The sequence below is a fragment of the Leptosomus discolor genome, chromosome 1, assembly GCF_034619465.1.
Source record: "Leptosomus discolor isolate bLepDis1 chromosome 1, bLepDis1.hap2, whole genome shotgun sequence".
NCBI lineage: Eukaryota > Metazoa > Chordata > Aves > Leptosomiformes > Leptosomidae > Leptosomus > Leptosomus discolor.
The window spans coordinates 205,450,442-205,564,965 of NC_141391.1; the positions used below are offsets into that span (position 1 = coordinate 205,450,442).

General features: G+C 39.7%; 1 protein-coding gene across 1 annotated transcript; it reads left to right on the forward strand.

Annotated features, from left to right (window-relative positions):
- Positions 1 to 16,115: 16,115 nt before the first annotated feature.
- Positions 16,116 to 98,901, forward strand: PTPN12 (protein tyrosine phosphatase non-receptor type 12). The gene is made up of 18 exons (XM_086474355.1): positions 16,116 to 16,214; positions 46,738 to 46,846; positions 52,514 to 52,590; positions 53,623 to 53,718; positions 54,753 to 54,791; positions 55,448 to 55,519; positions 58,708 to 58,767; positions 62,150 to 62,292; positions 63,744 to 63,810; positions 64,437 to 64,514; positions 64,614 to 64,712; positions 75,413 to 75,498; positions 89,188 to 90,152; positions 93,308 to 93,385; positions 94,702 to 94,790; positions 95,885 to 95,915; positions 96,993 to 97,109; positions 97,713 to 98,901. Exons 1-18 carry the CDS (start codon positions 16,116 to 16,118, stop codon positions 97,772 to 97,774), a joined length of 2,367 nt encoding a protein of 788 aa, XP_086330481.1. The 3' UTR covers positions 97,775 to 98,901.
- Positions 98,902 to 114,524: the final 15,623 nt, after the last annotated feature.

The window sequence follows — 114,524 nt, forward strand, 5'->3', positions numbered from 1 at the left end:
AAGGGAAAATACTATGGGTTTATAAGCTGCTTCATAAGCAGCCCTCGGAGCAGCCTTGTGGAAGGAATGGAGCAAATGGAGAACACTGATGCTGAGTTAGCAGAATTATGCCCAAGCAGAAAAAGAATTATTTCACATTGTCACTAGATGTCAGAAAGTTTATCTGTGGTCATTCAGCAACAGCCAGAAGCACAAGCCTTCCTCCAGTAGAAAGTCATATTAGTAACAGAAGAAAACTTCCCATATTTTGTTGCGAGACACATGAAAATCATAACGTGTCTACAAGAACTTCGAGGTGAGACACAATGATAGTGACAGTCAGGAAAACAGTCTGGACAAGCTCTGGATAGGTGAATTGTATAAACAATTCCTAGAAAATATTCCTAAGGAAGGTTTGGTATCTCTGCTGCCAACTTTTCAGTGAGAAAACTTGAAAGATGGAAAAATATATCTCGTAATTTAATGTAAACCTGGAGGGTTACATTACATTTTGACAAACAGGTCTCCCTTAGTCTATTTCAGAGCACGAGAAGATGTAAAAGATGTAAGACCAGGGAGAAACAACTTACCATAACCTACAGAGAATCTACCAGACATAAAGAGAAGCAATGCTGTGCTTTTAAAGAAACAAAAGAACTTCTGGATGGCTGGCAAAAACTTTCCTCAATTCTTACAGACATCTAAAATAAAAATAGAGAATTGACTATAGGAAGTGGAGTAGTCCTAAAAGAGAAGGAAACAGTTCTTCTGAGGAAAACACATAGATTTGGGGAAAATCCTACTGAACTCATGCTGGTATTGTGCTGATCAAACAACATGCAAGAATAATAATTAAAAAACCAATCCAAGTCAGAAACAGAAGAAATTATTTTTTAACTGTACAGAGAATATTAAGGATAAACTTACAATAAGCCTGTGCTCATTTGTGAGGCAGCTAGCAGAGCCTGGAAGCATTTGATAATGGAATTATTTGAATACAGATGTGACCAGGAGCTGCTCAGAGTTGACTATTGCACTAGTTTTATTAAAGAAATTCAGCTAAGTAATTCGTTAGTCAGCGAGGAAATTAATCACAACGTGACAGCATTAGCCAACAACATCTACGATAAAGTTGTGTCAGATAACAGAACACACTAAATATCTCAGGAATTTCAAATATTTGAAAAGTATGGAGGTTTCATAGACACGCTTGCAGCCTGTATTACTCAGAGGTCAATGGACTTTGAAACCGATGTTGAAACAGCAAAACAAACACTAAGGTAAATGAAGATGATTAAGACCCTGTCTTGGTTTACTTCACTACAAAGCCACACCTCTGCCTTTGAGAGCCTCATTCACATGTGTAATACACACCAGCAAGATGAGTTTGTCAAAAACAAAGACATTTGAGAGTGTTCTTATGAAGTCAAACACCTCTCATTGTAAGAGTGCAACTTGTGACAACAAAAATGACAAGGGTGAAGAAAAGTAACTGTCTAACAAACCTTTGGATCCTACCAGCAAGCAGAGACAAAGAGTCAGCTCATTTGCAGACAATGAAAAGAACCAACAAATTATATAAACCCTATCTTTCAAGTCAGAGAAGACACATTCACTCCAGATAAAAGAGGATATTCCAAGTAGGACTACCATCCTTCTGTTTTCTCATGAATACGTCTTCTTTCTCACTTAGAAATGTTGTCTGGCACGATATAGAGGAATTCTGTATTTATCTAAGATTTTGAGGTGTGCAACAGCCCTTTTCCTGGTAAATCCAACAGTTTTGCAATGGCAATGAGCATACACAGTTGTGAGTGGAGGCTTGACATAGTTTTGGAAACCCTGGACATTCACAACACGTTGGAGACTGTGGCTCCGTATGACCCTTAGGTTTGATGTTTCTCCAAGAAGTGCAGCTGTGCGTGCACAGTATGATGGCACTGCCCAGAAATTCGAGGCTCATTCTGCAGGTCCAAAACAGAAGGCTTTTATTGTGCACACTGACTCTACACTGACAATGCATAACCCCTGAATAATAGCAATACAGGTAAGATCAGAGTTTCACCTAGCTCTGCACCTTGTCTCCAACAGTGACCCCCAAGTGAGTGTCCCAAGAAGCTTATAAGGACCCTCTAGAGACCCTTCCTAAAATATGTTTTGAATATCTAGTGATCAGTTATTCTAGGGCTTCCCAAACTAGATGCTGTGGTTTTGTATTGAATAGCCCTTGGTGTCCTTTTCTTCCATGAATCTATCAAATTCTTTTTGAATTCAGGTACCTTTTTAGCCTCCACAATGTCCTGTCACAAGTTCTGCTGGCTAATTATGTGATGAGTTTCATTTGATATCTTCCAGATTTTGGATTGAGAGAGACAGTTATTTCCTATTCACCTTGTCCAGGGCACTCCTGATGTTATCGATCTCCAGCATATGTCTTCTTAGTGCTTTTCACAACAAAAACCTTAATCTTTTTTATTGTTCTTCATCCTGTAACCTGTAATGGGTTTGCGTGGCAAGATTTTGGTAGCAGGGGGATTACAGTGGTGGCTTCTGTGAGAAGCTGCTAGAAGCTTCCCCTGTGTCCCACAGCCGGCTTTAAGATGGACCTGCTGCTAGCCAAGGCTGAGCCAATCAGTGACGGTGGTTGCGCCTCTGGGATAATGTATTGAAGAGAAGAAAAAAAAAGTTATTGCGCAGCAGTAATTACAGCGAGAGAGAGGAGTGAGAATGTGTGAGAGAAACATCCTGCAGACACCAAGGTCAGTGCAGAAGGAGGGGGAGGAGATGCTCCAGGCACCGGAGCAGCGATTCCCCTGCGGCCTGTGGTGAAGACCATAGTGAGACAGGCTGTCCCCCTGCAGCCCATGGGCGGTGGAGCAGATGACTGCCTACACCCCGTGGAGGACCCCACGTTGAAGTAGGTGGATACCTGAAGGAAGCTGTGACCCCGTGGGAAGCCTGCACTGGAGCAGGATCCTGGCAGGACCTGTGGCCCATGGAGAGAGAGAAGCCGACGCTGGAGCAGGTTTGCTGCTAGAGACCCTGTGAGGGGGGCTCATGCTGGAGCAGTCAGTTCCTGAAGGACTGCACCCCATGGAGGAGACCCACGCTGGAGCAGTTCATGAAGAACTGAACCCATGGGAAGACTCACGCTGCAGAAGTCATGGAGGACTTTCTCCCGTGAGGGGGGACCCCACATTGGAGCAGGGAAAGTGTGTGAGGAGTCCTCCCCCTGAGGAGGAAGGAGCGGCAGAAAACCTGTCAGTGTGATGTCAGTGTGATGAACTGACCAAAACCCCCATTCCCTGCGCCACTCAGGGGGAGGAGGGAGAAAAATCGGGAACAAAGTTAAGCCCAAGAAAGAAGGGAGGGGTGGGGGGAAGGTGTTTTAAGATTTGGGTTTATTTCTTATTACTCCTCTCTCAGTTAATTGATAATAAATTACATTTTTCCCAAGTTGAGTCTGTTTTGCCCATGACTGTAAATGCTGAGTGATCTCCCTGTCCTTATCTCAACCCCACAAGCCTGTTGTTATATTTTTTCCCTCCCCTGTCCAGTTGAGGAGGGGGAGAGTAATAGAGTGGCTTTGGTGGGCACCTGTCATCCAGCCAGGGTCAAACCACCACAACTCCATATCTTTAACCATACTTGCTGCACTTATCTTTATCTTTTACAGTACTTCTATATCTGTCTTCAGATGAATATGTAACTATAAACACTATTGAAGATGTGGATGCTTCATGTATTTATACAACAGCAAAAGGGTATTTTATGTTCTTGATTCCTTTTGTAGTGATTTCTAGCACTGTTTGCATTCATTTTACGTTTCTTCACAGTGAATTTTTGTTGCCAAGTCATTACTTGGTAGGAGGTTCTTCTGTGAGTCTGCAATCAGCTATAATCTATATTACTCTAATTCAGTGTCATCAGCAAACATTTTCATCTCTTTTTGACACTGTTTTCTGATCACTTGTGATCTGTGTTGAGCAATGCAGACTTCAGCACAGAGCCATGTGAGACTCCATGTGTAGTCTCTTTCTACTGCAAAAGGCAACTATTAGTTCCTCTCCCTTCTGCCTATCTTCTGAACATTTCTTCACGTCTGATTAGCTTCCTTAAGAGCCTTGAGGGAGGCAACTTTCTGAGCGCCTTCTGGAAATCCAGGCAAATGGTATCAAACAGATCTGTGTTGCCTGCATGTTTTACTGACTCTGTCAGAGGACTTTGGTAGATTAGTGAAGAATGACTTCCGTTTACAAAAAAGCCATGTTGACTCTTCTTCATCGTACCATATTTATCCTAATGTCTACTAATTCTATTGTTTATTATTGTTTCTTCTGGTTTAACCAGTACAGCTTATTGGTTCAGAGTATTTAAGATCTGCCCTGGAGTCCTGCTTAAAACTGTTATCAGGATAATAAGCGACAAGTTTAGCAATGGCTTCTCTGAGCTATCTTTTATGGGAGATGTGTTAAATGGATACACAATTAGGTAGCTGGAGTGTCTGTGCTTTTAAAGTACACACAGAAGATAGTTCCAAGATGCTGTGTCCATGCTATAGCACGGGTTGAGCAGTGCTGCTGGGATCACCGCGTTTGAGAAGCCTCTCAATAAAAATCCTGCTGAGTGTTTGCTCTCCTGTGTGGATCTCCATTTTTGTGAGCAATAGAGAAGACAACCATTCATGTTTCATTTAGAATGAAACCAGGTCATAAAAAACAACTCAGGCAGCATCTAGATTTGAGATTAACCATAGATCAGGAATGGCAAATTTTGCTGAGCATATTAAAAGACGGCTTATTTGGTTCTACGACTTTTACAATACTGTGACTGTTGACTTCACTGGATTTGTATAATGGAAGTTAAGGCTAAAATTAAAAGCAGATTTAAACCACGAGTACAGCTAACTTCCTGAGAATTCTGCTTTAGCAGTTGTGTGTCGACCTGAGAGTAGTTCGGTTTTCTCTATTTTTATATTTAGTATTCAAAGCATTCAGCCATGAACCTACTCATTAATTTTGCCAGACAGATTATGGAAAAAAGTAAGTGGTTACAGGCTCTTGGGTTCTTGGTTGTTTGGGAGAAAAATAATGTAATCCAAAGAGTTTCTAATGGATTCTGCAGATATTTCCAATAAGACAGTCTGTAATATATAGCAGATTTGATCTATTAAATGTTTGTCAATTATGTATCTTATTCTGGGAAACTTCTTGGCCACTTCTTCAGCAGATACATCCTTCCAACACAGTGACACCCATAGTCATTTATAAAAATATCAACGGTCCAGGCAGTCTGTCTAATGTGCTGTAACTTCAAAAAATATTAATGGAACAGATTTGCCTAATTTTTTTGTACATTGCCTGTGATTATTGCTATAATAAATTAGAAGTATTCAAGTGTGCTCTCCATCATGCACACTTTCAAATTGGCTTTGTTGTTTCTATGACATATGACAAGATGTTGTCTGTAATGAAAAGTGCAACTTTACTTTTGCTGCTCTACCCACATGCTTATGACATCTTTCTTTCGTGGTATTAATAATTTCCATCCACTTACATTCTTTGACACATAGGGCTTTGAAAATGCTTAGTATATGCTATAATACTCAATGATGATTTATATCTTGCTTATTTAATGTGTGAAATTACATCAATAGAGCAGGGAAAGCCATTCTCAATTTGTAAACACAAACTCCATGGACAGTATAACCATCCAGATGGCAGTGAGTGTGAATTTTGCGTTTTGATCGAGATGGTTAATACTGATGTGAAAACAACAACAAGAAGAAAATTGCCTACTGACTATGCATCTGGCAACGTATCAGGTACATCATTTATTCCAAGTACAGACAACATGTTGCACTCAGAAAACATAACCAAGTATAATGATTTCTAACTCTAATCAAGTACAGTATCTTTTGTGATGAATGGAAATTGAGGTGTTCCTTACTTGCAGAAAGTATAAATTGGTACAACCATCAGTAAGGAAAAAGCAGTGGCTATTTTAAAGTTAAATAATTAACCAAAAAACATATATACAATCAATACTGCAACCAAGTTATGTTAATGCTGATCCTAGCACTTTCAAGAGTGCATGCTCAAAAATGATAGCCAAATACTGTGCAAAATAGTTTTATGATTGATTTATTTCAGCAATTACTGCATTTTTGTATGAGCTAAATAAAAAAAGGAAGAGAGATCTCTTTAAAAGAGCCTTATGTTACTTTTCTTCAATGAGTGATGCTGAAATGTAACAGCTGCATTTTATTCTACCCTCATTCTTTGTGCCGATTTCCTTTTATCACAACTGAATAATTTTTTTCTTCCTCTTTCTATTTTAGTTCATAAATTTATAGATTTTACCATCCACTTTATTTTGCTACGAAACTAAGAAGCCCAAAGTCTGTACTGTGAAAATGGAAGAGTTTTAACTACTGAACATTGCATGCTAAAGATTTTGATTCTGTGGATTCTTTTGTTCTATCAAATTTACTTCAACAAGTGACAATATAGGTACCAGCAGATAGAAATCAGCTTTTTAAAAAGAATATTCCATCATAATAATCTGGTTAGAGAAGCCAAAACTGTACGCCAACATTTTTTTAAACAGTCACATGTTAGTATCTATCTTCAGTGCTGATACGTATTTCTTTACGAAACAAAAGCAAAGAAAAGGAGATAAATCTAACCTTAATAAACAGTCAGGCAATGCTTATTAATGACTAGTTATGGTAAGGAGCTGGAGATTTGTTCAGGAATTGTAAGGTAAGTATGAAACTGTCTAAAGCAAAGAACAAGCTGTCGTTGCAAGGTGATCTGGGTCACTACTTGCACCTGGAATTTCTCAGAATTCTGTCTTGGGCACAGTATCATTCAATGGTTCTATTCATCACCTTCATAAATGATCAAAACCAAGAATATACTAAAGAAATTTTTGGTGGCAGAAAGCTAAAGTATGTCAAGAAGGAAGAAAGGCATTCCTTGAGGACATGAGGACTAGGAACAGGGTGGAAGTTAGAGTGAACTCCACGAATTCTACAGGCCTTTGTCACAGTCTGTGTTTACATCTTGTAATCATCTCGTCATCTAGATGGTGTAAAAATCCTTCCTCTTCAGAGCTTACACATGAATGAGAACATGCACCACCTTTACTATATTGTGATTCCTCTTTCTCATGGCAGCCACGTAAATTCTGCCCCTGCCATCTAGGATGTCATTCATGAGTCTCTAGGTCAGGACTGTGACTCCCGAATTGAGACATTCAGCTCATGGCCAAGTCTGTCTGGGCTTTTCTCCTTCCACAGCCTCCATGTTTCTAAGGAAGTTCTACAGTCAGGGGGAGAAAATACCAGGCACCTTATTTATTTTCTTACCCAACATTTCCAGTGGGCCTGAGGTGCCAAGACTGAGTCATATGGACCATTTTCTGAAGTAAGACCCCTCCTTGAATGCCGGGCCATTTGACTTACTTGGTTCCTAGGTTCAATGTCAATGTCACGAAGTCCATGGCGATGCCACTGCCTTGATTAGCTGATAATGGAGTGTGCGAGGAATGTCTACGGTTTAGTGGTATCTGCATTGTATTCCTAGTGCAATACATGGTTTATGGTGGGAATAATGACAGCTACCCATTAGGGTACCTTTGGCCATTCCTTGCTGCTGTTCTCAGGCAGCAAGCATAGATCCTGTAAGTGATATGCTGGTCTGCTCTTGCTTACGACTAAGCAGCAAAACTCTAACTAAAAGCTTCCTCCTGTGTTTGCTTCTTTTTCCTCAGAATTGCATTTACTCATTGTGTCTTTCACCCTTCATCCCTGGCAAGCAGACCCAGAGGTTAGGGAAGTTTTTCAATAATCTGGAACTTGGCACATATTTAATCTTCCTTATCCAAGAAAGATTGATTCAGCTTAAACAGTTAATTCAATTCTCCAGCTATGGAGAAGACCTATTAGAAATAATTAGAAGTTTATGGCATAAGAGGAGAGCAAAAGTATAGCTTCTCTAATATAGAAAGACAAAGATGATTGCGATGAAGAGATATTTTGCATAGGAACAAATATCCTTGAAAAATTGAGGTAGGAAATAAAAAGAACCTCACACCATTACAGCAGTGAGGTTTTGGAACAGTCTTCTTGTGTGGCCAGTGGAGGCAAACAATGTGGTTTATTTTGAGATGAAGCTTGACAGTGTTATTAATTGGATTGTTTCCAGGTTTACATGTGGTGGCAGGAGCTTGGACTTGGTGACTTTGCTGCTCCTTTCCAGTTCTTACCCTATGTTCATCTGTTCCTAAAGTTGGAGGGCAGTTGTGCCTAATTTCATTCCCACAGGGTTCGGCTACACATGGGGCTATTGTGCCTTTTTTGCTCTGTCACTAGTAGTTTGTGGTGCTCCAAGCCTGTTGCAGGGCATCCAGCATATCTGATGGCGATGATGAAGTAACAAAGGCTAAATGAATTGCCACATTTTTGCTACGTTTTCATTAAGAACGTGATATGCATCAAATCACAATATTTAGAACAGTACTGCAAATAGATTTCTGCAGAAGGGAAATTTCACTAATGGTTTGTGTATAATGTGTATTTCTCATGTCACCTAAATAATTCTGAAGAATTCCTTCATTTCTGAAAGACTTTCCTTCTGAGATAGATGTGGTCAGCAGTCAGAGAATTCATAAGGAACTGAGGACAGCAGGGGATCTCCCAGGTGAACTCCACACAATGGTCTTGAAGGCAACAACATCAGATAATTCTCTTGCAGAACAAAACAGCTTCTCCTCCTCACTCTGCAAAGGCTGCTTGAGCAATCCTTAATCTTCTCAGAATAAGATGCCTAATTATTTCTAGATTTCACTGTCTATATTTATTTATTCTTATGATAATGTTGTCTTTTAGCTTAAGTAGAACTTCCTTACCCTTAATTTTTTTAATCCCTTGATATATTTATCTCGTTACAGACATACTGATAAAGCAATACTAAATTCAAATTTTATTTTAATTTTTCCATCGGGTCTTGAAAAATTCAAGTTTAAAAATGAGTTTACAAAGAGAATTGGCTTTCCTACCTCTATTCAACCTGTTTATTTTTAGCTGAGTATTACTGAATATGGAAGCAGTCCAGTTTACATCCTGGTTTGATTTCCTGTTTACACGAGCCAGTCTGGTGTCACCATCGTATTTCTGGACCACTCTGGAAGCCTGTGTGCAGCCTTCCTTCCACCTCCAAGGAGGCTGCCCTACACAATAGAACTATTGTTGTGCTCTCCGATAACGAAATATGAATCTTGTTGAACACAGTAGATGTTTGGTTTATGTCACTTTGTTCAATGTGCCTAGATCTAACAGCAAACCTCTTACTGAAATGCGGGAGAAGACTCACATTAGAGAGTAAAATCAGAACTGTACCCATATTTGTTTGAAGTTAATATAAAACCAGACCTAGTCGCATCTAACCCTATAGTACAATTTTCATGGGCTCGAGGAGGAGGGGTGTCTTTAGTTTTCTTTTTCCTTTTTTTTTTTTTTTTTTTTCATCTGGTTTTGTTTCACAAACTATAAAGCTCACTATTTCCCTTAAGAGACTATTAATTTTTTTTTTTTTTTTAAATCTACAAATTAGTCAAGAATCTGAACTGGCCATTATGACTACTTATGGTCATAACAGCAGGCATTTTGCAGGAGGAACTCGTAGGGAGCTCCGTTTCACCAGCATATCTAATGCATTAGCAGCAGCAGTCTTAGTCCTTGCTATTATTATTTTAATAGGATTTTCAGAATAAAATAGAATAGTATGTTCATCCAGAGAATGCTGCCAGGTAAAAGAGCAGTGTTGAATCATTTTGGTTCAGATTTTTGTCTAATAATTTTTAGTTTTATTTTCAGTAAAGATGCATTTCAGAGAAGTGGAAATACTTTAATTTGCATAAATTAATGTAAAATTAGAGGCAAACATAAGTCTGCGATTTGTTTAAGGTTAATACAAATATTGTTACACTAATGGATAAGAACCTTGGGATAGAAATGGTAACAGATTAATTCTTTTGTTCTTGAGGCGGATACACGAAAACTAAACACGATAAATGATGCGAAGCTCATTCAGTTTTTACACATCTTTTGGATTCATTGATGCAAGACCTTAGTACTAAGATTTTAAAATTTTTTTAAAGGGATACTGCAAACTTAGTTTTTATTCAATTACTTGTTTTCAAAATGAAAATCAAATCCAGATTCTTCCCTTGTGTCTTTTAAATGTGCTGATTCTTTTTAATGATGCTTTTTCTGATAATTGCTGCCAAGGATTTGAGAGCAAGAAGACCTAACATGCTCTGTGCACAGGCTTACCTTCTGCTGCTGGTATTTCCATTTCAGATGTGCTGCAGCCGTGCCTGGGGAATACCCTTGACGAAAGCTTTGTCACAAGGAGGCAAATGAGGTTCCCCCAGAGCAGCCCACCGCAGTGCTGCAGCTGGCTGCTGGCCGGCAGCAAACGAGACCTCTGTCATATTCTGTCAAATGTATGGCATAGCCACAAGACAGAAATATTCCCACCTCAGAAATCATACATCCAATTTTAATAAGGTCAAAAGATACAGATGGAAAATGGCTCCTGATTTTGCTGAGCTTATGTCCAACAGTGTGAAGCAGGTATCCTACAGAAATCAGCATTCCTACATTAAGAGTGACATGTATAGATAACAGTCATCAGGCCTCTCAGTGATTTACAATTAAGCTAGCTATGGAAAGGACACTCAGCAATTTATTTGGGGCCCGTATGCTATTTATTTTAATACCTTTAATATCTTGCAGAAAATATTCATTGTATTCTGAAACCCTTTTTTTTTTAAATTCACAAAAATCAGACAAAATACCTTAATCAACCAAGTACATCATGAAAATTTTTAAAAGTTAAAGAGAAAAATTTGAAGTCTGGACTGTATTTCACAGCTGTTTTGTTTTTAGAACTGGTCATGGTAGAGGCTTATGTTGATGATCATAATGCACACACTCATTTTTGTTTCAGTTGCATGTTAGCAATACCTAAAAACCACTTTAAACCTGAATGCTGCTACAGGACGGAAGAACAAAGTTTCTTCCATGTATGGAAACTTGTGTATATGGGGTGTGTGTGTATGTTACAGTTAGAGAGGAATCCAAATTATGCACTGATTATGAAACTCAGTAATTATGATCTAAAATATTTATTAGCTGTGTAAGAAATGTCACATTTAAAGTGTTTTGGCAATATTGTGTGATGAATCCCAGAAGAAGGTAAGTAAGTAAATAAAAATGAAGCAAGCCACGTAAAACTAAATTGTAGTAGTATTATTTTCAGTGATAATTATAGAAGAGGAGTCTGTCATTGCCTAACTGAGAGTAATAGAGGCAAATGTCAAGAAATCCAGCGGTCACACGGCACTTAATTAATATGAATGGAACATATTATACAGACACTGATCAGGTCTTTATGATTCATTTAAAATGAGATTAGTTTCAGGTTTAAATCAGAAATTTGATTTATTTGGTGTATACAAAGGATACAACGCATCATTGTCCACGACGTCCTTTGTGTTCAAATTGAGTATTTTGAGCATCCATGGGGATTCCTGTCTGTTAGTTTGTTACTTATAATCTCATTGGTCAGATTGTAACTGAAGATCTGCCAGAAAACCCGATGTAATTATTTTTATCATCTTTGGAAACAAAAGTGACCAAAATGTTTGGAGGGCCAGAGTACACCAAAAAATACTTGATGCTGATATTCCTGAATGTTTCATTTAACTATTTTCAACCAGCATGAAACATTTTAACATTTGTGGAAAGTCACATTGCATTTCAGTTTGTCAGATCAAAGACAAATGTTTCATTTGGACTCTAGTTTTTATGTGTACCCTTGAGCTGCTCAACAGCTTCCTGGCATTTATACTCCATGCTTCAGTTCTTTCATGTGCTGGGTCCCCATCCCAAGTTGTACTGTCTTCAATGGTAAAGACAGTTCTGCATCTGTAAGTATAACAGCACATTGTTTTTGTCAGAAAGCAGAAAAACTTTGGCAAAATTGTTTCCAGTGGATTTTTTTTTACAGAAACAGCATTTTCCACTGAAACATCACATTTTTAGAAAGCTTCCAACCAACTGCACTTAAAATACATTTCAAGAGTGTTATTTTAGAACCTATGAATGTTAGCATCTAATTTTTATCCTAAAAGATCTTGATTATGAAAATATTTTTCAGACTCTCAGTATAGATAAAATTAATTGGGATTTCAGGCACAGGATATATTGATCATAATTTAATTATAATTACAGTAATATGTTAACAATTACACACCACTGTAGCTAATAAGTTACTCCAAATAGGTAGGTAAAATCCAAATGTTTGTACATTATTGCAAATGGGAGGAGAAATTGGTGACAAAGTGAGCTATCACTGTAATGTAGTCATGCCAGATTACAAGGAATGTACATTTTGCTGGACAAAGGAGGAATCGAACCATAGGAGACAATGCCCTTACTCAGAGCTATAGGGTTCTTTCAGCCTTTCCTCCCACCCCAGTGCTTTGATTTCTTTTTGGAACACAGTTCTGGGTAGATATGCACCGGGTTTTGAACATGGCTCCAAGCCACACAGACATTGGAGCCAAACAGCTTGAGGTGAGCCTGTGCTTCATCTCAGCCTTCAGTGAAATCCCTGAAGCTTGATAAACTAGGACATTTCATACCCCTGCCCATTGACTGAGCATAACCATGGTATGCATGCCAGGAGACACATTTACCACTTAACACATGCTTACCTTGTGGGAACATGAGAAGCCACCTTTGAACAGAAAAAACTGGCTGTCTTCTTTCCCTGCAGCAGCTGGAGTAGGGCATGGCAAGGCAAAATGAGATTAATAGCAGAGAAGCTGCAGGTGATCTACTTGCTTTTCTCCAAGGATCATACTTGTATGGATTGTTAAGACACAACCACAATTTTCTTTTACAGATTTTGGTTGCAACTTCCTGTTCTATCTATAGAGTGAGTAAGTCACCCTGCGTCTCTCTCTTTTTCCGCCTCTCTCCCACAGCTACACAAATACACACTCATGCACACACGCTAGGTTGGTCAGATGTCTGGGTTTAACCCAGACAGTTTGAGTTTCAGATCAAAAGTCTCAGTTAAAGCACTGCTTTTGCTGCTGAAAGCTTAGGTTTCTGTATTCATAGCACAGAGATGAGACAGCCTCATGCCACATCTGCCGGGCTGAGGACAATAAAATTGGTGCTATTGGATTTGTGCTCAGGACTGACTGGCAGCTCTCACAGGTATGCAAGCATACACAAACAGTGCGAAGCAGTTTTCCACCCAGCTATTTCTAATTTCTTTATTTCGTATGTGCCTTTGTTTTGGCTAGCGACACATGCCTGGTTTGGGGGGCTTTTTTTTTCCTTCTGAGACTGTATATCCTTCTTATCAGTTAACCCAAATGAAAGGTCACTGTTACACTTGTTAGTCTACAACAGTTTATTACAACGTAGTGACAGATTATAAACCAGGCCAGACTGATAACTGGGTCCTTTCAATGTGAGGGAATAATGACATGAGATTCAAATGCAATAAATCATCATCTTTCCTTCTCTCCTAATCCAGGCCTCTGTAACTATTCTGTGAATAAATGAGCAGTGTGAAGAAAACCATACCACATTCAAGACTTCATCAATTGTTTGCTTAGTCCCAAGTATCACTTTTCTAAAGTTACACGACATCTGGCACTGGGAGCAGGTTTGACGGGGCAACTGCTGAGCAAACTAAACAACCTACCTGAAGCAGACAGAAATCAAGCACGGTGGCATGAAAAGATTGTATGATGATCCAAGTCACAACTATCCTTGGTGACCTCTGTGCCCTTTCTGTCTATCTATCTGTCTATCTGTATTTCCCTTTAACGCTGCTTTTTGGTAGGGGTAAAAGAGAAGGCTTGGAGGAAGAAAAGAAGGAAGAGAGAGATTAAAGCAAGAAAACCAGGCATCTTTGTGGCTCTTCAGGGCTGATTGATTAGCTCAGTTATGCAGGCTGCTGCAAAGAACATGGAAAGGAGACCGAGCTCTGACAGCTGATGTGCTTGTGTGGGGTGCTCAGGCTTCAGTATTTGTGTGTAGTGGGAGTTTTTCAAGCCTCACTACCTCAGCACAGACGAACTGATGCCCCTTCCCTGTTCCTTCATGTGTCCTTACATCTGCTGTAAGGACTCTATAAATATCAACTGCTAAAAAAATAACCCTTTTGTAAGAGACTGAAGTCTGCAGCAAATTATGTGAGATTGCTAACCCTCTTAATTTTCCAACCTGCCTCTCTGCTAGAGATGACTGCTTCTGTAGCAGATGCAGGAGAAAGAAATATGTGACCACGCACCATCAGCAGTTCAGTGTCCTATGTCATAGCTCAAAACTTGCCTTCACTAGGAAGATGATGAGCCGATAGGCATTGAATTGGGCTGAGGGTGGTAACATGCCATTTTCCTAATTCTGGTGTAGAGGCAGTAATCTTTAGCAGTCATCTAACCCAGTAATAGCTTACAGCACCACAGGAAGACCAAGCTTTTATGTAGGTTTGTTTTGGTAGCAAAACCAGCTTAACTGCATCATCTGAGAAGAAAAACCCCTAGTTTTTCTATGGGCTTTTATTGCAGCTGAATCAGTTCCCTAAGCCGGTTCGGTGTATTGTCCAACAAGCAGTGGTGCTGGTGCGACTGCAACACGCTACAGCAGGTGGGAATGAGCAGCAGAAAATGGGCGATTTGGTAGGAGTGCCTTAGGCGGGTTCTGCTTCTCAGCATGGACCTTCATCATCAGCCTGCGCAACCAAGTTTTATTGATCAACTACATCAATTAAGGCTATGCAGTTCCTCACGAGTAACATTCTACTTCAAAAGACTACTTAGTCTATTTATTATGCTATAAGGCGATACATACACAGACCTCTAAAATGATTTTTGCTTTTCTGAAGCCGAAGTTATAGATGTAATCAGAACACCAAACCTGAAGACACAAACACCGACGGGCAGCACTTCCGCGTTCGATCTTCGCATGAGGACGTTTTTATTTCAGTGTACCTATCTACCCATAGATACATACATACATATACACACGCGGGGAGCGCCCCTGCTCAGGACCCCGCGCCCGGCCTGTCACCTGCCCCGGCCCGCCATCTTCCCACCGCCCGGTGTTTACCCCAGCGGCGCCGCCCGCGGCCCGGCCCCGCGGGGAGCCCTTCGCCCCGCCTCGGTCACCGCCACCGCTGGGACCCCCCGGGCACTCCCCGCGGCTTCGGGCTGCCCACCCGAGGATGGAACCCTTTTCCTCCGGGCGTTTCCGTGCGACGCTTCGTGAGGAGGCGACCATCCCCAGCCCCGCAGCCCTGCCCCGCCGCGGCCCGCCGAGCGCGGGGGACGCACCGCCGCCGCGACTACGGGTCCCGGCATGCCGCCGCGCCGGCCGGTGCCTCCCGGCCCCGGAGCTGCGGGCACCCACCGCCGCCCCATTGTACTTCAGCCACAAACCGCACTTTGCCCCTCTTCGCTTCCCCCCCCCCCCCCCGCCTTCCAAGTGGGCCCTTCCAGAGCTCCATTCGGCGCCCTTCGGAAGGTCCCATCCGTGGGAAACGGGAGGGGCTGGCAGAGAGGGGCGAGGCGAAGAGTGCAGTGAAGTTCTCCCTCGAGGCTGGGCTAGCCAGTTGATTAGCGTGCGCTGCCACCAATAGGACGAGGTCGCCGTCAGAGAACCCAATGGGCGAGAAGTGGAGGCGTGCCGGTTCCCGGGGAGGGGCGGGCATAGGACACGCCGGAGGAGCGGGAGCCGCGCCTGCGCGGGGGGGGAGGAGGTGGGGACTTCGTCGTGTCCCTGTGTCGGCGGCGGCGTCCAGGGAGGGTCGGGCGGAGGGAGGGGAGGATGGAGCGGGCGGCCGAGCGGCCGTGAGCGGGGTGGGGAGCCGCGCCGCGCCACCAGGCCGCGGGGCAGGCCCGGCGGGTGGGAGACGAGAGGCGAGGCAGGGAAGGGAAGGCAGCCGGCTGACGGGCTCGTGTGGCGGAGGGGACTCGAGGCGGAGAGCGGGCGGGCGGCCGGGGCTGGAGCTCCCGCTCCGCAGGGCGGTCGGCGGGGCAGGATGAGCCAGGAGGAGATCCTGAGGAAATTCATTAAGCGAGTGCAGGCCATGAAGGACACGGACCACAATGGGGAGGACAACTTCGCCAGCGACTTCATGGTGAGGGGCGGCGGCGCGGGGGGGGGGCGGGGGGCGGGGATCGGGCAGGGCTCCTGCCTCCTCTTGGGGCTGTGGGGGGGGGGGCTGGTCCCGCCGGGAGGGTCGAGGTGCCGGGCTGCCCCTGCAGCCCCTTCCCCACCCCGCTGCGAGCAAGGGGGCTTCGGGGGAAGCATCGCTTCCCTGGGAATGACCTGCTATTGTGTAGCCCCGAGGCTCGGCCGGCTCCCCTTTGCCCCCCACCACTTTCTGAGCTCGGCGAGGCGGGAGGGAAGGTGGCCGCCTTAATTTACCCTTCTTCCTCCCCCCCACCCTCCGGGAAGGTTTGTCACCGCAGCCCCCTGCCCCGGCCCTTCTCTGTTTGTGGGGAGATGGTGGGTGATCGGCTGTTGCAAAATTAAACGGGAGCCTCCTCCCCCCACCCCCTTCCTTCCCTGAGCAGATAAAGGGGACAGTGGCGGCTCGGGGAGGGCTGTTAGCGCTTCCTCTCCCTTCCAGCCCCTTTTCTCGCGGGGTTGCCATGTATAATGTCATCTGGGGATAATCGGGCATTCCTTCCCTCCTTTCCCCCTTTATCTGCCCCTGTAGCCGCCTGCTTGAGATTTCTCTTCTTTTCGAGGAGATGTGTTAAATGTGTTGAATAGTCCTTGGAGGAATATTCATCTTCCCTTCCCTAACATCTCTCTTCGCTCCCCATCCCCCATCGCAGCCCTGCCTGTATCCCTCGTCCTTTCTTCCTTCCAGATCAGTTCACCGTCAGCCTTTGGTTAAACGTATGTGTGCTTGGGGGAAGAATTTACTGGAGAATTAGCCCTTTTCCTGGTTTATTTTAGTTATTTAATCGGGCTGTTAAAATGTTTGAGGAGGTTTATCTATCGTTTGAATAGATGGTGTGAGCTGTGAACAATAATTTTAATTTGGCAGATGTCACTGGCACTTTCAATATTGTTTAAATACTTAATATCAAAATCCAGTTTGACCCACAGAAGAGCTGAAGATCAGCGGGTTAGCAACATCTGTATATGTGTGTGTTTGTAGCTTGTTTTATTATCCAGTGCTATATGGGTTTAAAACCACTTTGTTAGCCCTTTAAGCTGTCAGTCTTTGCTAGTGGTCTGTGAACAAAAAAAAAAAAATCTCAATGTAAATGTCGCATCAGGGGTTGTCTGAAATGTGGGGAGGAGGCTGAGGATGTTGCGCAAGGCAGAGGGGCGTTGGGAGCTCTGGCAGGTCCAGGGGTAGGAGGAAGTGGAGTGGACTTTGGGAAGTAAGGAGTTCATCCAGGGTGGGGTGGGAGCCCGTGGGAAATCAGCCATGCTCTTTGGGCAGGATTTTGCGAATACTGAAAGTATGCTGCCGAAACATCTGACCGTGTGGGAAAGGAAGAGAGAAATATGTAAAATAAAGAACAGCATTGGAGCGATAGGACACTGCTAAATCTGTTTCACGGCATAGGGCATCTTCGTGTGAGAATTTAAAGGTTAAATACTTGGACAGAACTGTTTCATTAAGCAATAGTTTTAGTAATATAATTGCTGTTAAACACAAATTGACGTCTTGTACTGATGAATCAGTTTTGTTCACATAGACTACATGGACTTTACAGAAACAGTGGCCCAGACAGTGGAAAATACAGGATATTTTAATAGCCTTTATGTTAAATACTTTGTACTGTATCTCCTAACCCAATTCTACCATTTTGTATCTGATAAGTAGCCTGATGTTTTAGCTTTGTAATAGTCAAAGGGTTAACGATAGTTTTATCATCCTTTCTTCTAAGTAGTAGCACCTCTGTACAGAAAAATAGCTTTTGTTTCAATTTCTTTATTTGACAGCATGTTGTTTCTGTAGCTTTCAGCTGTATAATCAGTAAAAGCAGCAAGGAAAGAGAATGCTGAAAAAAAAAAAAAGAGGAAATAGGACTGTTGGAACTAATAGGCAAGGCATTTCAGGAGAAAGATGTATTATCTGAAACATTACCTGTTAAATGCTTTGGAAAGAATTGCATTCAGAATTTCCTTTGTCCTCTTTAACACTTTCTATTTCAAACTTTCATGTTTGATTTTTGAAGAATAAATTGTAGGCAAACTGGGAAACTAGGATGCTGATCTTTGGCCTTAATAGTCACATTAGTCTCCCTATTCACCTCCAGGTACTAAAGCAGCTATAGATTAATATGGCGACATGAATCATAATTACTGATTTTTAAATTTTTTTTTCCACTATGAACATGTTGGGGTATTTTTTTGGTGTGTCTTTTTTTTTTTTTGAACAGAGCCATGCTTAGAAGCTCTTTAAAATGATTGAAAAGGGAGGAAAAAAGAGAGGTGAAAGGGGTAAAAAGCTTCAGTATTCTGTTTTCCGTAAGATTTAGTAGAGTTTGTGGGGGGAGGAAATTGTACTTTCTCATTTAAGTGCAGGATGTTGCTGCTAAGCAGTGGCAAATTTGTGGAATAGGAATTGCTGTTACTCATTGCTTCATTTCCAAGTCAAAATGGAATCTAAAAATAGGAATGGAATAGGGAGTGAATGCAATTGAAAACAATTCTTTATTTTCACATCTTTATTGCCTTTGAATGTGTTGAGTAATAGGCTTGCAGAATTATATTTAGGCCTGAGTGAATGAACTGAGAGTACTTGATAGGCAGGTGTCAGGGAGCACTGGAAGAGAGGGCAGAGAAGCCAGAGTTACGCACAGGTAGACTGATTAGTCTGGCTGAATGTTGTTGAAAGTCCATGGTGTTGATGACTAAGGCTGCTGTTTGATGATGCTAGTGACATGCCTGAAAACGTGTTCCACTTGCAAGGTGGAAAGTTGAATTCCCCACCACCACCCTTCCCTCCAGCTTACAAGATAAATTGTATAACCTGGACACCAATGGCAAGTTTGTTACTGGAAATCAAATGTATTTAATTTTAATTAGTTTGCACTAGAAAGTAAGTAGGACTTACTTCATACATCACTTCAGTGCTATGGGTGTCTACAATTAGATTTAAATGAAGCGGACAGTTTGAAAACAGCCTAGGCTTACCTGTGTGTTTTGCCAATAAGCCTGTGTCTGTGGATATAGGGGTAAGAGGGCTTTTTCCTAAAATAATGTGGGTTAGGATCTTACTAGTATGGTTACAGTACATCTAAGAGTATACTTTTTCCTTGTTTTCTGCTGACATTGCTGTTTGGGCGAAAGGAAGTAACTATAGATTGCTGCCTCTTGGTGTTTCATGCTGTATGAATACAACCAGCCCGGTCTAGATTCTGATTTTCTATAATGAACATGTGCCTTATATCAAACAAGAGTTGGGAGTCAAACTCCATGTGGAGGTAAAGAAAAGTTTTCTAGATTTTAGATTTTAGAAAATTCTCAATAAATATTTTTTTGCTGATTTTCATTTAATTTATCCACAACTAACACATTTTTGTTTTCTTATGCAATAGTCTGGACAAAAGCATTCTGACACTCTTGTTTCTATCGTTTGTCTGATGTAGATTACCATTGTTATAGAAGAACTGAAATATGAATGGTGTAAAGCTTTACCTTAAAAAAAATCAGATGTCATATTTCAAATGTTTTGTGGTGTATGACAATCTTGCTTAATCTTTTGGGTTATATCTCTGGCTAATCTGTGGAACACAGAATGGCTGAAAGTGTGTGTGGTTTTTTCAATGGCTACTGTGTAGGGTACCCTCGACTGCTGTCTGGAGGTAATGGCATCAAAATGTTCCTGTCTTAGATCATCAGTCTAAATAATATTGATTTTTAACAACTTTGCAAGGAGTTCCTAGATACCTACATCTGGTCTCAGATCTTTTTATACCTTTTGCTCAAGAGGACACTGCTAACTAACACAACTGAATATCTGTGTTCAATTCAAACCATTTCAGCTGAAACTTGGGTTTGGAGTTAGTAAAGAACTCGGTGTGCTGTTTTCTGAAGTAAGAAAGGGGGTTTGAGTGTGTCATTGACTTGAAACAGGTAAAAAGGTAGTTTCTATGTTTTTAACCTCTTGGTTTTATTTTCAAAATTTTTATTTTTAAGTACTTCTACCTCATTGTTCTCTGAACAACCTGTCTAAAAAAAGGGGAGGTGGAACGTGCTTGACTTCTAAGGATAAAAGCCGAGCTGACCATATGCAGTGTTATGCCAGATGTTATAAAACTTGCCTTCCCTGTTTTTTTTTTTTTCTCAGGAAAGTGCTTCTTTCCTAAAATGCCTAAGGCTACTAAAAATGAATTAGCAATCTAGACTAGTCTAAATCAAGACTACTAAGATACATAGTGAAAGCCCATGTACTAATGGCAGTCATGACATTGATTTTGTTCTAATGCCTGTACATTCTGAAAATAGCATTAAAGATACCACAAATACTGTATTCGACCATAGCCATAGCACTTGGGAAACACTCTTCTTAAAAGCTTGTCTGTGTATTAATGCGCATTTGTGTAAACCTTTCTGATTCAAATACTATTAATGCACCTCTTGAGTATCTGTGAAGATATTTTTCAGATTTACAACGCAGGCATATAATCTGGAAACTTAGTGAAGAAAGATAAGAATATTATATCTTTCTGTGTTACGTTTTTTTTTAAAAAAAAACTATAGACATTTTTGGAAACAATGTTTTCTAGTGTTTATTTACTTAATGAGTTTCATGCTTGTAGCACATACTTTGAAACATGAACTCTCAACTTCTGCTTTATCATATATGTTATAAAATACATGCTGTCTTTTCAAGAGAAATAATTTTCATCTATTAAGGCTAAGCTAGGAAAAATGCTTTGCTAGAATCAACTAGATGATAAACTGCTTCTTGAAACTTCAAAGAAAAGATTTAATGGGTGTAAAAATAGGTTTGCAGGAGATTCTTGTAAATTGGGGGCTTTTGAACGAACACCAACAGTTCTGAGCACTTCTCTTCCCTTGTGCAATAGAAAGAATAATTGCCTTGGAGAAAATGACATGTAAGTATGTTGTACAGCTGATCTGTTATAAGAAGCTCTGCTCTTAGAGATGTGTTAATAGGTCATGGACAACTGTCACTTTAGATATGCTTTGAGCCTTTTTAAAATTTCAGCGTAAAAAATGTCTGTTACTACTCATCTTCCATATTATGCTTTAATTTGAGTGTTAATGTATTTTTGAAGTTTTATTTCCATTAACTGTATTTCAGCTAGATGCTGTTAATTTGATGGGGGACACACACCCCAACAGATTACTTTGTTGTGACCAGTGCTAGTCATCTAGGCCATTCATAAAGCTTTATTTATATAGACCACATCTGGTTGGAGCAATATTACTGAAGAGTACTTTCAGTAACCCTTAACTTCAGAGGCTTCTGAAATTTTGTGGAATACTGTTCTTTAAATGTTGTACAAAAATATAACTTTCTGTGAACAGGCATTCAGTTTAAATATTCAGCTTTTTTGTCCCCTTCTGAGAAAATGAGTGCTGTTCCTGTTGTTTCAAAGATGCTGTTCTGAATTTTCTTAGAGGCAGTTGAGTACAACCACAAAGCTACTATAGTGACCCTGGGGTATAAGAACTTGCAACCTCTGCCTAAAATTGCAGTAGTTCTTTGGGCAAATGAAACTAAAACAAGTCAGGCAGTGCTCTGGGTAGTGTCAAATAGCTTGCATGGTAGTAAGTTCTGTTTGCTCAGTCTCTAAAGGTGGCAGTATGTAAGTCTGCTGTTCTTCTGGAGTAAAGGGTTTGGTGCTGATTTTGCTGAATATTATAGAATTGTTCAGGAGGAGCAAACTGTAATCTTGACCTTGCACCTCATGGCATATTACATGCACTCCAAATAATTTAAATAGCACATGAAATACACACTTTGCTTTTATTCTAATCTCAGTCCTACAGTGAGTTTTGTTATGTATAGTTACACATACATACAGATACATACATATATACAGATACCTACATAAATACCTCTATATAGATATCTCATGTGACCGTAGTTTGTCAGCCCTAGACCCTAATCTATAGTTCTGTAGATCTATGTACATGCAGAGAAATATGTATATACCTCAATGTATGTCTATATACTACTCTGCATATATGTGTGACTGATTGCTGTAGTACAGATTTCTCATTTTGGAGTGTACACAATTTACCTTAAAACTGCAGTAGGTTCAGGGTATTTTTCCTTGCTGTTATCATAGCTGAATAGAAGTTATCAGACCTGCAAGCAGGGAAAGGTTAATCTCAAAGTCTGCGTATTTCATGTGTATACATTTGTTAATAGTAAGCACAACAAAAGTCTGAGGCTTTTAAATTCATCTTAACAACGTTGATTTGTAATAAACAGAAATTCTTCTTGACTTTCTTCACTGTTACTATTTAAGCTTCGTGGATTTTGTGTGTACTGCTACGGTTGTACTGCAGTGTGCTTAGTACATAGGACGTTTTGGCATAAGAAAAATAATAATGCACTTGTTAGTATTGGGAAGAGGTGAGAGTATAGTAGTAGCTTGGGTACACGTTTGTGAAACTGAAATCAGCAGCTAAATAACTTTTTTTCTTGGTCTTGTAAAATGGCCTTCATTTAGGGAGAGGCATCAGTGTCAAAGGTCAAGAACTGAGTAAAGCAGAAGTTAATTGGGTAGAGCAGAAGGTCTTTGTGCCGTTAGGAAGTGTGGTGTTTGCATCCTGGTGTTTGCATCCTGGTGTTTTCCTGGGGCTGTTGTAGTCCAGAATTGTTACAGTTTTGCTGGTGCAGGCTTGGATAACTCAGCTGTGTGTATTTGCCCTGAATGAAGCATGGATATGCGTTTCTATTTCTGTTAACTAGCACGTGAATATTGCAAAGAGATTAAGCTCTCCATTTTCCTGCTTCATCTGGCAAAAAAAACTTGCCAAAATAAACTTTACTCATTAATTATTAGTTCCAATTTGAACAGTCAGAATGTGTCCATGGAAGGAGGGTACTCTGGTGTGCAGCTGTGGAGTCTGATTCAGAACTGGGAGCCCCAGAGAGAGGCTGCATTGTTAAGAATATTGTCCAAGTCCTCCTGCATCTTCGAGGAACAAAATTGTGTTCAGACGCAATACTGCTGAGACAGTACGAGTACTAAGGTAGAAGCTGAGAGTGCAACAGCAAAGTAAGTGAAGAGTTGTGAGGGGAGAAGAGCACAGTGAAGTCTGTCAGACTTTAGGACTATTGTTCTGGCTTGGGAACTGTTGTTTTAATGTATCTTTGAATACCGGTGTCAGGATGTTTCAGTCACTGGGGGTTTATATAGGAAAGTTACTGCTTGTATCTCTGAGGGCCTTGTTCTAGCTACTCTTTTGCCATCAGCTTTAGAATGAAAAAATTCTTACACAGATAAAAAGATAGAGAAGTAAGTTTCCCAAAAGGTACCAGATAAATAGAGGTATAAATGGATGACCTAGTTTGGTTGACCTATTTTTTCCTCCTATCTATCCTCCTACAAACTGATACTTTTAATTTCTTTAAAAGGTTATTTTATTGGTGGTAATCAATTTATGGGAAGACTTAAAGGCAATATTGCTCTAATGGAAGTGTCTTGTGAAAGAAAAGCCTAGAAGAATTGAATTATCAGCTGTAGAAGGTAGCAAGCTGATGTAGCCAGTTACTTCAACAGTGGAAAATCTCCAGCTATTATAAGAGGACTGAAGCTATGATTGATGTTGCCTTATGGGCTAGGTGTGTCATTAGGAACAAAACCAAATAAAGAAACGTTTAATTCATTCAGCTTTATAGAAGGAAGCATCAGTAGTTGTGAAGCAAATCTTACTGTGATGCTTCTGACAGTTAATTTTTAAAATTTATTTTACTTCTGAGCTCCCTTAGTCCAGTAAAAAGAATTGAATTGCCTAGTGTTAGGAATGTGCCCAGGGCAACTACATTAGTGGACTGAAAGTTCTAAGTGCTGTATGGATCGGTTGGCTTGTTCAATATTTAATTTGCCATGATTTTGAGAAATCCTAACACAGTTGTTAAGTGTTCATAAGCATATCCATAACATTTAGGTTCCTTTCTCTTTGGAGAGAAAAATAGAGGAACTTTATTTTTTATATGTTGGAGAGCAGGCCTTGGTTCTTCAACATTATTGAAATGTGTTAGTTTTAATTGTATGATCCTAGCTGTGAGTTTTGGTGTCTAAAGTCATGGGTTGGAAAGCATCTGTCTCTAAGGGGAAGTTAACTTAGTTAAAACCATATTGCTTTAAAGAACATGTGTGCTACTTTAGTCTCTTCTAGTTAGTTATAATACTGAACTTGTCAATTTTAAACAAACTTTTGTACATTAACTTCCTTCTTAATAGTCCTGTAGGTTGTAACTGGTTTTGGTTTTCGAACGTCAGGGTGCAGTGGTGGCCCTCTTGAACAATTTTGCTTCTTTCTTGCTGCCTTGTCATTCTTGCTACCTCATGTGGGTGACATCTGCTTTTTGTTTTTCATTTGAAAACACACAGATGTTTTGTACTCTTTGTGATCACCGGAAGAACACCTTCTGTGTGGATCAGTGAGATTGAGAGCAGTTCTTTCTTTGGTTCTGAAGAGGTAGATGACCATCTTTCAGCTGTGCAGCTGGGCTACAGCAGGAACAAGGGGCCAAGACTTTTTCTTCTAGATGACTAATAAAGGACAATCAGTGGCAGGCTGAAAAGAATGTGTTACCTGCGTGGCATTGTCTCTTCTTCCTGCTTTCATTGAGGTTGGGCAGTTAGCACCCCTGCGATCCGTTGCTGACCTTCCTATCTGCTGTAGGGTCAACATCATGGGTGAGGAATCCATTTCTTGTGCTGAGCTGGATGTCTGCAGCTGTTCAGACAAAGTTCTAGTTCATGCAGGTTTTGGCTGGACTTCAGAGACCAATCGGCATGATTCCCAGCTACTCGCCGCCACATTTGAGAGTTTCAGAGGGCTGTTGGTCCAGAATTTTCATATTGTTTGATTATTTTTTTTTAATTGATGTCTTTTGTTTATGTTAGTATGGCATTATTTTTATTCCTCTGATAATTCTTGGAGGACACAGCTATCTTTGAACAACTGTGTTCCGAATTCCAGGGATGTTACATGGTTTTCCTGTCTTAAGTGTGCAAGGGACTTGCCAGTATAGGTTATGCATCATGTCGAAATGACTGATTGCTGTGGGAGCTGAACAGCTCTTGAGAAACATGAGTGGTGTTCCACTCTGTCCTGAATGTTTCACTTCTTATTTGACTTTCTAATGCATAACCCTGTGGTGAAACAGTGTCTTTTTTTTTTTTTTTTTTTTTTTTTTCCTCAAGGCACTCGGTGTTCTGGTAGCATATATGGTGCTTGGGTATAGCTTCCTACTCAGATTTCCTTATGGGATTAGTTGTCCAGTGCTTAAATGCACTGTCTTACTGCACAAAACTGAAAACTAATATAAAAACTGAACAAACAAAGAAAAACAAGCGGTATGAATATGGACAGCACTTAAGACTATGAATAGGTTGGGTTTGTCGGTCGATGGCTAGCTGCCCTGTGAGTAAGTAAAATCATGGGGATACCTCAGCGGTAGATGTAATATGACCTGCATTTTTGCCGTGTATAGCTTTTTTTTTTTTACTGCTTTTCCACATGTAGAAAATAAGTCTTAATTCTTCCTTTATTTTCTACTTGAATCTTTGCCTTCCTGCATAGGAAGCTGGATTACAACTGGAAGCTATCCTTTCATTATTAGTTACTCCCTCATGTATATTCTGATAGTTTTAGCAAATAGGTAATTGTTAATTGAAATGAATACAGTTGTCCAGTAGGAGTACTCAAGGGAATCATTTAGCTCAAAATAAAGCTGGAAAATGAAACACTATTCTGGAGGGAAGGGCATATGTAGGTTAGTTTAACTGCTTCAAAAAAAAGAGAATTCCCATAGAAATGAATTAATTATAAATTGCCTATAGCAGTGCACCCCTATTGCACAAACTGTTAAAGGAAGGAAATAATATCTTAGATATCGTGAGTCTCCCCAGATAGCTTGAAGTATTTGACGGTTTCTTCTAAGACTTCCATTTTTGGTAGTATAGGTGGTTATACAAAGCCATGTTGATTTTTATTATGACCAAATTAAAATTTAAAACTAATTTTAACTCTTATCCTGTGAGGCTGCATAAACATAACTGTGTGTAAATGTTAATGGACATACAGGGAACTATGGTAAATGTTAAATGCAGAAAAATGACTGTGATTTTAGGTGGGTGGAAGGATCGTGCAAAGTACTTCAGGCTCTCTCTAGAATTTATTTTAGTAAAGAAATGCATTGTTTTATAGATACTTTATTTTTCTGTTATTTCTACTTCATGAAGTGTAGGCCCAGAAGGGAGAAATGTAACTGACGGTGTTTCCTTTAACAGCTCTTTGCTCTAACAGGAGCTTTGTACTTAAAGCTTTGGACATGAGTCTGTTTTTCAAACTGAATGTTCTGAAGTAAGTTGTCATTGAGCTGCATGTTCAGCCGTATAGTCATTCACAAATCACTTGCAACCTTTTCTATTTTCCTTATAAACAGAACTTTTCCAAAGGCTGTTCCACAGAAATGCTGTGGGAATTGCCCTGATATTCTGTAGTAACATTGTTACATTGTTCCAGTTGCTTCATTTTCTTAATATTTTGATTAAGGTGATGAAATTTGAGCTTTCATTTTTCTGTTTTTTGTTACAGTGAATGCGCAGGCTACAAGCTGTTTAGGATGTCAACTTCCTATTTTTGTTGTTCTGAAAAGAACAGGTAGAAACTTGAATACATGAAACTGTGGCAGAGAGAACCTTGGCTGTATTTCTTACAAATTACAGAAATCTACAGCCTGTTATAAATTAGTTAAATTGAGAGACCAATAACACTGAAAAAAAATGTGTGTATCCTAAAGTCAGCAAGCTGTTGCCATAATCCATGTATAAACTGTGATTTCCTAAAGGGAAATAATACTTGCTTCTAAAATGTTAGTTAATTCTGCAGCTAATACTAATATGGAATAGCTTGAATGAGAGCTTACATTTGGTAACTTACACATTATTTAACACTATAGAATTTTTGGTGCAAAGCTATAGCAATGTATCTTTCTGGCACAGCATTTTAAAAAGCATTAGCACTGTTTAAATTTGTGATTGTGTGAAAATGAAGCCAGCATCCTGTTTGTACAGTCTTATAGCATACATAATAGGCTTCCTTTCCTGTATTCATAGAAAAATATTTTGTGTCTGGTAAAGTAAGGCAATATGATCATCCAGTGAAGAAAGTATGTGGATATAAAAACCTCAGTGATGGTATTTTTAGCTCTTATGGATGAAGAAACTTCCAGACATGTTAAGTGGACATCAGGCCAAGGTGGGTTTAGAAGTGAGAAAAGTAGAAATGAAGTAAAAAGGGAGTTCAGGGCAGGGATATAATTAAATAGAGAACTGATTGATTTCTAGAGAGACAATGCCTTGGAAATTAAAATTACCGTGATTTTAGTCAGGTGAAGGATCTTATAGGGCATGTCAGGTAGTCGCTGGAATTGCCTTTACTAAATAAATGCAAAAGTGAGTTCCTTCTATTCTTGCATTTCAGTGCCATGTGCTTTAGATTTTGTGGGGCCATTGTATTACTTAGCACTCTAAAACCTCCAGATCTTGATCCTGAAGTCATGAGTTTGTACTGATGGTGTAGGTTTTCAGGTGTTGTTCCTTGCAAGCTATTTCAAGACATGTGATACTAACATAGCAGACAGTATTTACTTAGAAGATTTGTATGATATATTTTTTTTTCCTTTCCCTGTTAACAGATTATTGCTAGTGTGATATCGGAATTTAGCGTTTATTTGTAACAACTGAGAATGTGAAATGTTCAGTTTGTAGGAATGTAGCTTACCAGCTGTGTACGCTTGAACTGAAGATTTGTTGGATAGACATCATAACCTTTTCTCCTTCCTGTGGTAGGTCAGCTTAATGGGTATATGATTGTCATCTTGTGTGGAAAGTTACATATATAAAACCTTTTAATTTATAAACTGGGCTTGAGAAAACCTGCAGAAAAAAGTTGGGGAACTTTGCTTATGCAAGGTGATTTGTGAATTTTAGGGGCATCTCAGATGCCACAGAAGAAGGATTTTTGCAGAAAAAAAAGATAGAAGAAACACTCGCTCATGTGGGCTTCCTTCTGCATTCATAGTGCTGTCTTTTGATTTGTCTTTAGCTTGTTGGATCTAGCTTCTGGCCATTGTATAAACAAGATACCCTTTAGGAATTCTGCATTTATGTCAGCTAGTAGTTAAGTCATCCCTGCAAAGTGTGTAGTTTTCCACTGGGCATAGTACTTCTGTCAGATCTTATGCAAATTGTAACATATATTTTCTATTCAACACATATCAACTCTGATCTAGCTTGGTTATTTTATTTTCATTTTGCTTCTCTGTCTTTTCCTGTTGTGTGGTGGGGTTTGGTCTGTGTCTGTTTGTCTTCCCTCCCTCCCTCCCTCCCTCCCTCCCTCCCTCCCTCCCTCCCTCCCTCCCCTCTACTCCTGTGCTTGTGCTACCTTAGCACCTGTACTGCTAGAGTGATTTCCTTATTTTTTAAACCATTGATTGTTACTGGTTTTGGAAGACAGCCGTTGCATGGTGAGTGGAAAACAATGTGAATAAGTTAAATATCGATCTTCAACTTTGTCTTTGCCTTACTTTTAGTCTGGGAGGTCTTCAGAACAAGCATTACCTTAATACAGGTTGTTATGGATGTAATGAACTGAAGGCAAATGATTGTCTATAGTGTAGTTTTGTACCCTTTTAAGATGTGCCAACATTGATTGATTGATCAATTGTTGGGTTATAATAAGAGAGAAGGTATATGGGTGGATTTTTTGCTGTTTTTTTGTTTTGTTTTAATTCAATGGTCAAAGTAGAACTGGCTAGTCTGTTTGAGTCTGGTTTTAAAGTCAGAACAGAATAGCTTGGCCACACATTTTATTGACTTTGTTATCCTCTTAGAGAGAAAGTTAAGTTTGCAAATGTTATCTAGCTCTGATAATCAACACTTTTTAATACATAAAGATCTTAGAAGTGTGTTAGCTTTGGACAGTGGGCAAGAAGCATGGGAAGCAGGGCGATGAGGCTTAACCAGACTTGTTAAAAGCAGTTGCAGGGATTGAAAGGGTTTCTCCAAAGCCATTTTGAATGTAACAGGCTGTTTTCTCTGCATGTCTGAAAGTTGGACATTTTGATTCTCTTTGGAAATGGTCTTTCTAAGAATCATCGTGGACATTGTTCCTTATGAATTTTCATGGTATGGTTCGTTCATTTCACCAGGATTAATATTCCAGGTTTGCATTGGACCAGGTAGTCCTTGATTATGAATCCCTCTTCTCAAAAGAGGAACTGTAATATTGAACTATTGTCTAAGCTTGGTTATTACAGACATTCCTGGAGACCAAAGCCTAATATGAATATCTTGAAATAAATACTGAGTCCTGACAGCTACAAGGGATGCAGTCAATAATCAGAGAGGATAGCAGTGCAGCTTGTGTTGGGGTCATGATGCAGTCTTCTAGTAAGTAATGTACTTGAGTGTTCTCACATAATGTACTGTTCACCATAATACATCTCTAAGAAGCACTTGCATCCTGATAAGACATTGTGATACTTCACTGCTCCTGTGAATTAATTCGCTTTGGCTGTGGAGTATGTATTTCTGTATTTTGCATTTTAAAGCCAGGACTTAGCAATTCTGTGTGTCTTATCCCATTACTTGTCATGCAGTTACTGTCTCTTCAGAACAAACGTGTATTCCTGTCTGGGCTTATCAGCATTAATGGCTGTTGTGGTTACCCAGTGGAATACTGATGCACGATGCTAGCAACTGGGAATGAGAAGAAGGTAGCCTTTAAGGGAAGGCAGAATGTGAGGATTGAAGAGGGCATTGCTTTAGGAAAATGCTACTGTTCCGTAAAATCAAACTGCAGCAGATATTGGGGTTGAGGTTAAACTTAACTGCTGCATTGAAAATAAATTGAGCTCTTCTAAAGCTATTGATATTGTTTGGAATCCTGCCACTTCCATCAAGGGAAAATAAGATTGAGAAACTTGGTTTGTGTCCTACTTACTGTGCTTAAATAGTTCTCCTTTTACTAAGTCTGGGGAATTCTGGTATTTGGAAAGGGGCATTGTTTCTCCCCAGTCCAAACTGCATGCAATATCTAGCCTATTTGCTGGCTAGAAATACTGCAATAGGCAGTCTTTCACATCTGTAGGAATTCAGGTGATTTTTTTTCTGACTAAAGGCATATCTGTTTCCACACAGAAAAGCAAGTCACATAGTTTTCATAGCTGTAAGCAGCAGTACAACCTGTTCCTTTTAAGTTGTTCGGGGCTATGCAACTTCACTTTCCCAGTTATTCTTTTTTTTCTCGTATAAAAAGAAACCCGCACTTGCTTGCTCTTAGTATTTCCTATCTTACTTTGTAAAATTTTAGCTTCTATGTGTTCTTATCTAGCCTTTCCCAAGAGTGGCTTTGATAGATCTGAGGAAGTAACTTTGGTAATGCAACTTTCCTCATTTCCTGTATTTCATCTACTTATTTTGTCATTTTGAAAGGCTGTGACTAGTGGTTTCACAAACTTACATTTCCATTATCTAAGAGTGTCATTAAGTGTTGATTCTCCAGTTTTAGATCTGTAAGTTCAATAATTGGTGAAATGCTGTAAAGTGTAATATTTCTTGAGGGTGGAAAAAACATCTTGGAGAAGGACACAGTGAAGAGCAAAAGGCAGGAGGAAGCTGTTCAAAACCAGAAGTTTCTTTATGGAGGTTACATTGTGTTTGAGTGAGGTAAAACAGGAAGGTATTTGTAGCTCATTTGTGTGCAGGTTAGTAGCCTGCTGCTCTCTCTGTGAGTAATGTATGTTGAGCAATATACTGGGTTGAAAGAGACAGTAAAAATGTGGAAGAAGTTCTGCTTGTGCCAGGAACTGTCTCCAGTATTTTAGAGTCAACCAGGGCCTGACTTGGGTCTCTGCAGGTGGTGGGCTTTGTGGTGCTTATCCACCGGCTGCCTCTCTTCTGGTGTGTCCACAGCCAGGATGTCTTGCCGAGTCATCTTCTTCATTCGGTGGCTTTGTTGAAATGTTTTCTGGTTTTCCAGAATTAGAATGTGAATTTGACCACAACTGTAGTATTTTCTCAGAATTTTTTAAAATTAATCTGGAAACAGAGAAAAGAGGAATACTTCATTTAGTGTTGAGCAACTTTCCTGTTCCTAGATGGGCAAGTGTGGGTTGCAGCCAATGTCAGTAGCAAGTTACAGACAACGTTTGCTCTGATATGAGGAAGGAATGGCAATAAAGGAGATTAGTGGTTTAGAAAATAAGATTAGAGGAAGCGGAATTGGAATAAAAGGCTAAGAGGTGGAAAACTGTTAAACTTGGTACAATGGTTAAGTGATTGATATGTAAAATTTCAATATATAAATAGCTGATGTCAACTATTGCCTCCAGTACAGTGAAAACAGTCCAGCTAACCTTTGTCTGTAGGCGTGGGTATGAAACTGTGTCCTCGTGATAGTTCAGTGTACCAGAAGTTGAACAGTCTTGCGTTGATGAAGAAGCATGGCTCATACCCAACTTAAAAAATCTCAAAGATACAGAAGTAGGACCCCCACTCTGTCCATATCTTATGATCATGTAGATCATCAAAAACTGTTTTACCTGTATTCCATTCATTGGCTTCCATAATACATGATGGAAAGAAGGAGATGAATAGCGGTTTATGCACTTATGGTTATAGCTAGAGGGAAACTTTGTATGCCATAGAGTTATATCCAAAGTAGTTACCTGCCTCTCCCTAAAAGATGGAAAGGCCTAGAGTCTACTTTTGCTGCTTTCTTAAAATAAGAAACTTGTGATTTCCATCATTCCACTAATCTGTTAGCATAACTTAAGGGGTTTTGATGGTATCTAAGTATTTAAGTATATAATAATTATTGAAACAGAATTAATAAACTGCTAAAGAAGTATTGTTTTGTAACGGCTAGTTGTATGTTGAGGTGATTGGTGTGTTACTTGAACGCAGTAATTAGTTGAATATTAATAATTTTAATTGCAATGTTTGGCAAAAAGGAATACTAGGAATGAGATTGTCTTATGCTGCCTGGAAAGGATCTCAAAATGTTGTAAACATTTTAGTTCTGTTTTTATAGCAGTCTTAAATTAGAATCTGCCACACATGATACAATAGGTATCTTCATAACTGGGGAGAAAGATAAGTAGATAAATTTTAGGACCATATGATGCTTTATGGTTTCTTCAGAGTATAAGAAAATGCTGTAATGTGTCAAATCAAATGTACACCTAGTTTAATACTTTATTCTGACTGGTGGATACAAAGTGAAAGAATGTAAGAAATAAAGCAGAGCCATCCTCCCAGTTTCTGTCAATGGCACAGATTGAGTGGAAGCTCACAGACTGTGTACATGGTAGCAGCAGGTTGATGATCACAGGACACTAGGACCCCTTACTCCTGCACTGACAGTCAGAGTAGTGGCAGGTACTGCTACTTGGCCCGTTTAAACAGGTCCTGTGCTGCTTGCAAATGTTTTATGTTTTTAGCTCTGTATAAATTCCTTTCATTCAACTTCCTCATTTTCTTTTTTTTAAAGGTCCTATTTCTAAAGGAAAAAGTTGTGGTGAATTTCTTTTTAGCCTTTTCCTGTGTGGCAGGGATACCAGATATAAGTATGCAGTGGCTATAAGTGGTTCTTCTGGAACTGTGTCTTTAGCCAGGTCCTGTGCTTGCTGAAATCTACTTCAAGGTTTTTTTTTTCTTGCTCGGCGATCAAGTGAGAGCGTTCTCTGGCAAATGGATCTGATATCTTTAGAAAGAAAGAAATCTGTACTTTGTACCCTCTGATATCCTTAGTTTCTTGTTTTTCAGCTTCATAGCCTTCCCAGTCTCCTCCACAAGAACCACCAGGTGTGTTGGTGCTACCAGTACTGTGATTGCTTCCTTGATAGTATAGGTATTACACACTTCTGGGTGCATTAAAACAGATGATAGAAACTTAGCTTGATTTTTGCCACCTTCTTGTTTGTCTGTCTGCTTTTGTAATGCATGCTGCTGCTTCCCCTCTGTCATGCTCTTGCCTGTCAGTCCTCCATAATTTGTAGGGGTGGCATTAGTTTCTGAGTATGTGATCCTGCTGTCAAGTTTAAGATTCGTTTTATATCAGTATTCTGCACTTTGACTCAAATTTAGACACACTTGAAGTGGTCAGGCAGTTGGTGATGCTTGTAGGTCCCTTCCAGCTGAATTGCTCTATTCTAAATGTATAGTTTATCTTAATACCTAGATTTCTTGCAGGTGAATAGAAACATCTACCCATTTCCTCCTGCGAGAGGCACGTAATGTGCCTGAACTTTGACTTCTGCTCTGCCCTTTATTTAGGGTGTGGTGTTTTCATGCCTATCACAGAGGATTTCACACTGTGCTATAATAATTTATTCTATTGCTTCTGAGTCTAAGCCTCTTTAGGCTTCATTTGAATTTTAGTAGAGGTAGAGCCCAACTAGACATACCTAGATGTTTGGGGTGGTTTTTTTTTCGGTCCAAACCTGTTGTATTGTGTTTTGGGTTATTTCAGGAAATAGGAAACAGAACTACCTTTATTTTGCAGCCTTTTTGTCACCTGTTTTCAGTGTACCTTAATATCTGTTGACAAATGTGCTGTATCTTTAATCAGTAATGTACCATGAAACAGCTCTTGGTCTTTAGCCTCTCACCTTACGGGCTAAACTTTGTGTGTAGGACTGTATTTGTGTTCTGAGTCTGGCGTCCACAAATGTTACTGTTGCCGGCTGCTTCTGTTGAGGTCCAGGTGATGCCCAGGGATGCTTTATGAGAATTTCCTCCTTTAGAGTTGACCTGATAACCAAGGGCTATCAGCTGCTGCCTTCTCGTTGAGATCCGAGGTGGTTTTCCTCTGCCCAAGAGGACACTGACATCTAGTGGATGGGTTCTACAGGCACAGGGCAAGAAAACTGCAGCTTGAAGGCCATCTTTCTTCTGGACTTTTACTTAAATTTTGCTTTCGTTTAGATCCTCAGGGTTTTTTGGAAGAAGGAAAAAAGAAAACCCCAACTTAGCCAGTTTTGTGTAACTTCTTCTGGGGTTTAAGGCATAAGGTTTGTGCAGTCAAACTAGTTGGTTTTTGTTGGTTGCGGGTTTGGGGTTTTTTGCTCAGTCAGGTCACACCTGCATGTGAGCCTTGGATGGATGTGATAAAACGATTTAAGATACTGCATTCCCCAGTTGTCTTCCCAGCCTGTGAAGAAGATAAGTTGCCTGTGAAGAAGATAAGTTACCTGTGTAGCACAGGAAGAAGAGACAGGTGTTCCAGCTTCTCGCCTCTGAGATAGTGCCTCTAAGTTGTCTTCAGTGCTGGGCCTGTCCTTTCAGTGAAACCTGCTAACACGTGGTAGTGTTGCTTTGCAGCCTCTCAAATGTCTGTTAGTTTAACTGGGAACCAAGTAGCAGGAAAAGTTTTAACAAAAATACAGTTTTTCCAGGAATGTTCCGAAGCAGAGAACAGTGCTCAGAAATCAAACTTTCTGAAAATGTTCATCAAAACATTAGTATTCCTTTAAAGACAAAAATAGACCTTTCAGTTGAAGTAATAAAATCCAGATTTCTTTATCAAAGAAAATAAACACTGCATAAAGTTTCATAGTTAATAATTAAGTGTGGCATCTTCTGCTTTCAGAGACCATTGAGGTGAACTGAGTAAATCATTGTGCCTGCAAGCAGTTAACATCATTGCTGCAGATTGTTGTTTGATCTCTGAGGGTTTAAGTCATTCTGCACTAGAGTTCATTAGACAATAATGTACTGACTTCGGATTTGTTGACCATCTAGCAAATTTCTAAATGAGGTTAAAACAAGAGACAGTTTCAAGGCCCTTAAATTATGGCTTAAAATTAAAAGAAGCCTTTCAGGGCCCATTTAAGGGTTCAAGAGTCAGAGAAAGTGTGGACTGACAGTGCTTAGAATGAAGGTGTTAGACTTTAATGTTTGGTGATGGCCTTTAAATTGCTTCGTTGTCCAGAGAAAACATTTATTTTTTTCACTGAAAGATGCTAAAGATTATTTTACGGTTTGCTAACAGTCTTTGGTTACAGCGAAAGTATCCTCAAGTAAAAATAGACTGTCGCAACCAAAAACATTAGCATAAAAATTAATGTCTTATGTGAAATACCAGAAAATAAAATGTAAAGCCTACGAACACTTTTACTGTGCTAAAGGACGCTTATGCAATGCAAGTGATAGATAAGGTAGAATATCAATATTTCTGTTCTAAGAGGACAATTTAACTAATTTCAAGTAGAATCAGTTTTATTAGTATGAGACCATAAAGAAAGATAAGAACATGTGATCCATCAAAAAAGAAAAATCACAGCCTCAACTGACCTGTTGCTTTAAGAAGAAAGAAGAAAAATAGATTTTTCTCCTGTTGGCTGTGGAGAATTTATATTGTCTTATCTCTAGAAATTTCCCAGCATGCTGGACTTCCTACTGAATACAGCTTGTTTATTAGGAAATATCCTGTGTCTTTATTTCCTCAGTGACTACTATAAACATTTAGTAGTTGCTACTTAGTTAATTTGGGAGAATATGCATGTGTGTTTCCTTCATGGCCAGCTTCTAGTATACAACTTTATTTGGCATTTTTTTAAGTTTAGTCTTATTTCTTTTACCCTAAAAGTCTGTCTGCTTGCTTTACATTATATTCTCTCCTTCCCCTCTTGTTGATTGTTTTATACCTTTGTCATCAAACGTCTGTTAGTGTGCTCTGCTTTTCATGAGAAGTCATGGAGGAAAATGCCTGGTTGGCCTGGGAGACACTGGTCTTTCCTGAATTCTTGTGGAAATTCACATACTCTTCTTTTGAATTGGCACCGTATCAAATACTTATTTGAAGCTCAGATTAGAACAGCTTCTTTTCCCAGGAAAGGAAGTGGAGTCTTACTACTTTGTCACTTATTCCACACAGATGAGAATTATAGATGATAATCTGGAGGCTGGATCTGAAGGTTTTCCTGTGTGTTTCTGAAATGCCTGGAAGTAAATCCATCATCCAAAACATGGGGACCTTGAATAAAGTTGTTTGTATTTCAGATAGAAAAAGCTTAATGAGGGTTTGGTGGTGTTTACCAAACAAACTGTCGACTTCTACATTCTGGATTGTAAATATTCAGCTTTTTAAATCTATGACAGTTGAGGGTTATTTTAAATTTATCAGCAGCTTGATTGACAAGGCATTTGCCTGAACCAGATTCATTTTACCAGTTGACTTTAGTACCTTATTTTGTTGAAATTTGGCACTGTAGAAGGACTGTATGTCGCAAATTAGCTGTGTAACAAACATAGCCTGCAGGGTACAAACATCAATGAAAGGCTATTTTAGAAACCTTTGTGACTGAATTTGTACTTAATATGAGGTAAACATTTCTCTGCTCTTCAAAATGGAAGAATTGCAGAAGTAATTACATTATAAATGTAATAGAGGCATCCTACAAACTGGTTGGAAATGAATTTAAAATTTGGCTTGCAGCTTTGATGTACAAAAGGCAATAAAATGTATATAAAGGCTTTATTTTAGAGATAGCGGGGATTTAGGTTCTCGATGCTGGCTTTAAAAGGACATACACAACACATTTGTTACTTGACCCTTTAGCTTGATGCAAGCTTTAACAAGACTTCAGACTTAAAAGTTTCCGTTAAAATGTTCATTATTTAAAAAGTTAAACAGTTTGATTATAACAGTGTTTTCATTTACTTTTTAGTAACCACTGTAGTATTCTTGTCTCTGAGTGTTCTAATGAACTCATGATATAGGGCTGCAGAAGAGGCAACTATTTATTTTGCTAGTCACTTTTGGCATTGCATTGCCTGAGAACACCTGTGATTAAAGTTACCTTAGAACTTTAAGTGTTAATGGTATGACAAACAATGTACTTAGAATGGTTATATTTGAGAAATATCACAGACTTTTCCTTTTTTGAAGCAGCTCATTGAACAAAATATGAGGAAAGTAAAAAATGTTTTCTGTATGAGTTATAGTACTATAAGGTTATAGAAAATGCTGTGTATGTGCCTATGCTACTCTTGTAGAAGAGAATTGCATGTGCTACAGCATGTGTGGAGAAGGTTTAAGGATTTTTTTTAAATTCAGCAGAAACAAAGTAAATGGTAGAGTTTATATTGTTCAGGTATTTAGCAGTGTTACTTGTAACTCTTGACTGTTCAGCCATTAAAACAAAAACTTCAATGGAGAGAAGTAATCTAAAATCATGCTTGTGAATCACTTATTGTTTAGATTCGTTGTTTCTGTAGTAGCCATTGCTGCTTTGGTTTCATTTGAGTAGTTGCTCTATAGGTCTTTCTGCTGGAATTACGAGAATTTTGTGGGCCATTGCATTCCCTGTTCTATCTGTTTTTGAAACCTGAATTGCATAATCTGGTTGGAAGGTGTGTAGATTTGAACTGACAGGGACACGTTTGTTAGGCAAAAATTGACAGATATAAACAATTACGACACAAAGTTCCTTTGCTCATCCATAAATATTGTAATGATTATTAGCTAGGGTTAGTGCCGTTGAAGTCTTAGCACGAGTTTGTATCTTTAATGAGGCTACTTCTTTCTGGCTCTTAAAATGCTATTGAAGTCCGTCATAAATGGCCTCTTTATAACTAGCACATTCCTTGGCTTCCAGACACAGCCTCAAAGAAGGGGTGAAAATAGTTGTAAGCATGTTTTCTCCAGTTAGTAGAAATGTATTTTCTATTTCTATTTGATAGTTTCTCTTTCCTTTTACATTCCCTTGCATATTCTCTGTGTATATGTTACTGCATGGAAGTACTGATTCAGTGCTTGTCAGAAGTTTGGGGTTGTTTTTAGTTTGGTCGTTTTTTTTGGTTTTGTATTTTTCTGTATTTGTGTCTGGAAAGGTTTTAGGTTGTGGGTTTTTTGGAGAGGGGATAGTTGTTAAAACATTGTGGGTGTTCTACTTAGCAGTTATGAACTAACATAACTATACTAGCAGCAGCCTAATCTTGCCTGTTGAGTACTGGGGGTTCTAAACTACTGCAAGTCTCTACAGAAACTGTGTTTCTATACAAGGTTCAAGCCTGCTTCTGGAAAAAAAAAAAAAAAACAACCCAAACCAAAAACAAAACCAAGAACTTCTGGGGAAGGATAAAACTGGCATATCTTTATTGGAGTCAATTGCGTGTCCAACATCAGTATATTTAACACTGAACTCATATCATCACATAGCCATTCCTAGAGATGTTTCAGTAAGGTAATTTGGACCCAAATCCAGATCTCAGTAGCAATGTTTCTTGACTGCACAAACAGCTATGCTTTTTATGCAGAGCATTTGTTAGGCTCCAGCTTTTCAGCTTAAAGTCATTCTTGGTGAAAGTCTTTTACAAGGCAGGATCTGTGTTTCCGATAAATTGGCAAGACAGAGCTGTTAAAAAGCCTCAATGCCTTTTTTTTGCTGTAGCAGACCTTTTTTTTGCGGGGCGCAGATTTAAGACTATTCACCTGTGTCTTTATTTATGGTAGTTTTGGTAATGGGAGACCAGCAGGTAGGAAATTCTAGTTTACTTCTGTTGGAGCGAAAGCTCAGTGTTTCCCATTTCGGTTGTGGTGCGCTTTTTTTTTTTTTCCACCTAGTGTGAATTGGGCCAAAACCAAACACTGACCTCAAGGAAATGTGTTCCAAGGTGTGGGAAAAGAGGTTGAGTTCTGCATCTTCTGAAGGAAGAGGGAGAAGAACTTTGGTTTGTTGTTGGTTGTGTGTGTTTGGGTGTTTTTCCTTTTTCTTTTTTAGTGCTGAGCAGAAACAAAAGCAAAATATATGCTTCATGGAACTTAATGCCTCATTCCACGTGCTGTGAAGTCACAAGCAAAGGAATGGTAAAGACTGTGGGGAGAAGAAGGTTTTGATGGTAATAGATTACAAAATTTCTCAGGGAGAATTGATGTTAAACAAACTAAATATTGTTCAAAGACAAGAGGCTTAGCTGATAACCTGTTTAGATCCTTATGCTACTTATTTGTATGGACTGTACCCTGTCTGTATTGGCTATACAGCTCTTCCTTTGAACGCTTGTCACAGGATGCTTTTGACTGTTGAAGGATGTTATGGCTGTTAAGGCACAAGCACTGAAGCTGAAGAGCTGTCAAGTCACAACCAACGATGACTAGCCCAGTCCCTCTCATGTGGTCCTGAAAAAAAGCATGGCTTACATTCCTTTTAGCTGCCTGATTGAGCTGAATAAAACCTCTTGTCTTTGGGGTGTTCTTTGCAGAAAAATTCTCAACTTGCCTTTACAAAATTTCTTCTATGCTTCTATGATCTGATCCTGAGGATGTTGTTGCTTTGGTACTTGGTTTTACTACATCATTGCTGTCGGGTTTTGACTTCCCTGAGAATCTTTAAATCTGGTGTAAGGGAGGGAGGACAAGTATCTACTTTTCATCTCTTTCAGGTGAAGGGCACACTCTGTAGAAGCCTTCACTCAATTCAGATATTACACTGACAGTGTCAGCATCACATCCAGGATGTCAAAATTTGTTGGACTTCAGAGCTAGTTGGTCTAGAAAGTGGACTGTAGTATAGTCACTTCTCCTGGATAAGTCAAAGGGTGGCTTTTGAGAAGAAGTTTGCCTGGACCTATAACCAGTTTTTCGTTTTAAAACAAACAAACAAAACCTGCTTTCAGCACCAGAGTGGAAAGTTCATCCCACCTGCCTCACGCGGGCTCTGAGACTTGCTTCTGGCAAGACTTTTTGGCAGAGCTCTCTGGCAGTTTTGGTGTTGCAGATTTACTTCTGCTTGCTTTTGCAGACCAAGATGAGAGATGAAGTGTCCACTTAAACTATTCTCTTCATCTTTTCATTTGAGGCTAAGTTTCTGCTTAATATCGATGATTCCACTTCTAGTTGCTGTCTTATGCAACTCAAATCATTGGAACTGTAGCAAAACTGAGCAATCTTCCTCCTTGTTTTGGATGCCTTATAGCTAGACGTTCTGGGTCCAAGGTGTTTGTGCACACTCCCAACTGATGTGTTATTGTGGCATTGCTGAATGTCCCCAGGGATACTGAAGGCTGTCATGGTCTAGGGTGAGATACGCGGTTTTGTTCGGCTTACAGTGCAAATGCCTGCGTTGATTGCATGTGTAGATGACGTCTTGGAGAACAGCTACAATATATAACCTTTCCTGTTGTCCCTCAAGTCCCTAAATACTGTTTGGTAGGAAGCTGCTGAAGGTGGAAGAGTTATACATCTTAGTACCCTTGTTATGCGAAGGTGTGGGAGTTTCTGGCTACAAAGGAGATATGCCTGTAATGAAAACTGGACCGAGTTTAACAATTCTTTTTGCAAGTTATTTATAGCCATCATGTGATAAGACCTTCAGTTTCTGGCTCTGACCTGAATGCAGGTTCAACCTAAATGAGGCATAAATATACATCCTTCAGTTTCTTGAGCAAATCAGCAAAAGTGGTGAAATGCTGGCAGTAAAATTGTATGAGAACTACGAATGCAGTTGATATCTACAGTGTTGTGACAAAAAGCTCTGGAGGTGGGGAAAAGTGCCTTTGGCTTCCTTATTTCAAGATGTTTTGTATTCAGTAGACTGGCATGCGCAGTTGTTCCACAGTTTTAAGTCTAAACTTTTTTAGATGTTAGTAATCCCTTTTCACATAAGAAACAATCATCATTTGTTTGCCCTAAAATGAATGATGTTGGCTGTCTTGAAAAATTACAGAAAATTGTATGGAGGATAACTCAAGCCTTTAGTTACCGTCTTGACTTGAAACTTCCAACTACTTGTGAAAAATGAAATGTAAACACAAACAGAAGGAAGCAGGACAGGAGTAACTGAGGAAAGATTGACATGTGTCATGGGTGTATGCTGTTTTTCAAATACTCCAAAGGCAAAGTGGTGAGAGGGATACTCTCAGAAATTAGTTTTATCTGTAATTTCATATGTGTGTGCTAAGTATTAGTATGATAACTAACTTTGTCAGCCTAGACTCTGGACATTATCTTGCATGTAGGTCTTTTCATGTTTTTATGCTGTGTTTACTTGCAACAACAGATGCAAAGCATTTAATGTAAGAATGTAAACTGCAAAGGTAGTTGGGAGACTTAAATTTAAGTGTGATACCTGGAATTATATTAACCTCTATTTTGTGCTACTTAACAGGGGAATGAGGTAACCAGTGATGTCCCATGTGGGACAGTTCAGTGTTGATTCAGCTCTGACTTCCCCAGAAACTTTGGGCTAAACTGCACCGTGACCCATTGTCCCCACCCCGCTTTTGTTCTGGCAGAGTGACTAAAGGAAACCCAGCTCACTGTGTGCATTTATTCCTTCCTATTGCAACGCAGAGCTGCAGAGGTACTTCTGACTCGGAGTAGTCCATCCTTCAGCCGAGTTTGTTAGCATCAGTTTGTCTTGGTGCTTCCCAGAGCCCTCGGTGATAAGAAAGTGGTATAGGGAAATTCCAGTTGAATTTGCAGGGACTTCAGGCTAAAGTACTTCTGGAACCAAAGCAGTTTTAGAAAGTCAGAGCCACATTTGAGCAGTGATGCATCTGAGTCTGCACGTGAGCTGTGTTTTGACAAAGGCATCTCTGGCATCTCTGTGTTCATAGTATGGGTACAGAGTCTGAAACGTGTGTAATCTGACCATTGATAACCAGAAGATAGCTATTTTGACATTTTTGTGGTAGTTCGGTTCACACTGCTCCTTACAGGTACATTTTTCTCACTGTATGAAAGTACTGGGAAATTTATTCTGTCCTAGAAATGTTTATCTAAATTGTTAGGATAAGAGCACAGCTGAACATAATTCATGTGTTTTTCTTCCCCTGCTGGTAATAAGAACAATGCAATATCAAGCTTACGATAGAAATAGCTGTCTTGTTTCATGAAATGAGTGCGTTAATACAACACATGTTCCTAGTATTTTTTTATGCTTTGATTTTTTTTAAGGTAACTTTAATGGAAGCTTTTCTTTCATTTTCCGTTCTTTGATTATTTCATAATGCATTTAAGCAAATTTTGCGAAACAGAGTATGTTCTTGTGTGATTGATGTTACTTCACAACTCTGCTGCTTTAGCTGGCCATGTAGCTTCCTAAGCCTGCTGCTGTTGCCTGTTGTCACTTAGCAAGTGAACCATGGGTGCTGTGGAGTTATCTAGCAGCTGACGTTTGATGCTATGATAAGCACTGTTCCTCTGGTATGGTCAAAAAGGAGATTCTAGCAAACATCACTGTTTTACTAACTGATGTTTTGACCATCAGAAATGTCAGATAAGGCTTAGGAGACGATTTGAGGACCTCAAATAATTGAAGCCCTGGTGAAATACTTGTCACACTTTCCTTGAAAAGAAGTGCCCGGAAAGGAGTCACAAGAACTTTTGTAACTTAAAGAAGATTCAAGCTTTTAAAGCGAGTTCTTGAAAACTCAATAGCAGTATAAATGTTTTCTTTAATCCACAAACAACATTTCTATGGTATTAAGCAATGTGCCTTTACAGGCTTTCTAAAGTGTTAAATAGAAGAAATAGGTTGACTGCGAAAGTCAGACCTGTGTTTCCTGAACTGATTGGACTAAGTTGCTCTTAATATGGTAGGGTTCCATAAGTTGGGTTTGAAAAGCTAGTTTGTCTTTTTGTAAAAACACCAAAGTAGGTCTGTAGTACAGACTGTAGAACCACTGTGGAAGTTGGAAGTATATTTCTGAAACTCAAGTTGTTTCAAAGGCTCATCTCCCCACCGTCACATGTGGTAAGTGTTTGTCACCATCCCACAAACCACTTCTGTCATGCAGTGAATAAGCAGTATTAGACTCGAGCTTTTCTAATGAGAATGGAACTTAAGGCTTTGAATGTAGTTCTTTAAGTATGATGAATCATGAGTATATGCTGTCTGACCATTTTGTTCTTAAAAGAATTACATAAATGAAGGTTTTTGTAGTACCAGAATAGCAGTTCCAGTGAATATGCAAATGTCACGGAAGCATCCACTGTTATCTGCAGAGGCACCAGGCTGGATCTGTAATGTCCCTGCTGTTGGCGTCTGAGTATCTTCTGGGAAGCGATTTGGCAATTTGCTGTCTTAACCCAAATGAGTGCTGCTTTGTACTGTAGGCAGTTGTTTGTTATGAATTAGCATGAAACTGGACTGTGACGATCTTACTGGCGACCTTGTCATCATCTTAACCATAGTCGGAACAAAATCCTTTCTTCTGCACTGTCATTACCCCCATTCTGCTATTGAGCACGTTCTTCTCTGTCTGGTCATTCTAGCTGTAACCTAGGAAGCACTGAATCTCTTGCATCCTGCAGCAGGCTGTGTGTGCATGCTGTAATAGCTTTCTGCAGAAATGTTCTGTTGCGTGTAGGGCGAAATCTTCTGCTGGGTCTGGCACTTCTCCATTCCTGTGGTAGTTCAAAGCTCAGTTTTTAGAATTCTTTCTTTACTCTTTAGTCAATTCTTTCTCTTCCAAAGCATGAATTAGATACTACTCTATGTAACAGATACTACTACAAATCATAGAGTACTACTTATGTTTTTGATTGCTCTCAGGACTGTACTTATCTTCTATTACCCATGTCACAGAACAGCTGACAAACATGCATTAAAAGCGTGGATCCTTAAGTATTTTAGGAACATGTGTGTGTTAAAATCAACCTGTATTTCATTTCCAGTCTTTGCCTTGGAGCTGGGCTGTGCTAATCCTACTTTCCAGTCTGTTTAGCAGATGGTACAGCTATTGAAACAAGCAGGGGAGAAGGCTATGCTGAATTCTCATGACATCACTTTCTAGAAAGTGGAACTTGGTACTAGTCACTCCAGCATTTTTGGTTTACAGTAGGTCCAAGCTGTACCTGTGAGTGTTCTTTCTTGCATGCCTTTTAAATGGGCTAGAGCAAAAAGGATCATCTTCCTAGGGTGCTTTTTGATACCTAACCTTTTTCCTGTATTACTCAGGTGTATCCTTTCTCATGCAAAATAACTTCTGCTTCTTCTCACGGGTTTTAGAGGTTGTTTTTTCTCTAAACTTCTTTCTTTTACTTTTTCTAAGCAAAATCATTTGTCTCCTAAAAATCAGTAGGGTGTAAAAAAACCCAATGCCAAAACTCACAGCCAGGTTGAGATGTGGAACAATATGTAAATTCATATTAGTGGTTGTGCTTGGAAAGTATCTCTTTGCCTTTGTCTTTTTCTGAATTGGAGGTTTATAGCCTATTTCCACCTATTTCTCAGTCTTGCAATTCTTAGCTGATATAACTAAATTAGCTAAATTATGTGCATTTATTTTGCTATTTGTAGATTCCTGATTGTGTCCAGTCTTAGCACAGGCAGTATGTTCTATTTTGACACCGGTAAGGGCAGTATTACATAGGACAATGTCTCCCATGTGCACTGATATTCTTTATGTCTGTACCATGTTACAAACAGGTTTCTCTGCCTGCTATGTATACAGGTTACGTTGTGACTTTGTTTGGTGTTGCAAAGATGAGTGTAGTCTGCATGGAAGCTTCCTGTGACCGTTCACATGTCTTTTCAAGAATTGAGTCTTCCTGTTCCTCACTGTAGCAATGTTTTCAGATAATGTGTTTAGCACTTCGATCGCTGGGTGGTCAGAGACTTACTGTCCCACCTCCAAATATTTACTGTTTTTTCTTCATTGACTAACACTGCAAGTTTTTCAAGAGGAATGCATTTCAAGGAAAAAACTCTGCCTGGTAGTTCTGCTACTCTCTTTAGTGTTCAGTGCTCTAATCTGCGATGAAGTCCTTGGAGAAGAGAAAAAAAAACTTGTCTGAAAAGTGGTGGTACTTGATTTACCCTTTGGAAAAAATTTTTAAAATTTTACCGTGCCATCGTTTCTGCTCTGTAAATGCCACTTTTTTGGATTCTTAGATGCATAGAATTCACTATATCCAGACAAATCTAATGAAAGAGTATTTCACTATATCCAGACAGATTTAATGAAAGGCTTTTTCTGTGTGTAACAGAAATGCTAAATTCTTTGTGGTTTTGTTTGTTTGTTTGTTTTTGTTTGTTTGTTTGTTTTTCTGGAAGAATTATTGGAGGACTTGAGTTGCAAATTCATTTTTTTCTTATTTTTTTTAAAAATTGAAGCATGCAGTAAGTGTCCCAACTGTTTTAGTAGTTTTAGAAGAATTCAAGAAGAAAACTGTCTTTCCAAACAGATAATCTTATTTATGATGCCCTTCTGCCTGTATGTTGTTGCATAGTCAGTGATAAACAAGATTTATATTTTTAACTAACGACCAACCTCCTCCATTCTCCCCGTTCCCCAAATGCAAGCAAGCCATGAGCATTTGGGGACTTCAGGGATGGTAATCAAACACTGAAGATGGAGGGAGGGGAACATGAACAACCTCTATCCTTCTACCTATGCAGAATACCACTCAATGGAGGTGCTAAACTTCTTTGAAGCTACGTTCTCTGTTTTCCTCTTGGTTGTCTTATATACCACCACTATGTCAGTGTTGATGGAATGGCTGGTTTTCCAACCACCTGGCTTTAGCTGGAAGCCAGAGTTAACTTTCTGAGTTCTTTGGGTTTCTTTTTAAATCTAGATGTCTACACAATCTAAAATAATAAGCACTGCTGGCTCCTCTTGTATTTTTTAAATTTTTTTTTTTCCAAGAGGGTTTATGCTCTTTTCTTCCTCCTCGGTTTTAAGGTTGCAAAGGCTTGATATGAGTGGGATGATAAAAGCTGTATTGCTCTTGTTATTTCCTAGGTTGCTGGAAGGCATGGGCTGGATTTTATTGTTAGAAGATTTGACTGTTTCAGATTTCTAGGATTTGATAGGTGGAGGGGGAGAAATGACATATTGTTGTGGATACAGCAGACCTCCTGTCACTCATCTTAATTGTGAATACCTTGTACCTGAGAGGCAGGGACCTTCTTTCTCTGGGTGAGCTTGAAACTCACCAGGAGCGGGGCGTTAGGAGTTGATGCTTGTTAAAAGTGAGATTTTGCTTTCTGTGCAGTTGTCAGTGTTGGGAGCCACGTGCTTCAGAGCAAAGTGCCGGCTGCTAACAGCTGTTCCTCAGCCAGCCTGCTCTGTGCTCTTCCTCCGGGTATTTTGAGCAATAACAGATTTTTCTGTTTCTCACAGGTATTTTCAGTGCAGTTGTTACTCCCTAACAGGGCAGTGTATTTCCTAAATAAAACATAGCCATATTCCATACTGGTGCTGTAGTGGCTTTTCCAAAGTTCCATGTCTCATGATGTATAGAGCTGACTTCAACTTGGTTGTAAACGGCTGATGGGCTAAAAGTACTGATAATTAGATATTTAAACTTCATCATAGTGAATATTGTAAAAGGAGAGAAGAGGGGTTTTTTGAGTGAGCTTCTTATACTTCATCAATGAAGCTAATACCTTGTGATGTTTCTGTTATCTTCAGACTTGAAAATATAAAATAATTGTTTTATTTCAGAGGTTAAGAAGATTATCAACAAAATACAGAACAGAGAAGATCTACCCAACAGCCACTGGAGAAAAAGAAGAAAATGTTAAAAAGAATAGATACAAGGATATTTTGCCATGTAAGTCTGATTTACATGTTAATAGAAGACAAAGGAAGGTGCTTGTTATTCTTAATGTATTCTGAATTTTACTGTTTAGTTATTACTGAAAAAAAGCAAAACTGGAGATAATTTGCTGAAAGATAACTTTTGTATAATTTTTATTTAACTTGGAAGGGAAAGTGAGTGAACATTCTTGTATTTTACTAGAAAAGCTATCACCTAAAGATAAAACATGTGCTAGGTCCCAAGCCATATCAAGCTGACACTTTCATTTTAGCTCAGAATAGCATAGAACTTTACTAGGTGCTTAACTATATTTATTCCTTAGGAGTGTATTATTCATGGTAGAAAACAAATGTCAGCATAAACTCTAGATGAAATTTTAAGGAACCTGATTTTGTGGTTGGAAGTAAAATAGGTCTTTTTTGGCTTGTTTGTGTACCGCAAACAGTGTCAGTGAAACTTTCAGTGCTGGATTATCTTTGGTTTGTATTTTGCTAGAGCCCAAATGAAACTGTTTGATGTACGAACTCAGAAAACAAGAGTCAGAGCGGAATTTAAATTTTAAAACCACCTGTGTGTGGATATAACAGATCACTGATCTGTAACAACAAGATTGCTTATTGTAACAATAAGCTCACTTTGTGTAGCTCATGAGGCCATGTCTTTCAGAAGCTCTTACTGTGCTTCTCAATATGAGCAGCCAACAGTGAGATTAAAGGATAGTCTTCTGACAAATGCCATTTTTCATATCCCAGACAATTAGCAACAGATACATTTTACTCTCCTTAGCTTTCTCAGAGCTGTTAGGAGGTTTATTTTCAATTCAAAGTTGTGAATGGTCTTAAGCATCATTACCTTTCATTTTCAGAATGTGTTCTGGTAATAAACTCCAGTGAATTATTGTGTGTTTCAGATGCTCGTATACCTGTGTGATCTGTTTTTCTAGTGCTGGAATTTTTACTGTTGATCAGTGCTTGCTGCTGCACTGGGAAGGAAAGGCATGTGTGTTCATGTTTTGCTGGAGGATATAGACTCATAGAGTAGTTTGGGTTGGAAGGACCTTTAGCGGTCATCTAGTCCAACCCCTCCTTGCAGTGATCGGTGACATCTTCAGCCAGATCAGGTTGCTCAGAGCCCTGTCCAGCCTGACCTTGAACGTTCCTAGGGATGGGGCATCTACCACCTCTCTGGGCAAGCTGTTCCAGTGTTTCATCATCCTCACTGTAAAAAGTTTCTTCCTTATATCTAGTCTGAATCTACTCTCCTTTAGTTTAAAACTGTTATGCCTTGTCCTATCACAACAGGCCCTGCTAAAAAGATTGCTCCCATCTTTCTTATAGGCCCCCTTTAAGTACTGAAAGGCTGAAATAAGGTCTTCCGAAATCTTCTCTTCTCCAGGCTGAACAGCCCCCTCTCTCTCAGCCTTTCCTCATAGGAGAGGTGTTCTAACCCTCTCATTTTTGTAGCCCTCCTCTGGACCTGCTCCAACAAGTCCATGTCTTTCCTGTGGTAAGGACTCCAGAGCTGAACACAGCACTGCAGTTGGAGTCTCACCAGAGCAGAGTAGAGGGGGAGAATCACCTCCCTCGACCTGCTGGCCACGCTTCTTTTGATTGCGATTGGCTTTCTGGACTGTGAGCGCACATTACTAAGTCATGTCCTGCTTTTCATCCGCCAGTACCCCAAAGTCCTTCTCGGCAGGGCTGCTCTCAGTCCCTTCAGCCCCCAGCCCGGATTAATACCGGGGGTTGCCCCAATCCAGGTGCAGGACCTTGCACTTGGCCTTGTTGAACCTCATGAGGTTCACCCGAGCCCACTTCTCCAGCTTGTCCAGGTCCCTTTGGATGGCATCCTGTCCCTCAGGCATGCCAGCTGCACCACTCAGCTTGGTGTCATCTGCAAACTTGCTGAGGGTGCATTCGATCCCACTGTCTGTCATTGATGAAGATATTAAACAGCACTGATCCCAGTACAGACCCCTTGGGGATGCCACTTATCACAGATCTCCATCTGGACATGGAGCCTGACTACCCTCTGGATGCAATCACCCAGCCAGTTCGTCATCCACTGAACAGTCCACGCATCAAATCCATATCTCTCCTATCTAGAGAGAAGGATGTTGTGGGAGACCATGTCAAAGGCCTTACAGAGGTCCAGACAGGCGGCAACCATAGTTCTTCCCTTGCCCACTGATGTAGTCACTCCACCATCAAAGGCCACTAGGTTGGTCAGGCAGGACTTGCCCTTGGTGAAGCCATGCTGGCTGTCTCAAATCACCTCCCTGTCCTCCATGTGCCTTAGCATCGCTTCTAGAAGGATCTATTCCATGACCTTCCCAGGCACAGAGGGGAGGCTGGCAGATCAGTAGTTCCCAGGCTCCGCCTTTCTATCCTTTTTAAAAACAAGTGCAATGTTTCCCTTTTTCCAGTCGCCAGGGCCTTCACCTGACTGCCAGGACTTTTCAAATATCATGGAGAGTGGCTTAGCAACTACATCAGCCAGTTCCCTCAGGACTCTGGGAGGCATCTCATCAGGTCCTGTAGACTCAGGTGTGTTCAGGTTCCTCAGGTGGTCACAAACCTGATCTTCTCTTACAGTGGGAGGGGCTTTGCTCCCCCAGTCCCCATCTTGCGGCCCATCCTCACGAGATGTGTCGGAAGAGGTTGCCAGTAAAGACTGGGGCAAAAAAAAAAAAATCATTGAGTACCTCAGCCTTCTCCTTGTCTGTTCTTACCAGCTTGCCAGTCTTGCTCATCAGGGGGTTACGCTTTCTTTAACCTTCCTTTTCTGGTTGACGTAACTTCTTATTATTCCTTGCATCCCTTGACAAGTTCAGCTCCAGCTGTGCCTTGGCCTTCCTGACCCTGTCCCTATACAACCGGGCAGTGTCCCTATCCCCTTCCCAGGGTACCTGTCCCCTGCCCAGGGTACTTTCCACTGCCTGTGCATTTCCTTCTTGCCCTTTAGTTTAACCAGCAGGCCTCAACTCATCCATGCTGGTCTCTTGCCTTCCTTGCCTGATTTCTTCCGCCTGGGGATCAAGAGCTCTTGCACTCTGTGGGAAGCGTCCTTAAAGATCTGCCAGCTCTGTTCTGCGCCTTTGTCCCTGAGAGCAGTTTCCCAGGGAGTCCTATTGACTAATGCCTTGAAGAAATACGTGTTAAACACGTATATCACGTGTTGAAGTGTTGTGTGGTACTAAGCTCAACTGCAGCAAAACTGTTAAATATCATTGGGGTTTTTGTGTTTGTTTTGGTTTTTTAGTTGGGAGGAAACATGTTTGATGGAGTGAAATAGAGAGGGGAAGTTGTTATTGTTGTCTTAATAAGGGTTGTTATACTCTTTCTTCTGTGCTAGAAGTTTGGTAGATGATGAACAATACAGCAAAACCTTGGTAGTGCCTAGGCTGGATTGATGAGACAATAGCTTCTGTAGTAGTGAATGGTTGCAACTAGGGCGGTAGATGTGCTTTTCTTTCATCTGCATGAAAATAAAAACTGAGTCATTGGGATCTGCAAGGGTTCGCAGGTCACAGTGGGGAAAATGAGCAAACCTCAAAGCTGACATTGAGGAAGATTGAAGGTGTATTTTCAGTTAAACTGAGAATGCCTTCAAACATCTGAAGGTTCAAGCAATAAAGTGATGGGAGACCAGCTTGACAGAAATGAAAGCCAGGAGATGTTTTGGAGGGGGAAGGGGGATGATACTTTGCCTATATTTTATAAATCTAGAGAAGAACTTACATTTGTAACTTAACTGGAGATTAGTGTATATTTATCACAAATTGTTACTGCTGCCAGAGAGATCAGCACCTCAATACTAACTCACAACTGGCTTCAGAGTAAAAGATGTGTGCATGTTCACACTATAGTTTACTAAGCCATCCTAAATGCTAGTTAAATGAAATGTGGTGTTCAATGGTTACCGGAAAATACCAGTTGGTAATATTGTGAACTGAGCCTTTAAGCTATGTGTAAATATCCAAGCACTTAATCTTCTGAAGCTGGAACCTGCAATGGACTTTTTCTTGGAGAATTGTATTCCAGACCAAAAGCTCTTAAAGAGCTGAGCTGTGGCAGATGCAGGCAGGCTGGAAATGTTGGCATTTGGAAATGTCTCTAGAATTTTGGATCTACTGTGCTGGGAAGATTGGAGCCCTCTTTAGCCTACCACTTTAATTAGTCTGATCTGCTGTTTAAAAGTAGTTTTATTAAGTGTGAGACACCATTGCATGCTTTAAAGTGTTTTAAGGGTTTCTCCAGGCCTTTATGTGAGAGTGTGTTGTCTTTAGATCTGTGTTCTAAACGTCTTGTAATCTACGCTTGTGCTTTTTTAGGAAGGATTACATGGTAACACAAACGTGTTTTGCATATTATCAGGACCCTGGTAGAAAATCTCACTGTCTTGGAAGGAAGTACCTTGGAAGATTTTTGCCAGAGCTTTCTGTATAGAAATAGCTCTTACTATGTACTACTTGTGGGCATGGTTCCTCGTTTTATTACCAGTGGTGTTGTAACAAAAGAAAAAAACAAAAACAAAACAAAACAAAAAAAAAAAAACACCAAAAAAAAAAACCCAAAACACCAACCAACCATATTTCTGCTTTTTAGTTAAGACTCATTCTTTATTTTTTCTTGTTTAGCCGTAATAAAAGTTTTACCAGCTGTTCTGTGGTTGAGGAGTTGACTCTGGAAGTAGAAAGGAAAAGAAATTGCTTGAGCAGATGCTGTTTCTGCAGATGCCTCTGTTCCCCAGTTTGTAGATAACTTTTTTGTTTTTAATCTGGATTTCCAACTAAAGCAGCCTCTATTGTAGAGATAGTTTGAATGGTTTTGATGTGATAGCTAGGAAGTGTTGGTATCAACAAGAGCTGGAAGGACTGGCGAACTTGCCAGCCACCTACCCTCCTTCTTAGTAAGATTCATTGAGTCGTTTCTATATTAATTTTTTCAACACGAAAAAATTTCAAGATGCTTAGTTTATTCTGTCAACATGCAATAAAGGCTATTTTTAGGACTGCTGAGGATTTTCGTTTCCAAAGATCTGCCGTTTCTAGAAGAAGCTTTCTCTGGGACAGTCGGTAATGCCTGAGGCAGAAACCTGAGATGTCAAAACCCCCTAAATGAAGGAATCTGCTGCTTCTAGTTTAGAAGTGCCCTAGCGAAGTGCCTGGCCCAGTGTTTAGGGGATAGAAGTTAGTCTGTGCCTGAGCTATAAACCCCCGTGATGTTTCATGTTGTAATATTTGATGGGTCCTGCTTGGCAGAGACTTTTAACACCTGCTGGCTGCTTTAACTGTGGACTGGTGTTTTATTCTTTCTGCTTTCTGTGAATATGTGTTTAATTCTGACAGTCATGATGTGTGTTAATATTGTGTAACTACAATTTTGGTTACTTCTGATCAATTCAATTTTGCCTGTCTGGAATGAACTGCTCTTGGAATTTCCGTAATTGGTACTCTGTAAATGTGAGCATCAGAAGCCCATAGCCGTAGGAGCTACTCTGCTTGAGTTGGTTTACCTATAACTGACTGACTTGCGTCTGTGACTTATCTTTGGGAAACATTCTTTAATGCTTAATTTCTTCTATACGTATAATAAGTACTATGTATGTTGTATTTACTGTTACGTACTGATTTACATGTAATTCTTGTTTAAAAAAAAAAAAAAATTCTTCTTTCAGTTGATCATAGCCGGGTTAAATTGACCTTAAAAACTCCCCCACAAGATTCAGACTACATCAATGCAAACTTCATTAAGGTATGTATTACTATCTTAACAGTTCTTAAATTCTTTTTAAGCTTTTATTTCATATCAGTGTGGCTTTAATATTATAGTCTGAGGTAAGAATTTAAAGCTGTATGGGAAGATTTTCTTTTATTATGGCTTGAATAAATTTGCTAACGTGATGCCATTTATAAAGCAATTTTTAAAGTTCTAGTATTATTCTAAGTGTAAGTATTATATACTTAATTTTAACGTGACAGGCAACCAAATTGGAACTTTATACTACAGGAAAATTCGGGTATGATTGTTTTAACAGTTGATAGTATTAAAAATACAAGATTTTGAGAGGCTGTTTTTAGGGATCATAAATGAAGCGTTTGACAAATTGTGTATGCTAATATGCACTTCTTGCTGTTCATGGCAGAAGTGTGGCAATGAAATTGTCTCACATTCTTAAAGAGAAGCCAGAATTTGGCTAAAAGCCTGTTACAGTTTTGTTCCAAAGTGTAAATATCTTGAACTTTCCTTGTAGCCTTATTCTGATGCTACTTCTATGCAGTAATGCTGATTCAGAAACAGGTGTTCCTGTAAATCTCAGTTCTTCAATGTTTAGTTTGAAAAGCTGAATGTAAATGTCTTCAAGCTTTATATAAAACAAATTTTAAAAATTTGGATTTTTGAAATGCAGTATTAGTGGGAGGGTGGAACTTAAATTTGTTCAAGGGGATGCTTTTTAGCAGAAGGATTTTCAAATTTTCATCATTAAATGTTTAGTAACAAAGAAAGTGTGGACTTAAAGGAAGTCTTCAGAATCTAAACATACAGAAACTTTAGTATATTCTGTTACAGTCTCTGGCAGCACAGTAGCTCTTGTAATTTTGGGCCCCTTGAAATCACTGGCGCAATTCCCACTAATGTAATGGGGCTCATGTTTCATATTCACCCTTCCTGTTGTATAAAAAAAATAATAATTCTAATTTTAGATGATTATAACCTAAAGCCTTTTTTATTCAGTGCAGATAAATTTTCTTTCTAAACATTAATGGTTCCTTTGTGCAATCCTAGGGAGTACATGGGCCAAAAGCATATGTTGCTACCCAGGGACCATTAGCAAATACAGTAATAGACTTCTGGAGGATGATATGGGAATACAATGTTGCTGTAAGTACCTACTTAAAAACCAAAATTGGGTATTACCTTTTTTCATGGCACAGTGTTTGTGTGTCTGTTGCCTGAGCTGGCTGCTATTATCAAAAATGTTGACAGTGATTTAGTCTATTTACTTCTCAAATCTTGTTTTTGGAGTTTAAATATAATTCTGTAGATTGTTAATAATATTTATTCAATTTAATGATACAAATTCAAAGTTATAATTTTATTGAATGAATATGATGTCATGTGTATTTATGAATAGGTTGGTGCTTGGCTGTATCTGTCCTGTGGGAGACCTTACAACTCTGACTTAATGTGGCCTGACAAAATCAGATACAGAGGCAGCATGTGAAACAAAAAAAATAAAAGCTTGCCTTTCCATTTATGCTGGGTTTGTGTTACTTATTGGTTTATATATTCTACATCTGTTTAAACAGCTATTGTCAGCAGTTAACTTTTAAGTACTGTTAAAATTGGATATGTTCAACAAATTATTTCTGAAAATATTTTTTGTTTTATCAGACACTTAAATCATGGTTACTTATTGTAACAGATAGCTTTCCTGTTGGTACTTTTTTATTGTGCTATTCACATTAATGTATCTGAAATAGCTTTCCCCTAAGAAATCTGATTATTGTTTTTTTTGAATAGGTTTCTGCACCTATTTGAAGCAGTCTATGTCATTTTAAACAAATACAGCTATGTTTCTCCCAGTCAGCAAATGATTCTATATTTTTGTGATTAACTTTGGACTTTACAGTTAGGATGAATAAATAAGTAAGGTATTGATACAGGATTACAGTGAATTAAATTAAGAAGCTTTAAAATGTTTTGTTGGTCTTGTAGGTTATTTTGTGCAGGATAAAACTTGAGTACTATTTCAGACATGCATCTTCAGGTAGGAAAAAAGTATTAATTAGTCTCTTGAATAGTAACCAGTTAAGGAGTGTCAGTATCTGCCTGGAGAGAAGCAAGCAGTAAAGTGTTGGTGAATTTACTTGATCTAAACCCAGCTAACTTCTACCATATTTTTTTCTTTTCAGATAATTGTAATGGCTTGTCGAGAATTTGAAATGGGAAGGGTACGTATGCTAAACGCAAAACTAAACAAGCATTGCCCATGTGGGGCACTGTGCCAATACCTGTGAAGATTTATGTGTCATCTTGGGGGAATTTACATATATACAGAACTGTACCAGTGCTCTGTTTCTGGTCATGTCACTGGAAAAGTCTTACTCTTCATGGGATGCAGGCTAACTGTCAAAATCCTGAATCCTTCAGAGTTTCCTGTCCACTGATACAGCTGCAAAACCTGTCTTCTGAATCTCTCTGCTATATTCTTATGATCTGAGAAGGAAAAAAAAAAAAAAAGGTGGTCCAGAATTATGAACTCCAAACTTTCAGAAACTAAATTAGCTCTCATTGCTTCCCTCTATGATGTGTGCTTGTGCATATGTAGGTGGTCATGAAGTTCACATCCTAATTTACAAAGTGTATTTTGTCTGTATTTATTGGCCATCTGGGTTTTTGGTTTTGTTTTTCTTTTGGTATCCAAAAGAAAAGACATTTTACTTAATGTTAAAAGAAGTCCAGCAAGGCACCAGTAGCCAGATGTTGAGGAAAAGCACCAAATAAGAGAATAAGGCATTTGAGATTATAATTTTGTCTGCTCTGCTTCTGTTAATCATCTTCTTTTGGTACTACACATGAAATAAATTAGGGTTCTTTGCTTTAACAGAAAAAATGTGAACGTTACTGGCCTCTGTATGGAGAAGCAGCTGTAACTTTTGGACCATTTCGTGTTTCTTGTGTAAGTATAAAGCTTTATAAATCAATTTTGAAGATTAGATGCTTTTGAAACTTAAAATAACCGTTCAACAAACAGTTTGTATTACAAAACAAATGCTTTTTTAATTGTTCGGTGCCAAATTTTACACAAAGACTCTCAAAGGAATGCAGTGGAAAACAATGTATGTATCTAAGCTGTGTGGTTTTTTGAATCCTCCATTATTTTTTTCTTTTTTTTAAAAAAAAAGTAGGGAACCTGTATGCCTTGGTCTTGTATCTTTTTATGTATCGTTTCTTTAGCTTTACATGATTTAGTTTTGAATATCTGTACCATTCTCAAGAAATCAGATCATATTCAGATAGTTGTTTTTCTCTGTTACGACTTGTGCATTCTGGATGTGCATGAAGAAGAGAAATGAGAAGTGAAAGTAACACCAGAATAGGTTCTTTTCTTAGTTACATAAAGTTAATTAGCATGAATAAAGAAAACGGAGACTAAGCTCCTAATTTTTTTTAAACTTATTTCTGTTGGTAACAGATACGGGTTTATTTGAAAATACTTACTTCCTATGCTTCTATTGTTGCTTTTAAAATCAAAACAAGAATGAGCAGCAGATCACGATGGGGTCTGAATCTTTTCCTGGAGAATTCCTGGGGTGTAACTGTCAAGTAAGCTATGATTCCAGAAGGAGGAAACCTGAACGTTTCTATTGCATGTTGTCAGTGTTATCAGGAATTCTGATCTCTGAGCCTCTTCCAGTTTTGATTCTAGCTCATAAATGGTAACGTAAGGATTTCTGGCAGATTAATAGGCAGGAAGAGGGACTGTGGATATCCTCTACACCAAGCACAGCAGGGAATTAAAAGTAATCATTCTTTTGGCACCTGTCATCTCAGCATCACACAGGAGTGTACCCCAGTGGGTTTTTGCAGTCATCTTTCCGCAGTAGAGAAAGCTGGAAAGTTAAAGAAGTCATGGTGCAATTACCATTTCACAAAAGGGGGACTGCTTATGTTGCAGAAATTCACTTCATTAATTTTGAGGTTTTCAGGATGTGGGATCATAGCCATCAAAATAAATACCAGCATTCCCAAGGTGTTGGATAGTATCCGGTGGCCTTTGTACACACCTGCTTTTGTATCTGTATTCCTTCCTGCTTTAAACACATGTGGCCTGTTTGCACTACTTCTAGCTCTTGGAGTTGTGATCGCGTAGCCTTCACTTCTGGATGATGCCAAGGGCCATCCCAGCCTATCATGTTGTGTTCAATGACAGCCTAATTACTTGAGGGAAGAGAATAGAAAATAAGCCGTGTATAGGGTGATCCTTCTCCTTGTACTTGTTGTCATCTTCTAGTGAGGGACTAGCAGGACTCCTTTAATTTGATGTTGCCCCTGCATTATCAATATTTTTATAATGCAGTGGATGATGAATTTGATACTTTTTTTTTTGTTTGGTTTTTGTCCCTCTTTCTGATGTTCTCATCATTGTGTTGTTGAAAGAAAACACTTCTTCATGTCATTATTTTTAAACTGTCTGCCTGGTAGTATCTTCAGGTTCTAATATGTTCTGTTAGTTACTATTAGGATATGAATGAAACCTGGCATTAAAGATTATAACCATTGTCAGTGTAAATGATCTTACTGTGAACTTTTTATGCTGCAGTTCACGATTGGCCTTAGCTGTTCACTTAATCCTGAAGCAGTGGAATTGATCCATTCCAAATTGATTTCAAAACTTTTCTTCTCCTTCACTCAAAGTTACATGGGTTTGGACAGGAATTGCTGCTATTTTCTAGCTGAAGTGCTTTAAGGTGCTCATAAAGAGGTAGCATGCCAGTTTATTGAGCTATTCTTAATCTGACTTCAAAATAGTCTACCAAGCATTAAGTACATTTTGACTTCATCCTGTCAAGAAAGCGTATACTTACAAATTTCAGTCTATAAACATTTTGAGTAGCCTTTTCCTACCTTAAATTGATCTAAAAATTGGCCTGGGGGGTTGGCTTTTTTGTGGGTTTTGGTTTGTGGTTTTTTTTCCCTGAACATAGTGGATGATGCTCTCATATATGGCAAGTATTTGTGAAAAGGGATTGTGTGTACGTTGTCATTGACTCCTCAGCTACAGCTGAGAGTGTTACCTGTGGGTACGATGGTGTATATGGGCTCCATTGCTGCTAGCGATGTGCCATCTCCTTTAAACCTCCAAGGTAACTTCCTAGCAGTAGATAGGAACTTCCTAGCAGTAGATAGGAACTTCCTAGCAGTAGATAGGAACTTCCTAGCAGTAGATAGGAACTTCCTAGCAGTAGATAGGAACTTCCTAGCAGTAGATAGGAACTTCCTAGCAGTAGATAGGAACTTCCTAGCAGTAGATAGGAACTTCCTAGCAGTAGATAGGAACTTCCTAGCAGTAGATAGGAACTTCCTAGCAGTAGATAGGAACTTCCTAGCAGTAGATAGGAACTTCCTAGCAGTAGATAGGAACTTCCTAGCAGTAGATAGGAACTTCCTAGCAGTAGATAGGAACTTCCTAGCAGTAGATAGGAACTTCCTAGCAGTAGATAGGAACTTCCTAGCAGTAGATAGGAACTTCCTAGCAGTAGATAGGAACTTCCTAGCAGTAGATAGGAACTTCCTAGCAGTAGATAGGAACTTCCTAGCAGTAGATAGGAACAGGTGAAAATGTATATGCAGTCTCCTAAATTCACTGTGGGAAGCTGTAATACTAAGCTTTCTGCGTTTAGATGCACCCTTAACTGAAAATAATGGAAGGGGAAAAAATGAAAGGAGATGACGTGGGATAGAGTGGTAAGAGGCTGAAGTTGATACAGCATAAGTGTTATAGAAGGATGGCTGTAGGAGGCAATCTGTAAATTAAATGTATGGAGAAATAAAGCAAAAGAACTATTTAAAATACTCTTATGAGGTTTATTGATGTTTTCAGGAGCAGGCGAGACACTGGTTTGAAAACTTGTGGTTTTATTTTGAGTAAAAATAACATTTTTCACAGGTATCTTGTGTAGCAATCTAAGTTGCTGATGTTTTAAAATCAACGTTTTGATTGCCTGTCTTTTGGGGAAATTGTAGATACAAAACCAGTAAATTAAGAAAAAAAGACACCCGAGTTTAAAGTTTGGGTTTTCAGTTATATCCTGTGTGTTGCATGTTGACCTTTTTTCCATTTCGTTCCTGTTTCCTCATGTTTAGGAAGCTGAGCAAGCAAGAACAGATTACTTCATTAGAACATTATTACTTGAATTTCAAAATGTAAGTATACAACCACTTCTGGTCTCAATTTCAATGGTTGCTCAAAGGTCTGTAGATGGTACAATGGAGGAAACTCATGAAAATATCTTCAGTTTTATAGATGCTGACTCTGTATGTAAATCGTCAAGTTTAGAAGTGATATTAAAAGCTTAGTATATAAGAAAAGAGTAGTGAAACTCTACTTGTCTTTTATATATGTTCTTGATTAGCCACAGGTATGTGGTAGTCATCAATATCATGTGTTAACAACTAGAAAGCTTCTGTCACCATAGGAGAATTTCCCTGTTTACCCCAACTGAATATATAATGAAAAACTGAATCAAACTTGTCAAAATCTCCTGTTGCTGCTAGTTAGCTGCTTTTTGGATAAAGTATGTGTACTTATGGAATTTGCCCTATACTTCATTTATTGGCAATTTTTTGCAGGGTTTTACAATGTTAAAAGATATTTCTGATGCCTGTTCATGTATTTGTATTGCCAAATAAAAATAAAGCAAGAATGACTGCAACTTAGTGATTTATTTTTCTCCCAAAAAAGTTTCTTACTCTAGCTTGTAAAACATTACTCTTCTTGGAATTGAAATAGATCTGAAAAATGTGAAATGTTCTTGATTGAATTGAGTTGCTTTTTTTTTTTTTTTTGCTTGGACAATGTCTGCATGAAGGAATTGTATGTAGTATATTGAAGGGTCAAGATAGAAATGTACTTTTAAAAGTGAGCTCAAGACTAAAGAATTTGTAAAAGATTTGATATCCTGGTGTTCAAGATGTAGAATTGGCTTACCAGACAAGTATTTTGGTAAACAAATCCATTTACACTTTGTTAAGCTGCCAGCTTTAAATGGTTATAATTAGTTTCTTTATGGAAGAAACTGAGTTTATGCATCTTGCTGAAAACTTACAACACAAACTACTGTAAAACTTGAGACCTACTTCATAAAGTGAGTGTTGTGTTAATTGTGAAATTTGTTATATTTTCAGTGAAATAAAAGCACTTGCATTGTCATATAAGTGTTAAGAATGAATGATTTAAGACTTTCCTGCAAATGTATACTTAAGTGTCAGATTTGAGTTGACTTTTATTTTTTGAAAAGCAACTGTCAGTAAATAAAAATAAGTGTAGAGCTGTCCTGCAAAAACATGAGGGTTCATAGTCTGTTTTACAGAATACCTGTAACTTTAATTGGCAACCTGTATTGAGAAATTATTTATTACAGATTAGTCTCACTTATGGTTATGTTCTCTTTAGCAATGCTTTGTTCCATTTCAGCAATTGATATCACAACAGTTACGAAAACTGTTTAATCATGAGGGGGGTGATTTTTGTCTGCAGTAGCTTGCTCGGTGCCTGTGGTGGGATGCGTGAACTTTTAATTAGTTTGTTTCTGTTAGTGTGCTATGAAACTTTTTAGGTAGCAGACACCAACTGCGTAACAACTATGGGGTTTGCAACAATTTGTGAAATGGTGCACTTAAAAATAGAACTGAAAAGATATCAAAAACCCCTAAGCAGAACCTACATTACTTTTAATGTCTGATTATCATGAGAAGTGGTTACTTCAGGAACTGTGGCTAACTTATATTTTGCTTGCATATGCTATATATGTATGCAAATCGTGTTTAGCTACTTGACTTCCATCGGTTCTGTTCCAGTTAATTTTTATAGGTTGCCTGTGTACTGCATAAAAAGTAAGTAATAACAAGGAGCTACATTTTGCTATGCTTTTGATCTTAGCAAAGAGCACAAGGTTCACATTCCTTTAAGGAGTAATGTAACTGAAAGGATTAACAAGATATGTTGATATTCAACCTATGCAGCTGATAAAATGATCTTTCTTCAGACTTGCCAAATTTGCTTCAGAATTTCTGTGGGCATGCTTTTTGGTAATGAATTACAGACTTTTCATCTTTCTTTGAAGAATCCTAAGTGTAGCCTTGAACCGGGGAGGAAAATATGTATTTGTGGTATGAAGTAATATCCTTTTATGTTCAGTTTCTGATTTTCCAGAATAATGAAAAGTTTTGTCACTTCTGTATCTTACAAAATACTATGCCAAAGAATATAAAATTCATATAAATATACAAAGTTATTCTAGCTTCTATGAGGAAAATCAGTTTGATTGAAACTTGAAGATTATTTTAAGCTAAACCACCAGGTTCTTTCTTAAAAAGTAGCAGTAGAAAAGGACTATGAAGGTTCCTTTTAATTTTAGTTTCCATATAAAAAGCATAAATTCAGATATTTTCTGTTTCTGACAGTTCTGCTAATATGAAAAATCACTGATTTTGTCTCTGTAAATGTAATTAAGTGAAAGTTCTTGGTGGACCTTAATAGGCAACTGTAACTTTTCTTCCTTCTTACTGATGACATTGATTTTACGTAGTCAGTTGAATTTTTAAAATTTCTTTTCTTAGGCTGGATTTTCTCTTGTTTTTACTAGCTACAGCACTTCCACAGGTCTGGCAAAAGCAAAGCATCAAAAAAAGTTGATTCAGTTGGAAACCAATATAAACTTCCATGCTCAAGAGGCCCACTATGTTGCTTCTCAAATACCTAACCAGAAGGTAGCATAGGTTTTGAAACTCGTAACCTGTAACATTGATCAAAAAATTCATATGCCTCTCTAGTACATCACTGTGAGGGTATACTAGAACCCAGAGATGTGACAACAGCTTGTAAAGGTGCGGTAGAACTAGCTGTACTGCACATGGTTTGGATAATGAGAGAGAGGATTTGGTCTTGCAGGGATTCGGGTACCTGAGTAACTAGGCTGTTCCAAGGCCTGCTTCTTGCCTTGTCTTTAGTGCTATTGTAACATGAGCTAACTAGAAGAGAAATGTACCTACTGTTGTTGCACGTGTGATCCATTTTTAGATATGGATTATGTCGTTTCCTGAATTTCCCTCTGTGTGCACGTGCACATGCACACACTTTATTTTGTAATGTGACAAAGCAACAACACCCCCCACCTATCCGCCTATTTTTTTTTTTCTATGTGGGTTACTGGAGTATGATTGGAAAAAGAACCTTTCATGGTGGTCTTTCCCTTTCTTTCTCGCTTTCGAAGTTTAAGACAGTAAGGACAGAGAGTCTTTTAAAGCCGTGCAATGCTGTGGGTTCTTTAACCCATGTGTTATAGAGGGGGACTTCTGCGAACTGTCCCGTAGTGCTTTCTCCCGTGCGTTAGCAGCATTCCAAGTACTACTTCAGAATTGCCTTTTTGTTTTTCTAAGCGGTATAAGCTGTAGGGGTTTTTTGATGCAGTGAGTGGCTTTGCTTGCCCATCCTTAATTATGCAAAAAGTGAAGGTTCGTAGAAGTAATTACTTCATACAAACTCCTCAAATAGATGCTAACACCTTTTGCCCTCCTTCTCCCTTAGGAGACTCGTAGTGTCTATCAATTCCATTATGTTAACTGGCCCGACCATGATGTCCCTTCGTCTTTTGATTCTATTCTGGACATGATCAGCTTGATGAGAGAATACCAGGAACATGAAGATGTACCAATTTGCATACACTGCAGGTATCAAATATATTTATTTTTTAAGTTATATACATTTTGATTTTTTTTTCGAGTCTAGACTTTTGGTATGAGATACACTAGTTTGATTCTAAATCAGAAGTTAGTTATTTTCGTTTTCTAAAAAAGCAATATTTCCTCATGTCAAAACTTGACTCAAAATCATACAGTCTCGTGTTCAAACTCATGCCACAGTGAAATTTTGCTTCTCTTTAGTGTAAGACAGAATGTCAATCAGAGAAGAATTAGCCTTTAAACTGTTTTGTGGTTCTTAAGACATTTAAATCCTCGTTAGGACAAAATAGACTTTGAAGATCATTGCAAATCAGATGAGGGAGTGAAGGCTCCATTCTCAATAGGAGAGACTACATAGCAGGTGCATCGCTGCCTAAAAACTTTTCTATCTGTCTTCTAATATGACAAGAAAGATCTCTAATGAGCAGGCTGAAGTCTCTGGTTGGTAAGTCTTTGCTTCTGAGCAGTAGTTTCGTCTTTGAACTGAAATTTGGCTAACAGAAAGACTGTTGAAACTAAACTGCCATAAAATGTTTTGGTGAATTGATAGTTTCTGACAGTATCTTTGGAAAGTTCTTACCTATGATATTTGATACTTTTTAAAGCAACAGAAGTTAATGTATTGTACGTCAGAAAAACTGAATTCAGATTCAGAAGCCAGGAAATGTTAAACTCTTGGGGGTTATTAACTCTTTAACCTTGGTTGTTCTCTTAAGTGTATAGAAATCTAATGTCCTTGGCTGCATTCTCTTTTAACTTGTCACTCTTAAGTAATTGAGGTCCAAAACCATAAAAAACTTCCTTAGCACTGAAATCTGTTTCACTTTGTCCTGTTTCTGTTGAATGTCAATACAGTTGTGAAGGTTGGTTCTTTACCACGGTCTAATTATATAGTGTAATAAATATGTGTGCATTATAAGTCTTCATGTGTAAAATAGAGAAACTCTTACTATTGGGAAGATCAAATATGATAGTTCACTGTCATTTTTTGTAACTCAGATTCAAGTTTTTAAATAAAAAGCAGAAAATACAGGTATGATACTAAATCAGAAAAATATGGGAAGTCTTTAAATGTATTCAGTTCTACTCTTTAACATAGCTATCGTTAAACTTGGACAAATCCCTACTGTTCAACCAGCGGCAACTAGGAATAGTGTGACGAAAGAGGCAATAAAAATGTCAGTGTTGAATCTTTCATGATTGCAGTTCTGATTGGCTATGGAAGACTTGCATTAAAAACTTCAGTGCTCCATTTCGCATTTTGCACTGCTATGTTTGTATTTTAAGACACTATAGTGTCAGGTTGAGTGGGCTTAAAATGATAGCTGAGTGATTTTGATTTTTTTTTTTTTTTTTTCATGTGGACTCTGGAACTAAAAAGCTTATAGTGTGTTTTTAACAAAATAATTTCTAACACACCTAACTGTTTCTGTTCATAGTGCAGGGTGTGGAAGAACAGGAGCCATCTGTGCCATAGATTATACATGGAATTTGCTTAAAGCTGGGGTAAGGAATCTTAGAAGAAATTTTGTGGCATTCTGTAATTTCATAACAGTGATTGATTGAGCTTTCGAATGTTCTAAAATAGTGACATGTTTAAGGCGTTCAAGAACTCTTTTGGCAGGTTGGATGCTATTTCATTGCATTCATGCTTTAGTATGAACTTACTTTACTTTGACAGCAAATTTTTGTCTAAAAAAAAAACACTGTAAAATTCTAAATATTTTTAAACTGTATTTCAATATGAAGCAATTTTGAATTCAACTTTTTCTGTGTCTCTGCTTAATCTTGCAGCTCCTAAAGCCTGATATTTCAAATACACAGGGATAATTTCATTCAGGGGTTTTTAGGTTATGAAGCGTCATTAATGTTGCAGTGTCCTATTAATGCTTTCATTGGATGTCAGATTTCCAGAATATTTGAAATGCTGTCATCTGGTCTAAATCAAATGTTTAAAGCTAGTACTGGAGACAAATTGCTTTTTAAAAAACTTTTGAATAGCTGCAGTGTGGGGAGAACAGATTGGCTTTACCTACAGAGGTTAAACATACTTTTGGATGTCTTAACAGCTTTTGTATTGCTGTTCTGACAAACAGTTATGTCAATGTAACTGACTTCCTTCTGTATTTCAGAAAATTCCTGAAGAATTCAATGTATTTAATTTAATACAGGAAATGAGGACACAAAGGCATTCTGCAGTGCAGACAAAGGTATGGTTTGTTTTAAAATGAATCTTTATCATATGATAACGTACCGTCATTCTTTATAAAGATCTCATGCACTAATTCTTGTTTGGTATCCTGCTATAGGAGCAGTATGAACTTGTCCATCGAGCCATAGCACAACTCTTTGAAAAGCAGCTGCAAAAATATGAAAGTTGTGCCGACTGGAAGATTGTCGATGGAGTGGTATGTGTCTTTCCCATATGAGTTTCAATCTGTCATAGCTGTTAGCTTCTGGTCAAGGTTTTCCTGTAAAATCTAATTTTTAAAGTTAAGTGTTCAATGGTGTTAAGGCACATACAGAACTTGCTTGGACTACAGGTGGGTTTTGCTGAGTAGGGATAGGTGGCCTGTACACAGCTTACACTGAAGACTTGGTTGTAAAACTTGAGTCAGATAATTAGAGGAATATTTACCACTATATCAAATGCAATGGTAATAAAGGAAGTAACTGAAAGAATTCGAGTATGGATGAAATGCAGGGCTCTAACTCAATGTTTAAATGGTGAAATGTGCCCTTACCTTGCTGAGGTGGTAGTAGTTGACAGCTGATCTGTTGCTTTGATTGGCAGTACTTACTCCAATTCTGATATATTGGTGGCAAACGAAATTTTAGCTAAGCCTGACCTTCTGCAAATTACTTGTTTGAACAGTACAATAAAGAGCAAGTTAGAAATAAAACTCCAGCCTACATACATTTATATAAAAATGAATAAATACACGTGTATATATAAATTCTCTCCAATCTGTGTTTAGGTTAAACTCTTGAAAGGGAAAAACTTCACTGAAGTTTTCTTCCTTCCCCACAATGTGGCGTCAGGCCCAATTTTAAACCAGTAGATAAGCATTCATCTGACTCTTCAACTGAGACTTGGCTATTACGTGCTGTTGCATACTGCCTTGGTCGTGGCCCAACACAGCCTTGATGTAGTTGAGCAGAACTGGCAATGAATAATCTTACGAAGTTCTCATCTTGTGTTGAAGCACTGTTTGCACTGGAAAAGATTGGGGGAAAGAAAAATAACTTTTGACGGGAAGCTTCGTACTGTACCCTTATAACAAAGGAAAAAAAACAACCTTGGAAAAATATTCTTCATGGGTGATCATGGTATTTGAGGATTTTTCTGTCTTTCTGTCTTTCCACTTTAGATTTCTTGTCCTCTAGGGTTTTACCCTTTTTTATGTTCAGATGTGTTTTCTGGATACTAATGGGCACTATGTGAAAAATGGCTTTTTGAATCAATATATTCTTTCTCTCCCCCACAGTCCAAAACTGTGTACCACACTTTATCCCTGGACTGTGCTTTGTTCATTCAACAGTTTTATCTGTGCCTTTAGCGCTTCATTGATGTAAGCTCTATTGCTCTTTTGAGGGAATATGAGTAGCATCTTCAGGAACCTTTGAAAGCCATTTTAAATCTGCCTTTATTAATAAGCATCCCTTTAATTTTAGGGGTTTAGCTGTTCTACCCTATTCTTTTCAGGAAGTCTAAAATGTTTTTCATTCTTGGCAAAAAAAAAAGGCATATACCCTTCTGTTAATTCCTAAGAATTTATTTCAGTTCGTGCCATAGTTCTGAGGTTTAGTCGTGACAAGAAACCTGATGGACTAAATGCAATATGGATAGGGCAGGCTGTTTTAGTTTGTTATAGGTTTGATATTCACTTAATTGATCTGTGAATTTTCATTTTATTTCTGAGGAATTAACATGATGGGTTTGGAATGTGCAGATTTATTAGTTTTGTAGAGAAGTGATTCCAAATTACTTGAGTTTTGGTCATAAAATAATAGGCAGATCAGTCTACTGTATCTTCTGGTTATTTGACTTTGACCTGTGTCTGCACTCTTACGTAGGATCTTGTTATTTCCATGTATTCCAGAACATCTGAATAAGGAGGTAACACAGTATGCTGATATGTCTGTAACAAAGGCCAGTGCTGTCTGTAGCACATCTTGTGAGATCTGAGAAACAAAACGAGAGCAAATAGATTATAAATAAGTAACGTGCATGGGGGTGAGACAGGGAGAAATCCCAACTTTGAATATGCAGTGATGGAGTGTGAGTTTTGAATTTTGCTTGGTTATGATCTTGGTTATGACCAATAAGTTGTAAAGGAAATTGAATGTTAGCAACTATTTGGAAACCAATAAGAACAGAGAATGTAATAACATTGTGTGGATCCCTTGCAACCTGAATAGTGTCCAAAAGTCTGGACTGCTTATCTCAAAAGCGTGTTAGAGAATTCAACATTAAAAATTTGGACAAGGATCAAAGGTGTCAGAAGGCTCCACCTGAAGAACAACCATATTGAGCTGGAAAAATGGCTGAAGTTAGATATGGTAGAGACTAAGTAACAGTGAAAAGCTGATTTCTATGAACCTTTTCTAAAGGGTATCAATGAGACCTGCAGACTTACTACCAAGGGAGGTTGTTATTCTTGCAACAGGAAACTGCAAAGCTCCTTGCAGCTGAAAGCCTGTAGCTTTGAGGTGAATATCTCATCATCTTGGAATCTTTTTCCTTGAATTTGCCCAACCTCTGACCTATGAAATTACACAGTTGCAAACTGTAGGAGAACATCTTAGGGAAAGATCCCTGCATGCCTGCTCTGTCCTTATTCTTCCCTCTAAGTTTCCTTTTGGTTACTGCTGGAAACAAGGCAAAATGAATCCTTCAGTCTGACTAGGTACAGCCTTTTTTGCATTACAAAATTATGCTTCTTCATTGTAGCTAGAACGTTTCTGCAGGAGGGTTAAGGAAAAAAGTGTTGTAGGTAAATAGTTCCTGTATCTAAAAATTCGGTACTTAAAAACAAATTTGCTACTATTCATTAGGAAGTTTACCTTCAGGGAATTAACTGGTGTAGGCTTATCTTCTGGTTTTGTTTTATAAGATAGTCTTCTACTTCACATATCCAGTTAAATATCTGCTTGTAGCTTTACCCTGATTCTCAAAACTTTGAGGCTCACTTGAGGCAGTGTTTTTGCTATTCTGAAAAAGCTTCCGTTTTTCTTCCGAGAGTGTGATCTAGAATCTGTTGTATATAATTTCTGATTTTTCCCTGGAAATGTTCTAGTTATTCTCTCTTTTTTTTTTTTTTTTTTAATTGAAGTGGCATCCCAGAATGTTTGTTTGATTTTTAACAGGAAACAAACTGTGATGTAGAAGGTTTTCAAATAACTTCAAATACAATGTTTTATCCTAAGATTCCTTCCCAGATCTTACTCTGCCTGTAGATGCTACAGCAACTGTGGAATCGTGTACGTGTGAAGGGTTTTAATTATGTTCAGTGGAAACAATTCCAAATAAAAGAATGTGCCTGCTTTGGATATATTACTATTAGTTATATAGGAGATAGTACTGAACTGAAGAGGAAATTTTCTTTCATCTTTCAATTATTATATTTTGATAGTGTTCTGAAGAGTTGGAGTACTGTGTAGGGTTGTTTTCATGGTTTTGTTGTCAAACTGCTTTTCGAGCAGTGTTTGAAATTGAGTTACCTAAGCTTTCTAAGCAGTGTTTGCCAGTAACATCACAGTAAAAAGTTAATCTGATTGGCAACAAGTAGCAGTATTCATAGGGAAGTAGCTTAGACACAATCCTGAACGTGTGTTTCTGTGAACTTGCCAGCTTTGCCCTGCTGGAAACAATACTGTAAAAAGTCAACAATAAAACACATGAAGTGTTTGAAAATAGAATTATAACAGGGTTAGAATTTCTGTTACAGTTTGATAGGAGGATTCAAAACCATGTAGAAAATGCCTGTATGATCCAGTATAATGTAGCAATTGTATATTCTTACCATATAGTTATATGTATTGTGTATGTATAGAATTATAAATGTGCTTAAAATAATGCTAAGTATGTAAATGAAATTGTATGAAGAAAAGCGTTCTTCAGATACCAAATAAACTACTTTCAACAGTCCCCACAGCAGCCAGATTTCAGGGCAAAAATGAAATTGCTGCTCAGAAGCAATTTTTACTTGGTAAGAAAAGGCTCAGATGCTAAATCTGATAATCCGAACTATTCCACCCACCCTGTAGTAGGACTTCTAAATTCTCAAATGGCTGAATTGGAACTGAGTTGTGGACTCAGCCCCCTTTCCACTGAAACGATCATATTGTCATGTATTTGAGATCATTAACTGTGGTGTTCTCTCCAGCATTGCTTTTTTTAGTACTGCTGTGAAAATTTTACACTTGGTTTGTGTTTGGGACGTGTTTGAAACATGTGAGCTTAGTCTTGATCATCTGGTAAGATATCAGTCAGATTTGTATCAGTAGAATATTCTGTGAGTTACTTGAGGCATCTTCATGATCTGGAGTGAACTGTGGTTGTTTTGGAAAGTCCAAATCAGATGGAACTCCGTTAAGTTGGATGTTCTATGTGTAAAAAAAGGAAAATTGATTAAAAGACAAACAATGAAGTTTACTATCTCTTTAAAAATAATTCTTGTTGAATTTTGTCTCTTGACAGTAACAAGCATGTTACAGTACTGCAAGTCCTTATCTTACCCTTATCCACTAATAGAAGCTTGTATAGCTAGTGCTCTCAAGTATCTCCTGCATTTCTTCCCGAAAGTGACAAAATTCTGTTGCTGTGGTTGATTGCACTTTTAGAAGACGTGAAGGAATCGGCTCCTATAAGAAGAATGTTGATGTTGAAAACATTAGTGGTTTGGAAACTCTTAAGTGAAAAGACTTTGCTGTTCAAATTCTCTTTGATTTGCAGCTTGGACAGAAATTTTTGGCCATTGTAGCATTCTAAAAAATCATGTATGTCTTCAGAGACATTTATCTTGTCACATATGCTTGGAAAGTTTTATTTAATCTGAATCATTTGAGTGTATCATTTCAGTCTGAAGTATTTCTCTTTTTATCTGCTGATGCTCTGTGGTTCCCATGCTGCTTTATGATAAGCCCAAAAGGAATGCCTCAATTCCTTTTAAGGGAAACCATGATATTACTTCTGGAAGAGTCTTTGCAGTAAGTTTGCTAGTGCTTTACCAGTACAGAAGGCTTCTGAATGACATTAAATGTTTCCACTGTGAGTTCCAAAAGAAAAATATGCATTATAATTCCTGGGCAAAAGGTTTTGAATTGCAGGCAATGCCTGTGAAATCTCAGTCTAAAACTGTGATCCTCTATTTGCTCAAAGTTAGTGACAGCTCTGTCTGCTGATTCAGCCATTGGAGGAAGTAGATGGGGAAAAGACCCACCCTTGGGAGATGACAGCACAATTTATCACCTTAACAAGTGAAGTCAGACACTGCATCTGCCATGAGAAATCCTTTTCCTGTGCGTTACCACAGGAACATGAGTTGCTTTGTATTGTTGTAGGCTAGATGTGACCTACACTTCTAAGTATTTGACTTTATAGTCTTTTCATTTGTTAATGTAGTCTTTCATAGATAGATATACACACATTTCATATGTATATGTGATTTACAGAATACCTAGAAATTCTTAACTATGAGCATTTTCACTTGATCTGAGTAGTTGCTCCCTCAAATCAACGAGGACATTGGAACTCTTGAACTGTTTAACAGTTGATGCATATAGAGCCAAATGTTGGGCAAAGCTCCTATTCTTTTGTTTACCCATGTTTTGTTAATGCTTCTGTTTTCTTCTACTGAGAAGCCTGGCACAACAGGATAGGTATCTTCTGTAAGAAAGCAGGGCAGTGCACTGAACACTTTAGTTGACTGAATTGCACATTTGTGTTTTAAAAAAAAAGTTCTATATGATGACCCTTGTGAACTACGTATGTTGTCCTGTTTTTCCTAAGCTGATACTTCTTAGAATTGTATTCTGCCCAGGAATGCAACATCTGTCTAGAGAAGCAAGAGGGTGTTGACTGATGCTAATAAGCTGTGATTAGGAAGGCTGGAAGGCTTTTTCTTAATACTGCCATCTGCTTTTCTCAACAGCTGTGGTCATCCCAGTGAGATACCCTATATAAACTTTTACAGTTGAGCTTCGTCTGTTCTACTCCATCCTAGATGTTCTGCATGTTTGTCAATTCACTTATTTTGATATTGACAGAAGGGGAATCACTCAAGAGTGCTCAAAATACAGGTTGTTCAATATCTCTTGTGACACAGAACTGAGAACAAGTAACAGACTTGCTCTGAGGGTCCAACAAGCAGTATTTCTTCAGTTAAAAGCAAGAAGAGATCCAGTAGTAACAGAGCATGATTGCTTAAAAACACTGCAGCAGCATAGAGTTGATATGAGCACTGTTTTCTTTCCTGCATGGGTTAGTGCATTTGGTTACTGTCTTAAACTTTTATCATCTTCAACCTTTGAAGTAAAAATCTTCACTTAATGGGGAATGAGTTGTCTAAAAGTAAATGAAGCCTTCGTAGAAACATCAGTCTACTACTAAGCAAAGTAGTAAAGTACTTTTTTTTTTTGGTGGTGATAATTCCTCTAACGTTCTTGCTCCTGATTTAATGTAACTAGAACAGAGTGAACTGATCCTGAGTTTAACCTAATGCAGAAGTGAAGACTTTTGAACACATATCTGCCTGCAGTCTTCCCAGTGTATGAAGCTGGGGTAACCACTGACTTCTCTTCAGCATTTTTATGTGTGTTTGTTGCTGGGGTTTGGCATTTTTAAATTTTTTTTTAAGGAATTATTTTTGTAAACTCTGAGATTGTGTATGTGCCTCAGACATTTGAGTTTATACACATTTTTGCAAGGTATAGCTATGCATTTTATTACTAGTAGCAAAACCGGCAGTGCCTCTTCAGGTACTTCTGCCTGTCTCAACTAGAAACAGCTTCTTACTGTATATAGAGAGTTTAAAAAAAACTTTTGACATATGTTAGCTTCTTTAATACCCTTTTTCTTCCGCCTGGGAGAAAAGCATGTCTCAATGGAAACATTCTGTTCACAAACAGTTCATTTTACAAACATAGAAGAACAGGGATGCACCTGCTAGTTTTTTCTGGATAAGTTAGTCTATGCCACAGCCAACAGGCACACCCTTTCCCTTGCCAGTATCCTTCAGAAAACTGAGTGCATAACTAAGAAATCTGTTCCTCAGAAATGCTATGCTGGCGGAACTCTTCTGATCTGTTGTAGAATGGAGAAGTTGGGGAGGAAGTCTTCCTGTGGGGTCTCACTGTTTCTTATATCTCTTTGCCTTATGAAACTTGCATGTGCTGGGGTGCTGAAACAAGGCGAGCAGCCCGCTCTGCTCTCAGGATGCAGTTACACTATGTATGGGAGAGGTTCAGAGGTTACTTTGGACAGCTCAGGGAAGTGGGGTGGAGCATGACACAACCATTGAGCGGGAAACTGAATTGCTGCTGTTGGATACTGTGAGCCCCAGCATCTTTGTCACCAACCTTCAGAACGGTACTCTGCCTGAGTAAGGACAATAGAATTCATTTTCATGTATGTTAAGGGCAAAATGGTCTGTATGGTCACCCATTACCTAATGTCAAAAAGCTGGAAGTTCCTTTTCTGCATATTTTAAAGGAGGCTGGTAGAGGGGTTGGAAGTCCATGTCCCATGGTTATGTTTCATTCCATCAATAACTAGTAAAAAAATACAAAGGTGGGGGGTTTTAATTAGCATGTCTGCAATAGCTTGCAGCTAGATTTTTGAAGTTCTTTGAGCCCTTAATTTTTTTCAGTAAGTCATGGAAATCTGACAAAGGACTTAAAAGGGTACCTTTGTTCCTACGAAAGATAACAAGGTCCTGCATTCAGTTTGTGGATTAAGCACAGCATTCATGCTTTTTTTTTTTTTAATATCTCATTAGCTGTTATTGTCATTCTACTTTATTTGACCAGTGAGTTTTTGGAGATGATGTCTTGATGACAGCACTTCTTGCTGAGAATGATGGTTAAGGTAGCGCTGATGCAATAAAGCTCTGAAGGTGTTTGACTTGCAACCGATGCTGTTTATTTAGAAGCTAGAATGATACAAACCCCTGTACATTAAATGGGAGTAACAGACTTAAACAATGTATTGTGACATAAATACAAAAAAAAAAGAAAAAAATCTGGGCTATTTCACAAGTTGAGCAAGAGTTTGCTTTAATATTGCAAAATGTAAAGGCTCAGATCTGGAAAGAAAAAGGGTCAGAATTGGAATGGAGGCTTTGCATGTGCTCTGTGTGTCTAAGCTCCACATGTAATCAGTGGGGCCAGTTGTTCTGTTACTTTCATCCTTGGCTTACTGTCTGGTTGCTTGCTGGTGGATGAGAAGCTAGACAGGAGCCGATGATGTGCACTTGCAGCCCAGAAGGCTAACCGTACCCTGGGCTGCATCAAGGGAAGTGTGGCCAGCAGGTCGAGGGAGGTGATTCTGCCCCTCAGCTCTGCTGTGGTGAGACCTCACCTGCAGTGTTGTGTTCAGCTCTGGGGCCCCAGTGTCAGAAAGACATGGACCTATTGGAGCAGATCCAGAGGAGGGTCACAAAGATGATCAAGGGCTGGAGCACCTCCCCTGTGAGGACAGGCTGAGAGAGTTGGGGTTGTTCAGCCTGGAGAAGGGAAGGGTCTGTGGCCTTTCAGTACTTAAAGGGGGCCTATAAGAAGGATGGGGGCAATCTTTTTAGCAGGGCCTGTTGTGATAGGACAAGGGGTAATAGTTTTAAACTAAAGAGGGCAGATTCAGACTAGATATAAGGAAGAAACTTTTTATGATGAGAGGGGTGAAACACTGGAACAGGTTGCCCAGAGAGATGGTAGATGCCCCATCCCCTGGGTACGCTCAAGGTGAGGCTGGACGGGGCCCTGAGCCACCTGATCTAGCTAAAGATGTCACTGTTTGCTGCAGAGAGGTTGGACTAGATGACCTTTCAAGGTCCTTTCCAACCCAAACTATTTTATAATTCTATGAAAACCAACCAACCTTGGTTGACTGCAATGGGAGCTTCAGTTGTGGTCATCTAAATGTAAGTGGCTTTTATCTGCTAATTGAATCTCTCTCCAAAAAAAAATTGATAGTTACAGCCAGTGGTCAGCAGGACAGTGAACTCACTGTGCAGTTTTTCTGAAAAGGCTTACACAATCCATTGATATAAGAACAACAAGGTATTTCTGCTGGATTACTTCTGGAATATTGTATTGGACAGCTAATTAATTAATCAGAAATTAGTAAAGAATAACAAGAAAGATCAAAAGATTTAATATTTTTTTCTTCACAAAGGAAGCTTTATTTAGCACACTGAGGAACAGAATTTGATTATAAGACTCTTCACACTAGCAGATAGTGATATCGTAGCTGTTTTAAGACTAGTAATGGAAATTAAAAACATGCAACTAATGGATCTAAATTTAAGTGAGGGTATTCACCTGTTGAGATGATCTGTCTTCCAAAGCTGAAATTGCTTGCCAAATTCAAATGCAACTATCACATTTGAAACAGAAATTAACAAGGAATTCTCTTTTGTTTTGTAAGACCGAAGAAGGTCAGTCTCTGTTGCCCAGTCTGAACAAGTAGGCTGGCAGATAGTAGACCCTGTTGCATGAACTTGGTATTGTGCTTTGAAATATGTTACACAGATTCACGATATTTGTGATTCTTCTTTTAAAACTGCTTTTCAAAACAAAACTCCTGCAAGAAAAGCCTGTAGGTAAAATACATGTAAAACTTATAAATGGATTTTTGGCTGTGGCATGTGTTTGGAAATGGTATATCAGCTTTAGACTCTTGCATGTTCTGTTTTTATTTTTGTACATATTTGTGCTGAGGCTGGCTGGATTGGAGTTAATATTCTTCATAGCCACCCTTGGGGTGCTGTGTTTTAACTTGGTAACCAAAACAGTGCTGATGACACACTAATACTCCACCTATTGCTGAGCAATGTTTGCACAGTGTCAATGCTGCCCTCTGTTTCTTAGTCTGCCCTCCAGTGAATAGAGTGAGGGGGTGTGCAAGAGATTGGGAGGGCACACAACCAGGCAGATGACCCAAACTAACCACAGAGGTATTCCATAACACCATACAGCATCATGCTCAGCATGGGAAAAGAGGGGGGTTTAGTGAGGTTAGCCATTGTTTGGCCAGACACTGGCTGGGTATAGCTCTGCCGGGGGGAGGTGGTGAGTGATTGCTTTTGCATCACTTGTTTTGTTTGTTTTCTTTCTCTCTTCTCTCACTTCTCCTTTGCTTACTAAACAATTTTATCTTGACCCCCAAGTTCCTTGCCTTTCCTCTTCCCCCTCCAGGGGTGGGGGGAAGAAATGAGTGAGTGGGTGGGTTTGTGGTGCTTAGCTGCCTACTGGGGTTTATATATGTATATACATGTCAATGTGTATGGATACATATCTTCATGAAAATATAAAATATATCTCATATATTTATGGTTGTCGTAAAATGAAATTAAAATCTTCATGCTTTGCTGAGTAAGTTAAACTATCGTATGCAAATGGGAGATGATTTGAAAGTGTTTGAGAGCAATGTGTTAAATCTTATCTGCTTGTTGCTTTACAGTAGCTGAAATTCTGATTTTCTTACTGCACTGTAGATTAGTCTTATCTTCAATGGAGTGATTGTACAAGTGAAAATAATTAGACTGACTGGAAAATAAACGCTTACAGTATGAATAATTTGGAGAGCATAAGGGAACTTGCTCACTACTAACCTGAAAGATTAGCTTTTGAGAACTTCCTGTAGTGGATTGAACCATTACGTGTGAAACAGAATGCTTAGAAAAATTTGAAGTTGGATGCACAACATACAAAATAATTTGTGAATTTGGAGTAGAATTTTGAAAGTGATCTCTATATGATAGCTTAAAATACGTAATGTTGTCATACATTATTTTTAAGTATCATTATGGATCTTTGGACCTTACAGTTTAAATATTGTGTGTTATCAGCTTTACAGCCATGAATGAAAACTTTTTCTTTTAATCAGGATGAAAATAATACAGAGAATGCTGTCAGTTCTTCAGATGCTGAGAAACAGGATTCTCCTCCACCAAAGCCTCCACGGACCCGCAGGTAGTTAACTATGTTAATATACTGTTTTAAGCTGAGAGATTGGCGTGCTTAATAAATAAAAAGTAGAATAAAACTACTCATACTATAAAGACTTTAAAGATGCAATTATTTTCTCTTTATGGATAGAAACATACATAATACAAATAGAAGTCTTGTAATTGACTCTGTAAATATAAGCTTTAATATCTTTGCAAAGTCTGTGTGTGAGTATACTAATCTTGCAATGACTACGTGTCAGCAGACAAGCATACCCCTTTAGCAGTCAGATAAGTTAGATCTACTTGTGCTCTAAATCTGCTACACGATAGTAAGAAAACATGCTTCAGGAGAGGTTCAAATAATGACTGAAGCCTCATTTTTGGAGGCAAAACCCTAACGAACCGTATCCATTTATTCAAGAAAATGTTACCTTACAGACAAGTACTGTTATTGACCTAGTGTGTGCCAACAAAATGCTTTTCTTTTTGAGAAGAAAAATTGGTTTCACCAATCCTTTCAATAGAGAAGAAAGAAAATCCTCTCTATCTCTTAAAATACATAGACTTGACTTTAAGGAAGCCAAAAGTAAATCTGAACTAACAGATTCATCCACCTAAAATGGGTACCCAACCAGAGTGTTAGCTAAAGAAGGAACTCTCCTGAAGTAAGTGCCCGAGTTCCCTAGCTAGTTTCTGGAAGGATTAAGGGACCTTTGGCAGGTGATCTTGCCTGTGCTACATGGCCTGTAGCTAAACAGACATTTAAGGTAAGCAGTTGGGTTTCCTGAAGTTGTAGAAAGACATAAGAAACCACCAGCCATTAATATTCTTGCATAACATTCAGTCATATAAGGAAAGTAGTGCAAGGCCAGGTCAGTAGTGGGAATTCCTATTAATTTGATACTTTTTTAACAGTTGAAGGTAGAAGATGAGAATTAACGCCTTCTTTCCGGTGCTGCATTTGGCAGGGTACAAATGATGTGGTAAAGTGAACCCATTTTTGAGGGGCTAGCAAGATGAGAGCAGTGGTTACACAATAAAGTGAATTTTAAGTCCTAAAATATTCTAGGTGGGGTAAAGGAGGAAGTTTAAATGTGTGTGCATACATAGAAAATGTAATTGGACATAGCCATTTGAAAATTTGTGACTCAGTGCTATCAGTGGGCATGTATATTCAATAAATATAGTTTAAAACTGGGTATAGAAGTGTTCCACTTAGCTATTAACTAGTAATTTGGACCAGATCTAGAATATTGCATGTGATTCTAATGGCCGTTCTAATGAGGGTATCAGAGAACTACCATAAATGGACCTATTGCTCTACTTCTGTAGTGGCCCTGGGGATGGCATTTGCAATAAGATAAGTTTGGACATAATATATGATAAAAACCATTAATGATACAGTAGGATAAGAATATGAATAGCTGTTATAGTTAACTTAGCATTAGTTATGTCAAGCAGAAGTTAGAGGAGAATAAGAGATTGAAAGAGAGACATGGAAATGGGTTGGGGCTCTTCACAAACAAATAGTACAGTTTGTGCTATGTAGGTGTTATCATTTTTACCTTATTTAAATTGATGGTAAAGTGATTGTATTCAGTTATCTAGATTAAGATGATGACAGGAGTCTGTTAACCTGTGCTCATGATGAGTTCCAAGCTCTTTTTGAAACTTATTACATCGAAGTTCAGTGACTTTCTGTCCAATAGGTAACTTCCTTATTAGTGTCCGTTGAAAAAATCACACAGAATCACAGAATGGTAGGGGTTGGAAGGGACCTCTGGAGATCATCTAGTCCAACCCCCCTGCTAAAGCAGGTTTGCCTAGAGCAGGTCACACAGGACTGCATCCAAGCGGGTTTTGAATATCTCCAGCGAAGGAGACTCCACAGCCTCCCTGGGGAGCCTGTTCCAGTGCTCTGTCACCCTCAGAGTAAGGAAGCCTTTCCTTGTGTTCAGGTGGAACTTCCTGTGCTCCAGTTTGTGCCCATTGCCCCTTGCCCTGTTCTTGGGCACCACTGAAAAGAGCCTGGCCCCATCCTCTCAACACCCACCCTTTAGGTATTTATAAGCATGGATAAGGTCCCCTCTCCCCTTCTCCAGGCCAAACAGCCCCAGGTCTCTCAGCCTTTCCTCATAAGAGAGATGCTCCAGTCCCCTCATCATCTTCGTAGCCCTCCGCTGGACTCTCTCCAGTAGTTCTCTGTCCCTCTTGAACTGGGGAGCCCAGAACTGGATGCAGGACTCCAGATGTGGCCTCACCAGGGCAGAGGGGGAGGAGAACCTCCCTCCACCTGCTGGCCACACTCTTCTTAACAGCCCCCCCCCCCAGGATACTATTGGCCTTCTTGGCCACAAGGGCGTATTGTTGGCTCATGGTCCACTTGCTGTCCACCAGGACTCCCAGGTCCTTCTTCGCAGACCCCAACCTGTCCTGGTGCATGGGGTTATTCCTCCCCAGGTGCAGGACCCTACACTTGCCCTTGGTGAACCTCATTAGGTTCCTCCCTGCCCAGCTCTCCAGCCTGTCCAAGTCTCACTGAATGGCAGCACAGCCTTCTGGTGTGTCAGCCACTCCTCCCAGTTTTGTCATCTGTCCCTCACTTCCTAAGCTTCCCTGTGCAAATGTGATGGCAGACAGTGTCAAAAGCCTTGCTGACGTTGAGGCAGACAACATCCACTGCTTTCCCCTCGTCCACCCAGCCAATCACGCCATCATAGAAGGCTATGAGGTTGGTCAGGCATGATGGCCCCTTGGTGAATCCATGCTGACTGCTCCTGATAATCTTTTTCTCCACATGCTTAGAGATGACATCCAGAATGAGCTGTTCCATCACCTTTCCAGGGATGGAGGTGAAGCTGACTGCCTGCAGTTTCGTGGGTCCTCCTTCTTGCCCTTTTTGAAGGCTGGCAGCAGGACACTGGCTTTCCTCCAGTACTCACACACCTCTCCTCTTCGCCATGAACTTTCAAAGATGATGCAGTGGCTTAGCAATAACATCTGCCAGCTCCCTCAGCACTCGCAGGTGCCTCCCATCGGGGCCCACGGATTTGTGGGTGTTTGGTTTGTCTAAATGATACCTAGCCCAATCCTCCTTGACCAAGGGACAGTCTTCCTTCCACTATACTTCCTCTCTTATCTCCAGGGTCTGGGATTTATGAGGACCAGCCTTAGCAGTAAAGACTGAGGCAAGAAGGCATTCAGTAACTGCCTTCTCTGTAACCTCCATCACCAGGGTACCCACCTCATTCAGCAGCAGGCCCATGTTTTCCCTAATCTTCTTTTGCTACCGATTTTCTTGAAGCCGTTCTTGTTGTCCTTGACGTCCCTTGCCAGACTTAATTCCAAGCAGGCCTCAGCCTTCCTCTTTGCATCCCTGCATACTCTGACAACGTTCCTATATTCCTCCCAAGTGGCCAATCCCTTTTTCCAATTTCTGGAAACTCCTTTCTTCCTGTTGAGCATTTCCAGAAGCTCCTTGCTCATCCATGCAGGTCTCCTGCCTCCTCTGATTGATTTCTTCCTCACAGGGATGCATCCATCTTGAGCTTGGAGGAAGTGATGCTTCAATAGCAGCCAGCTCTCTTGGGCCCCCTACCCTAGCCCATGGGATCCCTCCAAGTAGGTCTCTGCAGAGGCCAAAGTTAGCTCTCCTGAAGTCCAGGGTTGCAACCCTACCGATTGCCCTGCTTCTTCCACACAGGATCCTGAACTCCACCATCTCATGGCCACTGCAGCCAAGGCTGCTCCCAACCTGCACATTCCCAACCACTCCTCCTTTATTTGTTAGCACCAGGTCCAGCAGCACCCCTCTCCTCGTGGGCTCCTCCACCACCCGTGTTAAAAGTTACCATCAGTGCTCTGCAGGAACCTCCTGGACTGTGTGTACTCAGCTGTGCCGCCTTTCTGGCAAATACCAGGGTGGTTGACGCCCCCCATGAGAACCAGAGCCTGTGAACGTGAGGCTACTTCCAGCTGTCTGTCCAAGGCCTCATTGACTTCCTCCTCCTGATCAGGGGGCCTGTAGTGAACACCCACAACAGTGTCACCCATACTAACCTGTCCCTTGATTCTTAACCATAAGCTCTCGACTTGTTCTTCATCCCCCCCCTAGGTAGAGCTCCATACGTTACGGCAGCGCTCTCACATACGGAGCAGCTCCCCCACCTCGCCCTGCTGGCCTGTCTTTCCTAAAAAGCACGCGGCCCTCCATGACAGCATTCCAGTCACGTGAGCTGTCCCACCACGTCTCTGTGACCGCAGTGCGGTCATGGCCCTGTGACCGCACACAGATCTCTAGTCCTTCCTTCACTCCCCAGGCTGCGTGCGCTGGCGTGCAGGCGTTTCAGAGAGGTAACCGAGTGCACAGATTTCCCTGGAGGGCTGCGGGAGGATCCACCACAGCCACACGCACCCTTGAGGTGGTCGGCCTTCTGGTTCCCATCTTGGGAGGCAGCAAAGGAAGATTTGTCGCTGCTCTGGTTGGCCTGCCTTCCTCCCCGGTTGGATGCGATGGCATGAGCGTTGCTCTTCTGGACCCTGTGCCCTGAGCCCTTCAGTTTAAAGCCTGCCAGTCTGCTGCCAAAGATTCCCTTGCCTCTTCTAGACAGCTGGATCCCATCCCTCCCTAGCACGTTAATCATGGGTGTACCTAGGTTTTTATCATTATTATGTTTTCGTGTAGCAATCATATATGCATAATTCATGTTTTAGCACACATTTGTCTTATCTGCATTGCATTGTTTTTCACGTGCTGCATTGAGTTAAAAAACCTGGTCTTTTTTTGGGCCTGCTTCCATAAACTTATACTTTGCCATCTGCCAGCACTGGCAAGAAGAGGTGAATAAATGGAAGCTTTTAGCAAAGCTGTTGTGTTTTTTAAATGGAGATTATTTTTTAAAAACAATTAATTACACCCCTCTTGGAAGATGCTTCTGAGGAAAGACTTTATTTGCTGTTAGTCACATCTGCTCAGAATACCTACCCACTAATGAGCATGTTTTTTCTTGATGTGGAAGGTCATTTTATAAATCTGCAGCCTGATTCAGTCAGGATTTAGAGCCAGGTTTTGCGTATTGTGGATGTTCTGGCATAGGTTGACATCCTTTCCTTGGGGAGGATGGGAGAGCAGAATCTGTGAAAGATTCTAAATTAATCCCTGGACGATTCTCTTATTCCTTTTTTTTTCATGTCCTTTCTTTTATTTTTCTCTACATTGTTGTGACTAGAAATATCTTGGTACAACTATTTTAAGTAATTGTCTACATCTTTTCTGTAGTGAATGTTTTCAAGTGATTTCTAAGAGTTACTGCCTTTACAGATCAGTTCACATTTGATAAGTGCTCTGAAATAGTCTAGTTTAACGCATGTATTAGTTTGATTTAGAATTTTCTCTGGGAACTTGCTTAAAATATTTTGTTCAGTAACATTTTTAGGTTGTCAGCCAAATGTGTACTAGAGTTGTACATGCACTGTCTCTGACTAAGTTACAAGCAAGTTGCTAAAGCTAGTATTTTTGAAAAGGAATAAGGCTTTTAAATTCTTTATATGCTGTGTTGTAGTTGGCTCTAGAATGTGTAATTAGTGAAGGAAGCAACCTACATTTTTTTTAAGGGAAGGTTTAATAGGTGCTTTTTTCTAAAGCAAAAAACGGCTACAGTGACTAATACTGAACAGTACTGTGTGCCAGCTTGGTTTCAGGTAAACCTGCCTGACGGAGCTGGAGGAAAATTGGTTTACCTCTCTTGACCTAGTTGTCTTCCATATTGCTATCAGACCAAGCTATGTTCCTTAGATAGTAATGCTTATGAGTCCTGTTGTTTTCTGACAGCTCTGAGGCTGTTTGCTGGATGAGATGGTGACATCTCCTCCACAGCACTTTTTGGTGGCTAACCACTCAGTACCTTGTAGAATTTCTCTACAACGATGGCTTTCTCACCTGTGTCTTCTCTTGTTTGTGACAGATCATAGGACAGGTCATCTCTGTATTATCTTTAAAATTGTAGATCTCTTCCTCTTACAGTGTAGCTGGTATCAAGTTAACTCTTATGTCTGTACTACGGAAGGATGAGATGCCACTGAAGACATTGGCCATACAAGATAGGAAGCTTTCTCAGAGAGGGATAATTAGTCCTTTTAGTACTTGCATTGGCCTGGGGGTGTCTTGGGGAAGGAGTGCTACAAAGTACTTTCCTGAGCTTCTCTTATGTCTGTCTGTTCTTGGAAGCTACAAGTATCTTTAGACTATTGATATTAAATCAATATTAAATTAGAATTTTGTTTACTTAACTCACCATGAAGTATCTAGCTGTACTTGTTTTGTAGAGGTTCTGCAATTTTATTGCCTCCCAAGCTTTTATCACCTTGTAATGCTTTAATGTAATTCATATTTGCTGTACAACATGTGAACATAGTCATTTAGCTTAACGTCTATCTGCATTTGATCTCAACATTAAAAAAATTCAAATAATATCACAAAGGTAAACAAGAACAACTCATGAGTGCATACATCAGCAACTTATTCTAGAAATATCTTGACTTTGCAGTTTATGATCACCTCTTGTGAAAGTCACCCTGAACTTCGTTCTACATTAAATTTCATTGGAGGATTTGAGGGGCTGGAAAGCATTTTGTTAGACATGTTTAACTATTTCCAGGTTAAGACAGGAAGAGGGCATAAGTAAATTTTGACTTTGTTGTTAGATATAAGACTGTAAAAAACCAAAGTTTTAAATTTACAATTTAGGACTGTACATGATTTTACATGATTGTATGATCAGAGCTTTTACTTCAAATCTAGAAGAAATGATTGGTGTTTCAGAATGCAGAGGGAGCATCTTAATACCTTTAAGGAATAGTCCTTGAAATGCTTGTGTGTTCAGTCTTTCATTCTAAATTATTTAGAAGAAGAGGCTGTTTATTTTAATCAGGCTTGGTTACAGAAAGTTCTTTGTTTCCAAGTACAAATGCAATTTGAAAGAAATGGAGAACCTGAGAGAGAAACTCACAAAAAGATGAGGTGGTAACTTCTTTGCTATGTGCTGCTGTCTGAAGGAGAAAAAGTGAAATACTGCAGCAGTTCAACTTTTCTAAAAATTATGCTTGGACTTCAATCTAATGACACTAAAATATGTTTCAAGGGTTACATGTAGTTCTGTTTCATTTTGGGCCCTGCGGAACCCCCTCTTTGCATCTTCTGCAAAGCTAATTGATGGGTGTTCCTTCTTAGTTATCAGTCTCTGATTTGTATGTCACAATTAAAAACCCAAAAAGCCTCATGTAACAAAATTTTACATGAAAAATTCACCAGCTGGTTATTTTTATTCATTTCTTATACTTATATATAAATTATCTGTAGCATAGTTTGTGATAGCTTCACCGAACTGCAGCTTTTCTTCCGCGTGGATGGCAGTGATTTAGTGCTTAAGTAGAATAATGTGGTTGTTTAGCTTCAGCCTGCTTACATTGACTTTAATTTCCCTATTTTAATTATGAGGGAGGATGTAGAGCTTGGTGTCTATTTTTGGTTGATCATAGCAGCTGCATTCCATGACCTTGGCATCGCTCTCTTTTTATTTGAAAATAAAACCCTACAGTATGCTGCATAGAATAACCATGGATTACTTAAGGTTTTTTTTCTTTTGAACTCCGGCCAAGTTTCATTTAAATCTGAGCCCATGGTGCCCTGTTTTAATAATATATCTCTTTTCCGTTGAGGCTAGAATGGCTTAGATGTTAAAACATTCTAAAAATTTAGCATATATTGCAGAAAAACCAAAAATAGTGTTGCCATTGCTTAATTTTTTATTTTTTTTTCTATGTGTACATTTTTGGTGGATAATTGTGGGAGGGCAGGCTTTTTCCTTTTGACAAATTCTCATTAATTTTTATTACGACAAAAAAAAAAAAAAATTACCTAATGCGTGGTTTACCTGATATCTGAGAAGCTGTTAACTTCTTCAGCACTAAGGCACTGCATCAGCTGCCCAGGTTGAGTGGCAATAACAGTGTATGAAAAAGCTGCCTTGGTCATCTAGGGGAATCCCAGCTGTGTGAGGGAGTGCCGAGGTAGTGGAGTTACAGATACTCAGTAGCAGTTGTATATGAAGGGACACTGTCAAGGCTGAGTTACGAGAAGGCTTTCTGTGTTTTGTCACACAGTGTGATTTTACAAATGTACTTGAGAAATGCTTGCTTTTGCAATATAAAAAAGCAATGCAGGGTTCATTTAAAGGTCTAATACAGGAAAGCTTATTTCTTTTTCTCAAATGGTCTGGCATTTTTTGGTTCACTGACTTCTCTGTCTCAATATCCTCTTTCATGAGCTTTCTATTAGGTTTTTGGTAATTTAAATCAAGCTGTCTGCTGTTGTTTGTAATAATATTAGTAGTTCATCTCCAGATAATTTTCTGCCCCTGGGGGAAGAAGTGTCTATAGAACACAGCTGTTGAAGGAAGTGCCCAAAGAAAGCATTATGCAGCAGCCCAAAATGCCCAAGATTTTCTGGCAAGAGTTCTAGAAAAAGCTACTGCTGGACAAAGACCTCTTAAATGTATACATATCCTAATATTTCTGCTTTGTAAAAAGAAACGAAAACATTATTTGCAAAGCAGAACATGTGAAATAATACTATGACGTCAGTAAATGGAAAAATTGTTACATGTTCAGAGAAAACCAGGAAATCCTGTGTGGCATCTATTTCCTTGTTTAAAAAAAAACCCCAAACTCAAACAACATCAAAATGTTATTTGGACATCTCATTTTCTGAGGATGGATACTCTTCAGTATTAATAAGGCAAAGAATGATTTTGATAAAGAATTTCTCATTTGATCACTGTACGTCCTCATTTAAGAGTGAAGGAATGAAATTTAACATCAAATGTAATGGGGAACATTTTAATAGCTCTATTTAGCTGTGTATGAGGAAGATGATTAAACAACTTTTGGGTTGCTGACTTGTGCAGTATTTCCTGTATCATCATCAGTTCTATGCCTACCTCTAAGGGGGCTGTTTGTATACATGCAGGGTTCTGTTTGCTAGTGAATCAAATGGGAGACTGATTTAATTAAACACTAATCAGTGAAGCACTTCATGAATTTTGACTGGTATCATGGACCTATAATCTTGTCATATCTAGTTTAATGCTAATTTGCTTCTTTCTCTAGTTGTAATGCTTAATGGTATGTTTGTACCAGATAAGAAATTAGTTTTGCTGATTGCATGTTTAACTCTGGGTCAGGAAAATGAGGTCAATAAGGGAAAAACCTCATTTTCAGCAGGAGGATTTAGTGGAGATTACCAGCAGTGATGCTCATCAGTAAAGGGGGCATTAAACATTTGTGCAAGTGAACTTTCTCTCTATTTCTCTTGGAATAGAGCAGAGAAATCCAAGAGGAAGGAAATTCTCCTGTCCTTCTTAGTGAGTATTAGATTGGAGCAAGATACACTCTTTTTTTTTTAACTTTCACCCCCCCCCCCAGCTTATCTTTACTAATTCAAGCAAAAAAATTATTCCTAAACTTGTTCATTTTTCAAGAACATCTCAAGGCAAAAGAGTTCCCAAATTACTTTTGATTAAATTGTTTTGATGTCCTTATTATTGCTGCTGCCTTAATGTAAAGCAAAATAGCAATATACAAGTGCAGAGAGGGGAGGAAGAGAAGGAATTTGAGGCCCAGCCTGTTGTGACAGGAGTCAGACAGGCGGAGAATGGAAGAGGGCACCTGGAAGAACTGCAAGGGGATCTGGGGTTTTCCAGATACGAAGATATATAATAACTTCTAGAAGGTAATTTGGAAGCTGGGGAGCTTGCAGTGCTTCAGTGGGTGGGAATTTTCATAAACTTGAAAATAGAAACCGTTCTCTTCAGTTTGGAATCCCTTATATAAGGATTTTAGTTCTTTATTCCATACTGCTATAGCTTGGTGCTAATAAAATCACAAGGATGAAACTCATGCTGTAGTCAATCCCAAGAGAGGTAGGCTTTCAGGTCTATAGAGGATTCAAGTGTGAGGCACTCCTCCATTTTTTTAGTTGGTGGTTTGTTTGTTTTGCTGTTTTTTTTTTTTACATAGGTCATGATACTCTCAAGAATTTGCACTGGCTAAGTCCTTTTTAGGCTTTGTTTGCAAGTGAAGGAGCTAATATGGCGTACAGACAAGTAATGAGAGCCTGTCTGATGCCTTGCATTCATGAATAAACAGGCAGGAATTCTTGTGCAATTGTGTGGTCTTTAGCCCTATTCCCTATAACCCTTAAAAGCAAGCCCACTGTTGGCTTTATTCCAGTGTCGTAGAAACAGCGTGTTTGCTACTTCATGCTTTTTTGTGTTTCACTTAAATAATAACCTTGGGGAAGATGTAGCAATTCAGTTTTGTAGCTATTGGCATTTTTTATTTGTCAGCTATGCTCTCCAGTAACCTTCTTGAAAATATGATCAAGATTTTGCAATCATTCTTGCTTCCTCTCTTGCTGTCTGACAAAGATAGGCTGTCGTATGTGAGCAGTATGAGAAGAAACCTTACCATGGATTGCTAGACAATACAGTACTGAAGAGATATGGAGTATAACTTGGTACTCTGCGGTTTTTCTTATAAGCCTTTCTACTTGTTGTTTTTAATTAATACTTTATTAATGTTGACTGAGAAAGTGGATGATTCTTTGATCCTAGTGCTGTTACTAGCCCATGTTCTCTCAAGTAAAAAGGCTTTTTCAGACTTAATAGGAGTGACAAAAGGAAGATGGAGACTTGTCTTGGAAAGCCAAATGCGTTAATCAGCAAATGCAAGAGACCAGTGCTAGCCTTTGTCAGTCTTAAAAGTGAAGTGATTGATTTATCAACTTTCACAATGTCTATTTTAAGGTATTTATGTTTTATTGTAGAATCATAGAATAGTTTGGGTGGGAAGGGACCTTTAAAGGTCATCTAGTGCACCCCCCTTGCAGGGAGCAGGGACATCTTCAACTAGATCAGGTTGCTCAGAGCCCCATCCAACCTCACCTTGAATGTTTCCAGGGATGGGGCACCTACCACTATCTCAGGGCAACCTGTTCCAGTGTTTCACCACTCTCACCATAAAATATTTCTTCCTTATACCTAGTCTGAATCGGCTCTCTTTCAGTTTAAAACTGTCACCCCTTGTCTTATCGCTACACTCCCTGATAGTCCCTCCCCACCTTTCCTGTAGGCCCCCTTTGAGTACTGAAGGGCTGCAACAAGGTCTCCCCAAAGCCTTCTCTTCTCAAGTATGAACAAACCCAACTGTCTCATCTTTTCTTCATAGCAGAGGTGCTCCATTCCTCTGATCATCTTTATGGCTCTCCTCTGGACCCATTCTAACAGGTCCATGTCTTTCCTGTGCTGAGGACCCCAGAACTGAGCACAGCACACTCACCAGAGCAGAGCTGAGGGGCAGAATCACCTCCCTTGACCTGCTGGCCACACTTCCCTTGATGCAGCCCGGGATACAGTTTGCCTTCTGGGCTGCGAGCACACATTGTTGGCTTACGTCGGCAGTAGAGAGAGCCTTTTTTCTGTCAAGGTAGTTGCCTGATTAAAAAAGCGTTTGAAAGACTTGCGTCTTACTGATGATAATCACAGTCAGTGATTGACTCATGATCCAGCTGAGATTTCTTGGAGCTCCCCTGCAGTTGCTGAAATTTATGAAGCCTCTGTTAGGCTCCTGGTATCAGACTGGGCTTCCTCTGTGGAAGATCTGTAGGGACACGATAGATAGTGGTAGAGCTGGATGCTTTCTAACTGTTCCAAGTTGAATGGCAACCTGTATTTGGATGCCGGACTTCGTAGATAAACTCTGAGGGTGTGCTTTCGTTATGTATTTGATGGCTCATGATGAGATTTTCCTTCACAGAATTTGTCAAGTCTCTAAAATGCAAATAGTCATTCTTCGTCTGAGTTAGTAATGTGTGATTAACTACTACAGCTATCATAGAAGTTTCATTGAAATAAACTGAAAGCGCAGGGCCTGGAGAATATAATCTACATATCATCCTGCTGGTCCTTACAACATGAGAGTTATTACTGGCACAACTTCTTCCAGAGCTGCTAGAAATGCTGTGTTCTCCCAGGTTTTACACAAATGCAGCAGGAGAATACTGTCACAGTGGTCTGTCATCTAACAGGTAGTAAGAGTTTTTGCCTTTTTGGAAGCGTCTGCGTCCTGGCTTTTAGCATGTAGCTTTGAATTCATTTGCAAATAGAAGTATATTTCACAAGAGTACTGTGAACACTCTTCTGAATAGATTCAGTTCTTCAGGATCTTGGATCATGAAAGGAAGGTACAGTCCAAGGTCTACCAGTGACTTAATTTTCAAGGGAAGAGAATGTCCTGCTGTAACCTTATCTCCAAGGGAAGGTTCCAAGTCCTCTGCTGCAGAGCCGTATTTGGGTGTTTTATGGTGCCTCTGACATAATTATCCCAAAAAACCTAAAGGTATATGAGGATTTAGCTGACTCCTGCTTTTTCAAGGTTATTCTGGTGCTGGGACTATCTGAATGTGTTAGTAAAGACTCTGGGAACTGTCTGTTCCCTGAACATGGGAGGATGGGAGCATCTGTCTTCTAAATGTCACTATCTTGGACATTACGTGCTGGCCTGTATAGAAAGTTTATTACTTCCCCGTGAAGGACGTCTTTGCCAGCAGCAGGAAGTGATACGAGCTTTATATATAAAATGGGCTGGTTTCTCAGCTCAAGCACATGGCCAAATCACACTCCTTTGCAACTACAGTCCATTATGGTTTGATTTATTTGCCTGGATTGAAAGTATAATTACTGTAAATTATTTCATTGTATTTTCTGTTCTGGTCACCCATTTGTTTTGCACCTCAGTTATTACTCTGTTAGTAGTCTTGCATAATGAACCAAAATATTTTCAAAAGCTCTGAATGAAAATGCCCAGTTCCTGTTTGATAGATGTTAGTTGTGCAAAACACTCGTAGTCAAATATTCTGCAACCTGAAAGTAAATTGACTATATGTTTGAAGAGCTTCTCCTTTTAAGTGGCTTAAAATGAACTGTAATAATAAGTGCTGTGGTCTCACTCATATGCACTGTCACTTGCATCATATATTCTGCTGTGAATGGTTTTTATGCAGTGTACACCTTATGTGAGCTAAATTTGGTCTGCAGCATTAGCCTTACAACTATGGAGCAACTGTTAAATACACAAATACAAAAATAAAATCCTCCTGGACATGTGCAGAAAAATAAAAATGAAGATATTTGGTATTAAGCAGGCTGTAAGGTTGTAGTTTTGTGTGGGTTTTTTTTTTTTTTCTTGGCTTTACTGAAAATTGAATTCCGTATGTCGAGTTCCTCTGAGCCACTTGTTAAGAAGAAAGCAAAAAAGTACTGAAATCCTGCCACCAGAGGGCCTTTCTTACAGGGTCTTTGAAGAAATGCTTCTGGGAAAGGATGTGAGCAATCTTTGAACTATCAGTGGGGATTAGATGTGGCCTGAATGCATGTCTTTGTGATACTCTGAAAGACATTTTGAGTGTGTTAACTTAGTTCTTGCCTACCCCTTTAGTCATATTTTATAAGCGTTATCTGTATGCAGTGGAAGTGCTGCTTGGGGTTCAGTATTGGTATGAAAGCATTACTACTGCAGAGACAGATGGATAGGTACCTAAAATGTTGTCAAAATACAGAAAACTTACACAATTGTGTTTTGGGGCTTTTTTTTGCAGTTACCTTGTAGAAGGAGACGCTAAAGAAGAAATCTTGCAGCCTCCAGAGCCTCAGCCAGTACCACCAATCTTAACGCCATCTCCCCCATCAGCTTATCCAACAGTCACTACTGTGTGGCAGGACAACGATAGATACCACCCAAAGCCAGTTTTGCACATGGTTTCGTCCGAGCATTCAACAGACCTCAATGAGAATTATAATAAGTCAACAGAACATTCAGGGAAGAATGAACCCAGTGAACGTGCAGAGAAAAGGCTGGAGCGCAACTTAAGTTTTGAGATCAAGAAGGTACCTCTTCAGGAGGGACCACGAAGCTTTGATGGGAACTCCCTGTTGAACAGGGGACATGCAATTAAAGTTAAGCCTGTGTCATCCTGTGCACTTGATAAGAGCTTTAGGCCACAGGAACAGATTTCAGGGGATTCATTTGTAGATGCTTCTCAAAACTCATGTATGGAATGCAGCGTGCCACAGTCTAACACAGCCTTAATACCTTCACCAGAAAGTCTGCAGAGTCAGCAGGTTTCTGATACTCCACCGAGACCAGATCGTCTGCCTCTGACAGAAAAGGGACATGCCACGTGGGCGCTGCATGGGCCTGAAAATGCACTGCGTACGTCAGTGTCTGAAGACACGTCTTCAGACATCTTGTGTCATGGTGTTAAAACTCTCAGTCTGGTATCAAACACCACAGTTGAACATCCTTCCAGTGATCATGTCGATCATACTACTATTTCTGTTCGAGCACCCCTCTGTTTTACTAATCCTCTTCATTCAGACGATTCGGACACAGATGACATGAACTTTGACGGCGCCATGAGCAAAAGTGCATCTAATGTTTCAACCGCAAGTGCCACAGTTTCTGCTGCCACTAATACTGAAAACATTTCTGCCAGAAAAGTATTGCCAATGTCTATTGCTAGGCAAGATTTAACAGCTGTAACATGTTCTGAAGATGGCAAAGGTAGGTTTCATTGTGGTTCAGAAGCACTACTCTTTAATCTGGTTGCATCTGTAGAGTTGGACAACATATGTTTCTTTACAGTGCAGTTTAAGTGTAAATTTCAACGGTGCAGTATAGTAGCTTCAAAAGGGTTACAACTCTTTTCCTTCCACTTCTCAGTTTGCCTGTGAGCTGTGTCTGTTACAAGGTACTACAGACGTTATTAAGCTGCTTCAGAAGCTTTATTGTGACGTATGAAGGCATTCATAAATGTAGGTTTCTGTGTTATTGGTTGGCGCGCTTTTTTCTCCATGTCAGATTTCATGGAGTGTCTACAGTAACGGCAGTTTTGGGTAGTTACAGTATTTTAAACAGGCTTGTCCGGACACATCAGATTCATGCTCACTGGTTGATGTGATGGTCCTAAAAATGATACAGTGAAAGAAGTTACACCTACAGTCTTTGAAGTTGCTCCTGATTTGGCTTCTGCATTTTAGTAGCGTTGTAAATATTTAGCCCTGCTTTCTTCCCTTTCTGTACATGGCCAGGGGAGACAAAATAATGTTGCTGTTCACCTAAAAACCCAATTTCTGCTTTAGTAGTGCTTTGAAAATTATTTGGTCGCTCTTAATCTTTTACTGCTTTTTGGAATCTTTTTGAGCAAGGAAAGTCTGTAAGACTGCTTTTGCAAAAAGTTTATTGAAGGCAAAAGGGTCCTAAAAGGTGCAGATTCAGGTTTGTCAGGCTGGCGCGCTTAGATCAGGTGCTTTGTGCACTAAGTTTTCACCAAAAGTTGTATATTCAGAAACGTGAACTATTTTGCAGCTTTAAAAACAATTTGTATCTATAGACTTCGTGATATTATGTAGGCGCGTGAAACAATAGTTGCTCATGTGTATGTTGTTAACCCTGCGACGCTTTAAACATGCTCTGCATAGCAGCCAAAGCCCTTTGTCATAGGTACTTCAGTGTTCATACCAAGCAGTCCTCTTGGATTTGTTTTTGGTAGATTTGCATGCTGTAGTATTTTTTCCAACGCTGCTTTTAGCCAGGCTTTTTTCCTTCTTTCCCAGGGCAGTCATTATTTATCACTGTTTGAAAATCGTTACCTCTCTACACATCTCTTTATGTAGATGCTGTAAGAACATGCATATAAATAAGTGATATGTCATAAATATGATAAAAAAAATGGGAGAAATGTCACTCAATAATTTGTTTAATGTAACTGCATATCTGAAACTTCCTAAAATAACAGTACAGCCTTTGTGCTGCTGGTATGTTGCTGATTTCACAGGAATGGCTTAAATTTTTTAATACTCTTTATAATTTATCTCTTGTTATCAAGGGTGTATCTGTTCCCTTTTGCACGATGGTGAACACTTTCCATTTTATATTCAGCTTGCAGGTCTTGTAATCCGTCTCAGACTCAATGTAGGGTTAGATCGCTTTGCACCGGTGATCCTAAACCATGTTTTACAGCAGCTTTTTCATTTCCATACTTGTTCAGGACTCTTCTGTCTGAAGCTGAGGATATGGGTATGATCATCTGTGAAGCTTGCCTGTAAACTTCCTAGCACCTAGTTGCTTAACCATAACTGGTGGTGTGCATGATCTTACCACATAATTAAATCCTTTTTGTTTAATTCAAATTAAGTGAAAAGTAGTTGTACCCTGAGGTTAAAAAAAAGAAACAAAACAAAACAGAAACCCAGCAACAACCCCATAACAATAACAAAAACCCCAACCAAAACAAATCCCAAAAACCTCACTGTCAGTTGGGGCATACTCCATAGTGACTTTTTTTGCTGATTTTATAGAGACTATTTCAATAAATGAGGGTTTTCTTATACTGTTTAGTAAACACGGGATGGAACAGGTGTCAGATGAGTCACTTTGAACACAGTGGCTTGTCAAACGTGATGACGTTCGTGTCCCTGCTGCTGGCATGTTGGCAGGGCAAGCTTCATGGCTTCATTAGTTGAAATGTGTCTTCGTCTTTTTATAGATCCTGTGTGGAATACAGTTGTCAGATGAGACTTCTTGTGGCAGCAGCTACTTTGATGTGTTTTAAACCTTTAATTTCTAATCTGAATTCCTTATTAGGCCAGAGCGGGGCTTTTACTGCCAGAACAGCTTGTGTCAGTACACGCCTGAGAGGCGAGAGGGAACAGACTGGGGACAGGATGTGTTACTGGCACCAACAGTAGCCGCCTCCTCTGGCTCCTATTTACCCTTCTGGCTAGTAAACTTTGCACTAGACTGTTGAACTAGTTCATATCGGTGGTGTGGGAGCCAGCCTGGGGGGGCCCCAAGATGGACTTGGGAAGCAAAACTGAGACTTGGGGCTTTAGAGCAGTGGTTGATGTGGACCTTCCCTGGAGCTCGCTGTTGCACAACGCAGTCCTGGAAAGCCATGTGGCTTAATGTCCTTGCACCGTGCAGCCCAGCTGTGCTGTGTCGACTTTGAAAGTACGGATGGTTAGAGCTGCTGAGAAACAATAAAACCCACTGCTCAGCAGCAGTAAGGTACTGTCTTCAGCATAGCTGAAGAGCTCATGCATATTTTCAATGTGCTGCTTACCCTGGTTCGGGAGCTTCATCAGTGGGTCAGCTGGTAGGCACCAACTGCGTATAGTCACCGGTATCTGCAGAAGAGTTTAAGAAGCCAGTGTGGTGTAATGGGCTTCACTCACTTGCAGTGGCTGCAAGTAGACGTGTAATGAACTGCAATTAAACTCCAGTAACTACTATGGTTACAGTTCTTGGCAAGTCACTTGTTCAAGAAGCAAATGGTACTGCTCCAGTGCAGACTGTTAATTCTGCTCATCTTCTGTTTCTGAAAGAATGAAAGAATAGTATTTGTTGGAGTTGCTGAGGTTTTTTTTTTTCTCCACATTATTTAGACTGAAACTGTATTTTACTTTTCTTTCTCTCATAACACATAAACTGATCCTACCTCCTTAATGTGAAGATAATGTTGTTCACATGAAGTTGCTCCCAAGGCGTTAGTATGGTAAACCAAAATAGTTTATAATATTTAGAACAAATTTTCCTTTTGCTTTAAATTTAATATTAAGTTTAGAATGATCTCACATATCAAAACATAGACTTTGAAAAATCTAGGAGGAAAATTTAAGTATGTCTTTTAACTTCTCTAAATGTCATATTTGATTTAGATGCTGATACCAGTGAAGAATCCTCTCCCCCACTTCCAGAAAGAACACCAGAATCATTTGTATTAGCAAGTGAACAGAGTGAGTTCTTAATGTTTTGTGATAATTTGGGATAAAATGTGAAATGCATTTCAGTATTGTATTTGAGTGCCCCTGCTTTTTGGTTAATCCTTAAGTGTTGGAGCAAATTGTAAAACGGAATGAGATCTAGCATGTGTAATGGCTTGGTTTGTGGTTTAACTTTCACAAGCCCTTGAACACAGTGAAATTATTTCTCATTTTCTGACTAAGCATGCTGTTATGTGATATTTAAGTATATTGGAGACTACAATATTGATTTTAGTGAAGCTGGTTTTCAGTCTGAAGGGTTTGGAAATGCAGTACAGTTAGGGGATTCCCCAGCTATTTTAGTTTCCTACTGCCCCCAGGTAGGGTTTGGGAAAACACATGAACAGTGCTTATCTCATTCTTCTTTCTTGGGCAAAGGAAAGATGATGACATTTCATAATACACTGTATCAAGTGAACAAGCCCAGTTTATTTAAGCTTAACATATTTACTCTTTGCCTGTTTCAAAAGAGTAACTGAAAAAGAAAACTGACAGAAATGATGTGCTTATGTTGTCAGATTTCATTCATCGAGCTAGTAAATGCAGAATACCAAAAAGATTAATTGAAATGAAGTGATAAATTAGGTTGATTTTGGCATCTTCCAAAAACCTTAGTGTGATGTAGTTATTTACGAGGCTTTTGTTTAGTGTTGCTTTGTGAAACTGTCAAAAAATTTTGGCCAAAATAGTTAATATAGATATTTTCACCATAAAAAGGTGGAAGTTGTGTAAATATGTCCCTTGAGCATCATAAGCATAGGTGGTTCAGAGTCAAAGTGATCCTTTCTTTGGATATTACGGACTTTCTTCTCTTCTTTGAGAACAGAAGAAACAAAGCTTTTTTTCTTTAAAAAAAAAAAAAAAATCTTTGAGATTCAAATCTCCAAAAATAATTCAATTTTGACTGTGTTTTTGCATGATAGCAGGTTTGGCTGTCCTTACTTGTGTGTTTTCTTTACCTAGTATGTATTTTCAGATCTGCTACTATTGCACAGCTGATGTAATAAAATTTTAAAAACATCATTGAAAAAGAAGCCAATTCTCCTATTGGTTAGGAACTTCCAAATGAAGGAAATGAACATCCGCAATGCAAGCACGCTGCGGTCTTGTGTTTTGAGTTACATTGTGGAGTTGTCCCTTATCTTGAATGCTCTTCATGTAAAGAGAGATTCATGTTTTTACAAGCGTTTAATTTTTTAAAATTGCTTTATAGCACATCTCTGATGCTGTGTTCTAGTACCTCACCATGGAGAGAACTCACGTGTGTTGCTTGATTTCATTTTCCCTAGGCACACCCTTGCCGAAGCCAGTTATGATTGCGCAGTCTGAGTGGAGCATATTGCGTGATCAGCATCCCCCTGACCAGGCGGTCTCTACAGTAAGTATAGGCGACAAGTCTGTACTAACCAGTTATTTCTAGTTCGGTTGGGAGCTACAACAAAAAGCAAAATACGTACTTGTGACAGGTTACAGCTGTTGATCACCTACAACTAGCCAGTTTTCCTCTGCCTGAGCTGCTGAACTGGTGCGATGAGAGCACGCTTTCTTTCCGAGAAAATTGTCTGGTTTTCGAAGTTCAGCAATACTTTTAAAAGGTCATCCTTAATATACCTTAAATTATGGCCTCAAGAGCGTGAATATGCTGTTTTTACGGAGCTTGCTGTCTGCCCTTAATCGATCATAGGCTAATTCAAGCTGGAGGAGAATTGCAGTTTCTCGTCTAACCTGCTGCAGGAAGCAGGGACTCTGACTGGGCTGCTCAGGGCTTTATCCAGTTGGGTCTTGAAAACCCCTAGAGATGGAGGCTTTATATTCTCTGTGGGCAACCTGTTTCACTGCCTGATAAAGTTTGTCCTTACGTCCGTATTTATTTTAAACAAACTTTTCTGCCAATCAAATTGCACTTTTCACACCAGTCTACTAGTTGCTCAAAGTCATCCGGCGTAAACAGCTGGCAGAACGTCAGAAGCGTCTAAATCCTCTTTACATTCATGCCTTTGATGTGGTTTAGTGCTGGACTTGGCAGTGCTACGTTAACGACTGGACTCGATCTTAAAGGTCTTTTCTAACCTAAACGATTCTGGGATTCTTTTCTTCATGCCCCCCCAATGCACTTTTACAGCCGCCTTGACACACCACTTAAAAATGTGACAAAAAAAGATAAAGGTGAATTTTCAGGGACTGTAAATTTAATGTGAGAACGAATCTACCTAATTTGGCAAATAATTTGTAATGTGACAATTTTAACTTTTTATTAAATATGCAGTAAGGTTCTGATAATAAATTCTTTATTAACTACCGTAATAGGTTATTTTTTTGTCAGTGTTGTAGCAAGGCAGAAATGTAGGAACAAGTAGGTACTTCCACAGATGATGTGATTTTTTTGCTGATGTTTTCATCATCAATTTCTGATGTTGTTTTAGTATTTTGGAAGCATTTTATAGAACTATTTCAAATATTTCTCATTAACAGGGTTTGAAAACGACGTCACCTATTCTAGCCGGTAAGTGATGGAAAAGATTCTAAAGATTTTTTTTTTTTTTTTTTCCCCAAATACATTTTTTCTCCTGAACAAAAATTTGCCTGAACTTGGCTTTTGCTTTGAAAATATCTAAGTATGTTGTCGAAATACTGGCGTTTTGAAAAGGCCTTCTGTTTTTAAAGCTTCTAAGGTTTTCTGACGAAACAAGTTACAAGTCTTAATTTAAAAATGAATGTTAAACTTGGCTGTGCTAAAATAATGAAGACAAAAAATACTGAATTTAAATGTGTATTATAACAATATTTTTTTAGTTTAATTAAAACCTTCCCATGTTACTGCAATAGATATTGTAAAAGTTGTGAATTAATTTCTTTGATTTCATAAAAGCAGGAGTAAACCTGAAATAAGCTCAGCAGTGACACGTGTGTGTACATTTTGGATATGTATGTATGTGTGTTGCGTGTTTAACCAGTCTTTTAATTTCTGATCTTCTGAAAAGCTTCAGTAGGAAGTCTTAGTCCTGTCACCTGGTGTTTAACTTTGCAGCAGCCTGCTTCAGCTGTAAGCAGGTGTCTGCCGTGTATCTTCTGCGTATGCCTGGATGGGCTTGTCCCGCCCATTTGGAGCTGCGTGTGAAGGACCTGGTCGATTTTTAAAAATAAGTTAGCTTTCAGAAATATTACAGGTTTGCTAATAGGGTGATTATACAAGTAATGCTACACAGAGTTACCTAGCATGTCTTTTGAAGCACCTTTAGTTTGGAAAGAACATAAACAGATGCGTTTACATTGATGTATTAAATGGTACTGTGACCTCTTGCTATAAATAGGTGCTACCTGGGAATTTAAGTATCCGTCTGAATTTAAAAGAAAAAGTTGCATATTAGGCAAACAGGAATGTGTCACTGTTATTGAACATCTGCTTCATAATCACCTCTGAAGTATGGGTTTTAAGAAATGAGAAATTGCCTTTTAAATCCTCATTTTTGAAAATATTTGATGCAAGTTGTGTTCTGGACTGAGCTGTACTTAAAAATAGCATTCGCATAGTGCTGACTAAATGAGTGTTACGCTAAGAGGGGGGGTGTGTGTTTTCCAGATCGTCTTGAAAGAAGCAACAAAACACCAACTGACATTTTACCTCAGATTTCTTTTTCTGGTTCCACGGATAGAAGAGGTCAAATTTCAGAAAGTCCTGCAGAAGTAACAGATATCGGTAATTACAACTCATTCAAAACATGATCACTGGGTGATTTAAAGAGAAGACTCATTAACAGTACTAGTTTGGAATGCTGCTACTACTGTCTCCCTCTGACTTGCTGAGGTGCAGAACCCAGCCAAAGAAGCCTGGCTTGTCTCTTCAGCAGTGCTGAAAGAGCTTTTCCCAGAATGAGCGGTTCGGTCATTCTTCACTTTGTTTTTAAGAGGGTGTGAGATATAGAATCAGTCAAATGGGATATAATTTCTGTAGAGCACTGAAAACTTTCAGAAATAACACCTGACAAAACTGGTTTGGTATGCACAGAAGGGGAAAAAGTGGATAAATTATAACAAAGGCTGTAATACCGTATTTACTTAAGTACTTCTTAAGTGAGGTTTAAACAATGAACTGTAATTATATACGGTTCTTCATGTTTGGGTTTCCTGTGGCCGTAGTGCCTTTAGAACCCCTCATAGTACAAAGTCGTTTTCTAGCGCCAAGAATCAACCTCCTCCGTAAGAGCCCAGCAGGGCTTACAGGGATCCTTCAGACTGCTGCCGGTTTGTGAGGCTGCGCTGCCCGAGCAGGCAGCAGTATTAAATACCTTTCTTTCCTTAGGCTTTGGTAACCGCTGTGGAAAGCCCAGAGGACCACGAGAGCCACCTTCAGAATGGACATGATCCAAGAACCAATGGGCATCCTGTCAATAAATTATACTGGAAAACTCAAGTGCCACTGAGAACTAGAAAAATAGTATTCCACTTTTCCAGGGGGCGACTAACACAGAGCAGTGTAGATCTAGCTACCAAATGGTACACTCTTCCAGTGCATCCCACGCAAAACCTTAAACATTGTTCACCGCAGTGGATTCCAGTATTACAACTTAACTTTTTGCTGGGGCCATCTACCTGCCTTACTACACTTAGGAGAAAGTATTACATATGATTTATTTTGTAACTTCAAGTATTATTGCCTTAATGTCTTTTAACCCTGTTACACGCTGCTTGTAGACATATGTTAATATAGTAATACTTTTGACAGATTGTGTTTATGGACTACTTTTTGCTAACGTTTGATTACCATGTATGCATTATTTTGTATATGTACAGGGCAAGTAAGTATATAATTTGATAAAGTTGCAATCATAAAATATTAACAGAAGATGTAAGAAATCTCTGCATGATCTAAATTTTTGTGTACCTTGTTTGTAAATTATTTGCCCTGAAGTTTTAGAAAATAGTTTCTGGGGTTTTTTACAAAAATTGCTGGACACACACAGCTAGAATTGCAGGTTAGCAGAGATAAAGATTGTAATACATTTTGTAAATTGTAAGCAAAAGGTTATTTTTATATTATATACTGTTTAATTGTCAGACCTAATTTGTTCTGGTTTTCATCTAGTCATGGAGATTCAGTAAGTGCCTTGGAACAGTATTGAATTCTCTTAGCCTGTGTATGTTACTTCAGTGTTTTGAGTTCATCTGGAATTAGATTATCAAAAATATTTGTACGTTTCTAGTATATTTGACCTGCCAGTAAAAGATAAACCATTCTACATAATCAACACTCCTTAGTTTTCATTTTAATGTTTCATCAGTTGCAATCTTTAGAAAATTCATCTCTATCAACTTTCTGTATAATAGGATTTTACAGTTTTAATATGACGTGTTTCTAATTTGGGAAAACCAGAACACCCTGGTAAAAGGACTGTTTGGATACCACTGTCTTCTCTCACAGATGGTGAATACCATTTTTGTTGTGCAGCGACTGTGTATGTAAGAAAGCAACTTATATGAAGGTTCACATAGAGCCCTTGCAGCTACACTGTATCTTGGCAATGTATCATGTCAAGAGTTAATCCTTATAAGGATTCCTTACTTAAACTTTTCTGTAATACAATCTTTAAATTAAAGAAAGTCAAAATCTCCAAAATCTCACTATGGGTGTTTTTACTCTTGGGAATAAACTGTGTGCAGAAGCAAATACTAAAAGAGTGACGGGTGGCAGTCTGGCGTAGCTTATAGATCTCCTACTTGATCAAAATAGCGACCTTCAGGACCTTACTTTTAGTAGCTGCCTTAGAACTTCTGGCCAGCAATAATGCCAGAGAAGTGCAGAAGAACATTCAGAGGAAAAAACCATTTATTTTAGGTAGTGGAACTATCTATTAATCTGAACTTTAGCCATGGAAACATTGTCTGATTTACTACTTGTGCCTTTAGGGCCTCTCTGCTAAGAGCAAGGCAGTGCCCAGGTGGCAGCCCCTGATACCTCCCGGAAGGTACGTAACTTGCAGTTACTGTCTTTGGCTGTGCCTTTGGCGCTCGTGGCAGACTGCCGAGCTGGGCAGCTCTTTCAAAGAACTGTACACGCTGTAAATCCTTAACTTCCCAGGGATATAGTCTCCCAATTATTTGTTGAAAAATAAATAATTTAACAACACGTGCCATTTGGGATAACCTGTATCAACTAGATTCCTGCTTTGTAAACGGGGCAGGTGGAGTGTCTTGCAGTTGGCCGAATAAAGTTGGCCTGAACTTTGTTCCCCTTCCCCTGCGCCGAAGAGGATTAGCTTCGACTTTCACTCCTACGGACCGGACCTCCTGCGGTTCGGTAACGCCTGACAGGCTGTCATCGCCACCGGACAGTCCAAATCCCTGTAACTTTTTGAAACAACTATTAAATTAGAAAATTTCCAAATGTGTTTTGGATGTACTTTTTAAGGATTGTTTCCATATTTCCCTACCAAGAAAATACAGAACTTTGCAGATCGTGGATTTTCGGCTTTCTACATTTGAGTTTCACTTGGAGCAAAGGCTGACAAAAATCTCTGCACTCTGTACAGGCCATCTGGCAATGTTTAATTAAAGTACATCCAGGTTCGTATTTTTTCCTTTAGATTTGCATGGGTTTGGATGCTATTCCAGCTAAGTTCATCACAGAAGGTTCTCAGCCTGTCTTTGCTTTAGCGATATGAAACTGCAGGTGTCCTGCGTGGATTTATGTATCCTTTGACAGGCCTGTTTTACAACTCACTGTTGCCTGCTTACATACATGAGTGTTACATTTTCATCGATTTCAGGTAAACTGACAGTTTTAAGTGTAAGTGCAAGGTAGAACCTGCCCGATGTCATCACTTTCTGTATCCGCTCTTGTGGCTGGTACAGAGGTAAGCGCAGGATTGGGTGCTGGGTGCTGGATAGCTTCACATCAAAACTTTGAAATGTTATCCAGTCTTAGTAGCTTCTTAACAAGACCTTTCTTTGCTGTGGTGTATTTGAAATTGAATCTAAAGGGGTTTAGAATATTACATTAGTTTGCAGATTATCACTGAATACAGATCTAGACCAAGTCATTTTATAAATACAGTGAAATGAATTCTGGAATAATCTTACCTTTTGATTAGCTCCAGTCTTCCACGTTATTTTTTCTGAAAGCAAGTCTTCAGCTTCAGTCTCTGGAGTGCAGCTTTGATCAGGCATACAATTGCCTTGATCCCTACAGCAAAGAACCAGTAGCACTACTCAACCCACTATTCTTATTAACCACTGTTTTGTCTTGTTTGCTCCTTCAGTACTTTTCTAGTGTTCCATTTATTAGATTTTCTAAATGTATTCACGTTGAACAAATCATGCAGTAAATTATCACAGGAGAAGAATGAGTTCTCCATGTTTTAGAAATGTAAAAACTCAAGTCTCAGATGAAAACTGACCTCTACTAATGTCATTGCTTATCTCTGTAATGGAGCATATTTTAGGTTTGGTATGAATTTGGCAGGTAGCTTTCTACTTTTTAGTGACTAGAACATTACTTTAGCATTTTTATTTCTTCTGTATTTGTTGGGAAAGCCTGCTGCATTTACATGTAATTTTCCTTAAAGAAGTTTGTAACTGGGGAACTGTGCAGAACAATGAGAAAAATCTCAATTACCTCTGGGGTTTTGTATACTGAAATCTTGGATTGGGTTTCTTTGGAGACAAATTTCTAAGAGAATGAATGCCGATCAAGTGCAACACAGTGAGTGTGCAGTGTGATTACCCCATGCTGCTGGAGCAGTTGCTTTTAGCTGTAGATCATCGTGTCTCTAAACAGAGCCTGCTGACAATTGAACACTTAAATATTTGCATTTGAGGATTAAATTGTGTGTTTCAGGTTGTAATTCCCCCCGTGCCACATAGCACTTGGTATGGAGTGTGGTGAGTTACGCTTTAATATATAGTAAGTACAAATTCCGTGATTCTAATGGAGTAACGTTACCACTGCTGGTTCATTTCCAGGTTACTTGGCACAATAAGGTATCTCATCTATTTCATTGTGCTTTTCACATACCTGGTAATACTGTACTGGCGGTGACAAGAGGCTCCTCCTGTGTTGTCTGGTGGATGTGGAAGAGTTGTACAGCAGTTAAACCCATCAAAGTTGAGCAGAGGCTGTGGGCTGCAAAGGAGGAGTGTCTTAGAGCATCTGCTCTTCGGTGTACCTGAGGATTGAGAAGATGGTTGTAAGGAGGGTGGTCGAGAGGATGGTTGTGAGGCAAGTTGAAATCAGGGAAGCTCCGTGTAGCCTGGACACTTCTGAGACTCTCTGGCTTAGTGCCTGCAGACCACCCACGATGCAGCTGTAGCCGTTGATAATTTATTCAACTCCTGTTTAACGTGTCTGCTTAATATAAGATGGTTAAGGTGTTCCGATGACGATCGGCCAGAACAATTATGATTGTTGAAACAAGGGAATAACCTTTTAAAAAGCGAAGATTATGAGTGGCATCCAGAGGAAAAAAAACATATAAAAATTGCTTTTTCATTATTATTATTTGCCATCTGAAAATATTATTTCCACTGCTAGATCACAGAAGGAATGAGAGCTAAGCCTGTGACTTCCTGGCTGGAAGGAGGGAATGGATTGTCAGCCTTGAGCAGGTGATAATCCTTGGACCATACAGAGCACATTGCAAACAAGACCTGTCCCAGTCTGATTTGGCAGTTCAGCTGGGTTAAGAAAAGCTTGCAAACACTGGCAAGGATATCCTAAGGTATCATGAATATATATATACATACCTCCTGTAATAATACCCAGACATAAAGGCTTTTTTTGTTATTTTTGTCTGTGCTGATTTGTACTTACAGGAGGGGAATAAAAAAGTAAAGAACCTAAAAAAAAAAAATAATTTGAATTTAGTAACTGACCTGCTGGCTTTCAGAGTGCCGGAGTGAAAGGGTTTATGTGTCGCAAAGGCAGCAGGAGCAGTAGTAAGGGTGGAAAAAGAAGAATATCTCTCTGATGTAGTCAGAGTAGTTGGATGACGCTTCTGAGTAGGAAGGACAGAAAGCCAGGACCACTGCCCGTGAGGTGCGTTCAGGAGGGAACACAAGGGCTACTAAAGATCAGTTTTAACCTTAAAAAAAAAAAAAAAGTAGTTTGAACAAGTCGCAGTAAGTAGTTATGAATACAAACTGGTCTTGTAATCCGGCAAGTTACATGAAGTGGAGGAACTCGAGTTTTAACACCGAAAATTTCCATGGTGTATCTCACCCAGAGGCAAACCAGTGTCTTTTAGGCAATAATAAATGCGCAGCTACAACTGGATTTGTTGCAGTCAGACTGAATTCATCTGACTGGTTGAGTAACTATGTGTTTATGTCGATATATTTAACTGAAAGTATTTTCTTCCTCCTCTCCCGTAATAGGAGTATTTGCAGATCAATAGAACTGCTAACAACCGTACCTCTTGAGCATACAGTGCCTGACGGAATAGTCACCTGATTTACTGACCCTGTTAACAGCAGCTTGTGAAGCAAAGTAGCCCTGTCATCTTGTCCAAGAGGTTGGTGATGTGGGCAGTCAGATTCGGCGTGTGGCATTGCTGGCTATCTGCCAGAGCAGTATCTTTTTCTCCAGTAGTTGTCTTGATTTTAGTTGTTTGGTACTCTGCTGTGCCAAATTTTATTTTGACTAAACCTTGCATCTGCATTTGTGTATTCTCTTCCTTTTGGCCACCTTGGTACTGTATCTTTGTGGCCAGGTCAGTATCTGTTATTCAGGCAGATGTAACGCCTGATGTGATGGGTGAGAATGGACCACATTCAACAGTGCGAGTGCTTTCTTCTACTCAAATCTTAGCTCACAGCCTTTGCCATTAAGAAACAATCCCACATGGGGTGCTTCCTTCCACTGGCCTCGTAGGCCAGATCACTAGGTTGTAATTGGTATGGGAGCTTGACGGACTTTTGGGCATTTGACATTTAGGTCATGGTGAGAATCTAGTGTGGTTTGTGCATTGTATAACATCAAGGCAGCAGAGAAATAATATGACACAAGTTTAAATAGAAAACTGACACTCTATATCCTAACAGCATTTGTTTTACCCTCTTCCCCCCCCCCCCCATTATTTCTCACTTATGCAGCTCTAAACTGGAGAGAGCAGAGATAGCCTACTCCTAAAGAAAGTTTAAGTACAAAGTGTAAATACTGGAAACGATCTTATCTTCATGTTTTTCAGGGCATCAGGTTACCTAAAAATGAATTTCTTTAGCTTTGCAGGAGCTTGTGGGCTGAGACATTATGTATGAATCCTAGGTAGGAAGAGAGCTGATGGAAAGCTGCATACTTTTCCCAAAGCAACTGGTTTTGGTTTGAACACGCTTCTTTTTTTTGGGTGGGATGTAAATGTGGGCTGATTTAACTTCAGTCTGCTGTTTCTCATCTGCATTATGATATCAAGTATATCTGGCAAAACAGTTTTTCTCATTCAGCTGTAGTAAAGAGCAGTTTCTCTGCCCTTACTAGTAAATCAGTAATGCAGCACTGGGCAGGAAGGTCAAGCACAAGCAGGGGAGTACAGTGGAGGAGTGCTGAGTGTTTAGAAACCAGCAGCCTTGCAGTAGGGCAGAGAACTGTAAGTAAATTTACTTTAGTAATGACAAGAGAATTATTTGGCATATGGACCTTCAGTCCACACTTGGCACTTCTGAACTGAGAGCGTGATTTCCTCCCAGGGAAGGCACCTTGCCTTGGCCAGTCAAGGGCTTCTGGGCCCATCGCTTCAAGGAAAACAGGTTTTTTTGACTGCTGCGTTGGTGGCCAGGCTGGCTTTAAATGTCCCTAAACCCCTGCCCAAGTCAGTTACTAATTTCCCAGGCTGAGGTAGCTTTTGTGCTAATGGCTCCTTGGCATATCTTCTCTCTGAATATATTTGTCCTTTGTTTGCATACACGTTCTTATACTTGCCCTAGAAAGCGTACAAGGTGCTTGCAGATTGTGTTGGTTACACCTTGGGTTATGGGACTGCACTAAACCTCTAGCAGGCTTCTAACCAGGACACTTTGTGCTGGAGGCTGTACAAAGCAAGAAGGACGTGGTTTCCCCCCGACCCCGAGTCACGGACAGGAGTGCAAGGAACCTGTAACGGCACTCTGTGATAGGAAACAAGTGACACATGCAGTCTAAACAGGACTGGTGGTGTATCCCAGCCCAGGAAAATTCTTAGAGGAGGAATACAAATGATGAAATGGCTTTGGAAGGATCAAAGGAAACATGCAAACTTGAGAGGTAGCATGGAAGAAATTATAAGGTTGGCCTTAAAACTTGGAGAGGACCATGAAGGCTGGCATGACAGGTCACTCATGCAAAAACTGATCTCTTAGAACAGCATGAAGGGCAAAAGTAAGGGTGTGGAGGACACTGAAGCCAAAAACACATAGTTCTGTTAAGTGTGACGGAAAACAGAGCGAGAGGTAAGATAAGGATAAATGACGCACTTAGCAGAAGTCTGGAGGGCAGCTGTTCTCTCATGGGTATAAGCAAGACATTTTGTTTGTGAAGGTGAAATGAGATGTGAGATGGACAAGAACTCTGAGAAGGTAAGGTCTCACATGTTCAGCAGGAAAGACCTGCAAGATCTAACTAGCCAAAATCAGAGCACCTGGAGAGAAGTCCAGGTGGAAGGGAATAGGCATCAGTGACGGTTGGCATGGTGGCAGCAAGCACAATGATGAAAGAAGTGGGTAGAAGGAGGAGGATGGAGAAGAGGTCTGATTAAGCCAAATGGAGCTTCAGCTGAAGGCTAGGTGTCTATAAAAAGAGAAGAGAAATTGTGTAACACCTTTGTGCAGGAAGAGACAAATCTGGGTTTTAAGAGCACACCTATGTGATACTAGTGTTTGTTAGGGACAATGCAGAGTGCCCACGCTGCTAGAAGGCTTGGGGGAGGACTCCTGAAGTACACTGAAAGGGTTAAAAAGATTGGAAAGAGATCAGAAAAAGCATAAGCCACAGGAAGAAGAATTTTCAAGACAGCATAAGGAGGAAAAGGATCCTGCGTTTGATGTGTCTGAAATCAAAAAGACTTTGGAAATTGGTTTGAGAGAGAAGCCAGATTGGACACAGTCCAAAGAGAAATTTCAGATGAACGAAAGTGAGCACAGTGGTGAAAACAAAAACAAACACTAAATGTTTTTGGAGGCAAAAAGCTCAAGCATTACACTCACTCACATGCACACACCCACACAGACACTGAAGAGTGTACTGTGAGGGGAAAAAGAATGGCTTTAAGGGGAAGAGCAAAAGACAACAGCACAATGGAGATCAAGGTTAGGGTGGAACTGAGGTTGAGGAGAGAAAACAACACAGGCATGCATTTGGTGGAAGAAAGATGAGATGTCAGAGAGCTAAATCAGTGGTAGAAAATGGTGCAGTTAGAGGTTCCTTAGAGTTAAGGGAAGACAGAAGAGGGGAATTTCAAGAGCTGAATTGAGGGTATTTCAGCTTATCCAAGGGGACCCTTCGCCTGTCACTATTGTTTCTGTGTAAAGCTCACTTCCACCTTACCCTTGAAGGCTGTGCATGGGAAGGTTTAAGACACTTACTGAAACAGTTTGCTTCCCTTTCTTTGAGAATCAACATATGTATAGACCTGCAGTGAAAATCTCTCAAACCCAGATAAAGAAAAATCCTCCAGCTCAATGCCTTTTTGCCCCGACTTCCACCTGAACTTCAAAACACAACTGACTTTGAGCCTTGTCTAGGCTGTTACCATTAAGATGTGTGTACGGAAGCTCTGGCTCTCTCTTTCTCAAAGGTTTCTCACAATCTTCGCTGTCAAAAAGACAGACAACACACAAACAATGTGCAGGTTTATATATATATATATTCATTGTGGCCATTCGCTCTCTTGACACATAGAGCTGGAGCACATCAACCTAGTTGGCTTGGACTGAAATGAAGGGTAATGTGAATCAGTGGATAAACATGACATGACATTGATGTATACAGGCTCAAAGACAAGAAGGGTTATTATCTGAGGGCTTTTTGTAGCAACGGAAGTACAAACCACTTCCAAATTCTCGAAATCGATAAAGCATAATCCGAAACTTTCTAATAAGCTCTGTAGAAGCAAATTCCCTACATTGTAGGGTTCTCCGTAGGTACAGGCTGGAAATAAGGGCGTAGCTGTTCTCAAAGTCAGGTGTTAGGCAGTGTCAGGGTTCCACTAATCCAGTCTGGAAGTCTTGAAAGCTGCACTTGACAGTGAATGTGAGATCAGTACATGTGTATACATACCATGAAATCACGAGTGCTGCTGATGCAACTGCAGCTGCATTTGAAATGTACGCTTACACACACAGCTTTTAAATAGACTGTTTCTGCCGTGTCCTCCGTGCCGAGCTGCAAGAGTAGCCTGCCTCGGCTGCACGTTCTAGGGTATGCTGTTTCTTTTGATTTGGATCCTTTTCTTGCTTTCTGAGTGTCTTTTTACCTCCAAGCATGAAAAGCAGCGCTATTGAGGCCATGCTCAAACTCTGCTTCTCGAGGTGTTATTGTAGCTGCTGCTCCCATAGGTGTGATTTGGTAGTGAAAGCTCAGACACAGTTGGATGATACAAGTGTCTTTGAGTGTGCTCGGGGTGCAGCCCCGGTAGCCAGCCAGGTTAGTACAGCTTTAGGCACTGCACAGTCCCAGCTGCATTCCTGGTCAACTGGAATTTGCCTGCAGCACTGGGGAGCTCCTAACTATAAAGCTCTTGCCCGCAGCATAACCCTGGCACATGGCAGCCAGAGAGAAAACTGAGCAAGAAAGGATCAGCCCAGAGAAAGACTAGAAATGAAAATCACCTTGAAAAGGAGAGTTTGAGGAGGAACAAGGAGTTAAGGCCTTTGGGTAATGCTGGCCTGGTGTAGCTGTGGAAGTAATGCAAGTATCTACAATTGCATGCAACTACCACTTGGAGAGTTTTTCCAATGTTTGAGGGAGAAGCAACATCTCGGCAGCATAAACAAGTTGCAGTTACTGCGTCCCTTCACCAAAGAAGAATTTCTCGAAATGTTCTTCAACTCCAAGGAGCTGAAACAGCTTCCAGGAAGGTTATGCTGTGTGGGCTAAAGATCAGGGCTAAATGCAAAGAACGCATTAAACTAGGACGCAGTGTAGCTGGGGCAGGCCAGTGCAAGGCACGGGCTGGCCTCCTGGAACCCTCAGGGCGTTTTAAGCCAGTTAAGATAGAAAGTCCGCAAAGTGGTTAGTAACAGTAACGTCCAGTAACAGTCAGGCTCTCTCTGACATGACTTTTCCTGACCATTTCAATGCAGGCATTTAATCAAATCATGGGTTTGTTGAGTGTTGGGCCATCATCCAGAGCTCAAAAATACTGTGTTCTTTGCTGCAATACCATGGTATCCCCAGTCACCCCCAAGGTCTGTACCAAATGCTGAACTTCATCATCTCTAAGACTGTACGTGGCGAAAGCTTAGTATTCGCAGTCTTAAAACAGAGAGTAAATAAAATCTTGTTTGCCTGTGTGCTGAAATCTCAGTCTGAACTTCTGGGGTAAACAGTCTTTCCTTGAAGAGACTTAGCTGAAAACATCTTCTGTTTTGATCTGTTAAGTCGTCGTTGCTGTAACAGTTGATTTCTTTAACCACTTGGCTCTTGCCTCTGAAAATATAGCATGTCTGTTATGGAGAACTTACTGTGGTGAAGCCAAGGCAAGAAATTAGTTTTGCATTTTGGCTTAAGTCCTGCAAACAGTTATGTGAGTAACTTATGCATGTAAACAGCCGTAGTGAGCTCAATGAGGCTATTCATACGCAGAGTTAAGCATGTGTGTAAATGCTCGCGGTTCTGCGGCTCTGGTAAGGAGAGTGGTTAGCTCTGTCTTCCACAGCGCGACTGAGCTCCACGGATTTCAACTAGTGAAGTGGAAGTTGTCTTTCACATCTACAATTCCCCCTTTGATCCACAGTAAAAGATCACAGGCATGTAAAAAATTGATCTTTTGGGTAGGTAGGGCCAAAATCTCATGGAAAGCTTGACTGTCAAGTCAAATGAAGAGCTGGACTTGGTTCAAAGAGGCTCCCGTTTTTTAAACATGGGAGTATCAAAGACCGTGCTGAGCTCTTCTGCTTTTTGATTCTGCTCACTCTTCACCAGAAGATGTCTTGTGTGTAGTTCCATCCCAGTATATACTCCACCTGCTACATTGCTGGCCTAAGGTCAAAAGGAAAAAAAAAAATCAGATTCACGATTGAGTATTTTTAAACCTTTTGCTACATTTGTTCAAATTCAGCACTCTTGCTGTTTTCACTTCTTTAAAATGGTGTATTTATTGTTCAAGTGAGCCTGGAGAAGTTGGCAGGAAGAAGACACAAACCTTATGAGGAAACATGCAAGCTCTCTGGTGTCCATTGGCTGTAGCTGCTCTCCTTTTATTTGCTGCATCTCCAAAAGAGTCTTATCCTTCGCTGCATATTCTTTATGGTGAATATTTAACTTTGTGATATCACTCACACATTTTATCAGTACTGCCCAGTACACTTCTCTTTCTAGGATTTCACTCTTACATGCACTGAACACAATTAATTTGCTGTGAGTGAAGGAAGGTTGGGTCTGGTGCAGTCTCATTCCACGTATTACTCTGATATTTGAAAACAGTTGAACCCACCAGTGAAAGGCTGAGAATTTTGTTAAAAAATAGCAATGTAGCTTCTGATCTGCATTTCCTTAGACACAATTAAAAACTAAAGTTGCCATCACTGTGAACTCCAGTGAGGAATGTAGGGTTACATTTCCCATTGATGTGAATGGTCCATTCCATCAGGCTTTTTCAAAAAAGCACTCGTACTTTGGTTTTTATGAAAGTTAATTAAAAACCGACTCATAACTCGGGTCACGAGATCTGTGGGGAGTAATTTGTGAGCACTTCAAAAGTGAAGCAAGTTGCCTGATCCAAAACGTGTTCATAAAATACCGCAGTCTTTGCTTGGTGTGTGCTAAGGAGCGTGGCAGAGTCAAGAAGAACAAGGAGCACGTAGCTCAGGAGGAGAGAGTGGGAGGAGTTGAACTGTAGCAAGCACAAGGAAGGAACTGTCTTTGCCTGTGGGTAATAAAAGGCTGACATGAACTTGTTAAGCAGGTTCCCAGTTTTGTAAGATCCTCAGAAGGGCAGAAGAGGTGTGGCTGGGTAACAGGAATGCAGCACAAGGAAGACACTCCTTTAAACAAATTGGTGGGGTTTGAGTTTCTACAAAACGTGCAATTGTGTACCAGCCTTTTTGGTTTTGCCTGATGAGGCCCTGGGAAAGATTACTCACCAGGGTGGGAGAAAAATTGGTGGTGGGACCTAATAATAACAAACTGATCCTTGGAACATCCTGGGGTGGGTGGGAGAGGTGGAGAAATGAAGAATGACAAGTTTAGAAAGCAATCTGTTGTCACACATAGATTTTGAGACCTCAAAGTGACACCTGAACTGTGGCACTTTGATACCATTGCCATGTAATGAATACATAGTTATCTAAATGTCTGTTGATATATAATCCACTGATAAGAAGGAACCAATGCAAGTAAATATTTTGATAATGTAAATCAAACATTATTATTATACTTGCAACTAGTGGGACACCGAACAGTTCTGAAGAGTGTTGCTGAGCAGCTCTTTCCCCTTCTCTGTCCTCAGACAGCAAATCAATACAAGTTTAGTGATGCTGGAAAGAACACTCACATGGATTTTTACTTTTTTTATATCCACTCTTTTTGGATGTAAATTTTCAGACCCTACAAAATTATTTCTACAAGTAAACTTGTTCTTTACAGTTTGGATACAGTGTGGTGGCCAAAGTTGTCCTGAATTTACCACTCCATCATTTCTGCCTTTCACATTTTCCATTTAGAAAAACTGAACTCCCACTCACGCAGCTATTCCACAACAGGGAGGGAGGTCTCAGACTCCCTGATTCATAAGACAAGAAGTTTCTATTCTTATAATTCAAAAAATGGACGAAGTCAAGCCTCTTCTGGACCTCAGGCACCTGCCAGCCTTCTCTGGGTGATGAGGTTGGAATGGCTAGAAAGGTCTCTCTTGCAGATCTTCCAGCTTAGTCTACAAGATATAGCTCAACCCTGCCTCCAGGAGGGGTGTGGCTTCTTGAGAGGCAGCTCTTCTCTGGGGCCTGTCCGCAGCCCCAAGGTCACATGGAAAGTATCTCGGAAGGGACCTGAACTGAAGGCTTTGTGTTTGGGCAATTCAAGGCTCCTCTCCTCACCACATGATGTGCTCTAGGGACTTTCTCATAACTCATAAAAACGTATAGGTGCTCTTACAGACCACATCATGTGCCTGCTTAAATTTATGTTTAAAACAATGAAACAAATCCCTGCTTTGCTAGAGACCAAAATACATGTAACAGTAAGATCCAGAGAGAGGACACCAGGGTGGGTGACTTCTTGTAAACTCGCTGCACACTTCAGTTACAGGGTTCAGAAGGCTGGCTGGAGTCAAATTTTATCTTAATGGTACTACAGAGGTACCAGGCAAGCACTTTTCAATGTCTCTTCTTTCAGTGATTAAGATCCATTTTACGTGTGAAGGATTTTTCTGTTTCTCTCCCTCCTCATCCTCCTTTTCCCTCCGCATTATCTCCAAGCGTCAGAAGCAACCAGCACGAGGGAGCTCACATGGAGCAGCCTCTGGGCCACAGTCTGTGGTGAGATGACAAATCCTTTCTGCACGTTTACTGGAATTTGGGGCTATCCATCACGTACGCTCAGCATTCCTGCCTCTAAGCCAGGGCAAGACTGTACAAGCAACAATGTACAGTGCAGCTGCGATTTTACGTAAACGGGCTGGGAGGAGCCAGGTTATCTCCCATGCGCAAGACAGTGATCCGAGACCGATAGTGATGTGTTAGATTTACAGTAACATTATTCATTCCGTCTTGAATGGACCTCAGAGCCCCTAACTGCCATCCAGTACATATATTTAAACACTTTTGAGTGACTTATTTAATGTAAATATGTTCTAATGAGAAGTAAGTACAGTGTATCTTCTGCTTAAACCTAGGCTGCAGTCTCTGTGAGATGCTTTCCAAATCCCATGGTCTAGAAACTTCAGGTACAATTATCTTCCAGTTATGTTGACGTATCTGAGAAAATCCAAGGACTTTATGACAAATGTGTTTTTACTTGCAGCAGTTTGTTTTGAATTAACTGTTTCCCAGAATCACCGAGGTCACTGATCTGAAGAGCTGCTGCCTCTAATGTGGACTAAAATTTGTGAATAGACAGAAAGCTCTTTATTGTGGTTTTCTCCATGTAGATGTTTATATGAGTGAGAAGCCAAGGTGAGCAGTGAAAGATTAGCTGCTACTTATAAATAGCCATTTATTTATACACACACACACACACACACACACTTGTAAACTGTTACTCTACAAATAAGTGCCAGTGTCTAAGAGACAAGACCTGAATTTCCTAGAACTAAACGTACTCCAAAGAACTGTCTGTAAAACAGCTTAGATTATAAGCATCCAGGGATAGGGCAACAACAACCATCAGGAAATCCATCTGGATTTCAGTTTTTAAAAGAAATGACACCAATCTATTGAGAAATACCTCACCGCTTCCATTGTAAAAAGTGCCAGAAACGGAGGGAAGAAAGCAGGGTTCAAACCAGTTTTTTCAGGGGGTTGCCTTTATTCCCTTCTAGATGCATCTGAATTTGTCTGGCCAGCCGTGTGTGCTGGTTCCCTACCTGTACATCACTCGTAAAGGCAGAATGACTCCCAGTGACCACACACAGGTCCTCTGTGTTCCTGTGGTTGAGAAGGAAGTCCACGGTCTGTGGTTTAGTTCTCTTTTGCCATTGACTTGAACTCTGGCAGCTATAAGGGGTATGCATAACTTGCGGGAATTGCTTGTTAAGGAGTAAGTATTCTTTTAGAGTTTAGTTTGGGAGAGTCTGACTTTCATAGAATCACAGAATGGTTTGGGTTGGAAGTGACCTTAACGACCATCCAGTTCCACATACACACCCGCCCCCCCCCCTGCCATGGGCAGGGACACCTCCCACTAGACCAGGGTGCTCAAAGCCCCATCCAACCTGGCCTTGAACACTGCCAGGGAGGGGGCAGCCACAGCTTCTCTGGGCAACCTATGCCAGTGTCTCAGCACCCTCACAGTGAAGAACTTCTTCCTAATATCTAATCTAAATCTCCCCCCTTTCAGTTTGAAGCCATCATCCCTCGTCCTATCACTACTCTCCCTGATCAAGAGTCCCTCCCCACCTTTCCTGCAGGCCCCCTTTAAGTACTGGAAGGCTTCTATAAGGTCTCCCCGGAGCCTTCTCTTCTCCAGGCTGAACAACCCCAACTCTCTCAGCCTGTCCTCATAGGGGAGGTGCTCCAGCCCCCTGATCATCTTTGTGGCCCTCCTCTAGACCCACTTGAGCAGGTCCATGTCTTTCTTCACTGGGAGCCTCATACTGTTTGTTTTTTTCCTTTGTATTGCCATTAGAATTGATTAATTTGAAATGGTTATTTTTAAGTTTTTCTCTTCTGCAAGGCAGTATTCCCTGGTGTTGACTGTTGCTTTGGCGATATAGGCTGTTTTAAACCTTTCATAAGCAGCAAACCTACAACTCATACACTTCCCCCCCCTCCCCCCCAAGGATGTTAAAAAGCAGTTTTGGTTACGATGGCTGTTTATATGCAATTCTTGTGTTATTAGTTACTGTCTTTTCTCTTGTCTTTCCTCATGCACTCCAATCCTGGAGGAATCTTCTGAGCTGGAGAACATCTGGCTCCAAATCAACGTCTTCCCTTGGTCCAGCTCAGGCTCCTATTGCATTTCTGTTTGTGTTTGGGATGAGGGAAGGAGGTTATTGACTCTGAAACTGAAAAGCTGGGCTTGTAGGTGTTACATACCTACCTGTGCATGGATACCATGTTTCAGCTCTAGAAGACAGTACAGGGAGTTTGCTGCTAGTTTCTTTGTCCCTTGCTGCATTAGCCCTGTTAACATCAATGAGGTTTACTGCTTCTGATCCCACAGCTTTGAAACTGTCTTATTTGGTCCTCCAACAAACGTTATGCACGGCTCTAAATGTTACCTCAACAGTACTGAGAGCTGCCAATTTTTTTCTCAACTGTATTTAGAAGGGACTTGGACAGTACTTCCACTAGAGTTTTAGCTTTTCTTGTTTCCAAAGCCATCACGGACCAGATACTCACCAAGGGATTCCTCCCCTGGATTGCATGGGTTGAAGGAATCTTGGATTTAACTTGGACGAAGATGGATCTCTCAGGATATTAATACTCCGGTAGGTCACTCTGTGGCCTTCATATCACAATTGTGAAACTTGCCTCACTGCAATCACCTCCCTCAGTGCTACCTGTCCTACCTGGCAGCTGACCTTCCCTGTTTGTTCAGCTGGTTCACTCTGAGCTGTCCACATAACCTGAAAATTAATCATCTGTTGGCATCCCCTGAAAACAGTACTATGTTCAAGTGACTTCTAACTTTTCTAAATCTGCAGTGGAGAGCAATGGATATTCTACAATTTAGCTCAGGAACGTCCAGACATCACCATATAGATTTGACGTTGTAAGTGGGGTTTTTTGCCTTTACACTATGTAACACCCTACTTTTGTCCCTTTCAAAGACCTACATGGGCAAGTTTGTGCTACAGTCTCTATAAGACAAAAACACTCAACATGCCCATATAGCAAATTCTAGCACCTATTCTGGACCTACTGGGTAGTGCTTCTGCATATAGAAAAAAATTATTACAACAGTTGGAATTGAAAAAAAAACAACAAAAAGTGCCTTGATTTATTTAGAGAAAACTGCCTGTAGCTTTATTCTCAAGAGAAACAACAACAAGAAAAGCCCCAGGTTAGTGACCACGAGATGGTGGAATTCAGGATTCTGCATGGAAGAAGCAGGGCAATCAGTAGGATTGCAACCCTGGAGTTCAGGAGAGCTAACTTCAGCAGCTTCAAAGACCTACTTGGAGGAATCCCATGGGCTAGGGTTCTAGAAGGTAGGGGGGCCCAAGAGAGCTAGTTTCAATCCAATCACCACTTCCTTCAAGCCCAAAACCGATGCATCCCTATGAGGAAGAAATTGAGCAAAGGAGGCAGAAGACCTGCTTGGATGAGC

What these genes read in the sequence shown, in the direction of transcription:
- PTPN12 (XM_086474355.1), top strand. Translation starts at nt 16,116, where the DNA reads ATGAGCCAGGAGGAGATCCTGAGGAAATTCATTAAGCGAGTGCAGGCC. An exon ending in TCAATGCAAACTTCATTAAG is followed by an intron (nt 52,591 to 53,622) that starts GTATGTATTACT and finishes GTGCAATCCTAG; the next exon opens with GGAGTACATGGGCCAAAAGC. An exon ending in TATGGGAATACAATGTTGCT is followed by an intron (nt 53,719 to 54,752) that starts GTAAGTACCTAC and finishes TTTTCTTTTCAG; the next exon opens with ATAATTGTAATGGCTTGTCG.